The sequence below is a fragment of the Mauremys mutica genome, chromosome 8 (genome assembly GCF_020497125.1).
Source record: "Mauremys mutica isolate MM-2020 ecotype Southern chromosome 8, ASM2049712v1, whole genome shotgun sequence".
Classification (NCBI taxonomy): Eukaryota; Metazoa; Chordata; order Testudines; family Geoemydidae; genus Mauremys; species Mauremys mutica.
The window spans coordinates 62,542,284-62,686,462 of NC_059079.1; the positions used below are offsets into that span (position 1 = coordinate 62,542,284).

The 144,179-nt window shown below is 48.8% G+C and overlaps 1 long non-coding RNA gene across 2 annotated transcripts; it reads left to right on the plus strand.

Annotated features, from left to right (window-relative positions):
- Positions 1 to 10,330: 10,330 nt before the first annotated feature.
- LOC123375515 lies at positions 10,331 to 115,787 on the plus strand. 2 transcript variants are annotated; one of them, XR_006581495.1, is made up of 4 exons: positions 53,750 to 53,787; positions 78,405 to 78,578; positions 88,786 to 88,885; positions 115,133 to 115,787. It is a non-coding gene; the product is annotated as an uncharacterized LOC123375515 (long non-coding RNA). The 2 variants fall into 2 exon arrangements; XR_006581496.1 differs by lacking the exons at positions 53,750 to 53,787; positions 78,405 to 78,578 and adding an exon at positions 10,331 to 11,308.
- Positions 115,788 to 144,179: the final 28,392 nt, after the last annotated feature.

The window sequence follows — 144,179 nt, forward strand, 5'->3', positions numbered from 1 at the left end:
CTAGAGCTGGTTGGAAAACTTTCAGTGAAACAGTTTTCTGTCAGGAAATGGTGTTTCAATGAAACCAAAATTTTTCACAAATCATTGATTTTAATGAAATTTAAAAGAAAAATTGGATAAAATGTTTGCAAAATGTTTTGACATTTTCAGAACAAAAAGTTTTGATTTGTTTTGTTTCAAAATTACTTTTTGCTTGGAAGTTAACTTTATTTTATCATTAAAAACCCCTAAATAAAAAGGGTTGAAATCAAAATGAAATGTTTCAGTTGCCTGCAAATGATAGGTTTTTTTTTAAATTTGGTTTCACAAAAAACTTCAAAACTTTGGCTTTCTGTCCCAAGTCTGGACAATAAATAAATAAATAACTAATAAAATAATTTTAAAAATCAATCTCAAAATTTTTCAGAGTGGGAAATCCATTTTCTGATTAGCTGTACTTAGAACTCTTCTCTGCCCTGATGCTTACTACATACTTGACAGTGGTTCAGCAGCTGGTTAGCTCAGACCACTGCTTAGTGTGAAGTATCATCTCATTGTTCCCTTGTATTCCCTGTCTGTTTGTGGTGTGCGACTGTTATCTGTAGTCTTAGATGTAGATGGTAAGCTCTTCATAGCTGGGGCAAGCCTCTTATATGTTTGTACAGCCCCTAGCACAGTGGAGCCCTGGCCTCTAGGCACTCTCATAATCCTAATAATAATCAGTTTTGGAAACACACAAGACTTAGATAAACTATAGATACATAACTATTCCCCTGTTAGTCCATTCTCTTGCTCTGAAGAGAGTTACTACAGAGAATTCTTTCCTGCTGTCTGGCTGGTGGGTCAAGCTCAAGGTCCAACTGACCACCATACTTGGGGTCAGGAAGGAATTTTCCCCCGGCTCAGATTGGCAGAGACCGCTGCAACATGGGGCACAGGTCACTTGCAGGTTTAAACTAGTGCAAATGGAGGATTCTCTGTAACTTTAAGTCTTTCCATCATTATTTGAGGACTTCAGTAACTCAGCCAGAGGTTATGGGTCTATTACAGGAGTGGGCGGGTGAGGTTCTGCAGGCTGCAATGTGCAGGAGGTCAGACTAGATGATCATGATGGTCCCTTCTGGCCTTAAAGTCTATGGAGTCTAAGATCCCTTCTCCCCTGTGAAGATGGCGTATTCTTTTCATGGCTCCTTATTTCCCAAGTGCTCCTTTCTTTCTGTTCAGTCCAGAGCTCAGGAAAGCTATAGCAAGCACTCCCATCTGGGCCTAATTCTCAGCTGAAGTAGAGCCCATTCCCCTTGCCCTCACTCTGGTCACAGGTTTATAGCTCCATCTCGCTTCTTTTCACAGAGCAGCCTCAACATGTTGTTTCCAGGGTCATAAATTTGCAATGTGATGAGACCCAACCAGATGTTACCCGATGTGAACTGACTGCCAAGCAGGCCTGCTCACGCTCGGCCCCCAGCTGAGAAATCAGTAGCCCATGAATGAGAGGCTGGGCTTCCGCAGCCAGCTGAGCCAAGAGAAGTTGACAACATCCCAGAAACAATCAGATGTTGACTGGGAAGAGACAATTCCAGCCCCACCCCCCTGAGCATTTCCTGCTGCTCAGAATGCCTACAGAGACTCTCCAGTTTCCTTTGACCAACTTGATTTAGCCACTTCTATGGGTCTGTGCTCAACATGGCCAGATGCAAAGTCAGCACAGCCTGGTGCAGAGGGTACAACCAATAGCTGGAGTCCCCTTCGGTAATAGTGAAGCCAAGGGCCCCTTTACTTCACCGGTGTTATTACAAAGTACTTGGGCAATGGGCTGCTCAGGAGGCTGAATTATCTCTTTTTTCCTTTTCCCTTTCAATGGGGAATGACGGGGAGGTAAGTGCTATCCAGCCTATTCCATTAGGAGATAGTCAGATGTTACAGACACAGTGAGCTGGGCTCAGTCCTCACGTCCATGACAGGCTTCCTGAGCAAGTCACCCTGTGCTTTCATTCCCCATGAGGCTAATGCCACTTTGTCCATCTTGCTGCTTTCGATTGCAAGCTCTCTCAGGCACACACTGTGTGTGCATAATGCCTGCTGCGGGAGGGCCTCTGGTCTCCACTGGGGCCTCTGGGTGCTAGTGTAATCTCAAAAAGAACAGGAGTACTTGTGGCACCTTAGAGACTAACAAATTTATTTTAGCATGAGCTTTCGTGAGCTACAGCTCACTTCTTCGGATGCATAGAATGGAACACAGAGACAGGAGATATTTATACATACAGAGAACATGAAAAGGTGGAAGTATGCATACCAACAGGAAGAGTCTAATCATCCGTTCTAATGCATCCGAAGAAGTGGGCTGTAGCTCACGAAAACTCATGCTGAAATAAATTTGTTAGTCTCTAAGGTGCCACAAGTACTCCTGTTCTTTTTGTGGATACAAACTAACATGGCTGCTACTCTGAAAAGTGTAATCTCAATAATATTAATCATGGGCATTGGCAGGGAGGGGAAGAGCTAGTCCTAGATTCTCAAAGGGGTTTAGGCACATAATGTGCATTGATTTCAATGGGGGTTAGGCTCCTAAGTCCCTTGAGGATCTGGGCCCCAGTGCTTTGCTATTTTGGAAGTGAACTGAGAAGCTAAAATGGAAACCTAGTCAGTTGCATCTATGTGCTGAGCATCACCACTAGCCAGGCTATGAGTGCATTCAGCACCGGAATAAGTCTCTAATTCTTTAAAATCCCACTCCCCAGTTCTGTTTCTATCTAGCTGTTGGCTTCATCATACACTAATATTGTAAACTTTTGTATCATTTTGTTACGCACCTATACAGCACCCAGCACAACAGTGCCCAGATCCTGACTGGGACCATTAGCCGCTACTAGGTATATTGTCTCCCCTCCCTCCACCCTTGAAATCCACTGGCAGTACCTGATTTGCTAGCGATGCCCTGAAAAACATTGTCCTGTGACTAACAGAAGTCAGAAGTCTTATTGCAGCCCACAAGATTTCTGAGGCCAGATTGTGGGCCAAGATAAATCAGCATAACTCCATAGCAGTTAACCGAGTTGTGCTGACTTACATCAGCTGAAGCTCTGTGGTGTCAAAATGTGTTCTAAGGATGGCTGGAGTGAGCCAAGCGGGCTGGGTAGATTTCAAGAGGAGGGGTGTAGTGAGGCGGTGTGGCTCCCCACCGCCCCGGAGGAGGAAGAGACCATCCGGAGACCGGAGTGGGCGGAGCTAGGGAGCTCTGAGCCTGCCCGTCAAAGGGTCAGGCGGCGACCCGGAACTATAAAGGCCGGCCCTCAGAGCTCAGTAGGAGCCCAGCTGCCGGAGAGAGCAGATGTCCCTAGGGGAGCCCGAGACTGGGAAGCTCCTGCAGCCTGAGGCGGCCGCCCGGACTGGCCGGGCCTACCCAGTGCCCGCTACCCAGAGGAGCTGCCGGGCCTACCCAGTGCCCGCTACCCAGAGGAGCTGCCGGGCCTACCCGGTGCCCGCTATCCAGAGGAGTTGCCGGACCTGCCGACCAACCCCTGTCCCGACGAACCCATGCTCCTGGACCCCCCAGAGGCCAACGCCAGGAACCAGGTAGGGCCCAAGGGGGAGTGTGGAAGTGGCCCAGGGGCAGCCGACCCCAGTCTGGCTGCAGCACTACCAGAGCCTATGTCAGTGTGTTGCGGCCAGAATCCCCACAGACTAGGCAGCGGATCTTCAGCTGCTGCTAGGGCCCCGGGCTGGGACGCAGTGGATTGGGAGGGCCTGCGTCCCTCCTGCCACCCAACTCTGGGGTGGCAGACTCCCCGTGTCCCTGGCCTGAGGAGGCCGGAGCCTGTTATTACTGCTCAGCCCTGCCTGAGGGTCTGAACACCCTGATTCAGTGTTTGATGCCCTGCCCTAACCTAGGGCTGGGCTTAAACTATTATTACTGCTCAGCCCTGCCTGAGGGCCGGAGCCTCCTGACTCAGTGTTTGTTGCCCCACCTGAGCCGGGGACTAACCGCATTTCAGCCTACGCCATAGCACGGGCCACTGAGGGAGACCCCTCTGGCCGGACAAAGCCCCGGAACTATTGGTGTAGTGAGCTGGTGTGGCTCCCCACCGCCCTGGAGAGGATTGAGCCCCGGTGAAATATGGGGGAAATACAAGGGGAAATATGTTTTTAAATAGTTAGCACAGAATCAAGTCTGACTCCACCCACAACCTGACTAATAGGCCGTCCAGCACAGAAACCTGGGCTTACTTCAGTTTCCCCTTTAGCTTTGTACTTTCCCTTTAAATGCATTGCTTTAATGTTCCCTCCTTGGTGCTCTTTTTCTTTAACAGTGTTATTACCTGCTCCAAGGCCTCCTCTCCAAGAATTAGAACTCGCCACCTCCTTCCCTGTTCAGACAGCAGGATTTGTGAATAGGAGCTTTGCAGTCCGATAACTTCATGTCTGAGCCGCCCCATTCCCCTCAAGGAAACCGGAGAGGGAGGATGGTTTATCCCTTTCAGTCCAGAGAGGCCTTGCTTGGTCAAAAACACCATTCTGAATGCTTTGATGTTCGTATCTCTGTGTCTGAAAACCAATTGGGAGACAGTGTGAAAGTGAACAGCATCATTTGGCATTCTGTCTATTCTAGATACTTATATAGACCCCATTACTGCAGCATCTCACAGTCTGGGGTAGGGAAATGCTACTATCCCCCTTTTGAAGATGGGGAACCCAGCTCCTCAAAAGTAGTTAGGTGCCTAACTCTCTGAGACAATCTAGGCCAGAGAGACTTAGGCCCACATCGTCTAAGGTGGTTAGGCTCCTAACTCCCATGATTTTAGTTACCTAAATCCCACTGAGGACTTGGGCCTATGTGACTTGCCCAAGGCCACCCAGGAAGTTTGTGGTAGAGCAGGGAATTGAACGTGGGTCTTCTGAGTCCCTGGTTAGTGCTCTAACCACTGAACCAGCCTTCTTCTTCATTCAGCTCTTCCAGTGACAAATGATTTCCTGTAATGGAGAGGTTACACTTTGCAGCTTCCCTGTAGCATTGGAATAATTGTCCTCTGGGGCTGTCTTGGTCAATCACAAGAGAGCCTTTAGTACCTCTATTGGTTTGAGGTCAGATGACAACAAAATGAACAAACAAAAAGACTAGTATGAACTCCAGTGCTTCTCCTGCTGGGAGGTCAGACTAAAGAAAATGCCTGGGAGTCCTTCGTTCTGATAGCTGATCCTTTAGGGGTGCTGACTTAGCTTTCACTGGGGCTGCTCTTAATTATGGTACATCCCAGACCCAACTATGTAAATAGAGGGAAGAGAAATATGATTACATAGGGTGATGAGACCCGTGGGTTTTGCTGCTCATGGGAAAGTCCATTCTGTTGTGTGACTGTTTATTCAAGTCGGTTTGGGTTAGAAGGGGTTAACAAGGCTCTGCTGTAACACATGATTGGTCTTTATGAGGTTGAAGCTCTTGTCTGTTTGAGGCCTACAGATGATGCTAAAGAGCCAATAATGACAGCAATTCAAAGCAATCTAATTATGCAAACGGGAGGCTAAACAATTTCATCATCCTTAAATTAGATTGTCCTAATGAGATAAAGACACCAATTAATCCTGAATTAATTTCAATAGCCTATTTCAGGCAAACACTTTAATATGCAAATGTAAATGAGAAACAAAGCCTACTGTAGAATGCCAGAGTTCAGAACCTCTCTCTTCACAGCTGCAGCGGGTGTAAATAGTGGCTAATGAGTTTGCATGGAAAGACACAACCAGTTGAAAATTTTAGACTTCATAAAGCACAGCCGGCTCCTCAGGTATGTTGCACTGCCGAGCTGGGCAGGAGAAGCGGGACAGGAAAGGCTGACGCTGTGAAACAGATCGGCCTCTCTCTAGATACCCACACAGGTTGGGCCCATCCAACTCCACTGCGGGATCAGGGGCTTTAACAAGATGCTGTTCCACAGAGCCAAACTCTCATACTGAGTACCTGGCCCATCGCCTTTCTGGGACATGGAGCTGATTTTAATTAGCTATCGCTTAATTGTTTTAAATTAGCCATGTCCCCACGCACTGAAAAAAGCCTCTGTTTTTATTTTAGAAGCAGGATTCTGGCACTGGGCAATCAAGATTTGGGTTACAAACAAGGCAAAGCTCCACTATACTATGTGGTTCCTGAGCTGATTTTACACTAGAGATTATGGGCAGTCATAGGCATTTGGTTTGAGCCGTCACAGAAGTAGGCCTCAGCTCCAAAGTTCAGATCTGGATCTGTATTCAAACTTGCCCTCCTTTAACGATGGGTGCTGGTAATATGACAGACAGGGGTTCATAAAGTTTGTGTACACAGAAGATAGGAACACAGGAATTGCCAGACTGGATCAGACCTGTGCACCATCTGGTGCAGTGTCCTGTCTACAGCAGTGCCGGCACCAGATGCTTCAGAGGAGTAAGCACATCTGGGATAATCAGTCCCTCCACCAAATCTCTTAACCCCTAAGATGAGAGACTTGCACTAGCCCTGAAGAATTAAGGTTTATATCCCTTCTAAAAGTATTTTAGTATATACTATTCCAACTATGGATATTCTTGTTATCCTCATCAATGTCCAATCTCTCTATGAATCTTGCTGAGTTCTTGGCTTCAACAATTGCCTGTGGCAATGAGTTTCACAGTCCAATTGCTCATTGTATACAAATATATTGCCTTCAATTGGTTTTTAATTTGAACTATCTCACCTTCACAGCTCCCTCATCACTCTTTCCTCAAAACCCTAAATGAGTCATTTTTGAGGCTTGAAAATATTTGGTTCATTTCTTGGTTTTGCTTATTTTTTTACTGTGATGTACATCAGGGTTTTGAATGACTGTTCAGTGACATTTCCAGTCCAATTGAAAGCAGGAAGTACCAAGAATCTTGTGAGAACCTCACCTCATGAGCTATTTAGGCTAGTTTTGAAGACCCAAGAGTTTTAGATGGTTTGGATGAATTTCAGATAAACTTCAGAAGCATTGGTTGCTTATCTGAACTGTAAAGCTTTTGAGGTTCAGCCATCTTTATTAAGCAGGGCCAGCCCTAGACCAAATGACACCCCAGGAGTGTCTTCGGCACCCCGCTCCATTTGTTAAACTTTTGAATACCTTATTTTTTATTGCATTTGTAACCCATTTCACGACTTTGATACATGATTTGCATGCATGATTTATCCCTGTCATATAAGACGATAAATTTGCACACTAGGATCTGTAAATCTGTATTTATTCATGCCATATATAACCAAATTAAAAAAAAATGTTTCCTGTAAGCTTATAGAAACTTTAAAATTTTAAGAATAACTGAAATGTACTAACATCAAGCAATTGAACAGGGCACCAAGATTGGGTGGACCAGTATTAAATAGTGCTACAGTAGGGGACATCCTTAGTATGTTAACGCTAGTCCTTTAGTTCAAAAGGTTGCTTTTCTCGCCTTTGCCCTCATGAATTGAAGCACAGTGTCAAAGAGATCAAAGACTGGCCAATGGCATTTTCAAGCAATAAAATAACAAGCAATGTCAGTCTCTCGTCAGCCATTGTCGATCAAAGATATGTTTTAATGAGCCTGAGATTTGAAAAGTTGCCCTCACCACTCGCGACTGTGACCGACAGCATGAGGAGAATCCTCAAAGCATCCACACATTAGGCAAAGTGTCCTTCAGCTCTGCACCATGAATGAATTGGAGAACTCGGAGTGGAAAGTGCTTCCTGTGTTGCAAAATGTGATGATGTTGTCTAATTCAACATAAAGGTCTTTATCATTGATTAGGGTGACCAGACAGCAAGTGTGAAAAATCAGGACGGGGTGGAGGGTAATAGGAGCCTATATAAGAAAAAGACCCAAAAATCAGGACTGTCCCTATAAAATCGGGACATCTGGTCACTCTATCATTGATGTCTGAACATTTCCCATTCCATTCCATATGGTGAAGGTCTGTACAATTGTTCAAGAGTGTTTTCCTGTCTGCCGGCAGCTTACTATGGTCATACAACCCCCCCAAGTCTTTTCATGGTGCTTCTTCAGTGGACACTCAAGCAGTGTCAACGAGCAAGCAAAAAAACCTCCCTCTTGAATTTTTCTTCTAAGCGTCCCATCACTTCATCCCTGCCCTCGTAACCAAACTGTCTCTTCTTCAAATGAATACAAGTTTCCTTGAGGACAGGCTCAACTCCTACATTGTCCGCCATTTCTTTGGGAGCAGTGATGGCATTTTCAAATCCATTGCCTCTGTAGGCCACAATGATTCAAGGCAGCTTCTCATCAAAGTAGTAGCAGTTGTGACGTTCATCAACTGAGTTTGTAATGCTTTGATCACAACATTTAATTGGAACCGGATATTGTGCCAAACCACAACTGAGGACAGAAATTTGAAGTCAATGATCTGGTTTGTCAGGCTTTGTGCCTTATGTCAGATTCCAGCCTTGGGTTTACGTGACTGCACTAGTTCCATCAGGGCGTTGTAAACCTCAGTCACTTGGTACTTCACTGGCCTTATGCTGTCAGTGTGGCACTTCCAGTGAGTGTCACTTAGCGGCTTCAGAGTCAGATTTGTAACATTTTCCATGAGGTTCTTCTACCTGATACTTGATGCCGAAAACATATGTACTCCAAAGAGAGATACTGAATCTAAAGAAGATGACACTGCATTTGACACAACCAAGTGGAGGGAATGGCAGCCAAAAGGCACAAAGAAAGCTCTTGGATTCAGCACAAGTATCCTTGCCTGGACGTCATTGTTTTTTCCCTTCATGTTCACGCTGTAGTCATAGCCTTGGTCACGGCAGTCCTGACATGCTTTTTTATTCTTATTCAAAATGTTCAGAAATAGTTCTGTTAGGTCTTTTCCAGTAGAGTCATCCACAGACCGGAAGCAGATAGTGTTCCTTTACTTGGATTCAGCCATGCTCATTGTCAACAAATCTTACTGTAAATGACATCTTTTCACTTGTCTAATGTCAGGAATGCAGTCCATTATTATGGCGCAGTACTTTGCTTTGCCAAGATGCATCAATATGTTATCAAGCACCTTCTTTGCCATAAGGTCAATCAATTTGTTTTGATTTTTTTTCTGCAATAATGGTCCATAGCTTCTTTATGAACTACTCCACATAAATGTTCACACATGACATCTTTGTATTTCCCATGGAGCTCTACCAACCTGAGGAAATTACCATTTTGTTCAGTGAACAACTTAGCCTATGAGCCCAAGTCAAATTATTCTTTGCAAGGAAGAGGATAATTGAGATCAGACACTGGAGCACATTTCTCCAGTGTTGGGTTTCTATGTTAATAATGCACTGGTTTTCTGCATCTTTGCATTTATTCAGCTAGAGCCTGGACTCGACCTCCATCTATTTGGAGTAGGCTGTAAAATGGCTGGGTGACTTTTCATGTTGCTTCACAGCATCAGCTAAGTTATGCCAGAAATTGCACCCAGAAAGCCCAAGCGATGATTTGGCATTCTTGCCAAATATTTTGCAACAAAACCAAAACACTTTGTCAGTTGATATCAAGTAAACTAGCCAATGCCAATTCAGTTTCTCACCATTCTTGAGCATTCTTTCGCAGTGCAACTTTGAGAAGTGTCACTTCTGCTCATTTACTGGAAACATCATACCCTTAATTTTGCCCGGACCATTCAAAATTGTACCAACAATATCAGCAGAGTTTAGGATCTCCGGCCATAAAGCAGGATCTGATGTATCGATTTGTAGTGTGCAGTTTTACTCACTGCTGTTTCTGTCAATATGCGAGGCCGATTCTTTTTTATTGTTTCTTTGTAAACCAGATTTTTCTTTTTCATTACTCTCCTTTTCATGTGAGCCACATTTTTTATCATCACTCTCCTTTATGCCGCCAGGAAAACTGGACAATTCTCCATCAATTTTTGACCATTTCCTTTCCTTATCTTCAAATAAATGTGCTAATTTGTTAGTAATAAGACTGCTATCATTTACGCCTTGCTCCTCAATTTTTTCTGCACTCAGATGATTGCTACTGCCTAAAACTCACTCTGCATTGTTCTGTTTCAGATATTTTCCCTTCCAATTTACCCCTTGCTGCAAACCTATTGCAATTGAGCTTTTCACTTCCTAAACTGAGCTCCTGAAGGCTTCTGTGGGGGCATCTTTTATTTTCTACAAGGGAAAACGGACAGTATTAGGGAGAGCAAGAGTCTCTGTTCCTCAGTCTTAGAAAGTCATCCCTTCTTTTGCCATGCTTAACATGTAATGTTCAGTGGTATTTCTTTTATGTTGTTGCGTAGATAGGGGTTCGATAGATATCTCTGGCATGTCATTAAATATGTCCTTTATTAGTCTCTACGTACACTCTTCAAGACTTAAAACACAAGTACACTTTCAAAATTACACAATAAAACAAGGTTCACAATATTGCAGCTGGGCTCCTACTTTACTTCACTTCACTTCACTTCACTTAATTCTTATATATCACTGACTGACTGGTGACACCCAACCCCTTATATACCCATGAGGGCATGGCTGACAACATTCTAGGAGGTTTGAGGAAAATATAGTTCTCAGAAAATTTGGAAGGTTCCACGAGATTCTACAAAGGTCCAGAACACTCTAGAAGGTTAGTGAAAAATGAATCCACATATGGAATACCTGAAACATTTTACTTCAAACATTCTATTTTCCCTTTTGTCGCTAACAACAAAAACAGCACCCAGTGATGGGGTGACTAAATCCCACAAGGTAATGCAGGCCAGATGGGTCAATTAACCCATTAGGTAGCTGATTAAGTAGGCTCAGCTGGACAGGAATAGATGGAGCCTATAAAGCCCAGGAGCTGAAGCAGAAGGAGACTCTGGGAAAAGGCAGACATTCCCAGGAGAAAGAGAACAGTGAGTGGAGACTGCAAATGATAGTCAATCCCTGGGAGGAGGCTTTTGGGAACTGGTAGGCCTAGGAAGAAAAGGGGAACCAGTAGTAGGAAGCAGCCCAGGGATAGAGCACTGAGGCCAGAGAGAGAAGGCCCAGACTTCTGAGATGAGGGTCTCTGGTCTGGAACCCAGAGAAGAGGGCAGGCCCAGGTTTCCCTACCAGTCACTGGGCAAGTGGCACAGCCAGTGAGCAGGAAGACTGCCTAGGACTTCTTAGGAGCTAAACCTCCCCCCAGAATGGGGGAACATGGACAGCGACACAGCTGGAGGGCCGAGCCATGAAGAAGACACTGCGGTTCCTGAGGCTGCAAGAGAGGGGCTGCAAATGGACAGCAGAGACAGAGTGACAAGATGCAAACCACAGAGATGGGGGATGTTGGCCTCAAGCTAATCCCCAGAGTACCAGGAAGAGGTGCCAGACTGGTGGTGAGTGGTGCACCCTGTGACACACCCTGAGCCTGGAACCCCCCAAGCCCAGCACCCCAGGCGATCACCTGGATTGCCTACCCCTAAATCCGGCCTTTCTATTAAAAACATCATCGTTTCTTCCCTGTGCATTAGAACAGGTCAAATTATATTACATATAATAGCACTGTGAATTTAGCCCTTTTTTCCCCTGTTCATAAATCATTTCTGTGTTTGACATATGGATATATTAGTATCCACCAAATAGTAACCCCAGCAAATTTCCAGCCAATAGTGAGAGGCTAACTGCTCTCTTTAGCTCTTTGAGGTGTGTTATTGTCATATTGTTTCTGTGTCTCATGCTTCACTAACAGGAGGATAACGGATCATGAATAGCAATTACAGGACAAATGCTTGGGTTAATAATCATTTGTGCTAAAATATATTTAATTTTCAATAGGACAGTCACTAAGTGTCTTCTTTCATGGCTTTGGTCATCTCGGGCACCCTGGTTTATGGACAGATCAGTCTAGAGGGTTGGAAGGCTGGAGACCCGGAGCTTGTAAAGTGTCAGCAAACATGGAGACATTGTAGAACACATTGAGATTATCACTGGGAAAAGACAAGTGGCTCAGTAAAATTCCTTTACTGTCAATCTAAAGCAGTCACGGGATGAGAGGGGAGGTCCTCTCTTGGATCAGTAACTGATAAAAGCTAGGAAACAAAGGGTAGCAATACATTGTTAGTTTTCAGAATGAGGAGAGGTAAATAGTGGTGTTTCTGAGCAAAAATGTGCTGGGGCCAGTGATGTTCAACATATTCATACATGACCTGGAAAAACGAGGAGAATAGTGAGGTGGCAAAGTTTACAGATGATACGAAATTATGCAAGATAGTGAAGTTCAAAGCAGACTGAGAAGCGTTACAAAGAGAGCTCACAAAACTGGGTGACTGGGCAACAAAATGGCAGATGAAATTCAATATTGATTAATGCAAAGTAATGCACATTGGAAAACATAATCCCAACTATACATACAAAATGATGGGGTCTAAATTAATTGTTACCCTCAGGAAAGAGATCTTGGAATCATTGAGCAGCTGTTTTCAGTGAACTATCCACAATGTGCAGTGGCAGTCAAAAAAGCTAATAGAATTTTAGGGATCATTAGGAAAGGGATATATAACAAGACGGTAAATATCATAATGCCACTATATTAATCCATGGTATGCCCACACCTTGAATGCTGGCTTCAGTTCTGGTCACCTCATCTCAAATAAATAAATAAATAAAAATGGAAACAGTACAGAAAAGGCAACAAAAAGGATTAAGGGCATGGAACAGCTTCCACATGAGGAAAGATTAAAAACACTGGGACTGTTCAGCTTGGAAAAGAGACAACCAAGGGGAGATATGATAGCAGTCTATAAAATCATGAATGGTGTGGAGAAAGTGAATAAGGAAGTGTTATTTACCCCTTCATATAACACAAGAACCAGGGGTCACCTGCTAAAATTAAGGGGCAGCAGGTTAAAAACAAACATAAGGAAGTACTTCTTCAGACATGCCACAGTCTGCCTGTGGAACTCTTTGCTAGGGGATGTTGTGAAGGCCAAAACTATAACTGGGTTCAAAAAAGAACTATATAAGTTTATGGCGGATAGGTCCATCAATGGCTATTAGCCAAGATGGTCAGGGATGCAACCCCATGCTCTGGGTGTCCCTAAGCCTCTGACTGCCAGGTTCTGGTACCGGAGGACAGGAGAGGATCACTTGATAACAATCCTGTTCTGTTCATTCCGTCTGAAGCATCTGGCATTGGCCACTGTTGGAAGACAGGATACTGGGCTAGATAGACCATTGGTCTGACCCAGTATGGATGTTTTCTTGTTCTTATGTACTTACATCCTGCTGACATTATGGATACGAACAACATTTCATGAAAGTTTTCTGCTGGGGAATCTAGGTATTTTCAGAAGTACTCAGCACTGGCCTAACTCTGCTCCTCACGTTAGTGGGAGTCTGCCATTGGCTTCAGTGGGAGCAAAGTGAGGCCAAGTGCTTTTGAAAATTCCACCCCCGAGGAGCACCCACTGAGAGGCTAAATCTGTGCTAACACTAGATGTGGGCAAGAGCCAAAAAACAAAGGCCTCCCCCACCCCACTTAGGATCCAGATCTGACCTTTGCTGCCTGGGCCCATCTCTAGTTAAAAATCAAAGTCCCTGGGGAAATCGCAGGCCTTTGGGTACGCTTCTTTTAATCCCTTAGCCATGTAAATGGAGGCTCTCAGTTGTGTTCTATTTAACGGGCTGTATTAGTGAAGAGACTTGAGAAAATGATACCAGAGGGCTTCCTCTTTATTCTCTCTCTCCAGACCCCTCTCACAAATAAAAAAATATTTTTTCTAGCTGCCACTGCTGCAGTCTGAAGAATCCAGCTGTTTTCTTTCCCCCACTGAAATCCTGACATTATAATCAGCACTTAGTGGAAAAATTTGCTGCTGATGTATAAGACAGTATAGAGTCCCATAGTGTCTGGGTTCCATTGTGGCTTTCCTACTGAGGTGCTGAGTGACCATCACATCTCTGATTCCACTTCCAACTTTTGTCATTTTAGATTGCCAGTTCTTCATGGTAGTCTCTTACTATGGGCATGTACAGTACCTAGCACAGTGGGGTTAACTGATCTCAGTTAAGGCCTCTAGGCTGTGCCATCATATTGATAATTATTATGTGAAAAGACCATTTTTAAGGCTGAAAAGTCAAGCCCTCAAAAGTTAGAAAGTTCCAGTATTAAGGTTTTCCTGCATGACCTTTATTCTGCTCCCATGAATGTCCATCCATCCCGTGCACAGAATGAGGTGGGGGGTCCTGTGGAAAAAATAGTATATGATCATGTCATTAAAAAAATAATGCACATGCACAACTTTTAAGTGCTTGGCCTTGCAACATGAATAATATTCTTTTAACATAGTTTTTTGGGGGCATAATTTCACATTTTTTCTATTTGTTTTCACCTCTTTCTTTTATGTGCAACTGCAACACTTCCTCCTTCCACCTCATTAATAATCAAAAGGGTTTGAGCCTTGAACCTTCAGTCCAGGCTGCTATTGCTTGAGCTCCAAGATGTAGAACACTTGTTAGGAGCAGGAGAGGGTTGTTTCTCCAGGCAGGGAGAGGATGGGATACTGGATTCAATTGCTGGATCAGACGAGTGGCTGAGGCCAGGATCTCTGTCCCCCAGCCTCAGAGTTGGGGAAGGGGCTCCCTGCACTGTGTGGTAGGATCTAGGCAAAGAGAGAGCCAAACAAAAACATTGTACAATACCAGTGGCATGTATATTGTAGAACATGGATCCAGTTTGGATTCAGAATGTCTGTCAACACAAAGACAAGAGGAGGGAAAGCTTAGGTGGGACTTGCTTTGTGTCCGAAATAGAAGTCAGTGAAACCACTGTCTGCTGTTTTGTCCAGAATGTGGTCTCTCTGCTGTTGCCCTGCTTCTCTCCCCACTAGAGGAGGCTGCATTTTAGTGGTGGTATCTGTGCGGTAGGACATACAGTAAAACCTTATCCAAATGTAGGTGATGTCCCCTGCTGTATGTCACTTCCCTGAAAAACTCCCGTTCTATATGAACCCTATGATCCTCATTCCATAAAGATAATCTATCCAGTATTCAGGATTATGGCATATTGTTTACCATTCACTTAGAGGCTCCTTGCATGAAAAGCACCATGCAAATGTAAAATATAGTATTGTTTTACCGCACACAGGCAGGGCTGGTGCATCCATTTAGGCGACCTAGGCGGTCGCCTAGGGCACTGGCATTTGGGGAGCGTCATTTTCTTCGGCAGCGACCGTGGTGGCCGGATGTTCGGCCGCCCTGGTTGCCACCGGCATTTAGGCGGAGGGAGCTGGGGCAGGGAAGCGCGGGGAGGGCCGCCTGCAGCAAGTAAGGGGGTGTGTGGCACATAGGGGAACTCCCCGCCCCAGCTCACCCCTGCCCCGCCTCCTCCCCGAGCACGCCGTGGCTGCTTCACTTCTCCCACCTCTCAGGCTTGCGGCACTTAAGCTGATTGGCGCCGCAAGCCTGGGAGGAGGGAGAAGTGAAGCAGCCACGGTGTGCTCGGGGTGCTCGTGGGCGGAGCAGGGGTGAGCTGGGGCGGGGGGGGTGCCTCAGGGCAGAGGGTGGGGAGCTGCCACAAAGGGGGTGCCGCAGGGTGGAGGGGGGGACCTGCCACGGGGGGGGCTCTTGGTGGGGGCGCAGGGTGTGGAGGGCGCAAAGTGGAAGTTTCATCTACGGCATGAAACATCCTTGCACCGGCCCTGCACACAGGTTACAGCTGATATGCCTTGAAGGGCTGGAGGGGCCAGCCTTGGAATAGTAGAGGGTCATGTGGGTTAGGATTGAGGTGCTTTTTTCAAAGATGTAGGGCAAAGATGTAGGTGCTTTTTTCAAAGATGATGGCTGGCCCAGTAGCTAGGGTGCTTCCCTGCAACTTGAGAGACCCATAGTTAAGTCTCTGCTCCACCACAGGCTTTGCTGTATGCTGTTGGCAAATCTCTCTGTACCTTAGTTCCCTAACTTTAAAATGGGTGTGCTGTTTCCATGCCTCCCAGGGGTGTTGAGGAGGTAAATAGTGTTCAGATGCTGCAGCAATGAGGGCCACAGAGAGAGGCACAGTGGAGGGTTTTGTGGGACAGCGCTGAGGTCCTGCAGCTCAGTAATGTGCCTAGCAGTGTTTTTTGAGGGCTGACCCTGGAATAGTGGATTGCTGTAGGCAGGACTGTGGTGCATTGGCAGAGATGTGTGATGAAGCTTTCTGAGGCCTGGTCTACACTACAGAGGTAGGTCGATGCAAGGCAGCCTACATCGACCCAACTCTGGAAGCATCTACACTACAATGTCACTCCCACTGATGTAACTCGCCTGCTACACTTACTTAATAACTCCACCTCCAGGAGAGGCATAGTGCTTAGGTCGATGTAGTTAGGTCAACACAGTGTCAGTGTAGACACTGTTACTTACATCAGCTGTTGCCGCCTTTTGGAAGCTGTTCTACAATGTCCCACACTGACAAATCGGTGCAAGGACACTGCCAAACACAAGCTGCATAGTGTGGACGTGTAAAACCGACTCAATTATTGTAGTGGCTCTATGTTGACATAATTTAGGTCAACTTAATTTTGTAGTGTAGATTGGCTCTGAGTCCTGGTCTGCTCTGAACCTGGTGTTAGCCAGTGCTATTGGCCCCTAGCTATCGCAAGAAGCAAATTCACAAAGCCTTTTATAAAGGAAGATAAAGAACTATGATCAGGGCTGGTCCTGCATTTGGGGTGGGAGGGCACCGGCAGGAAGGTGGAAAGGTACAGCTCTGCCCATGCGCACTCTTTACTTCTCCCCATGCCTCACACTGGCAGTGTGGGTGAGAAATCCAACCTGAACCTGGATTGTTCCTCCTTGACCCACACCTGCTTGCTCCCCAGACACTGCCAGGAACCCACCTGGCACTGCCATGCCACCCACCTAGTGAGATATGCAGCTGGCACAAGACGGGGTGCTGGTTTGGGGAAGGGATTCAGTGTCCCTCTTGGCTGCCAGCTGTCTGACCTGCAAACCCAGCTGGGGCCTTCCTCCCAAGACTCTCCCTCCCCTTCTGGCTGCTGCCCACTTCTACAGGCTTCCCCTTCTCCCAGCTGCTTCTTGTTGCATCTGACTGGGGCTGGGCTCCCAGCCACTGCTGCTGCTTTTCCCTGTCCCTGCATCCACTCCCACTAGCTCGCCTGTCCCCATGCCTTTCTGCCCCAGACAACCTGCCCCATACCCTCCCTGCCCTGTCCCCGGTCAGCCTCTAATGCACAGGAGTTGCATGTATTTTTATAAAGCAGCTACATGCCATTTGAATCATAAGCAGGAATGGGGAGGAAAGGGCCCAAGAAGTACCTTGGAAGACCCCAATGGAGTGGGCCCAAAGAGGCCCAAGAGATTCCCTGCTACAGTAAGGAATTGTGAAGTGGGCATGACAAAAAGCCGCCCTCTTACAGGCTGTCTCTCAGCATGAAATCCCCTTCTCTTTCTCTGTGAATTAGGCCGAGGCCAGAGAACAGGACTGAGATCCCTGTTACAGCAGACCAGCTCGAGGATACTTTGTGTGCCTGTGTTTCCTATACACAGCAACAGGCTTGAATATTGATGGAGCGCAACATCAGATTCTCCTTCTGTTGAACTGGAGTGAGACAGGAATGGGGGGAGAGAGAGCAGAAAAATACAGCAGCCTCATGTCCAAGCAGGAAATGCCGGAGCCTGTTAACACAGCAAATATCCCAAGCTACAAGGCTGGAGGCGGAGGAAAGCAGAGAGAATGAATAAGGTAAACTCAAATGAAACAAACATGTGAGATGTCTCTGCGTCCGTAGCAGGTTGGTTACTGATGAGCCTTACAACACAAAGGAAGAATCTGCATAAAATATTCTGAGTAGAGCTCGGGTAGCTGGTTCCACACCAGATAACAATTTGACAATCGCTGAGGAAGAATGCCTCTAACCTTCATGAAACTGAAAGGACAGGAGAGAAATGAGGCGGGCGGTGGTGTCATGAAAATTACAGCCTCAGCGATTTGGACGCATTTCATTCTGCAGAGGAGTTCTGTGCAGCTGAGGGAGAATAAACAAAATTGGGAAGCTGGCTGTAAGTGGCATGGAATATTTATGTTAAGCTAGAACAAGATGTTGTGCCTTTTATCAGAGGATCACAAAGAACATAACAGACATTCATTAGTTAAACTGCACCATGGTGAGTATTCGCTCCATTTTGCAGGTGACTAATCTGTGGCACAGAGGGGTTAAATGATTCGCCCAAGATCACACAGATAGTCAGTGACCAAGCTCAGAACTGAACCCAGGAGTCCTGGTGTCCAGATTATACCATCTCACCTTAGTTAATGAATGATCTCTATGGACGCTCCAGGGCTTGGAGTTCAGGAGCCTGGATTTTTTTCAGCTCTTCAAGAAATTATTTTGTCACCACACATCTACACATTTTTCTTTGAAAAGTTCCCTTTGATGGCACAGTAGAGTGAGTGTGCCATGCTTTGGACTCCTGAGATGTGCCTGCTTTGAAATGAACTTCAGTAGGCACCAGCCTTGTCTCTGTTGGGCACTTGTCCACATCTCGGAACTGCCCCAGAGTCAGTCCAGCAGGAGTTGCAGCCACACTTCAGCAGAGGCCCAGTAGGGGAATAGCTGAAGATCACCATGGGTGAAGTGGACTGCATTGGCAAAGTTGCCTGGTGCATTGCACAAATGCTGCAGGTTAGGAATGAGATGCATTGGCAGAGTTGTTGGAGAGTCCAGCAGTGCAATACCAGAGCTCTTGCCTCCTTATCTAGCCAGAAGATTTTCCCCTGTCCAGGTTCCTACAGTATTTTCACTATTTGCTCAGTTTTCAGTGCATGCCCTATGGATTCCATTACAGCCCCACACAACCAGCAATCCTCTGACTCTCCGCACATGACCTACTCACGGCTGGGGGGGAAATCATCTGCCCTGATGCTTGGAGTCCTGTTTGGCTTTCTGATGACTGCTATACCGCTTTGGTGTCCTGGGGAACAGAGCTGGCCAAGAGTGGAAAAACTGGTTCTGGAATATTTCTGCAAATAAGAGAACTGAGTGTGGTTCATTCTGATCCTGGAGTCTTCTTAGTCTCTGACATGGGTATTCAGGAAACTCTTTGTGAGTCCCAGTATTGTCATGAATTTTAACACAAACGCTGATTCTTTCCTCACAGCACTGGTTTGCCCCCAGTCCATGATTCCAAGATTATGTGACAACCAATTTTTGAGATAGTTATGTCCTTTTGTTTTCCTGTGACTTTAAAATGCAGGTCACATTTTGGCCTCAAAAATCACTTAACAAGGAACATCATTCTTCCTAACTTTGGAGTCATTAAAGACAAAATGGATGTCTTTTTAAAAACCATGCTCTGGGTCAATTTTTGGCAAGGACCTTGGAGGAGTTAACCTTTCCTGCAGAGCACTGTGCAGGCATCATCTAGCTGTTCTCACGCAATCAACTTCCTGTGGTCACTTGTGGCAGTCAATGCTTCCCTAACTTCTCTTTCTGGGTTTACATCAGCCAGAGAAGAGGATCAAATCTATAGCAAGCATTTGTTCTGGTGAAAACAAAGTCAGTGAAACAGCACAGACTCCTGGATCAGTGTTTCCTGCTTTGCCTTGGAAGTACAGCCAAGTGAAAATTTTTGGCAGAAAGGTTGAAAAATGCAGTTTTGGGCTAATCAAAATATTTCACAAATGCATGTTGAATTCATCAAACTGTTTTGTCCCCACAAAATTCCAAAAAATAGAAACGTTCCATTTTGCTATTTTTCAGTTCAAAATAACTTTTTATTGAGAAATTGACTTCCATTTTATTTTTTAAAAGTTTTTTTTAAAAACCCTCAAACAAAACATTGAACCCAAATAAGAATTCAACAATTTTGGTTCACGAAAAACGTGAAAAACTTTTCAGGCTGAGCAGAAATGACTTTTTTCTTCATTTTTTTTTGGTATGGCCAGTGAATGAAAAATCAGTTATTTGCATAACTGCTTGAGAGTTATATGAAAGCAGAAGACTTTTGCCCATTGATAAGGCCCTGACTCATCATTATAAATGTAGTCCATGTCACTTTGAAGTTAGGATGGGTGCAGAACTTCACGGTGGGTAAAATTCCATGGATTTTTTTTTTCATTACACCTGACTTTTCTTGCGCCTGGATTTCAAATAGAGCTCATATGTCCAAGCTTTCCTTAATGACTATACTAATACGATACCAAATTTCGGCCCTCATCCTGCAAACATTTATGAACATGAGTAACTTTACATGATTTGCACATCATGTGTGTAATGAGAATACTTCATGCATGAATTTTCTTATGTATGCAAGTGATTGCAGGATGTGGGCCAGGATTTGGTTCAGCCAGGGCCTCTATTTTCATAGTTGAAGATGCTTATGTGAAATTGCCATATCTTAGTCAGATTTGTTATCTGAAATTTATCCCAGCTCTTGTAATCACATAATCCTGATATGAAGAAATCTCTGTGAAGCTACGTGAATTCTCTTCCCCCTCTGCCAATGTGAGAGAGACAAAGCTGAATGTATGGGGAAGAAGCTAAGGGAGGACAGAGTGAGTAGTAACAGCGTCCTCTCCCAGCTGGAGAATCAATACCCGAGGGTTTACACCACAGAGCTGGATGTTGGGGCACTTACATTTGGTGGCAATTGAGAACTTCCATGTGGACAGTTCTTGGGGCTGAGAGCTTCCGTGGTGCTTGCCAGATGGCATGCTGGTGCGTGAGGGCTCCAGGGCAGCTGGGTTGTTGGACTGAGGACTGAAGCATTAAGATGACAGCTAGGCAGTTTAGTGCAGGAGGGTAAAATGCCTGAGGAGGGCAGATGTTAGGAATTGAGCTGGGTGAAACCATCTACTGAATCCTGCATCAATTCAGTCTTTGTGAATCCAAAAGCACCTGTGGCAATGATGCAGCTTCAACCTAAGTGGCCTGACCTGAAGGAATTTCGAAAACACAATGCTGAAATAAAAATGTGGTGGGACTCAAACTTCAGTGGCCAGCACTACCTGAACTGAGACCCATGAGCCAAGTTTGGCTCAAAAGCACCAGACATTTGGGACTGTTCAAAGCTTGACACAAAACTCTCAGATCCAACTTAATGGCAACTCCAAAAGGCCTTCTCTGGAGGAGTTGGGCTCGTTGTCAATATTTCCCAACACTACAAAGAGAGGATCTGGGGCCGACAGGTACTCTGTCAGGAACTGAGGCCTCTCCACAGGGAACTCCACGAACAAATTAAACAGAAGAGAGAACACAGTCTAGAATAGCGATCATCTCGCCTCAAAAACTGGACTTTTAGAATACTGCTCAGAACCATTTAAATACAATTAATAAGGCGGCATATTAGTGGAAATAGCTTACTTTGAATTGTTGGGAGGTGTGTGTATATATATTGGTTTATAATTTGTTTTAATCTTTTATTAAGAAAGGGAGATATGAAGTGGTTATAGAATTCCTGGTCTTCCACAGCTACCAGAGAGGACCAGGGGAGATTAATAAACACAGGAAGATGGGAAGTTCCGGCTTAGGAAGTTCTCTAGTTGCTGCTTAAATCGTGTCTCTTTGTATCTGTCCTCACAGTACAGGAAATATTCCTCTGACCCCATTCTTTTGCATAGCTTGCCTCTTTACCTCATGATGGGACTTGAGGCCACAGGACGATTCCTTGGTAGCATAGAGTATTCTGGGGCTTACACAGTCTAAAAGTCCTCATGATTAAATAATATTGGCTGAATTTCAGAATGAATTTTCCTTGCTTATTTTCATCCCATTTCTTCTAGCTCATGCCTTGGGCACTTCTTCTCTCCACTTGGCATTCATGCCCTCAGATACCTGTAGCTGGTCATCATATCATCACACTTCCCTTCATTATCGTTTAGACAGGAGACAGATATGTAGTACCTTTTAATAAGCGTTCCCCCTAATTCAGTCCCTCCAGCCTCATCCCCTCTCTTTTTAGACATCTGATTAATTACAAGAAGGCTGCAGATAGAGCAAATCCCCCACCTTGTCTCTTTCTCATTTGTTCCATGCACAGAGTGGGCACCGGGGATGCCAGCTGTCTGGTGTTTGTAGAGTTACAGGAATCCAATACAACGGTAGGTTTGCAAAATAAATTATCCCCTAAATGGGTGACCCCACAGCCCACTGAACTAACTCTGCCTTGCTGGCTTATTAATAAGCATCTTTTCCAAGTAACCAAGATGTATTGAGTTGGGACTCCCTGAGTGCGAGCGCGGCCAGACATAGCTTTGACTTTTCCTTTTTTTAATTTACCTTGTGGGACTGTGGGGAATGAGCAATCCTTGAGTCTGTCAATATTGCCAGCAGCAGCAGCAGTAGCGGTACTGCCCTGGGAATAAGGGGGGGACCGTCTGAGGGGATGGAGAAATGATGCACCTCAGGACCAGCAGATCAGCTGCTTGCCCGGGTACAGCTGAAATGTCAAAGCAGATAATGGACAAGTGCTGAATAATCAGGATTCTGGTCAGCCCACAGCACTGCATGGGGCTCTGACAACTACCAGAAGATAATTCTTCTGCCTATACCCCTTTCTCTCTCTGATTCCCAGAGTCAGATTTCTTTCTTTCTTTCTTTCTTTCTTAGTACTTTACAAAGACATCTTTTTATGTCTTTTCAAACTTTTTTTAGCAGCAAAATTGTTCTTCCAGTAAGGTGCGTTCAAGGTGAACTGGACTCCTCCTCCCACCCCATGCATAATTTGCCTGTGGAACTCATTACCACAATACATAATTGAGGCCAGGATCAGGACTTTGTAGGGCTAATGGGGAGGCAGTGATGTCTAGTGGATAGGGTAGCTCAGTGGTTTGAGTATTGGCCTGCTAAACCCAGGGTTGTGAGTTTAATCCTTGAGGAGGCCACTTAGGGATCTGGGGCAAAAATTGGTCCTGCTAGTGAAGACAGGGGCTGGACTTGATGACCTTTCGAGGTCCCTTCCAGTTCTAGGAGACACTGGCAGTCAGGAGACCTCACTTCTATTCCTGGGTCTGCTACTGACCTGCTATGTGAACTCTCTTTCTTTGCTCTTCCCAGCCTTATCTTATCTCTTCCTTATCTATTTAGATTGTTAGCTCTTAGGGGCGGGGACTGTCTCTTTCTCTGTGTATGTACAGTGCCTAGTGTGATGGAGCCCCAGTCTCAGTTGATGCCTCTAGGCACAACTCTCAAAGAAATAACCATAATATCCAGAGTTGTATTAATAAGGTTTCAAATAAACAAGAGTTTTGGAAGGGATGTAAATCCTCATGCTTCAGAGCATAAGGCGGCAACCTTTTACTAATGAAAGTCAAGAAGAAACTTTCCCTGGGGGCAGGTTATCCCATAAATACCACTATTGGGTTTTTTGCCATTATTTCTGACACCGCTGGTGCTGGCCACTTCTGGAGACAGGACATTGGGCGTGGCCTCAAATATCATGTTTACACCGACCACTCTCACATCTATCTCTATACTAAAGACCTCCATTCGGTCTCACCTCTTTCATCTCTTTGTCATTCAGCTGGCAACCTAAACTCCCTTTTGCTCATGTTGAGCTTTTGATCTTCCCCTCTCCCCCATGTCTCCATCACTGTGAACAACACCCCTATCCTCCCAGTCACTATGGCCAGGAACGTGGGCATCATCTTCAATGTGGAGTTCCTTTGACCCACACCACTAGAGCATATCAACATCTCCCCACTTCTGCCAATAGAACATTTTGTAAAATTAAGCCGCTTCTTTTTTAGGCCTAATGTCTTGACTGCTGTAATTACAGCTGGACAGAATTTTTTTTTGTCAAAATGTTTTTTCAGTGAATGCTGCCATTTTTTATAAAAGTGTCTGTCAGTATTGATGAAATTTTGTCTAGAAAAAAATGAAATGAAGGTTTTTTGGTTATGTCTGCCCTTTCTGCCATTTTTAGAATAGAACGCTTTGATTTTGCATTTTGAAACAAACCTTTTTAACATAAAAACGTTTTAAAAGGTTGAAATTAGAATGAAATGTTTCATTTATATCAAAATGAAGCTTCTCAGTCAATCCCAAATTCATTCCCTCCCTCCCCCACCCGACCCGAATTTCATTTAATGGGAATCTTGGACATTGTTTTGGTTTTGTTCCATTCAGGGGCAGCTTTATGTTTTTTGCTGCCCCACGCATGGCAGTCAGGTGGCCTTCGGCAGCATGCCTGCGGATGGTCCGCTGGTCATGCGGATTCGGCAGTGTTTCTGCGGGTGATCTAACAGTCCCACACCTTCGGCACCTGCTGCCAAATTACCACCGAAGCCGTGGGACTGGCGGACCTCTCGCAGGCATGCCACCGAAGGCTGCCTGACTCCCGCCCTCACAGTGACCGGGAGGTCGACCCCATGGCTTGCTGCCCCAGGCACACGCTTGGCACACTGGTGCCTGGAGCTGCCCCTGGTTCCATTTCAGAATGGAGGTGAGGGGAATTCAAAATTGCAGAATTTCCCCCAAAATGGAAAATCTGGCTCCTGCACAGAACTAATTGTAATCTCCTCTTCTTTAGACAGTCACATTGTCTTCCCTCCACCCCCAATGGCCATTCCCAGCATTGCTACTAGGATCATTTCACCCATATCACCGCATTCCTTGTATCTCTCACTGGTTCCCTACCCCCCTCACACTAGTCACAAAGCGACATGTCTTTATGTCCTTCACCATTTAGCCCTGTCCTAGATATCAGTCTGCTAGCTTGCAGATCCATTGATTCCCTACCTTTGCTCTGCCAGTGATGGCACCCTCAATTGCCCTCCTGTCCTCTTTCCTCCTCCTGCCCCCGAAAGCAGCTCTGGGTGTTCTCCCATGTCAGAGAAAAACTCTCCATTACAATTCACCAAGCCCTCACCTTTAAATGCCCCGTAAAACCCACCTCTGCTTTGAAGCCTGCAAATCACTCCCATTTGGGTCAGGCAAATGGTGGGTTGTGACTTCTGCTAAACTCCGGTTAATTTTGTTACGTGTGTTTCGGCCACTTGTCAGATCATGTCTGACACTGGCAGCCCACTGAGGCCAAGGCTCTGTTCTTTGTTACCGGTCTGCACAATGCCTACCATTATCATCACTAATTAAGAACTATTCCTTCTACTTAGTGATACTTATTCAAATACTTTATGGCTTATAGCTGCAGCATTTGCTATGTTTCATGTTTATTAATTGGGTCCAGTTTATTTTGATGTGCAGCGGGAGCAGCAAAAATGAATCAGTAAAAGCTCTTCTTCCCGCACAGTATAAATCTCAATCCATCTTTATAACACAAAGGCCATGTATGGTACATGAGAAAAAAAACTACTACGAAATCATTTTATCCTTGCTTTTCTTTCTAGTACTACCTCCATGGATGTGTGGAACTGAAATCTATACCCGAAAGGCTCCTATTCTGTAACAACTTTGCCCCCAAACCAGAAAAGCATTTAAACACATTCTTAAAGTATCCAGTGCAGTTTTTTAAAAAATTGCAGGTCTACTTATGACCACAGGACTACATGCATGGTTTGTTGTTATAGGGTTGTTCTGGAGCACTGGCCTGTGCTTGCTGACTTATTACTAGAGGTGTAATATGAGCATGGGAAATGCTGTCACTGAATTAGTTACTTTGAAAAATCTTGGAACTTTTGTTCCAAAACAGAAATCCTCTCAACTTTGGCGAGAGCTGTAAGAGTCAACACTCCTGATCTCATGGATCAAGTCTTGAGCCAGTGCCAATCCTGGCAGTTCTATTATTAGTTCTATTACAGTAGCAATTCAAAGCTCCAACTGATTTTAGGACTCCAGTGTGCTTGGTGCTGTATACCCACATAGCGAGAGACATAGGCACCGTCTTTAAGTGATGCTGGGGGGTGCTTAACCCCTGTTGCGCCCCGTCCCCAGTCCACCCCTTCTCCCAAACCCCCACCGTTGCTCTGCTTCTTCCCGCCCCTGATCTGCGCCTGCCCCACCCCATTCTGGCCCCTCCCCTGTGCACGCCCTGCCCTTACTCCTCCCCCTCCCTCCCAGTGCCTCCTGCACACCACTGAACAGCTGATCCATGGTAGATGAGAGGCACTGGGAGAGCGAGGGAGGAGCTGATCGGCAGGGAGGCACTGGGGTTAGGGGAAGGAGCTGATTGTGGGGCTGCTGATGGGTACTGAGTGTAACCCACACACCTCCTGGGTGTGGTATTCTGTCCCATCTAGTGGCACCAAGACCACTTAGAGAGAGAAGTTAATGAGTCTGCTCTACAGCATACTCATGCACTAAGCTCCAGAGGTTCCAGATTCAATCCCACCCACTGATGACCAGGGTCTGTCAGTGTTACAACTGGGGGCTCAGCTGCAATTTCAACTGGGAAGTCTCTGAAGCTTGGGATGCAGTTCCTCAGCTAGAGGAAGTATGTAACCCACACATCTCCTGGCTGTGGTGTTCTGTCCCATCTAGTGGCACTGAGACCACTTAGAGAGAGATTAATGAGTCTGCTCTATAGCCTTAGCTAACAGCTATATGGCTTATAGCTCATGCAGTAGAGGCCTCGTGCACTAAACTCCAAAGGTCCCAGGTTTAATCCTGCCCACTGACAACTGGGGTCTGTCGGTGTTACATGAGCACTCACTATTTTTTTCGTGGGTGCTCCAGCCATAGACAGACAAGACAGAAAATGCCTGGAAGCTTAAGCTACACAAACTCAGTCTGTAAATAAGGTGCAGATTTTTAACTGCGAGGGTCATTAACCATTGGGAACCATTACCAAGGGTTGTGATGGATTCTCCATCATGGGCAATTTTTAAATCAAGATTGGATGTTTTCCTTAAAGATCTTCTCTAGTTCAAACAGGAATTAATTCAGGGACATCCTGTGTTGTACGGGAGGTTAGACTAGATACCCACATTGCTCCCTTCTGGCCTTATAATCTATGAATCAGAAGCACAGAGAAGGACAGTGATTGGCCAAGGACAGAGCCAGGAAAAGACAGGTTTCCTGAGTCTCAGTCCACTAGCCCATATGCCTCTCCCTTGTACTTGCAGAGCGATGCTCAGCAGTTGAGCAATGCTCTATCCTTACTGCTGTAGAGCTGGAAGGTACAGGGTTAATACACATCTAAACTTAACTTCTGCAAAGGTTTTTCCATGCTGCCATGGTACAGCCATGTATTAATAATATGTGATGGGAGAGTGCCCGACACAGGCTCACAGGAAGCCAATCATGCTCTCTTGCAGCACCTGGCGGGAGAGCCAGGCTTAACTGATCATGAAGCCCAGCTGGGCCGGAGCAGGCTGGTGAGTCTAAAGAGAAGACATTTGCAGCAGAAGGGGACTTCAGGGAGAGAGTCTGAAGTCACTTGCTGGGAACAGAGCAGTGGTGAGGAGAAAGCCTAGGGAGGAGAATAAGCCCTGGGATCCTAGCTCTAAAAGAAGGGTCAGCCTAGAGAAGTTGGAGGGAAGAAGCTCTGAAAAAGGTTGGGGTAGACATGAGGCAGGGAAACAGCAACAAGGAGTAGGACTGTGCAGACGTTGGCTTCTGGTTATAGGGTCCCTGGGCTGGAATCCTGTGTAGTGGGCGGGCCCAGGTTCCCCTACTGGCCGCTAGCAAGGTGGCATGAGTCCAGAGAAGGTGCAAGGACATTGGAAAGCCCTGAGGCAAGGGTGTAAAGACTAGTGTCCCGGAGTTGGGGCCAAAGACCCTCGTGTGAGGACTTTGGACTGCCTTATGTTGGGCTTTGTGTTACCCCAGAAGGGGGAGGACTAAATGGGGACCTTGCCTGTGGTGAGGGAACCCTTTCACATAATGATAATCCCTGGGAAAGGCTGAGGTCTTGGGAAGCTTAGGGCTCCCTTGGCTCTCTTTCGTTTCAAAGATCAACATGTTCTCTTTTCGTTTCAAGTTGTTTGACTCTGATGCCAACAGGTGGTATCACGGGCACGCTGTGATAAACCCCATTCTCACTAGACCTTGAGGTAAACAATACACATACACATGCGTGCACACACAGATTCTGCATCACTAACATTTATCGTGTATATGTTCCATTTATCTCTGGCAAAAAGCTTCAGACCCAAACTATCTTAAGTGATCTAAAAAAGACAGTGATAAGTACCGTCCCCCGTCATTACTGCTCCATTTTATCACAGTGGTGATAGCAATAATGGCGGTTGTAACCCCTATCAAGTCCACTTAGCATGGCTCATTTTCAAAAGCCACTCAATGCCTTCTGACAGTCTGACCGGGTGGTATGAAAAGATCACTTAACCCCGATGATCTGAGGAAGACTTCGACTGGGAAAAGGAGCCCCTACAGTCAGAGAAGAGACAGTGTGAGGAGGGTGGGGGGGAAAGACCATTGATTTTATGACAAGGGGCAAAACCACTGTCAAAACAGAGTGGCGCAAATTGAAGGAATGTTTCAATTAGCTGTTTGTGAGAGAAATTCCAGAGAAGTCGGAAAAGCGCCGGCTTTTTTTTTTAAACGGTGAAAGATGAACCCGAAATTAGAATCCTTATTAACAATTAACATAATTAAAGGAGACACGTTATAATTTCAGCAGAAAGGCACTTTATGATGATATGGTGGCCTGAAATAATTATACCAGTCATTTGGCTGAAGTGAGCGGTAAATGGGCACAGCACTGGCCCGGCTGCCACTCAAACACCCCTGCCATTATGCTGCATAATGCCGCTGTCTTGCGTGCACTCCCATTAAAAGTAAAGTCATCTCTCCTCCGTCTCTGATTCATTTAGAAACTTCTCCTAAACCCTGACTTTGGTTTTTAAAACCACCAGCATAACCCCCGTCATCCCAACAGCTGTCCAGCACAGGAGTCAGTAGTGGAAGCTCCAATGAAGAGGAGGAGCACAAGAAGTCCCAGCACAATTTGATCCAGTCTTGTCCATGCTGTAGGCTCATTTCCAGAGTAACAGGATGCTACCGCTAGGGTAATCTTCTTGCCTGACTCATCTGACCCCGTCAGCTCCCACTTTGTGTCCACTCCATTAGTTCCCATCCTCCATCACATCAAAAGAGAGCTCCCCTCCTGCAGCCCTTCACCACTCAGCTCTGTCCTACCTATCAGAGCTAGCATTTTATCACCTTGATGATGCCTGCCTTTATCATTTGGCATGCCCACTTGGATGCATAAGCAGAGGAATCCTGAGTAGGAGTGGAGAGGTTGTTTTACCTCTGTATTTGGCTCTGGTGCAGTTGCTGCTGGAATACTGTTTCCAGTTCTAGTGTCTACAATTCAAGAAGGGTGGTGAGACATTGGAGATGGTTCAGAAAAGAACCACAAGAATGATTAAAGGACTGGAAATCATGCTGTATAGTGATAGACTCTAGAAGCTCAATCTATTTAGCTTAATAAAGAGGTTAAGGGGTGACTTGAACACATTCTAAGTACCTACATGGGTAACAAATATTTGATAATGGGCTGTTCAATCTAGCAGCCAAAGGTGTAACAAGATCCCATGGCTGGAAGTTGAGGCTAGACAAATTCACATTAGAAATAAGATGTACGTTTTTAACAATGAGGACACGTAATCCCTGGAATATATTACTAAGGGTTATGGTGGATTCTCCATTACTGGCCATTTTAAAATCAAGAGTAGATGCTTTTTTAAAAGATCTGCTCTAGTTCAAATAGGAATTATTTTGGCAAGTTGTATGGCCCGTGTTATAGAGGATGTCAGATTAGATGATCACAGTGGTCCCTTTTGGCATTAGAATTCTGCCCAGGAGAATAACCCTCCCCACCCCTGTTCAAATCTAAAAAGCCACCTCCTTGTCATAAGAACATAGGAACGGCCATACTGGGTCAGACCAGTGGTCCATCTAGTGCAATGTCCTGTCTTCTGATAGTGGGCAATGCCAGGTGCTTCAAAGGGAATGAACAGAACAGAGCAATCCTCAAGTGATCCACCTCTGTCGTCCAGTCCCAGCATCTGGCAGACAGAAGCTTAGGGCCACTCAGAGCATGGGGTTGCATCATGACCATCTTGGCTAATAGCCATTGATGGACCTAACCTCCAGGAACTTCTCCAATTCTTTTTTGAATGCAGTTATAGTTCTGGCCTTCACAACATCCCCGGCAATGTGTTTCACAGCTTGACTGTGTGTTGTGTGAAAAAGTACTTCCCTGTGTTTGTTTTAAACCTGCAGCCTATTAATTTCATTGGGTGACCCCTGGTTCTTGTGTTACGTGAAGGGGTAAATAACACTTTCTGATTCACTTTCTCCACATCATTCATGATTTTATAGACTGCTATCATATCTCTCCTTCGTCGTCTAAGATGAATAGTCCCAGTCTTTTTAATCTCTCCTCAGATGGAAACTGTTCCATACCCTTAATAATTTTTGTTGCCCTTCTCTGTACCTTTTCCATTTCTAAAATATCACTTTTGAGATGCGTCGGCCAGAACTCGATGGAGTATTCAAGGTGAAGATGTACCATTCATTGATATAGTGGCATTATGATATTTTCTGTTTTATCTAGCCCCTTCCAAATGGTTCCTAACATTCTGTTAGCTCTTTTGACTGCTGCTGCACATTGAGAGGATGTTTTCAGAGAACTATCCACAATGATTCCAAGATCTTTCTTGAGAGGTAGCAGCTAGTTTAGACTCCATCATTTTGTATGTATACTTGGGAGTATGTTTTCCAATGTGCATTACTTTGCATTTATCAACATTGAATTTCATCTGCCATTTTGTTGCCCAGTCACCCAGTTTTGTGAGATCCCTTTGTAATTCTTCACAGTCTGCTTTGGACTTAACTATGCTGAGTAATTTTGTATCTGCAAAATCACCTGCCAACTTTGCCACCTCACTGTTTACCCCTTTTTCCAGATCATTTATTAATATGTTGAACAGCACTGCCATGCCAGCACAGATTGCTGGAGGACACCGCTATATACCTCTCTCCATTCTGAAAACTGACCATTTATTCCTACCCTTTGTTTCCTACCTTTTAATCAGTCACTGTTCTATGAGAGGACATTCCCTCCTATCCCATGACAGCTTACTTTGCTTAAGAGCATTTGGTGAGGGACCTTGTCAAAGGCTTTCTGAAAGTCCAAGTTAACTATATACACTGGACTTTCAGAAAGCCTTTGACAATGTCCATGTGTTTGTTTACCCCCTCAAATAATTCTAATGGATTGGAGAGGCATAATGTCCCTTTACAAAAAACATGTTTACTCTTCCCCAACAAATCATGTTCATCTATGTGTCTGATAATTCTGTTCTTTACTATAGTTTCAGCCAATTTGCCTGGTACTTGAAGTTAGTTTTACTGGCCTGTAATTGCTGAGATTGCCTCTGGAGCCCTTTTTAAAAAAAATGGATGTCACATTAGCTATCCTCCAGTCATCTGGTACAGAAGCTGATTTAAGTGATAGGTTACATACCACAGTTAGTAGTTCTGCAATTTCATATTTGTATTCCTTCAAAACTCCTGGGTGAATACCATCTGGTCCTGGTGACACTACTGTTTAATATATCAGTTTGTTCCAACACCTCCTCTAATGACACCTCAATCTGGGACAGTTTCTCAGACCTGTCACCTAAAAAGAATGGCTCAGTGTGGGAATCTCTCACATCCACTGCAGTGAAGACTGATGCAAAGAATTCATTTAGCGTCTCTGCAATGGTCTTCTCTTCCTTGAGTGCTCCTTTAGCACACCTCTATTGTCCCATCGCCCCACTGATTGTTCAGCAGGCTTCCTGCTTCTGATGTACTTAAAACATTTTTTGCTATTAGTTTTTGAGTTGCTCTTCAAATTCTCTTTTGGCTGCCTAATTATACTTTTACACTTGACTTTCCAGAGTTTATGCTCCCTAAATTGTCCTCAGTATGATTTGACTTCCAATTTTTAAAGGATGCCTTTTTGCCTCTAACAGCTTCATTTACTCTGTTTAGCCAAGGTGGCATTTTTTTGGCCCTCTTACTATTTTTTATTTAATTTGGGCTATACCTTTGATTTGAACCTCTATTATGGTGTTTTTAAAAGTTTCCATGCAGCTTGCAGGCATTTCATTCTTATGACTCTTCCTTTTAATTTTCACATAACTAGCTCCCTCGTTGTATAGTTCCCCTTCCTGAAGTTAAATGCTACTGTGGTGGGCTTTCCCCCCCCCCCCCCAAGGATGTTAAATTTAATTACATTATGGTCACTGTTACTGAGCAGTTCAGCTATATTCACCTCTTGGACCAGATTCTGGCCTCCACTTAGGACTAAATCAAGAATTGCCTCTTCTCTTGTGGGTTCCAGGACTAGCTGCTCCGAGAAGCAGTCATTAATAGCATCCTCCTTCCTTAAAAGGTACCTTTGCCTGGAGGCCTACAGAACACTGTCAGCTGACCACAGCTATTCAGGTAGGGAAGTGGTAGGATGGCCGCCATTGTGGCTGACAGCCAGGATGGATCTGGAGACCTCCCAAGCTAAAAGTGTAAGTTGATAGAGCTTGAGCTAAATAGTCAGGCTCTGTAGTGAAGGGCTGTGTGGCGGGGCGACTCACTGGTGCAGCGCCTCCTGCTGGTCGACCTGGGAATTAGCTCTTCCAGCCCAGAGCACCCTCTGCCGGCTGGTGTCTCTCCTGCTGCTGGCCCCCGTGTCCCTCCTGGACCCTGGTGCCCTTTAATGTCAGGGTTCTGCCCCCAACAGTAACCCACCAATCTGGGTCTCCCCACCCCGGGGAACCCCCAATCCTCTATCCCCACCTTGCCTCAGCGGCTACTGCCAGTCACCATCTAGCCCCCACTCACTGAGGCAGATGGCTGTCTGTAATCCACTCATCATTGGTAAGGGGGGTTGGACCAGCTTCCTCTGCCTATTCCTGGGCTGCCCCTCTGCAGCCCTAGTACCCTTTTGTGGGCCCTTAACTCGGCCTGCAGCCTGGGGCTTTGCTAGGCTGGAGCTCCCCAGCTCCCTCTGCCCTTCCCCAGCACTGCTCCACCCTAGGTACCCTCCTCAGCTTCCCAGGTAGCCAGGTCCTTCTCTATCAAGGAAGCTAGAGAGAGTGTCTCTTTGTCCTTCTGGCCCACCACCCACTTACAAGGGCCAGCTGGGCCCTGATTGCACTGGCTACAGCTGTGGCTGCTTTCCCCATCAGCCCAGCTTTTCCCCTGCCACAGCCCTCTCCCAGGGCTGTTTTAAGCCCTTCAGGGCAGGAGTGGGGTAGCCACCCCGCTACAGGACCTGCTCTGCCTGCTTGGGCTGCCCTGCTGGCTGGAGCATTCCCCCTTCTCTGGCTGCCTTGCTGGCTGAAGCTCCTTCTCCCTTCCTGGGCTGCAGCTGCTGGCTAGCGGACTCCTTCCCTGGACTGCTGCTGCTGCCACTGCTGCTGAGCAAGTGAGTGAGGGGTGGGGGGGGGCCTTGCTGGCCAGCCCCCACTCCCCCATCTCTGGAGGGAAAAGCCAGGACCCCACCACCACCAACACCACTACAGCTACCACCTGTGGGGGGTCCTTCCTGCCTAGCCACCAGGGCTGCTGGAGAAGGAGGAGCTGCTGCTGCTGCTGGAGCTGTGTTTGTCCTGGGGAGCTGCTGGAGCCTGGAGGAGGAAAAGGACTGAGAAGACCACCGGCTGCTGGGGAGCGCACAGGACTCTGAAGACCACTGTGGAGGGGGCCTTAAAGACTGAGTAACTCTCTAACTGTGCTCTAGTGGTGGGGGCTTAGACTGTGTTTGTGGGGGCACAGGGGGTGTGGCGTGGAGCCTGCCCCCTGGTCCATCTGTGTCCCCCCCCCAAACCCCACCACCACCGCTGCCCCCTCCACCGCCCCTGCAGTCCCTTACCATCTGCCTCAGTTCCTGCCTCTGGGACTCAGCTGCTCGCCTGGCCTGCCACGCCCTATTGCCACCGTTTGGGCCTCCAGCAGCAGCCAGCCAGCCATTGACTGTGCACAAGTGCTTGTGGGTGCACGCACCCCCCCTTCCCCTGGATTGACCCCTGCCCCTCTGCAACAGGCCCCCTAGCTTTGCCCCTTGTTGCCTGCCCCGTTCGCCCCTTGTGGCCCCCCCGCCCGCCCAGCTTCAGTTTGTTTGCCTGCCCCGCCCATCTCCCTTTGCAGCTTTGTTTGTCCTGCCCCAGCCCTGAAGCCAGCCCCTTGGTCCCTCTGCCCCACTCCCGGCCTGGTTGCTCCCCTCCCTCCGCGGCCCCTCGCCCTGATTAGCCCCTCCCCTCGTGCGCCCATAGCCCCATCAGTGCGCTTGTGCCTCTCCCTTGTTTGAGTTGCCCCTCTTGCACTGCACCCCCATTGCTCTTGTTCCCCCCCCCTCCCCTAGTGCAGCTAGAGGAGCCAGATTTCAATCTCGTGTCGGTGACTGACCCCCCCCCGCAGTCGTTGATACTTCCCCTATCTGCCCCCCTCCCTCGGTTTGGCACCCTCCTCCCCTGCCCACAGCCTAGCAGGGAGGAGTGGTTGACCTGTTCCCTTCCCCCCTGCCCCGTTTCTCCGGTGTTTGCCCTCCCTCCCGACTCAGCATGGCGGGAGACGCGGCGGGTGGGACCCCTGGGACAACGCCTGTCCCCCCTCCCCCACCTGCTCCCCCCAAAAACCCCCAGTCTCGACCTCACCCGCCGCTGCCGGACCACCTGCCACCGCTCCCGCTGAGGCGCCGGCAGCGGCGACCGACGGGGTGCCCTCTGCTGCTGCCACGTCCCTCGCCCCTTCCGCCTCTGGGGGAGCCCCCCCAGCCGGCGGAAAGGGCCAGGGCAAAAAGAAGGGAAAAGGCCCCGCTAGGAAGACAAAGCCCTCCATGGCTGAGCCTGCCACCGCTGCCGCGGCCCCGCCACCGGCCGCGGCGTCCCTCCCCGCTGTCCCCTCCACCAGCTCTGCGAGTGCCCCTCCTTCGGCCCCCAGAGCGTACGCCCAGGTGGCGGCGGCCCCCCCGCCCGCCGCTACGTCATCTCCCCCGACCGCCGCCTCCGCTACCATCTACAGCGGCCGGGGCCCCTTCCCCACCTTGACCCGGAAGCACGGCGTCCGTTGCCTCCTGGTGCCCGCCTCGCCCCACGTGGAGACCTACGTGCGGGCGCTGGCGAGGGTGGTGGGGCCCACGGCCATCGTGGCGGCCTCCAAAATGTACGGGAAGGTGGTTTTCTTCCTTGCCTCGGAGGCCGCTGCCCAGGAGGCGGTGGAGAAGGGCCTGGCGGTGGGGGGGCGTGTTCGTCCCCCTCGAGCCGCTGGAGGACCTGGGTGTCCGAGTGGTCCTGACCTCCGTCCCTCCCTTCCTGCCCAATGTCGCCCTGTTACCCGCCCTCTCTACTCTGGGGAAGCCCATCTCCGTGGTGAGCCCTCTTCCCTTGGGCTGCAAGGACCCTGCCCTCCGTCATGTCCTCTCGTTCCGCCGGCAGGTGCAGCTTCAACTGCCACCGGCGGCGCGTGGCGGAGAGGCGCTCGAGGGGTCTTTCCTGGTCCCCTACCAGGGGGCCCATTACCGGGTGCACTATTCGACGGGGGAGGCCCGGTGTTACCTCTGCCAGGCGACGGGACACGTTCGGAGGGACTGCCCTTTGGCCCGGCACGGGGGAGCGCCCGGGACCCCCGAGCCCCGGCAGGGTGCCGGCCCCGTCATCGCCGGCGCCCCTGGCCGCCCGGTGCCCAGAGTCGCCCCTCCTCCTCCTCATTGCTCCCGCTCGGGCCTCAGGGGTCCGTCCTCCAGTGCGCCCAGACGAGCGGGAGAGCCCTGCCTCTGCTGCTTGCACTCTGGCGGGGCCTGTGGAGGAGGGTGCGGCAGGGGTACTGCCGGGCGTGGGAGAGGGCTCTCCCCAGGGGGACTCTTCCCTCTCTCCTACTGTCCCCCCAGTGCCTCTCCACGCCCCCGAACAGGCATCCTTGCCCCCCAACCCAACCCCTGTCGACCAGCCCGAAGACGATGCCATGGAGGGCTGGACCCGGGTACAGGGTAAGCGGGGCAAGCGGAAGGCTCGGGCTCCGCCCGTGCCACCTGAGGCGGAAGCCCCCCGCAAGACCAGGAAGGAGGCCGCCGACACCGAGCCTTCCGCCGTGCCCCAGGGGTTGACCCATCTGCCGATGACGGCTAGGGAAGACGTGGCAGCACCGGAAGGTACCACCATCCCCCCTCCGCAGTCCCCCCCTGCGGAGGCCTCCGCTGCGGCCCCTCCTGTCCCCTTGCCGCCTGTACCCCCTGCAATACCCGAGGTGAGCGTCGCCTCGGGCGTGAGTGGGGAGGACCCCGGGGTGGGGGGAGGTGAGCTCCCCTCCATCTTCGCGGAGATCGAGGCCCTGGGTCTGACCCCGGTCACCCCGGGGGAGGACGACCCTCTGCTAATGGGCCTCGACCTAGCTGACCTCACCCCAGCTTCCCCTTCTCCATGCTCCACCGTCCCTCCTGTTGCGTCCGCTCCCGCCTCCGAGGGTCCCCTGGGCCCCTCGACTTGCCCGGCTGCGGACGGCACCCTGCTGCTGGCCGCCGAGCCTGCTGTGGCGACGGCCGGTGCCTCGTGGCCGGGAGAAGGGCTACCAGGGGTGTCCCTCAGTGGCGTGGGGCAATCGGGTTCCTTCCCGGGCAGGGGCCCCCCTGAGGGTTCTGCATCTCCCCGCGCCGAGGCTGCTCTGCCTGCCATTGACCCCGAGCCCGGCGTCACTGGGGACCCCCTCCCTACTCCTCACACCCCCGTGCCTGGCCGCGCGGAGCCACCTACTGATGGTTCAGCTCCTGCGGCCCAGGGTCCCATCTCTGTCCCTCCCCCCACCCCTGCTCCTGACCCCAGCCCTGCCCCCTCCACCTCCCACGATGTTATTGCCGCCCCTGGAGCTGTCTCCTTCCCTTTCCCGGAGGATGACTCCCAGGGAGCGGCCTTTGAGTTTCACAGTCCCGACCCACTAGGGGCTGCACTCTTCGCTCCGCCACCCCCCACTGAGCCGGGGTCCGCCCCTTGCTTGCCCGTCCCAATAGGCCACGGGGCTGCGCCAGAGGCCCCATCCCCCCATACGCTGAGGGAGGAGTTGCAGGAGTTCCTGGAGGACGTTCGGGGCTCCCGCAACAAGATCCCGCTTGCTCTCCAGCGCTGGGGGGACTTCCACAAAATCCTCCTAGCCACGAGGGCCCTCATGGGGGAGGGAAAGAGGACCGGGAAGCAGGGTGCTGCGGCTTACCATCGGGTGCGCAAATTCCGTGACTCCTTGCTCACCTTCGGGGTGGGCCACGGTTTGCTGCGCGGCCCAACGGGGGCCATGAGCGCCCCTGCCGACGAGGATCCCCCCCAGCCCTCCTCATGGCACTCGTCACCTTTGCCACACTGAACACCCGGGGCTGTAGGGTGGGCTTCCGCAGGAGCCAGGTGCTCTCCTTCCTTCGGGAGAGGGGGTACTCTGTGGTATTCCTGCAGGAGACCCACACGGATCCGGCCGCCGAAGCTAGCTGGCGGCTGGAGTGGGGGGACGGGGTCTACTTCAGCCATCTCACAACCCGTCGGGCTGGAGTGGCCACCCTGTTCTCCCCCGACCTACGGCCCGAGGTGCTGGGGGTCGCCGAGGCTGTGCCGGGCCGCCTGCTGCACCTCCGGGTCCGCATGGAGGGGCTCGTGGTCAACCTCGTCAACGTCTATGCCCCGACATCGGCCCCGGAGCGGCTGCAGTTCTACCAGCAGGCGTCCGCCTTCCTCGGCTCCTTGGATCCTCGCGAGTGCCTGGTCCTGGGCGGGGACTTCAACACCGTCCTAGAGGAGCGGGACCGCTCGGGGACCGAGCAGAGCCCGGCCGCCGCGGACGTCCTCCGGGAGATTGTCACCCAGCACTCCCTGGTGGACGTCTGGCGCGACCACCACCCGGACGATGCCTCCACGTTCACCTATGTCCGGGTGGAAGCCCATCAGTCGTGCCGCTCCCGGTTGGACCACATCTATTTCTCACGGTTCCATCTCTCACGGGCCCAGTCCTCCAGCATCCGGCCGGCCCCATTTTCGGACCACCACCTCGTCACCGTGACGGCCTCTCTCTGTGCAGAGAGGCCGGGGCCGGCCTATTGGCACTTTAACAACAGCTTGCTGGAGGATGGGGGCTTCGTGGCGTCCTTCCGGGAGTTCTGGCTGGCCTGGCGAGGGCAGCGGCGTGCCTTTCCCTCGGCGCGGCGGTGGTGGGATGTGGGGAAGGTGCGCGCCCGGCTCTTCTGCCGTGACTACACCCGGGGCGCCAGCCGACGGAGGGATGCGGCGATAGGGCAGTTGGAGCGGGAGGTCTTAGAGCTGGAGAGGCGTCTGGCCGCCAACCCCGAGGATCCATCCCTTTGCGGGGCGTGCCGGGAGAAGCGGGAGGAGCTCCGGGTCCTCGAAGACTATCGGGCCCGGGGCGCCTTTGTTCGATCCCGCATCCGCCTCCTTCGGGAGATGGATCGCGGCTCCTGCTTCTTCTATGCCCTGGAGAAAAGGAGGGGGGCCAAGAAGCACGTCACCTGCCTTCTGGCGGAGGACGGCTCCCCCCTCACGGATCCGGCGGAGATGTGCGAGAGGGCCCGGACCTTCTACGCGCACCTTTTCTCCCCGGATCCGACCGATCCTGCCGCTTGCAGAGTGCTCTGGGATGGGCTCCCGACGGTCAGCGCGGGCGACCGGGACCAGCTAGAGCTGCCTCTCTCTCTGGCCGAGTTCTCGGAAGCCCTCCGCCGCATGCCCACCAACAAGTCTCCAGGCATGGACGGGCTGACCGTGGAGTTCTACCGCGTGTTCTGGGACGTCCTCGGCCCGGACCTGGTCAGCGTCTGGGCCGAGTCCTTGCGGAGCGGGGTCCTCCCTCTCTCGTGCAGGCGAGCCGTGCTCGCCTTACTGCCGAAGAAGGGGGACCTCCGCGACTTACGGAATTGGCGTCCCGTCTCGCTCCTCAGCACGGACTACAAGATCGTAGCCAAGGCCATCTCGCTGCGGCTGGGGGCCGTGCTGGAGGACGTGATCCACCCAGACCAGACCTACACCGTCCCGGGCCGTAGCATCTTCGACAACCTGTATCTGGTCCGGGATCTCTTGGAGCTTGGGTGCAGGGATGGTCTGTCGTTCGCCCTCCTGTCCCTGGATCAGGAGAAGGCGTTCGACAGGGTGGACCACGGGTATCTCCTGGGCACTCTGCAGGCGTTAGGCTTCGGGTCCCAGTTTGTGGGTTTTCTCCAGGTGCTGTACGCTTCCGCGGAGTGTCTGGTCAGGCTCAACTGGACCCTGACCGAGCCGGTCAGCTTCGGGCGGGGAGTGCGGCAGGGGTGCCCCCTCTCGGGCCAGCTGTACGCCCTGGCGATCGAGCCCTTCCTCTGTCTCCTCCGCAGGAGGTTGACGGGGTTGGTGCTTCGGGAGCCGGAGCTGCGGCTGGTCCTGTCGGCGTACGCCGACGATGTGCTCCTCGTGGTCCAGGACCCGGGCGACTTGGCGCGGGTGGAGGCCTGCCAGGCCGTGTACTCAGCGGCCTCCTCCGCCCGGGTCAACTGGGTCAAGAGCTCTGGCCTGGTGGTCGGGGACGGGTGGCAGGCAAGCTCCCTCCCACCCGCGCTTCAGGCCATCCGGTGGAGCGCGGGTCCGCTGCTCTATCTCGGCGTTTACCTTTCTGCCACGCATCCCTCTCCGCCGGAGAACTGGCAAGGTTTGCAGGGCAGGGTGGCGGAGCGGCTCCGGAAATGGACAGGACTCCTCCGGTGCCTTTCCCTCCGAGGGAGGGCACTGGTGCTCAATCAACTGGTCCTGTCCATGCTCTGGTACCGGCTCAACACCCTGGTCCCGGCCCCGGGGTTCCTGACCGACCTCCGGAAGGTGGTTCTGGAGTTCTTTTGGCCAGGACTGCACTGGGTCCCTGCAGGGGTGCTCCACCTGCCCCTGGAGGAGGGAGGGCAGGGCCTGAAGTGCCTGCGCACTCAGGTCCACGTCTTCCGCCTCCAGGCACTGCAGAGGCTCCTTTATGGTGCGGGTAGTCTGGCATGGAGAGCCCTGGCGCACGCCTTCCTGCGCCGCTTCCGAGGGCTCCGATACGACCGGCAGCTCCTTTATCTCGACCCGAGGGGCCTTCCGCGAGACCTCTCCGGGCTGCCGGTCTTCTACCAGGACCTCCTCCGGACCTGGAAGCTGTTCTCTGCGACCAGGTCCGTGGCGGCCACCGAGGGGGCAGATTTCCTCGCGGAGCCCCTGCTACACAACCCCCAGCTCCGTGTGCAGGTGGCGGAGTCCCCCGCGGTGCACCAGAGGTTGGTCCTGGCGGAAGCTACCAGGGTCGGAGACCTCCTGGACTACGACCGGGGAGACTGGCTGGATCCCCTGACGCTCGCTCGGCGTATGGGGCTCTCCAGACCTTGTACTCCCCGGCTCATACTACAGGAGGTGAAGGCCGCTTTGCCGCCCGCTGCTCGGGCCTACCTCGACCGGGTCCTGCGTGAGGGCACGCCCCGCCCACCCCCCACCCCGAGCCCTCCAGACCTTTTCATCGGGCCTCTGCCCCGTGGACCCGACCGGCCCCCCCGCCCCTTCTCCGCCAGCCGGCTGCACGACCTGCAGCCGGTCCGTTTCCAAACCGCGCCAAGGAAGCAGCTCTACGTGCTCGTGCTCCACACCCTTCACTTCCTCACCCTCGTGTCCCGCCCCGACACCAAGTGGCGGGACCTCATGCCACCTCTGGAGGGTGAGGAGCCCCGGTGGGCCAGCCTGTACTCCACCCTGGTCCCAAGGCCCGTCGGGGATATCAGTTGGCGGCTCCTCCATGGGGCCGTGAGCACGGGCGTGTACTTGGCGCGGTTTACCCCTGTCCCAGACACCTGCCCCTTCTGCGGCGTGAGGGAGACCCTGGCGCACGTTTACATAGAGTGCGCCAGGCTGCAGCCCCTATACCGGCTCCTCACTAATCTCCTATTGAGTTTCTGGCTGCACTTTTCCCCCCACCTCCTTCTCCATGCACTCCCTATCCGTGGCCCCACGAAGTCGCGGGACCTCCTGGTCAACCTCCTCCTCGCCCTGGCTAAAATGGCCATCTACGTGACCAGGGAGAGGCGGTTGGCCAATGGAGACTCCTGCGACTGTGGGGCTTGTTTCCGATCCTTAGTCCGTTCACGTCTCCGGGCGGAGTTCCTCTGGGTGGCGTCCACTGGCTCCCTTGACGCCTTCGAGGAGCAGTGGGCGCTGTCCGGGGTTCTCTGCTCGGTGTCCCCGTCAGGCTCCCTTCTTCTGACCCTTTGACCGCACTCCTGTCCCTGTTCTTTTATTAGTTGTCCCCCGCAATTAGTGGGTTTCTGAGGCTCTGTGGCACCTCCCCTTAGGCTGGGGGGGGGTTCCGTTAGCATGGGGCGGGCTTCGCCCGCCCCATTTCCTGGAAACCCAATAGATACAGGTACCAAGATGTGGCGCCTCCCCTTAGGCTGGGGGGGGTTCCGTTAGCATGGGGCGGGCTTCGCCCGTCCCATTTCCTGGAAACCCAATAGATACAGGCTGTAACAGACTCACATGCCGTGTGGAAACAATGAGGAGTCCTTGTGGCACCTTAGAGACTAACAAATTTATTGGGGCATACGTTTTCGTGGGCTAAAACCCACTTCATCAGATGCATGGAGTGGAAAATACAGAGGCAGGTATAAATACACAGCACATGAAAAGATGGGAGTTGCCTTACCAAGTGGGGGGTTAGTGCTGTGGACTGTGCGTCCATCTGTGTGGACTGAGCACAGGGATGGGGGCGTGTAGCAGAGTGGTCCCCTGCTCCTGCCCTGAAGGGTTAAAAACAGTCCTGGGAGGGGGCTGTGGCTGGAGAAAGCAGCTTTTAGGCTGGGCTGATTGGGGAAAGTGGCAGCAGCTGGGGCCACACCCCAAACAGATGCAGCTGGCCCTATAAAGGCAGAGAAGCCAGGAGCAGACAGGAGTCTTCCTCTACCTGTAGAGGGAGAAGGGCCTGGCTGCAGGGAGCTAGACACAGGGTACCTGAGTGAAGCAGGGCTGGGGAAAAGCTGGGGAGCTCCAGCCTGGAAAGCCCCAGGCTGCAGCCTAGCATTGGGCTAACAGGTACTGGGGGTTGCAGAGAGCAGCACAGGGGTAGGCAAAGGCAGCAGGTCCAAACCCAACCTTGCCAGTGATGAGTAGGCTGATACTGCAGTCTGCCCCAGGGCGTTGGGGCTAGATGATGACTGGCAGTAGCCATATACTGAGGCAAGGTGGGGATAGATGGTGGGGGGGTTCCACAGGGAGGGGAGACCCTAAGACTGAGGGGTTACTGCCAGGGGCAGCACCCCAAGTAAAAGGGCCCCGGGTCCAAGGAAGGACACCGGGGCCAGAGGACAGGTGGATCACTGGCCTGCAGAGGGAGCTCCAGAGCTGGAATGAGCTAATTCCTGGAAGTCACCAGCAGGAGGCGCCGCAGGGGTGAGTCCGCTCGTCTACAGGGGGAAACATAATACACACTGACTAGTGGGGTTGCTCAGGAACTGGTATTAGGCCTAGCACGTTTGTTGTTCTGTTACCTAGTACTCCTCTCCACCCCCACCCCCTTCATTTGATCTGTTTCTTCTACCTGTTGCATCTTGTCATTAACCCATGTGGTGAGCTCTCTGGGGTGAGGATGACCTTATTTACATGTTTGGACAGTAGCACAATGGGGCCCTGATCTCAGCTGAGGCCTCTAGGCAGCTACAGCAATTCAAACTTTAAATAATAAGCAATAGCTACTACTTTCTCAGGTTAAGATGAACATATGTCCCTATTTTACTGTGACAGTCCTGGTTTTTCATATGTCCAGTGCCCCTGGAATGTCTTTTGGGACTCATAAAAAAAAATCCCAGTTTTTCACGCAATCAGACAAAACATTTAGGGTCTTTTTTTTATAACTACAACATGTTTGTTCAAAATCCATATCTACAGTGAGTTGAATTTGCTCTGCGTTTACCCAGAACAGTGCCGTGGAATGCTGTTCAGTGTGATGAACAGTGCTTGGAGGGAAGAGAAAAGAATGTGGATGTTAGAGCTGGCTGGGAAATGGTTTTCCTGTCCTGTGAATATTTTCAGGAGTTCAGATTTTTTCCTGTCTTGAATTGAAATGAAAAGTCAAAATCTTGAAAATATCTGTGAACCAAAATTAAATTGGTTTGGGTAAAAATGTTTTGTTGTGGTGATTTTGAAACATTTCATTTCCATTGCGACCCCCTTTTTCCCTTTTGTTAACCTTTGTTTTCAGTCTAACTAGCTAAAATTTCTATTAAAAAATCATGAATTGGAAAAGTGAAATTTTTAATGGCAAAAGTGTCGATGTTTCTTGTAGACATTGTTAAAACTGTATTTCCCAACATTTTCTTGAATCGGAAAAATAAATCAAACCAGACCCTATTTCATGAACAGTTTTTGTTTTGACTAATCACCATTGAACTAATTAACACAGAGCTAATTAACTACTGAAAAATTCCCAGCCAGCAACAGCAGAAACTATCAAATACTTAGAATGGAATCTCCTTGGGGCAGGGCCTGATGTGGTGTTCTGTTTGTACAGCACCTAGCATAATAGGGTTGTGGTCCATGGCAGGAGCTGCTAAGTGCTATGGTAATACAACTAGTAAATAATAACAGTAGCTCAGTGTGAATGTTAACTACACTTATTCAATGTTTCATGATAAATTCATCCGGAAAACTATGTTAACTAGGTTCCACTCTGAGAAATAAGCCGGTGTTGCTGTGGAGTCAGAAGCTGGTAGGCATGACACCAGCACACATTTAATTGTGTACGTTTGTCTTGTACTTGACTGTTTCACAGTCCTGCCAACCCCAAGCATTCAGAAATCAGGAGCCAGGCTCCCCAGAATTATGAGATTTGTCAGGCAGGCCCAGGAGCAGCGCTCCACTGAGCATGGGTGATCAAAGACTGTGTCTGCTGGGATCCCTCCAACACCTCCTCTGACAGTAGCAGTGCAAAATTATGCTGGTGCTGATGACCTGCGATCTTCTCCAAAGCCCTGGCTGGGATGATATAGTTGGGGTTGGTCCTGCTTTGAGCAGGGGGTTGGACTAGATGACCTCCTGAGGTCTCTTCCAACCCTAACCTTCTATGATTCTAAGTCAGCAAAACTCTGTCTTACTTCTGCATCTGTCAAATGGGACGGAGAATACTTCCTTTGTCCTCCTTCAGTGTCCGTCTAGGCTGCCTAAATAGTAAGTTCTTCAAGGCAGGGGCTATCTCCTACAATGTGTATATATGCTGCCTCAGCACAATGAGGCTCCAATCATGCTTAGTGTTTACAGGCACATAATAGGAAGAGTTGCCAGCAATAGAACCTAGATGTCCTGAAAAGCCATCCTCTGCTCTAACCACTAGGCAACCCACCCTCCCCCCAGTCAGAGGATAAACCCCTATAAAATATGACAGTATTCCTCAGCAATGCCCCAAATCCCTGTTAACAAGATTGTGAACTTCAGGGGGTTAGGGTGTGATTTTTTTCAAAAGCATCCAGCATTGGTAAACTCTGCTCCCATTGAAAGCCACAGGAGTTTTGCCACTGACTTCAGCAGGAGTGCACCCATAGGCCATTACTGCCCAATGCTACAATACCTTTTTATGCAGAAGGCGACTGGGAAGAGATGTAGAACTGGGACCCAAATATTTCCAAAGAGACCCGAGATGCTTTTCTGTAGCAATTCCCTCCCAGTGGATCGTTGCTACTGGCAGTTTGCTACAGGTTAAAGCAAAGCCCCCAGGACAAGAGTTTAAGTGTTGTTGGTTGAGTCAACATGAACCAGTTAATGAAGTTGAATAGAACTGAGCAGGAACTGCGCTGCAGATCTGGAATCCTCTTGCAAATGCACATATGATCTGAAAAGGAACTCTGGAAAAGCTGTCCCTTGTTGCTGACCATATGTGGCTCCCTCTGTGCCTTGCAATTCCTATCTGGTTAATTTGTTGATTAAAAATAAGTCTTCCCAGCAGAGCTGATAACATTCTAACAAGAACAGGCTGGGTTCTGTTCTACTGCCTGCATCATCAGTATTGCCAATCCGAAACCTTCAAAAATCATGAGTCAGACCCTCCAATATCAGGAGATTGGCTTTAAAATCTTGTTTGTTTGTTTGTTTGTTTGTTTTAAAGTAAGACATTTGGCGGAACCTCTAAAAATTTGCCTTTGGGTTTGTGAGCCATTTGTGGAAAGGTGCCCACCTGCCAAGTGTGTGTGAACAGCTCAGTTTCAATCTCAACGAACTCAATTGAAATGCACACAGAAGTAACAATACTTACCCCTTTATTAGGGCTTTTCATCAGTACCTCAGAGTGATTTACAAAGGAGGTTATACTCCCATTTTACAGATGGGGAAACTGACACCCAGAGAGGGGAAATGACATGCCCAAAGTCACTCAAGAGGCCAAGCCAGATATAGAATCCAGAGTCCCAGGGCACTTCTCTTTCCATTAAACCATGCTACCTCCTTTTGGTTGCTCCTGGTGGTACCCCACATACCCTCTCCTGTGCCCTGGGATGTGGGCACTGGAAGCCACAGAGTGAGCGAGTGGCAGAGACTAGCACTACAATACCAAAGTGATGGGAACCTTTAGAGAAGGTGAGCTAGAAAGACAGACAAATAGAGCTGGGAACAGAGCCCAGAGCTCCTCGTGTACATTTGCCTTTCTCTAACCACTACCCAAATCTCTCCCCTTTTATATAATTAATCTTAATGTTCTCTTCATGTAGCTTTTGTAGGGAATTTCCTAGATGATTTTTTTTATAAAGAAAAAAGAGGCAAAGTATAGGGTTAAAAACAACGAAAGGAGTTAGTGTCTGCTTGTTTGCAAAAAATGGCATAGAGATAGGCATGGCAGAATTTGATTTTTCTTTTACAATTTTGATGGATAATATCAATGTTTCTTTTAAAGCATTTTTTCAATTTTTAATGTTCACATTTGCGGGAAATGATGGAGGGTCAGACAATAATTATTTAATGACAGTAGATGTTGAGATTCAAAAAATTAAAGCTTTATAACTGTTAAAACACAAATTGCCAACATCATGTGTCACAATTTTAGCCTTAAATCCAACTCTAATGAGTTCTCAAGTAGCAGTTTTCCTGCTTTGCCTTTCTGTAAATTTCGGTTATTGTTATCAGTGGAAAAATTTGTCCTCGGTTTGCATGTGTATGGTGAAAGTGACATTTGCTGACATTTACCGATAAAAGTTGAATCCTTCCAAGCCTACAGATAGGACATGCAAATCCCTTAATCTAGAAGTATTGGGATCGCCGCTCCCTACCACTGCCATTCTTGACTGAGCCCACCAGAATCCAATTGTCTCTTACCAAGGTCAATGAAACAAAGATACCACCTTAATATCTATGTGGCAACTTTTGCATTAAAGCCCTGTGTATTGTACCCCTTACTCTTTATTTAGCAAGTTGTGTATGCAAGCTTAGGCCAGGTCTAGACTACAGACCTATGTCCGTATAACTATGTTGCTCAGGCATGTAAAAAATCCACCCCCCCTGAGCAATGTTGTTATACCAACGATAACCCCCCATGTAGACAGCACTATGGCGATGGGAGAACTTCCCCTGTTGACACAGCTACCACCTCTTGGGGAGGTGGATTAACTTCACCTATGGGAGAGCTCTCTCCCATCGGCATAGGAGCATCTTCACTTATGCATTACAGCAGCACAGCTGCATTGGTGCACCTGTGTCAATGCAGCATTTTAAGTGTAAACCTGCACTTACACTCAGTCACCTACTGTCGTTAGCATCTTTAGACTACCTGGCGCTACCTAAATTTGTCACTGCTGTCCCAGTTAAAGCAACACTTGTCATTAGTCTAAATCAGGTTCCAATAAAATAGCTGCCCCAACATATAATGTTGCATTGAACTACAATATTCTGTGATAATAATTGACATTAATATACTAACTTTCATGCCAAAGCACTTTACACGTGGCAGGCAAGATTGTCTCTTACACCCTTCACCTGTGCAGGGGTGCAAGGAGATATAAGGTACCTCCTTGCTTCCTTGCATGGCTGACCTACATTATAGGTCACAGAGCAGAGGGACAGTGAGCCCTGTCTGAATGCTACTGTCCCCCTTTTCTCCCCTCCCCCACCACTCTGTGTGCTGCGAGTGGGCAGGCAGGGGTGGGGAATGGAAGGCATTTTGGCTCCACCCCCTCAGAGCTATTTAGACCATTGGCAGATCATGTCCCCCTTAGGACAAGGTGGTGCGAGGATGGGAACTGTGATTCTGAATGGGACAGGGGTCAATTCCTTGCAATATCCTGGATAAATCTTATTGAATTGAGATTAAAACCTTTGGGGTACATTGTATTAAAATGCAACTGTTTATTGTAGGATTGTATGTAACTTTTCTTGGAGACTGACTAACACCAATCTTGTGGAAATGTTAGGAACTCTAAAGGACTCTTTGGGACAATACTGGTGAGATGGGTTTCCTCGGAGGTACTTGGGAGGCAGTTTGAAGCTCCATCCTGGGGAGAAAAACCCATTGTCAGCTGATTACCTGTGCCTGGAAACACCAGGTTAATGCCCCTGAACTGTGCAAAGGATGGACTGAAGGATGGACATGAGGGGTTTGACGGATTAGTCACCTTCCTGAGCCCATTGCTGGAGTTGGGAGGGATCTCTGGTAAGCTTATTAGCAAGTAGGTTCTTTTCTTGTTTTTAGTATGCTTTTCACTGTGTTACCCTAAGTCTAAAGAAGCTTGCCTAGAAAGAGCAGTGTGGTAGCTTAGTCTCTGGTGAGAAAGCAAGCAGGTTTGCTTAGGCAGTGTGACTTTGCTGGTGAATTCACAGTATAATCAGGGTGCTGTGCAGCCTGGAAATATCCTGATCAGAAGGGAGAGAGAAGCATGTCTCCACCCAAGAGAGGCAACAGCTGGGGAGATGGAAGGCTAGAGAGGGTGCCCTTGCTGGACCACTGAGGGGGAATACAGGGGCAGCTGCCCTGAACTGTGACACTGAGCATCACAGGGCATTCCCTACTCTGGGGCTGCACACACAGCTTCACACAATCCTGCACTCAGGGGAGATTGCCATGCACAGTGCATGGTGGAACTGCACTGGTTTCTGAGTGAAGAGCAGGAGCTGGCCAATGCACAGGACTTGACACAACCATCCTGGCAGAAGAAACTGGTTCTCTAGTGCCTTGGAAAAGCCCTGATTTTACAAAATGCTCATGCATCTTTAACATGCACACACAGAAAATGGAGCTCTGGGTTCCCAGGTCTGCTCTGCTGGCTACATACCGCAAACAGCAGGGGCACTTGGTTTCCTGATATCTTTCCAGAGGAAGCCAGCCTCCTGTGCCTCACTGTGAAGCAAAGGCTTAAGGAAGAGTAAATATTTCAAACATGAAGTTTTAAGCCATCTCCTCCAGCCAAGGCTGAAAGCTCCTTACACACTCTGGGGACCTTCTCTTTCATTGTCTATTTAAATCAGCGGCTCTCTCTACAGAAAGTGTTTGTGCCAAACTTTTCCCTTCCCCGACAATTCCTTCCCTTCTATCTTCCTATATAGCCTGAGGATCTCCTACTCCGTACACTCCTCTCAGCTGTGAGGATGGGGGATAAGCTTAGGACAGATTTGATGTAGTGATTGAGCTCTGTTCCCCAAAGCTGCAGCACACGGATAACGATGGTAATTAATGATCCTCTGTTTTTCTTTTTCAAAGATATTGTTAAGGAATCGTCATTCCTCTTCCCCTTCCATCAAGTAATACCTAGATCTTAAAGAGCACCTTTTATCTGCAGACCTCAACGCACTTGGCAAAGTATCCATCCCCATTTTACAGATAGAGAGACTAAGGCACAGAGAGATTAAGAGACTTGCCCAAGGTTATCCAGCAGAACCAGAAGCAGAACCCAGGTGCTCTATCCATTAGACAACACCGTCTCCCTGTAGATAGACAGGTAAATCAATATTGCTGTCCCCACTTTACAGCTGGATGAACAAGGACATGAAGTGAATTGTTCAAGGTCACACATACCTGCCAAGTACAGCTGGTCCAAAAATGCCAATCATTTGTCATGAGAAATTTTATTCTTTTCCCCTGGAAATTTCCTGCAAGATATTTTGGGTTTTTTGGTGATAAACCAAGGTCTGAAAATATTTGGCTTTGGGAAAACATTTTTGGAAACATTTGGGTTCTTTTTAAATTTGTTTTCCAAAACTGAATTTATTTTTAACAAAACCTGAAATTCTACTGTAGAATTTCTCGGTTTTGGCGAAATAACTTGAAAATTTCCACCAAAATGAACATTTTGGTCAGAATGTTTTTTTTAAATGAAAAAAAATGGCAATGTTTGGGGGGAAAATAAATTGACCAGCCCTGCTGCTCAGTGTCACTCCCTGGGGTGATAGTCATTCATAGGCAGACTAGGGGATTTGGGCACCATTTCTCTGTCAGCTCCTCATCCAGGATACTAGAGGTTACTCCTTGGGGTTTGGAGCAGGGCAGTCTAAGGTTTCTACTCCTCCCCTTCTCACTGCTCTGTCTGCTGACTCCCTCACCCCCACCACAGGCACCGACTTTCTTCTTTCCGGGTGGGTGCTCCACCCTCATGCCACCCCGAGGCCCCATCCCCATTTGGCCCTTTCCACCAAAGCCCCACCCTCGCTCTGCCTCTTTCTGCTTATGCACCCCTCTCTGACTGTGCATCACAGTTAAGGTTGCCAACCCTCCTGGATTGTCCTCAAGTCTCCAGGAATTAAAGGATAATCTTTAATTAAAGATTAGGTCATGTGATGAAACCTCCAGGAATATGTCCAACCAAAACTGGAAACCCTAATCACAATGAGGAGGAAGGGGTGACCAGCGCAGGTGCCGCTGTTTGCCCCGAAGAAGCAGCACATGCCACGCCCAGGAGGTGGCTATGGTCTGAGGGAGACAAGGCCAGAGGAGTGACAGAGAAAGGTGTGAGCAGGAGGCAGGCACTTTGCAAGGACCAGTGACAAAAGAAGGGGTAGAGGGAAGGACCAAGTGGGAGCAAAGAGACAGATCTTGAAGGAAAATGGATAGGAGAGAGCTTGATAGCAAGAGAGACAAAGGGAGGAAAGAAAACACAGCAGGGGCAAATAGGAGGACCCTCTTATGGCTAAAGCACAGGAGTGGGAGGCAGGACTCCTGGGTTCCCTTTCCAGCTGTGCCACTGCTTTGCAGCCTGTCCCTGGGAAGGTCATGTCTCCTCCTTGTTCCTGAGTTGCTCACCTATAAAATCAGGGTAATAATATTGACTTGGCTCCCAGGTAGGTGAAAGCTCCTTAAGATGTTGAGATGGATGTATCAGCATAAATGGATTATTACTACATAAGGAGAGAGGCAGAAGCAGAACAAAATTGCTCACTTCAGAGGCTCACATCTGCCAAAAATGTCGTCTGAGAAACTACTGAGAAGTTGGTAGCTGGGTGGCCACATAGCAAACAAGTGCCAGACGCAGAGGTCAAACTTACTTGTGCCCAGAGTCCTTGCAGCCTTTCTTTCCATGCCAGCCCTAGAAAACGAGCCTCTTGTTGTTAAAAGAAATGCGTGTGAGCATCTAATGGTGATCCACCATGGGCTGGCATCTGTAGAGCCCAGGGTTCATTGCACCTACAGGGCTTGCCTCTGAGTTAGTGGTACACAGAATATGCTACCAAACACGTCAGAGTGCTCTCAGGCCCAGCTGGCATGGGGTTCCTTAGAATACTTTTCACCTCCATCAGTCTCTTTCCTTTGTAGAACTCTGAGGCTTGCTTGAGGTGAGGAAGCTTCTGTATGACAGATGGCACCAAAGCCAAGACCTTCTCCTTGGAGAGTGTCCCTATACACAGAGATCTCCCACTAATGGGTGAGGCCACTGCACCATCCAAAGATGGGAACAGAACCCAGGGTCTCATGGCTAGCAATGCTATGCCCATAGCCCTACACAAAGGGCCTTTGGGTAGCAGGTATGCAAGGAGCTGGCCTTTTACCAAGCCTGATGTTTCTGAGGAATATTTGGATGGAGTGATGTAGTTAAGTTAGTCCCACAGCACAGCCCCGCTCCATTCTGAACACTACTGACAAATCCAGCCAAATGTATCGGGAATGCTGGAAAGGCATTTTTCAAAGGTTCTTAATTCAGCAAATCAAAAGCAAACATATTGAAATCTCTAAGGTTCTTATATGGGCCCCACTATTGTAGTACATGAGCACTTTCCAATTGTTCCTGCATTTGTCCTCCCAACACCCCTGTGTGAGTAGGCAGGGCTATTGGGGAACTGCCCAAGGTCACACTGAACATCTGTGGCAGAAAAGGGAATTGAACATGGGTCTCAGTCTAATTCTGTAGTCACTGACTCATCCATGTATGGGTGCATGCAGCTAGGCTCCTCAATCTTTTTTTAGATTCCCAAGGAAGTGAGCTTGTGTTCAAAAGTAAGTGCATCAATGGAAGTTGTTGGTTGCTTGGCACTTTTACAAGCAAGCAACTTATTTAGGTACCTAAATATGGTCTGAGGATGTTCAATGTTCAAGCATAGAAAGAGAGAGAGAAGACAGTGCAATAATTGGGATTTTTTTCCTTTTTCCATGTCTGGTGTCCTATCAAGCATGTCCATTCCGAAAGCAGAGTTCTAAGATCCTAGACATTACCCTATACATAAGCATACTGTCATACTATAGTGCCCCATATAGGGAAACTACTTATCAGAATAGAGGAGACTTAATTTTAGGCTCTTATTTTTAAAAAATTTTGGCCTGGTTTTCACTTAAACACTCAAAGGCACTTCTCTTAATAAGTGCTAGTTCTCTGCCAGTTTTCCCATTTGACCCTCACCAGTTTTAACTCCAGATCTGTTCAAGAAATGTTGCAAGAATTTGTTTTTATAATGAAGAAAGTGCCTCTTCCCCACACTGTCCTTGTGTTAAAATTTTTTGGTAACATACAGGAGACATGAGGGGGCAGATTGATACAAAGGTTTCCTTAGCTCTTGCTTGAGATGACCTGTGAAACTTCATACTTGTAGGTAATGGAACCATCCCAAACTCATTAACCCTTTACACCACATTACCCCTTTGGGTATTCTGGTTCTCTCTATACATTGTTTTCAAAGCAATTCTGATTGAAAGGGGCTATAGAAACACAGGGTTGGGGGTCACACACCCTGCAGTTCCTCTCTTTGAAATAAACAATTCCTACAGCACTGGCATAGGGGGAAAGTGCAAGTGCGTGTGTGGGTGCACCATCCCTCCCCAAAACTAATGCAAATCTGACTTTTTTAAAAATCACTTGTCAAATTTCCACAGTACTCTCTAGCTGTCCATAAAGCAGGAAAAAAGAGAGGGTTGGTTTTTTTGGTTTTTTTTTAAACGGAGAGAGGAAGAAAGTGATCTTGTGCAGAGAGGTGGAGAGTGAGTGATACATTGAGTGCATCCAGCAATCTATAGAGATCTGCAACGTACATACATCAAAGGAAGGATGTGTGCCCCCGGCATTCTCAAAGTTCAGATATTTAGAATAATTTATGCCTGACCTCATCCCTCTTTCTCTCGCTCTCTCTCTCTTTCTGTTTCCTTCTCCCTTTTGCCAGTTTCCAGTAACCCAATTCCAATAATGTGGTTGTAATAAAATGTGACTGCTGGGGCTATTTTTACGGAGCTGGCATTCATTTGCATGCTGGCTCTGTGTGGGGCCCAGGGCAATCCCTTATCCACCCCACCCCCCTCCACCACCACCGCCACTTCTCCCTGCTCCCCCGCTGGCATTGCCCTGATCAGAAGTGACAACACAAACACAGCCGTATTTCCTGGAGATTTACTGAGTTAGATGATAAAAGCTCAGAGGAATGGTAACAATAGAATAAGAGACTTAAAGGGAAGGAGGGGGGAGAAAAAGTTCCTAAACTGATCATTTTCAAATGTCAGCTTGGTTCTCGAGGGGCTCCCAGAGCAAACCCATTGCTAACAAATACGCTGAGAGTCATTTGAATCAGAGAAGCCCGAGATGGAAAAGGCCGATTTGGTCACATCTAGTCCATTTCCCAGGGGGAGCTAAGCAGGATTGTACCCTATGGTGGTCTGTTCTACAGGGCTTTGTCCAGCCTAATGTAAAATGAACAGGCGACTGGGCTTGGGAGACTATTCTACAGACTAACATATATTCCTGCCAGGGAGCATTTCTTGACATTCAGCCTACATTCTGTGCTCTGTAATCCTTACTCCTACTGATACGTTCCCCCCCCCACTCTGTGAAGAACCCTGAAAAACGTCATTGCTTCCCTAAAGGCCCACTGTGTTTGTCCCTTACACAGGTTTGTAGTCCGGGGGTTATGCACAAGAAGACATTCCTCGCAAGGTCATGTGCCCCCATGCAAATGTTTTTCACCTTAGAGGTCTTCCTCTATAAGCATAATAAAAGCATCCAGGAGGAGGAAGAGTATGGAGATGAGGAAGCTCATTATCCCTGCTTTGGTTTCAACAGCGAGGGAATCATCGTGTGTAGCTGGTAGAGCTGGCTGAAAGTTTTGCTGAAATTTTGAATTTCCATGAAAAAAAACCCTCATTAAAAATTATTTGCAATAAATTTATAATTTGGGGTGATTTTCCACCAGTCCTAAAGTCCACCAAAATGTTTTGACTTTTGAAATTTTGAGAAGCAGCTTTCAGGCTACTCCAAAACCAAATTTTTTTTCCCCTCCATTTTCCAACCTGCTCTTGTGTCTGGTGAGGCCCAGAAGCAGTGGAAATGGAGGGCAGATGCAGAGGAAAAGAAAATCTGAGGGACAAAATAAAATATTCTCTGGTAAGTGATCAATGCTCTGTGACGTTTAATGGGCATGTGCCACAGAATGTCATGCTGGCCACTTACCAGTTGCCAAGGAAACCAGTAGGATACACATTCTAGAATTTTTTGTATAGAGAAAAGAATATTCCATTTGTTCAATGGTTGGCCGCCATTGCTTAGAATGGAAGCAAAATCCCAGGTTCATTTGGTGAGTCTGGTCTATGACATATAATGGTGTCCCTCCCAGGGAGTGAAAAGCACAACTAGTTGTGGGGTTGGATTGCTGATGCTACAGAGTGGTAGCATCGCCAATCTCAAAATGGAGATTGGGGGTATGAGAAATGTATTGTATGATTATTTTTTAGCTTGGAACATGGTTATTGTTAGAATCAAGGCCTTGTGTCCTATGTGGCATATTAGAAATAAATCATCTGGCATGTTTGGTCCCTCCATGCCTTACCAATCTGCTGCCCTCTGCCAACCATTTCCCCCACCCACTCACAAAGGTGCACTCGGAAGCAAACTCAGTCAAAAATCTGTGGCAAAGTCCTGTGGTTTCCACACCCCGCAGGTGTGGCAAATTGGGAAGCTCTGCCACGGATTCAGGCCAGCTCACGAACGGAGGGTTTTAGTGAAGTACTCGTGAAAATAGCGAATACAATCAATGCAATGTCATTTTTTATATGTTCTGGCATTATACCTGACTGTTCTGAATCTTTTGAGGCACTCTGTGAAGCGGCCATGACCCAATCCATTCAAGGTTGGCTAGATTAGGACCAAAATTTCCAATTCTGTTCTGAAATGAATGGGGAGCTTGGGGACCTGGCAAAAGCTGAGTGTGATGTGTTGTGGCAGCTTGTGTTACTATTGTGTGGTGCGCCTACTTGTGACGACAGCATTCAGCCTCAGGCAGGGACAGTTACAGTAGTTTTAACCTGGAGGTAGTAAAAGGATGGGTCACAATAGGTACATTTTTGTCCATATGGGATTTGGTGTCAAAGAGGGATATAAATAAGAATGGCAGCCAAGAGAGCCTAACCACGCTGAGGTCTTGTTTACATGGGGGAAGTTGTCCTGGTATAAGGTAAAGTGTGAATTTAAACTGATATAGTTAGATCAGGATTACATCCTAGGTGGGTGTGATGGCTGCCATCATGGCCGACACACTGGGGATTGAACCGGGCCCCTTCAGAACTAAAAGCCCACACTAAAATTCTGTAGCTGTGGATCAAGGACTTGTAACAAGAATTCAATGCAATTCACTCAGGAGGCCTGGAAGGCCCCAGGACTATTCTAGTTGATAGATGCTCTGAGACCTAGGTTAGTGGCTTTCAACATTGTTTCATTTGTGGACCCCTAAACAATTTCAAATGGAGGTGCAGACCTCTTTGAAAATCTTAGACATAGTCTGTGGACCCTCAAGTTGAAAACCACTATTCTATGGTAATGACAACCTATTGTGGACCTCTTAGACAGTCTGCGGACCCCCAGGGGTCCATGGACCACAGGTTGAAAACCACTGGCCTAGGTAAACTGAACTGCTGATCTCTGTCTGGATCTCAGCGAGCAGGTGCCAGAAATGATTACTAACTGTCCCTCTTGTTGGTGGGCTCAGCAGAGTGACCATGGTCTGAATGGGCTGTGGAGATGAAGCTCCCCTACAGATGGGCTGTCTAGGTCAGAATGAAGGAAGGCCCTTTGTGGGGAAGCTTGCCATGGCTGAACCTGTTCCACAGATCAGAGGAGGACCTCAGTCTCCAGGTGCTGTCAATCTGGCAGCTTCCACCCCCCTCCAATCCATTTCGAAGGATGATTTTTAATGTTATTAAACTCTAAATCAAGTCCCCTCTGTTGTTTTATGTATCAAAAGCTCGGTGCTAATTACATCCCCTCCATTCCTCTTTATTCAGGAGAACAGGCACTAAGTGCCAGTGAAATACTCTTGTCTGTCTCTCTCAAGGCACCTGGACAGCTGTGAACTCATGACCTGATTGTTCTAATGGTGTTCCCAAGCTTCCCTGCTCAAGGCTACAGAAAGCAGAGCCCTCTGAACCACAAGCCTGTAATTCATGGTACTTAGTCAAACTCCCCACCACCACACTCCCCCCACCCCCCCAACACCAGTCTCAAGCAGCTTGATCACCTGCCAGCCAGTATTGATTTTTGCTTCCCAATCTCCAAGCTGGATGGAAGGAAAAGATTAAAAACAGTTTGTCAGTTTGAAGTTGAATAAGAATTCAGCACAGGGGACATCTTAGAAATGTGAGAATGCTGGGGGAGGGAGGGGGTCAAGGCCAAAGTCAATGTCTGGGAGTTTAACCCTTTTGCTCCATGATCTGCATTGGTGCCACAATGGTAGCCCCTTACCAGCCCAGTTGTGGACTTCTACACAGCTTTGTTAATGCACCCCACCCCTGCTATTCCAGCCCTAGGCATCTCAAAGCTCTACTAATACACTTCAGTGCAGACTGGCTGAGTGATGGGGTGTCCACTCCACACCTCACTTGAAAAGGTTAACTGAGCTGGGACAGGGCTAACAGGCTGCACCTGAGGAGAATTAGTCTGGCTAGGCAAAAGCCCTACTAGAAGATGAAGCTCAGCTGAGCAGGTGTAGGCTGGCTGATCCAAAGTCAGCTAGCTGAGAGCAGGAGGGGCTACAGGGGAAATAGCCTGCAGTCATTCTGTGGGAGGAGGAAGGTTTGTTCAGAATACAGACTCTGACAGGAACCTGGAAGGGGTGAAATAGCCCCAGGGAGCTTCACTGGTAACCCAGATTCATAGGGTTCAGAGCTAGAGGAAAGTAGGAAGGAGCAGAGGGGAAATGGTAATGGGGTCTGGGAGTAGGCAGACCATGGTTGCTAAGGCGAGGGCCCCTGTGCTGGAGCCTGTAGTAGTGGGCAGGCCTGGGTTCCCCTACAGGCCACTGAGGAAAGTGGAATGTTCTTGAATTAGAAGATGGCCTGGAAAGGTGACTGGCCAGTTAATCCAGAAAGACTTGGATACCCTCTGGAAAGGGAAAATACACAGTGACCTGGCTAGAGGGCCAAGCCACAAAGAGGGAGCATGCTAGGTCGCAGAGAGCCCCAGGCAGAGCAACTGACAGAAGAGGGCATCAGACTAGGATGGAGCTAATCCACTGAGGGGCCAGGAGGAGTCGCTCCTAGCTGTGATTTTACCCTGTAACAAGCAGCACCCCACCCCTGCACATCTCCCATTATTCCAGTCAGGGCTCCTCACACAACTCTCCTGAGTCCTGACCTGCAGCACACTCTGTTATACTAACCTAGAGCTCCCCAAACACACCCCAGCCTTGACCAGGTTACTGGGCTCAGTACAAGGCACCAGGGTGGAGTTTGGTGGCCTGCGATGTGAGAAGACCAGAGTTCATGACCGGGTGGTTCCTATGGGCCTTGAACTCTGACTCCATATGATTCTGGAGCTAGGGTTCTCATGCATCTCTGCCATTGCACATCAGTCAGTGCTGCCCAGCCACAGCTCTCATATCTCCATCTGCCCTGCAGCATCCTAGGGCTCTGCCATTAGCATGCATGTAGTGGGGCCTGCTCCTGTCCTTGAGAAAACTGAATGGGCAGACTGAGGAAATTTGCCCTTCAGAAAATGACTCATTTGACTCAAGAAAGATCTTGGTTTCCTTGCCAGCTCAAGAGATGACAAATGATTTACAGTGATCCCTGCTCAATGAAAAGGACCTGGGAGTTGAGAATCAGCATGTTGACCTCAGTAGAGGGGTACCACATTCTGTTCTGTCCCAGGGCATAATGGAAAGCTAACGGGAGGCTCAGGGCTGCCCCTAATTTGCATTAAATAGAGTAAATTACACCCACTACAGATCCCAGCATGCAATGCTCCAACTTGATCCACATGGCCCGTCTGATAAGATCAAGAGGGGGTGTTGCATGCTGACTCCTGTAGTTCCCAGAGGCCTTTCCTCAGTGTGTGTGGTGAAGGTAGAACACATTACAGAAATCCTTCAATTGCATTTGGCCTGTGAGATACATTTGACCCTGAGTCTGGGTTTTTGTTGCCATTGAACAGACTAGAATAGCAGGATGCCAGTGGAGGTTCACTGGCTGAGCCATGAGTTGATCCTAAAACTGCACTAGCTGGGCGTACCGGTGGTCAGGATCGAGGGGCACCAGCAAAGCTGTGAGAGAGGCACAGGAGTGAAATAGTGAGGGGTTCTGTAGGTCAGGATTGAGTGCAATTAGAAGAGCTGTGTGAACTTGCCAACTCCCTGACACCACTGCTCCTGAGTGCTTATTTCTACCACAAACTCAAATCTCTGGAGCAATGTAAGTGAATGCCACACTGATAGATTAGTTTTGGAGCTGCATCCTATTCCAGAGTGGGGATTTTCTTCCAGGCTTACCTAACCTTCCTCCCTACTGGGTCGACCACACATTTGGATTTGGAAGCTTTTCCCTTCCCTGGTATTAATGTCCATGGTCCATATCCAGTAAGGAGCTACTAAAATGCACTTGTTTACCTAAAAAGGAGGTAGATGTATGGGGGGAGCCAGCAATGTACTGTCTCATTGGCCAGTTGGGGAAGGAGAGGGAGTCAGTTCTCCACCCCCCCAACGCTTTTAAAGAGACACAATCGTCTTCACTCTGCAATGAATCAATAAACATGACAAGACGAATAAAAGCAGAGGCAGCTTGTTGGAAGCAGAGACAAGCTCACTCTGGTGTAGACTTCCCCCAGTTTATACTGTAACCCTTCTGCCAGGTGGAGCCAGCAGCAACAAGGGCCGGGTTCAGTATCTAGGGGTTCCTTTTCAACAATACAACACAAAACTGGCTCGAGCCCCCACCCAGTGACCTGGGACAATTACACACCACCCTTAGGCACCTCTAAGAGGCAATACTTCCCCTCTCGTAAGCACAGAGTCTGAGTGTAGCAAAAAAAATTAATAAAAGGAGGGCATTAACTCAGCGTTAATTTGGGGAAACACCGCAACTAGGGTTCATAAACACAAAACATGAGCAAAAGACCCACCCCCAAGTAAGTTGGGCAGTGCCCTTTTCCCCTTAGGGTCTTAAGTCCAGCAACCCAAAAGTCCCTTTAACATGCCCATTCCTTCTCTATACCCCACTCACAGTTGCTGTCCTTGGCCAGTGCAGCCCCAGAGTTCAGAGGTTCATCCACAGAGCTCACCTCCCATCCTCTGTGGAAGGTAGAGGTGGGTAAGGAGGCACCAAACACGCTACACTGCTCGGGCACTTGCTCATCACCCCAATGGCCAATTGCCATGCCTCTGAAGGGCTCTGCTCTGGCCCTCTCCACCAGCTTCTCTGCTGGCTGCTTGCCATGCCTTTCTGCCAGCCGCCCTCCTGGCCGCACCTCTCCTCCAGCCTTCCTGATGGCTGCTTGCTGTGCCTCGCTGCTAGCCACCCTGCTGGCTGCACCTCTCCGCCAGCTGCCCTGCATGTTAAAGGGACTTTTGAGTTGCTGTGCTTGCGAGAGGGGAAGTATTGCCTCTTAGAGGCACTAAGGGGTGGTGTGTAATTGTCCCAGCTCACTGGGTCGGGGTTTTGTGTTGTATTGTTGAAAGAGAACCCCTAGATACTGAATCCAACCCTTGTTGCTGCTGGCTCCACCTGGCAGAAGGGTTACATTTTTGGGGGCTCGTTCAGAATTTCAACTGGGAAGTCTCTGACGCTCGAGACACACTTCCTGAGCTAGGGGAAGTATGTAACCCACACAGCTCCTGGCTGTGGTGTTCTTCCCCTTCTAGTGGCACCAAGACCATTTAGAGAGAGATTAATAAGTCTGCTCTACAGCCAGTTGGCTTTTAGCTTATACAGTAGAAGCTCATGCACTAAGCTCCTGAAGTCTCAGGTTTGAATGAGCCTACCTGCCAATGACCAGGGTCTGTCAGTGTTACAAGAGGGGGAGCCTCACTACTGATACACACTGGGCAGTCTCTTGCAATGCCCAAATAAATTTGTTAGTCTCCCAAATGTCACAAGCACACCTCATTGTTTTCATCTCAAAGTAGGTCTAATACTTAGATCAGTGATTTCTGCTCTGCAACATGTAACAAGACTCTCAATTGAGCCTAAACTCACTTTCATTATACCACCACCTGTTCAGATGCTGTCTAAAGCAGAACCCACCCTCTCTCAACTCATTGGGCTTTGGAATCCACGTCCCCTGCCTAGCAGTTGAGGGTGAGTCCCTCCATTGGGGTATGCCAGGTATATTTCTGCCGTCCTCGGTTCACACATCAAGGATAACAACCCTTTATTACTCCTGCCCCAATAACAAGGAGACTGGGGATCCAACACCAGCCACAAGTGATCATTTGGGCAAGCAATCCCATCATGCTGAGCACCTCGCAGGGTGGGTGTGTCCATGCAAGGTCAGCTTCTGAAGTGTTTTTCCACAGCTCACCACTAGATGTCAGGGGGAGAGCTCATTCAGACTCTGCTTACAATACTATCAACTCTTTGGGGCAGGCGGCATCTCTGATTACGCACAGTGCCTAGCCCAACAGGGTTCTGATCTCAGGGTCCCACAGAGAAAGACAAATAATAAAGTTAAGATTTGTCCCATTCTAAGGATAGGCACTGTTGACACAGCACAGATAATACAGTTCAGAATTCCATGCCCCCTGTTCCCAGCACAGGTGTGTTTGGATCCAGGGTTTGCTTCAGGTCCAGCTTTAGTTCTGCACTTGCAGTTCTGCCCTGAAACACATACATGCTGAACCCAAAGAGATCAGAGCTCACTGAGCCCTGCAACACGTCGTTTGCTGCTAGAGGGCTGTTTGCATTGTCGAGTTTGGGCCCCTTGGTAACATGGCTCCAAATCCTCCCCCGATGACACACACCTAGCTAGGGCTGGCTGAGCACAGCTGCTCATGCAAAATAAGGTTTGTTCTAATGGCTTTGATATGACTACTTCTGCTAGTGCTGTTGCTGTCTGGGATGGCAGTGTCTCCAGGTGAAGAGTCTTAACTAATGCACTCTGACAGGTGGAGGAATCCCTCAGTCTGGTGACTGGCCTGGAATAATTAATTAGCTAATGGTGCTCTCGTGTGATGAGATGCAGGCAAATCCCACAGCCCTCGGCCACCTCTCCTCTGTTCCACCTGCACAGAACAGAGCCTGGGAAGGCTGCTGAGATGGTTAGGCCAGTTGGCAACTGGAAATGACCACCTGCTGATGATCAACCCCTGGGTTTGGGGGCAGGAGAGCCTGCTTTATCATAATGCTTCCCCTCCAGGGGTCGGAAAGTGCTTGGCAAGCATTAAATAAGACTCTCCACCATTCCCCTGTGAGTTACAGAAACGTTGATTTCCACAGATTGAGGAACTGAGGTGCAGAAAGAGGTTAAGTGATGTGTCTGTGGATACACAGCAGGTCAGTGGCAGAGGCAGAAAACGAACCTAAATTTCCTGGCCCCCCAATCCATGACTCTTGATCTGAGGATCTCAAAGCACTTTGCCAGCATTATGATCCAAACTGTGCCCTGAGATGCATGCATGGAGCAATGGGAGCTTTGGGTGTGTGGCCAGGGCCAGCACTTCTGTGCACTAGGGAAATGCAAATAAATTATAATGAGTCTGATACCAAATTATGTTCTGTCTAGTGAGTCTCACAACTCCACTGTGTGGATAGGAAAGGTTATTGTCCCTGTTTTACCAATGAGAAACAGAAGAGCAAATAGGTTAAGGCCCAGGTCTTTAAAGATGTTTAGACACTGCTGCACTCAGCATTGCAACATCTGAGTTAGGAACCTAAATCTCCTTTTCAAAAGTGATTTAGGCACCTAGGAGCCAAAATCCCATTAACTGTCAATGGGATTTTGGATCCTAAATGCCTAAATCTCTTTTGAAAATGAGCTCTAGGCCTTTAGATCAGTAGCAGATTTATGCAGAGCTCAGCAATGCATTAATCCCATTCCATTCTAGGCCTATGTGATTGTCCAAGGTTACACAGTGAGTTGGTGAGAAAATAGGGAATAGAACCCAGGAGTCCTGGCCCTCAGCCCACTCCCCCAAATGGTGTGCAGCATTCCTTCAAATAATAATATATCTAGACAGCCATTTTCATCCTGGAGAGTCCCAAAGCACTTCACAAACTACATAGGGGGAAGGATAGCTCAGTGGTTTGAGCATTGGCCTGCTAAACCCAGGGTTGTGAGTTCAATCCTTGAGGGGGCCATTTAAGGATCTGGGGCAGAAATCTGTCTGGGGATTGGTCCTGCTGTGAGCAGAGGGTTGGACTAGATGACCTCCTGAGGTCCCTTCCAACTCTGATATTCTATGATAGAGCAGCAGTGCTCAAACTGAGCTGGTGGGCCATAGAGACTGGCTGCTCATATGGTGCCGGCTCCTCCTCTGTGTTCCCAGCTGTTACATCGCAATAACCACTGCTGTAAACACACGAGACATACGTCCTTGACACCACTTACTGAAGCTGCCCAAGGGCGCTGTATGATCAGGGAGGGGTCAAGGCCCATGTGATCTTGAATAGGAGAGCAGGTGTTCAGGAGACATCTCTGGACCAAAATGTGGACCATGCCAGGGAAAAGTTTGAGAAGCCCAGCTGCCTGTGTATAGCAATCACATCAATAGGGTGGAGCACAGGGCTCAGACTCTCAGCGGGTACTAGTGAGACAGGCATGGAGGTATGCTGATTTACACCAGCATTTGAAGGAATGCTGCACACCATTTGGGGGAGTGGGCTGAGGGCCAGGACTCCTGGGTTCTATTCCCTATTTTCTCACCAACTCACTGTGTAACCTTGGACAATCACATAGGCCTAGAATGGAATGGGATTAATGCATTGCTGAGCTCTGCATAGGCCTTGTATGTCCTAACCTCATACTCACTGTCATCTGATAACCCACCAACCAAGGTGTGCTCTGGCAAGGTACTCCCTCTTCCCTCCAACCCCCAGCCCTCATCTGATATGAGCCAAAAAAGCTATAGTCCTTTGTATCTGACTAACAGGATGTGGCTGTGTCTTGGTCACGTGACCTCTCTCTTGCTGGTATAAAGGCAAGGTGCTCTCTGGGGGGAGAAAAGAGAAAATGACAGAACAAGTGAAGCACAAACAGCTCACATGGAAAGGTCATAAGGAGTTTTAAGTAGAAATGTCATTGTTATTCTGTCAAAAGAATAATAGAGCTAAACTGCATGCAGCAGAGGTGAAGTCTACCATCTAGGAGGGGGAAAGGGGGATGAGCAGAACCTATTTATCCTCGAACTTTGGCTCGTTTTTCTGTCCTTTGGCTTTTTGGGGAAGATCACTGTTTACCTGTGGTCCTGTCCCCTCTCTGTTCGGGAATGGGAGGGTACGTGTGCCTAGTGGGCTGCTCTGGCTGCCCTGCGAGGTAGAGATGTTGTAGGAAGTCTTTCATGTGCTTTGCATTTTTGCTACTTTGGGCTATTAGACTCTGTTATTGACTCGTGAGTAACGGGTCTGATTGGCTAGCAGAGAGGAAAGGACAGAGCCTGTGAGCCAGAGGAGCATTAAACATGTAGTCTGTGCTTCCCCCACCGCCAGACTTGACATTTCCCAGCCTTGTCTATTAGCATATCCGTGTGTGTGTGTGTCAACCAGTCTCACTGTCATCCCCTGGTTCTTTCTCGCTCTGTATCTAGTGCCTCTCACAATCTCTCTTTCCAATGTCTGTCTTTGAACCAGATCTTCAGCTGGTAAAAATCAGAGTAGCTCTTTCACTTAGGCCTAGATCCTCAAAGATATGTATGTAGCATGATTGCAATGGAATTTAGTAGCCTAAATACCTTTGTGCATCTGGGCCTTAGTCTCTCTATGTCTATTCTGCATCTGTGCAATAGGAACAATAGCACTGCTCTACCTTTTAGCATATTTATACCCACAACACCCCTAAACATTGTGAGGGGCACAGATACTGTGGTTATTGAGAGCCAGACAAGTACAATAGATCTCTAGAGAGGGCCTGCTTGTGCAAAAGAAGGGACTTGATCTTCTATAAGGATTCAAAAGGGCTTAATGCTGCAGAAATTGCACGCAGAAGGAGGTGTGCACAGTGTATCCCATCCTTCCCTTCACCTGGTAGAAATGAACAGTGGTGGGAGACTTGTTCTCTCTCCAGTGCACTTACTAGGAAATACAACAAGCTAGTGGAGTGAAAATTGGGCCCAAGGTTAGGCCAGTTGGGAGATCAGTGAAATCCACTGAAGTGTGTGAACAAGGGAAAGGGTCAGTCCCACTGGTTACAGCAGTTAGCAACTGAGCATGGACACAGGAGGCCTGATTCTCCACTGCCTTGCATGGCGTAAATGGCTACCAGATTAGAGCCGCCACTCACTCCCATTGGCAGCATTTTACACCCATTTTGCACTAGATAACCACATCAGGGGCAAGGCAGTGTTCCTAGCGTGTGGCTCCAGAATGGCCAATGTGATGGTGAGTTCGGAATATGGCCTGCGGGTGAGAGGCTGTAGTAACTACCTGTCACGCTGTATAGAGTAGCTCACAACTGTGAGTACCAATCTCAGGGCAGACTGTCAGAAAGCAGGGCAGACACCCCAAACTGATGGTGTAAGGGGAGAATTTCTGCATTTCTGTTTTGTCATTAATATCCACATGCCATCTTGAATTCCTGATAACAGCAACTAGGAATCCATCTTGGCTGCCCTTCTTCTCCCTCCTTAGCTATAGTTTCCTGCCCTTTCTACCAAAAGGCAGGCAACTGGGCAACCATGTGATCTGCCCAGTAACTGCAGGGCATATAAGGGTTAGTACGTCAGAGGGAAGGGGCTGCCCACCTGAGTGGCAGAGTGCTGGATCACAGCAGTGTGTTCTACTCAGGTGCATAAGCCAGAGCACCGCGCCTTAGGGTTGTGGAAGGGTTTAACACACTTGCAGTTAAGGGTGAGCAGCTAGCTACCACCCTCTCATCTGGCTTTTACTTGCACCCACAACGACGCAGGGGAGGAGAATAAGAATCACCAGCATCAATCAGAGTTACCACCTACCTGTTGCCTGAGGTCCACTCCTCACCCTGCTGCATCACCTGGTTGGTTCCAGACCTGATCTGCGTCGTGAGGTCAGGAGGCTCCAGACACAAGCTGCAAGCAATGGTAGAGACATTTTAAGTCCTCCATACCCCTTAACTAGGACCCGTTTTGGGAAGGGAGTAAACCCTTTTTGGTCACAGTCAGTATAGTTATAGTGTCACCTTTACCTATTAACCTTGCCTACTTGTGTTGGGAGTGCTTTATAGCATACCCCATTTACTTACCTTGTTTCTAATAAACATACCTGCGTTTTACTCCTGCACTCCCTTGTTGGTTTTTATTTTTGGTGATCTTAAACCCTCATGATGGATGCGGGTAGGGAGACAAATCTCTCGACTGGTCTCCAGGCATCCTAAAACCCAGGGTAGTGCTGGCTCAGGGTACTCTTGCCACTCAGAGCCAACACACTCATTGCTTCCTCAATTGGGAAGCACCCTCTGGGAAGCCGAAGGTTTGGTTGCGGGCTTTGTCCCCTGGTTCCGATTGAAGAGCCCCAGCCTGTGGCTGAGAGTTGGCTTGCCGCGGCTGCTGACTCCTGGCCATTGCCAGGAGACAGCCACTGACAGCAGTAAGGTCGGCGAGGCAGGCAGCAGGCCAAGGCTGCCATAGCAGAGCATCTCTGCTAGGCCTGATCCTGCACAGCGGCAGTTATCAAGGAGGTGACAAGGCGAGTGGAAGACATGTCCGTCTTGTAGGCCCGAGGCCCCCATCTCACACTCCCACCATATCCCGTGCTGCCGAGGAGGTTAGAAGACCTGATCTCCAACACACCGAGGCAAGGAGCCCAGTGTGGATTTTTGCTGCTGCTCAGCAGTAGTAGTGACAGCTTGACCAGCTAAGAGGCAGATAGTTTGAACTACTCTTACCATCAATATGAGTGTGTGCGCCTACGGGAAGGACGGCTGGAGTGCCCTGTATAATAAAGAGTCACTGAGTGTCCATTACTTTGATAAAGGGAAGAACACCTGGGCGGAAGATCTGTTCCAGACTGGGAGGCACTGAGTGCGCTGTCTCGAAGTTGGTAGGGTTTGAAAAAACCCAAGCCCTCAAAGAAACTTAAGAAAAGAGCCCTGATTTACAGGATGTATTTGGTGTGCGTGGAGCTAGACAAGGTCAGTTCCACACAGGCCACCCAAATCAGAAACTTTGAGTCCCAGTTAGAGTCCCAGGACTCGGAAATAGAGAAGCTTGGGTTCAAGTTGGACGGCTTAGTGACACAAAACAATACGTATGTGTCACAGGTTGGAAGGTTAGGGCTGAAGGTTCAGGACCTCAGTGAGCTGCTGGCTAAGAGGGAGAAGGAATTGCTCCCAGTGAATAACCAGCAGAGTGAATCATAGGCAGCTATCTGCGAGCTGCTAAGGGAGCTGTGCTCTGGTCAATACCATCAGGCTGAGCATAGCAGTTGCCTTCAGACCATGGAAGAGCTGAAGGAAAAGTTAAAGAGGACAAAGTGAATGTTACAGGTGGTAAGCAAGGCTCCCTCATGCAGGAGTAAAGCTACCACGAGCTGCAGCAGCAGCCCAGTGCTTTCAGAGGAGGAGCTCTGCCATGCCTCCCTGAGAGCTCTGAGACACCTTCGGCTCCACTGCAGGAAACCTGCGAGGAGGAGTCTAAGCTGCCCATGGCCCCTATCACTACGACCATAGTTAGTTACAGACCGGGATCAGCAAGGCCCCTCAAGACCAGGCAGGAGCTAAAGGCTTACACCCCGGAGCAGTCCCGCATAATGGGGAAGGCGCAGGGTCCCCTTATAAGGGACACACCATTGGACTGGCTTGCTAGGCTGTGCTCCATACCAGGTATTCTAAAGGAGGATGCCACATCCCTAATCAGGGAGTGCATGACAGGAGAGGACTTCAGTGCCCTGCCAAGTCAACTGCAGGTGGGAGAGTGTAAGGGTTCGCGCCGGGGCTCAACCCTCCTGAGGGCGGAAGGGAGCCACACTGGCTCACTACACGTCCTCTGTTCTGAGTCGGTCCCCAGTGTTCCTGGGCGACAAACACAAAATCGCCAGGCGTGGGCCCTCTGTCTCAGGGCTGCGCAACAGTACAAAGTTCCGGGCTCGGACCCTTAGGCAGGGGCTGAGCAAACAAACGGTTCAGTAACTTGGCCCAGGCCCTGGATCAGGGCGGGCAACAAACAGTCAGGGCTCAGGCCCTAGGGCAGGGCTGAGCAGCAATACAAGTTCAGGGAGCTCAGGCCCTCTGGTGCAGGGGCTGAGCAACAAACAGTTAGTAGAGAGGCCCAGGCCCTGGACCAGGGCGGGGCAACAACAGTCAGGGCTCAGGCCCTCTGGTGCAGGGGCTGAGCACTGGGGTGAGGGGGAAGACTGCCACCCATGAGTGAGGTGGCAGCAGGGGACGCAGGCCCGCCCACTCCACTGCGTCCCAGCCCGGGGCCCTAGCAGCGGCTATCACCGCTGACGGTCAGTGGGGATCCTGACCGCAACACACTGACATAGGCTCATGCCTGTCTGCAGCCTGCCTGGGGTCGGCTACTCCCGGGCTACTTCCAGTTTCCCCCTCAGGGCCTAACTTGTCCGTAGCATCGGTCCCAGGCCAGTCCACTAGCATAGGTTCCTCTCGACCGGGGCAAAGGCGCCTACACAACTGGACGCTTGGGGTAGGCCCACAACATTGGCCAGGATTAAAGGGGAATTCGGACAATTTAACCAGTGACTGCTGGTTGATACTGGTCCCTCAGTCTCCCTTTTCTGTTCAGAGGGAGATTCAACAGTGAAGAAAATCCCCATAAAAGACAAAAAGATGCTGGAGGGATACAGTGAGGGCAATAACATTGTATCCTTCTTCTTCGAGTGACTGCTCATATGCATTCCAGTTAGGTGTGTGCGCGCCGCGTGCATGTTCGTCGGAAGATTTTTACCCTAGCAACACTCGGTGGGTCGGCTGGGCGCCCCCTGGAGTGGCGCCGCTATGGCGCCGAATATATACCCCTGCCGACCCATCCGCTCCTCAGTTCCTTCTTACCGCCCGTGTCGGTCGTTGGAACAGTGGAGCGCGGCTTAGCTGACCTCCACTTCCCTAGCTACTCGTAGTTTCTCTCGTTGATTCTTGTATATATAGTTCAGATTTCTATAGTTAACTTTATTCGTTTGTAGTATAGTTTGTGTATATAGTCACAGGGGTTTGGGGCTTATTCCCTTCCCCGCACCCGGTGCCGGGTACTATGCCCGGTTCACAGGGTTTCAAACCGTGCTCGGCCGGCCATAAGCCGATGCCAACAAGAGATCCTCTCCTAAGTGCCTCGAGGAATCTCACCTGACAGATAAGTGCCGCATTTGTAAGGCCTTTAAGCCGAGAACAATAGGGGAGCGAGACTTTCGTCTCAAGTAGCTCCTGAGGGAGGCAGCTCTTACGCCTCCGCTCTCGGCACCGAGCGCTGGTAAGTCTTCAAGAAGCGCTCCCTCGGCACCGGATCGCCAGTGCCACCAAGGCCTCCCGGCACCGGCCGTTGCCGGCACCGTCGTCCACTTGGCACGGATCCCTCTCCTGGAGGATGAAGAGGCACAGGACTCCTGCTGCGTCTGAGCCGCCTGCTCCGCAGCCCGAGCGCTATACTAAGTCGGACCGCCCAGCACGGATATCTGCCGTGGCACCGACAATATCGGCACCACCGCCTCCGGCCATGCAAGAGCCGTCGAGTCCGGTGCCGGAAAGCTCCCCGGTACGAGCCGTGGTTGAGCTCATTATTAAGCTGCATCAGAGCCGCCTGCTCCACAGCCCGAGTGCTATACTAAGTCGGACCGCCGGGCTCTGATACCTGCCGTGGCACCGACAATATCGGCACCGTCGCCTCCGGCCACGCAAGAGCCGTCGAGTCCGGTGCCGGAAAGCTCCCCGGTACGAGCCGTGGTTGAGCTCATTATTAAGCTGCATCAGAGCCGCCGGCTCCGCAGCCCGAGCGCTGTACTGAGTCTGAGCCTGCCTTGATCAGACCACCCTGCGTTGGCACCGCGGAGCGGCACCGTTCACGATCGCGGTCCTGCAGATGTTCTCAGTCCCGTCGCCAATCCAGGTCCCGACGCCGCTCACAGTCCCGGCACCGTTCTCCATTTCGGTACCGGTCGTACTCGCGGCACCGATCAGCGTCCCGTTCGCCGGCCCGGTACATTCGGCGCTGATCCAGCTCCTGGTACAGCTCCAGTCACCGGACTCCCGTCGCCACTCCCGATGTCGAGCCTCGAGATCTCGGTCGACCTCCCGGCACCGCTCCGGTGGCAGGTCCCATTCTTGCTCCCGGTACCGGTATGCCTCCCGGTACCGATCCCCTGCGCGTCAAGCGACGTCAGCTAGAGAGGGAGACCCTACTCAGGGCTTTTTAGCTCCTCCATGGCCATCCAAACATGCATCGCTGTCGTCCTGCGCAGGCAATTTATACGCGCAGGACTGTGATTCAGATGTGCACACCAGAGTCTCCCAGGTGCCCCAGGCCCAGGACCCTGACCCCATCAGTGGTCACCCTGTACATCTCGGGCGTGCCATCAGGCCAAAGGCCTACCTGTGATCCCATCTCGCTCTGTTCCGTCAGAGCACTGGGTGCCAGGAGACAGTTAGCCGCCCCCCTCCGACCGGTCCCACCGGATCAGGAGGTCGTCCAGGAGTGCGAGCCCACACAGGACCCGCTTGTCCCCAGCCTTTTCTTCTTTCTTCTCACCAGATGAGGCTGTGGCAGGGGCGTATTCCTCGGGCCCTCCTCTAATCGACTTGGGGGGCCATCAGGACCTCCTGAGATGGGGGGCACTCAATCTGAATCCCTAAGTGGGGGGAAGTCTTGGAGATACGGTATCCGGTCGTAGACATTCTGTCGGGTGATGCCTCACTAGAGTGGCCCTACTATTCATTCCGATGATCCAGGCCAAAGTGGATACCATCTGACAGTCTCAAGCTACTATCCCGCCCGCAGGCACAGGAGTCGAACGCATGTACACGGTATCCTCCAGGGGCTACAGGTACCTATATGTCCACCCCCCACCCCACCCCGCTCCCTTGTCGTCCAGTCCGTCACTGAGATGGAACGCCATGGCCCGCTGGCACCAGCCCCTGAATCCAAGGAGGCTAGGCGAATGGACTTACTGGGCCGTCAGATGTACTCGGCAGGGGCCCTGCAACTTCGCGTAGCAAACTAGCAAGCCCTGCTTAGCCGCTACTATGGGCGGCAGTGGGCAAATTTACGGAGTCGGTTCCTCAGGACTCCTGTTAAGAGTTTGCTGCCCTCCTGGAAAAAGGGAAGAAGGTGGCGAGAGCTTCCCTCCAGGCCTCGTTGGATGTAGCTGACTCCGCAGCCACGACCCGGGCCTCAGGTGTTGCCAAGAGGCATATTTCATGGCTCCAGTTATCGAGCCTTCCCTCGCAGCTGCTGCACACTATACAGGACTGGCCCTTCAATGGCAAGGGCCTGTTCTCAAAAAAAAAAACAAAAAAAAAACTGACCCTAGGCTGCAAAGCCTAAAGGACAGCAAGGTCGCTGTGTGCTCCCTCTCGGCATGCACACGCCGGTGACTCAGCGCCGACCTTTCCGCCCCCAGCCTCACCGCCCTTACTCTGCGCTTAGACAAAGACAGGGCTTTGCCAGCGGGCGTCGCTGAGGCAGTCGTAGGCGTCAGTCAGGACCCCAAAGCAATTCCTCTTGCAAGAGGGGCGGACGCTCCTCACCATTGGAGCTATAGAGGAGGTACCAAAGGACGAAAGGAACAACGGGTTCTACTCCCACTAATTCCTAATCCCCAAGGCGAAGGGAGGTCTTAGACCTATCCTAGGCCTGCAGGAACTCAACGAGTTCATGGTTCGCCTGAAGTTCCGCATGGTATCCATGGGGACCGTCATCCCATCCTTGGATCCCGGAGACTGATATGCCGCCCTTGATATGAAGGGCATGTATTTTCACGTCGCCATTTATCCTCCACACAGAAGGTACCTCCGGTTTGTGGCCAACCGTCATCCTCTCCAGTTACGGTCCTCCCGGTTGGCCTCTATACAGCCCCAAGTGTACTCAAAGTGCATGGCTGTAGTCGTTGCCTCTCTCCGCCACCGTCGGGTACACGTTTTCCGTATCTAGACAATTGGCTCATTCGAGGGACCACCAGAGCCCAAGTTACCAGTCATGTGGGCGTCGACAAGGATCTATTCCTGCGTCTAGGCCTGATGATCCATATACAGAAATCCGCTCTGATTCCCACACAGGGAATAGAATTCATTGGGGCCATCCTGGACTCCAGTCTTGCCAGAGCCTGCTTACCTCAGCCTTGGTTTCACACGATGGTAACAATTATACAAGGTCTACGGACCTTCCCGAGAACTTTGGCTCGCACTTGCCTAGGTTTCCTGGGTCTCATGGCTGCCTGCATGTTTGTAACCAATCGTGCCAGGGTTCGCCTCCGTCCATCTCAATCATGGCTCACCTTGGGGTGCCACCCGGGCGGAGACAGCATAGTCAGGGTCACCCCAATCCCCCTGAGCGGCCCAGGCTCCCCCGACTGGGGGTCGATGCCCTCCCTGGTGTGTGCAGGGATGCTGTTCCATCCACCTCACCCCTCGGTGTCCCTCACGACGGACGCCCCATCTCTCGACTGGGGGGCTCACCTGGGTCAGTTTCGCACTCACGGCCTTCGGTCGGCTCCAGAGCTGGCCTTGCACATCAATGTCCGGGAGCTGAGAGCAGTCTGCCTTGTGTACCAGCCATTTCAGCAGCACCTGCAAGGCCGTTGTGTCTCGGTGTTCACACTCAACACAACGGCCATGTGTTACATAAACATGCACGAAGGAACACGGTCCTCCCCTCTTTGCAGGGAGCTATCCGACTCTGGGACTTCGGCACAGCCCAATCGATAGACCTGGTAACGTCCTTTCTCCCAGAGGTCCAGATCACTCTGGCGGATTGCCACAGCAGATCCTTCAGGTTTCTCAAGTGGTCGATTCCTCCGGACGTTATCCATTCCGTTTTTCCGGAAGTGGGGCTTTCCCCGCATAGTCCTCTTCGCTGTCGCGAGAACGGAAAGAGAGAGGCAAGTTCTGCTCATTCTAAGACCTCTCCCTGGGCTCGATCTTGGAGGCTTTCTAATGCCGTGGACGAGCCGTCTGCTGTACGCTTTCCACCGTTTCCGCTAGTTCAAGGTTCTGCTAAAACTCCGCAGGGACAGAGTGCTCCTTATCATGATCGCTCCGGCGTGACCCAGGCAGCACTGGTACACCATGTTGCTAGGCCTGTCGGTGGCCAATCTGATTCCCCTGCTTCTTTGCCCAAACCTCATAACGCAGGATCTCGGCAAACTTTACCATCCTAACCTACAATCCCTGCACCTCACAGCATGGCTGCTGTGTAGCTAAACTGATCCGAGTTACGTTGTTCTGCCTCGGTTCTACAGGATTCTCCTGGGTGGTAGGAAACCTTCCATTCCGTTAATGTATCTGGCCCGCCAAAACCTGGGTCTTCAACCTGGTTCTAACCAGTCTTATGCCTGCCCCATTCGAGCTACTGACAACATGTTCGCTGGTGTACCTGTCCTGAAAGACAGTTTTTCCTTGTAGCCTTTGCATCATCCAGACAAGTCTCCGAGCTTCAGCCTCTCATGCTGAACCCATGGTATACTGTGTTTCTCAAGGGCACGGTGCAGTTGTGACCACGTCCGGCCTTCCTCCCCAAAGGTGCTGTCAACCTTTCATATCAACCAGGATATCTTCCTTCCGGTCTTCTCTCCGCAGCTACACTCGTCGCGAGGGGAGCACATTTGCCCTCCCTAGACGTCCGTAGGGCGCTCATATGCTATCTCGAGCGGACAAAGCCCTTTTGTAATGCCCCACCTCTTTGTCGTACTGGCAGACCGGACGAAGGGCCTACCTGGCTCCTCCCAGAGGATTTCATCTTGGGTGACAGCATGCATCCGCACCTCCTCTGACTTGGCCCATGTTCCATCGAGCCACCTTACTGCACATTCCACCAGGGCTCAGGCTTCTTCTGCTGCCTTCCTGGCTCTCTTCCCCTTCCAGGGGATAGGTCGTGCAACTACCTGGTCCTCGGTCCACACCTTTGCCTCATTGGTTCGACAGTCTAGAGATGATGCAGCCCTTGGCTCAGCAGTTTTGCATTCTGCAATATCTCACTCCGACCCCACCGCCTACGTGAGGCTTGGGAATCACCTAACTGGAATGCATATGAGCAATCACTCGAAGAAGAAAAGACGCTTACTCACTGTTGTAACTGTTGTTCTTCGAGATGTGTTGCTCATATCCATTCCAGACCCGCCCTCCTTCCCCACTGTCGGATTAGCCGGCAAGAAGGAACTGAGGAGCGGATGGGTCGGCAGGGGTATATATTCGGCGCCATAGCGGCGCCACTCCAGGGGGCGCCCAGCCGACCCACCGAGTGTTGCTAGGGTAAAAATCTTCCAACGAACGTGCACGCGGCGCGCACACACCTAACTGGAATGAATATGAGCAACACATCTCGAAGAACAACAGTTACAACGGTGAGTAACCGTCTTTTCACTGTTCCCGTTACTTGCACCATACAGGACATGTCGGCCAAGATTGCCTTTAGAATCCAGTGTTTGGGCAGCCAAGGCGTATTAGGCATAGATCTACTCAGGAAGCTTTGTGTAATCGTGGACCTTCCAACAGCCAGCTGCTCCAATTCACAGACCAAGACCAGAATGGAATGGTAGCTGCTTCCCACAGGGTTGCAGCCCTGAAGGCCCCTAAAAACATTGCACATTCCTGTTGGGAAGCAGATGTGACCAACTTGGCTCAAAGGTACCCTGTTGTTTTCGCTCAAAACAAGCTCCAGTGCGGTAAAATCCAGGCAGAGGTACAGGTGGATGGTCCAGACTCAAAACCCCTTAAGCAGTATAGGTACCCTGCCGCTGGCGCAGAGGGTTTCACGCCCACCATTGAGGCCCATCTGCAGCAAGGGGTACTGATCGAGGCGGAGAGTCCCTGCAACTCTCCTATTTGGCTGGTTTTGAAGGCAGACCGAGAAACTTGGCGCTTGACAGTTGACTACCGGAGCTTAACTGCGTGACACCCATTTTAGCCCCAGTGGTTGCCAAATATAATGACATCATGGCTGCAATCATAGCTGGTGCCAAGTGTTTTTTTGGCCCTAGATCTGTCCAATGCCTTTTTCAGAATCCTCTTGCACCGGTCCTCTTTGCACAAGTTCGCCTTTGCTTTTGAAGGAAGACAACTGACGTTTATTAGAGTTCCACTGGGGCTACACAATACACCTTCCATCTGCCATCGATTTGTGTCAGCAATGTGGAAGGCCCTGAGGTAACAGCAGTATGTATTAAGTTACGTTGATGATATCCTTGTGGCTACCCCTACTCATCAGGAAAACCTGGAGGTCTTGGATGAAGTCTTAGGAAAGATCCGTGAGACAGGCTTTGTGGTAAACCCAGCCAAGGCTCAGATGGCTTTGGACAAGGTCATCTACCTGGGAATCCACCTGGGTCCAGAAGGATGGAGACCAGATCAACAATGGGCAGGGTTGGTCTGCAAACTCCCTGCTCCTCGTGATGTGTCTGCTCCCCGGTTCTTCCTTGGCTCATAGGGTTCTACCAGGAATTTGTTGAGAACTACGCCGAAGTAGTCAAGCCATTGTATCAACTGCTACAGAAGAGCCAAGCAGTGGGGCGAGAACCATCAACTAGCCTTCTGCACACTCAAATGGGCTTTAACTAAAGCGCCTGCACTTGCCTACCCAAAACTTGAGTGCCCATATCACCTACAGCTGGCTACTTCTGAGAACAGCATTAGAGCGGTCCTGTTACAAGACCAAGGGACTGGACTGCAACCAGTAGCTTATGGCTCTTGGACATTAAGTGAGATCAAAAAGCAGTTCAGTCCTTGAGAGAGGGAGGTACTCGCCCTGGTTTGGTCCCTTAGCCATTGGGAGTATCTCGTGGGGATGTCCCCCGTCATCTTAAGGACATCCCATACACCAGTGAGGTACGTCCTATCTGGCAGAGTCAATGAGGGTAGGGTGTCAGCCCCTCGCCTGGCTAACTGGACACTCAGCCTCATAAATAAGAACATCATGGTGCAAAAATCCCCCCAACTCTGTATATTACCATATGCGCTCCTCGCCGAGTGACAGGAGCACAAGTGTCCATTACCAGCACCTGATCCAGAGGTTGCTTCACCTTTTAAAATTGAAGCTGACTTCAGCAAGGTGAAGGAGCAACACCTAACCATATGGGCAGTTGACGGGAGCAGCTTCTACCAGGATGGACATCCCAGGACTGGCTATGCAGCCTTCCAGCCTTCGAACTAGTGCATGCTGCAAGGCACATTGAGGCCCCACTCGGCCCAAGCGGCAGAGATGGTAGCTGTAGTGGCAGTCCTACACGAGGAAGACGGAGATGCCAACATCTGCATCTGCTCGGACTCGGAGTGAGTAGTCCACACTCTGACCTGCTGGATGCCCGTTTGGATGCAGCAGGACATGAAGTCAGCAGATGGGAAACTGATCAAGTATGCTGCATATCTTTGTCATGCGTGGGACCTGGCTTCTAGTCAAGAAGGAGCCACAGTCCTGTGCAAGGTAAAAGCCCACAGCAGAGACTTGGCAGAAGTATCCCGACTAAACCACTGAGCTGACTGCCTTGCCAAGGAAGCAGCACTCTTAGGGGACGAACACCTGTGGACCTTGACTCCTGAACCAGTAATGCGGGTTCAGCATCAGGACATTGACCTAAACCAGCAGGTGGACATAAAAATGTTGCAGGAAAAAGACTCTGATGTGCAGGACCTCCTGAAAAGGGAAGAGGATAGAGGTTACTCTAGATTCAATGACGAGCATGGTCTGCTCTTGACCCTGAAGAACTCACAGGAGGCTTTGCCAGTCTTAGTGCTACCATCATGTCTCCGTAAGGAGATGGTGACTCTAGCATACAACCAGGGTCACTTTGGCACCAACAAGACTGCAGACCGGATCATCGTATGGCCTGGTGGTCTGACCTGAATAAGGACGTAACCCTGTACATCTAGTCTTGCCTGAGCTGGCCCGAGAATAACATAGACAGCCATGTTATTAAAGGTCCTATGCAACACCACCTGGCTGAAGGTCCATGGTACAGGATACAGGTTGACTACATTGGACCTCTCCCTGTACCAGCCGTGAGCACAAATACCATCTGGTAGTCGTAGATATATTCATGAAATGGGTCAAGGCATACTCCACCCACAATTGTACTGCTACCACTACTGCCAAGATCCTCCTCAATGAGACCTTTGCATGATTCGGCCTCTCTGCATCAATAGACTCGGATCAGGGACTGCATTTCGTTGGTGAAATGACCAAAGTCCTCTGCCAAGCCCTTGGAATCAGGCAGAGAGTCCATGTGGTGGGCCATCCTCAGAGCTCAGGGATCATCGAAAGGATGAACTGCACCCTGAAAACTGCTCTGAGGAAGATCATTAGTTCATTGGTAAGGGACCTAAAACTCCGATTGGTCCTGATGGCAGTACGATCCAGTGTGGCATTGCATGGTTTCACGCCAAATGAAGCTATGCTAGGCAGGCCTATGAAACTCCCGGAACTTTGGTGGGTGGGAGGGCAACCCCTGATGAATACCAACCCAGACTGAATATAGATAAGTACATGTCAAAGATCCTGACTGACATAAGTGCCATCCACGAGGTATGGATAGATGGCTGGAGCACGTAAAAGTAACAGAGTGGGACATCGGGGACTGGGTAAAGTTTAAATTTTACTCAGAACATGGCCATACTCTGAGCCTGAGGTGGGTGGGACCAGCCTCTATCATCAACAAGGCCAGCCCATGCATTTATCAGATTGAAATCTCAGGTAAGTGTGGGAAGAAAACCAAATGGTTTCATTCCAGCCAAATGAAGGCTTGGAAGGGCGCTGGAACTGGGAACGGGTCCTAATACATGTTCTCTGTTTCTGCCATAGGAGTCCCACTTCTGTCCTCTCCTCCATTGGCTAATATTGTGTCTGATCATTGTACATAGTGTAAATTTTCTTTGTGAAACCAGGGGATCATTTCTGCTGTAATTATGGAACTGCTGTATTTACCCAGGAATCTGCAAGCCATAAGTTTATCAGAGTTGTCCATGGTCAAGGCCCTTTGGATGGGTTAACCCCAGTAACCCTGTTCAATTATCTATTGGGGCCTAAATGTGTTTTATTGTGGGTCCTGGAGAAGGAGGGTTTCCAAGATTCTATAGTGGGCCAGGGGTCAGGCTCCTATCTAACTACTGTCAGAGATGCTGGTCCATTAGGGAAGGTAAATCAAGTCCCAAATGCATGCGTGTTGGAAGTCACCAATCCACAGGTAAGGTGCTCTGGTGGACTGCTCACTAATAGTCCTTCTAAATGTATTTGTTTTTCCTCCAATTTAAGTCCCAGCATCCAGGAGGGGCTTCTCACTGTTAAAATTTCCCTGAGTTTGCAGTTCTCCCATCCTGTTACAAATCAGACTGCATACCCCGGTTTGTTCCATCTTACGTTAATTGTACCAGTAATTTACCCCATTTCTGTAATAGTTCTAACAATGTGAATGGGTTTTGCTTGGCTCAAATCCAAAACGAGTTTATTTCACGATGTTACGAGGACATTGACATTCTCACCAACACCAGCTAATCTGGAACGTGGTATTTGGTAGGTCCATATGGTACTATACAAACAATAGAGGTTACTGTCATCCCTAAGCCTCTAATTAGCCACACGGGCTCTGTTGTGGTCAACGAAAACTTAAGGTGACTACTAATCTCAGACCTTAAGTACTCAGTGAAGAGGGCTAGTGTCAACATGCAAACCCTGGTAAGCAGCATAGAGCCCAAATGCTTACCCTTGTAAAACCTATTGTCCAGGGTTGGGAAGCTTGGATTCAGGGTGCTTAGTGAAGCTATCGGGGTTGTGGGAAAAAAAAGATCTGGCTGCCAAGATCATGGATGGTGTAGAAGCAGGATTGGGTTTCATAAGCTCCCTACGTATTGGATCTCTGGCCTTACAGGTCAATAATCTGGGTCAAGAAGTGGCTCCCGATAACCAGCCACTGTCAGCAGCTCTAGACAAAATAAGAGACCTAGAGTACAATCTGGCTGATGTAATCAAGGCCTGGTATAGTGCCCAGAATAAGGATGTCAAAAGAATTATTAGCAGCATAGAGGGTCTCCAGGGAAACACCTCGTGGGCTCTGGCATGCATCCAGATACAAGTCTGGCTGCAAGCAGTATCTAGTGGCATTTTGAGATCAGGATTTCAGGGCTCCCTACCAACTGAGATAAGGAACATCATGCTCAAGCATGTTTCCTCCTTTAAGAGGGAACACCATACTTGGTGGGAACTCCTGGATTTTATATACAATCCATATATGAAGGTAGCCACTGCCAGAGTACTTATAATAATGAATGCCACCTCAAAGTGGGCCTATCCCTTGCTTCCTCTTGGCATTAATGCCAATGGCACCACCCTGATGCCCATAGATGTACCAAAATAGGTAGTTCAGGAGGAGATAGACTATCACGCAGTAGATGTTGGTTCGTGTCTATGGAAGCCCAACCAGGGATACTTGTGTCCACATGGGGTATTCTTAGGTGCACACATTTGCTTAAATATTGATGAAGGTAAATGCCATTATGAATTGCAGCCTCAATCTGTTTCCCATTCCCAGATAGCGGTCATTAATGATCATTGTGTATGTCTCAGGAGTTATTGCAAAACATTTATTGTAAATACCTTTTATACTATAGATAATGACATCCACCCTAACTTGTGCTTATAATTTGTCCTAACCATAGAGGGGTGCGATGTTAAGTTTCAATCGGAAAGGATGACATCTAGAAATATTCGAACTGCATAGTATCCTTACAACCATGTTGAACTGCTGAGTCTGGGACTGAACATCTTGTTCATCAGCCAATTGATGGAGCACCCGGACCTCACCAGGCATGTTGATGAGGTTGTAGAACGAGGTAAGTCAGCTATGCTTACCATTCGCCACTCATCAGAACAAATAGAAGCAGTCCTCAAAAGAGTGCAGAGGACAGCAACTATAAGTAACTGGTAGAGATCTCTGTTTGCTGACCCCACCGAGGCTGCTGAATCCTGGCACTCATTGGTGCATCCTTTTACAATTTTGTTTTTGTTGCAATTTGTTATGCTCATATTGCATTTGTCACAATACAGGTGGGCTCATAACAATTTCAGGAAGGTAGACAAGAAATCCAGGTGTACCACCCTACCTGGGTGTCAGCAAGGTGTGTCAGCATCAGATCCCAATGTTTGAAGGGAATTCTTGCTGACAAGGAGGGGACTTGTAAGAGGAGAATTTCTGTATTTCTGTTTTGGCATTAATACCTACATGCCATCTTGGCTGCCCTTCTTCCCCCTCCTTAGCTGTAGTTTTCTGCCCTTTCTACCGAAAGGCAGGCAACCGGGCAACCCTGTGACATGTGATTTGCCCAGTAACAGCAGGACATGTAAGGGTTAGCACATCAGAGGAAAGGGGCTGCCGACCTGAGTGGCAGAGTGCTGGATCATAGCAGTGTGTTCTACTCAGGTGCATAAGCCAGAGCACCGCGCCTTAGGGTTATGAGAGGGATTAACACACTGCTAGCTGCCACCCTCTCATCTGGATCTTACTTGCACCCATGACGATGCAGGGGAGGAGAATAAGAATCACCAGCATCAATCAGAGTTACCACCTAGCTATTGCCTGAGGTGATCCTGCTGAGTCACCTGGTTGGTTCCAGACCTGACCTGCGTCGTGAGGTCAGGAGGCTCCAGACACAAGCTGCAAGAAATGGTAGAGACCTTTTAATTCTTCCATACCCCTTACCTGGGACCTGTCTTGGGAAGGGAGTAAACCCTTTTTGGTCACAGTCAGTATAGTTATAGTGTCACCTTTACCTATTTACCTTGCCCACCTGTGTTGAGAGTCCTTTATAGCATACCCCATTTACTTACCTTGTTTCTAATAAACATACCTGCGTTTTACTCCTGCACTCCCTTGTTGGTTTTTATTGTGGGTGATCTTAAATGGTCTCCAGACATCCTAAAACCAGTCAACAGTGGTATAGTCTATAATTAGATTTCACCAAGTCATTATCACATGTGCACTCCTGTATTACTATGTGTGAGTCTTAGCACGGAGTCACAAACTATTCCCTGAGACTCTCTAGTGCATCTTGCCACTCAGACAAACTAGACCTTGTGATGAGAAGTTATTAAAACCCCAAATCACCTCCCATTAGGTTACTCCCAGTCCCAAAGGATTGGTCACTTACCACAGGTCAGTGGATACTCTCGATCTTACACCAAAGATAACACTGGCAGCCAATTACTCTGGTAAACTAACTAAAGGTTTATTAGCTAAGAAAATGAAATGAGAGTTATTGAGAAGTTAAAGTAGGTAGAATATATTAACAGGTGAGTCAACGTTTGTAAATCCAAAATGTTAGCAGAGTTGTAGTAATCTGCAAGATTTCCAAAAGTTCCTTAGGGTTACCCAGAGAAATTCTGGGGATCTTTCCACTTGTTCAGTATTCCACCCTGTTAGCATCCAAAACAGTTCAGAGATACAGGATCCTTCCCGGGACTCATTCTTATAGCTGTCTTGAATGGAAAGCAATCATTACCTCAGCAAGTGTTTCCATCACAGCATGGACTTTTCCTTTGTTGACTAAACACAGACAGGATCTGTGGATTTCCCATTGTCCAACGCAAGGACTCATACTTTGAAATTAGCATGCTTCTTCATTTACAATTCCAAGGCTCCAGTCCTGTTTGATGGGCAATCCAATTACAGATACACTTTATTTACAACAATCTAAACAATCTTTCATTTGTTTTCATGAAGTAAATTCTCACACACACACACTTTTGATCCAGGGTTAAGTACAAGGATATATATAATGTTAGGCAATAACAACCAACAGGTAAATGTAGTGTACTGGGGTATATGCCATGTAACTGTAATGTGATAACATCCCCCTTTGTTCTATTCTAACAAGTGAATTGGCCTATACCTACTAGCCCATTTAAAAACAGGAGTACTTGTGGCACCTTAGAGACTAACAAATTTATTTCAGCATAAGCTTTCGTGGGCTACAGCTCACTTCTTCAAATGCATAGAATGGAACACACAGACAGAAGATATATATACATACAGAGAACATGAAAAGGTGGAAGTACCCCATGAAAGCTTATGCTGAAATAAATTTGTTAGTCTCTAAGGTGCCACAAGTACTCCTGTTCTTTTTGCGTATACAGACTAACACGGCTGCTACTCTGTAGCCCATTTAACATTTCTTTGATATTCACACACAAGTGAACTGGCCTATGGCTTTGATTTGAGCTGGTCTGTCAGCAACACACGACCCACAGGTGATAACAGTGGTGCTACATGGGGCAGCAGGAATACGGGCAACAAGCTGAGGAATTTATCTCCAGCAGAACATTAGCTGTAGCAGGACAGGTGAATTCAAGCCAGCCTGGGACCTAAACAATGGGTCAGAGCCAACACACAGACAACTCAGCAGGCATAGATCCCCACTGTGCATGGGAGGAAAGCACCACTGACTGATGTCTCTACACTGGAGCTGTGGACGTGAGTATGGTCCACTGTTTTGCTACATCCAACCAAGGGATCATGTCTCCAGCCACTGACCTCTAATTGCAGTGCTGTCTTCCTTTCTGTGCTGCTCATTTTATGACCTTGCCAGCATCCCTTCCCCTTTGATGGCATTGCCATCTCTTGGACAGGTTTCTCCAGCCTCTGGCATTTCATTTAAGGATGGATTGCAGCTGCTTTAACTTGTGCATTTGGATGTGAGAGAGGGTTTCTTGGTGGAGAAGGGTATGCCCTGCTTGGGCATATGCTCCTGGAAGAAGAAACACATGGCACAGCTGGTAAAATTCCAGCTACCCTATATGTACATACTCCTTTCCCCTTCCCTTCTTACCCAGGTTCTTTGTGCAGCAGCCGATCAGCCACTATCTGATAGCACTGTGCCAGCACATCACAGCACTGGTTTTTTTGTGCATCAATCCTTTTTGGAGGACATGCCTTTTGATGGACCTTTCCTCCCTCCTGCATGGGTAATGCTGTATCTACTTGTAGTATATTATTCAGCCACCAGATGTCTGTGCTCTGCATTCAGGACAGGAAATGCATGAGGGTACCATACCCAAAGGAAACTGCAGGTGAAATTTAAGGAATGATCAGAATGCAATGGCCTAAACTGGAATGTGGCTAGGAATCTAGGCTGCACTGACAATGACCCACCAGGAGCTCAGATCCCAACTCATTTGAGATGAGCGCCCCCTAACACCATGCTGAGGCTCTGCCTTGACTTAGATGGCAGGGCCTCGTCACTTCTACAGCATTTTATGTTTCCCTTGAAGGCCTCCTAGCTGAGCACAGACTCAGGCCAGTCCTATTTACCTTGTAAGAACCAACAGGATTACACCACCTGGTGACAAGGCCGCAGGCCATTTTAGCTGCCATCCAGCAAAAACGACATAACCAGCCCCCGCATGAAAGCGTGCCTGTGATTTTTCTAGCCTTAATTACAGAATTTCCATATCATCAACTCCCCCATGAGTCAGTGCTGACAGGGAAGGCTGGGGCTACAGACCTGACTGCTGCCATCTGAGAAAAACTGCTCCATCCAGGGGACAGCTCTCAAAACGTTATTTTTAACTCCATTTCATAAAGCCTGTTCTGTATAAATATATTTTAATTAATTAATAAACGGGATGTAATGAATTCTGGCAGGGTGACATTTGAGCACAAAGTGAGGCTTAAACAGATCCTGACATGCATTAGCTGGGAAAACACAACACACACACATGCACGCACACCTCTTCGCTCATTAGAGATGTTATGTAACGTAGAGGGGTGTCCTTGGGTTGGAGGAGAGAGGTCATTTTTCACAAGGTTGGGGTGAAAAGTAGGTGCATGGGCTTCATAGAAGAGCCAGTTGGTCAATTACTCATGAGTTATTGCATCCCTATCCTGCTACAGAAAGGAAAGAATTGCTCACTTTAAGAGAGAGAGCTTGACAATGAAATGCCATCCATAGATACTTCCCTAGTGAGTGCAATTCTCTGGAAAGTGCCACAGAAGCCATGCTGAGGAACCATCCCCAGAAGGCGGATGGGAGTTCCTGCAAATCACCCACTGTCCAAGGGGACTTTGTCAGGAGCTCTCTAAAGTTTATGGTTTCTTGCAAACTTATGCTTCCAATTTCAGTTCATGCCCTGGCAATTTCACATTCAGCTTCAGTTCTGAATGAAGTCCATAGCTCAAAGCCAAGCTCAGCAATAAGGTGCCAAGTTGGCCTGGTGGTGTGAAGACACTGAGTTTTGCATGGTTTCTACCTGAAATAATATATCTGAGCACTTTTGCTAAAAATTAGCCCAGGTTTTGTGTCCCTTGACAAGCTAGGTTGGTGTTTTAAGTCTATAACAAAATATGAAATCAGGCAAGAGTCCTGAGGTCTGGTCTCCGACATACCACTCCCTTGGGCAAGTCACTTTAGCGCTCTGAGACCCAGCAATGTAGAATTCTGTATTCTTAGGGGATTAATACCAGGCTCCCAGAAACCTGGAGCACAACAAGAATACGGGCAGACTAGAGACCCCCTTTCTGTCAGCTCTTAGCTAATGTCCCCCAAGGCTGTGAAGGAGGAGGTGTCAGATAGGGACATCTCCCGACTGATCTAAATGGCAGTTCAAGAGGCTTCACTCTTTCTACTAGAAAAGAATAGCAAATAAGCCTGGTTAAAATACAGAACCCAACACCCAACCTTGAGGGTTGAAAAAAAATGAGGGTAAGTTTTTAACTGGGTGGCTTTACATTTGTTTTCTTCTGCCCCTTTTGGCCCTGGTGGTGATCGTCAGTGGCAAAAATTTCAGGAGAGAGTTTGATCTGACAGTGGGCGCTGGTACAACCAGAAGCAGGAGTGTGGTGGAACACTCTGTTCATATGAGATTTCCAGCTAGTTCCCAGAAGCATCTCTGAATGTTCTGAGGTTCTTTCCTCCCAGCTCAGAACTAGAGATAGGCCTGAGCCTGTATAATTTGGATCCAGGTTCTGGACCAGATTTTTGAACCCCCATCCAAAGTTCAAGACTGTCTAAATATTGGGGTCACTAAAGCCCATTGCAGGGAGAGGAGCCACCAGTAACCCCTATGGCACAGATAGATCCCAGCTATGCTTCTTGCCCCCTTGGGAGAATGATGTGATATGAGCCACTCTGTTGGATTCCCCCATGCTGGAGAATACTCAAGGGTCTGAGTTTGCTCAGCTTAAATCTGCTCTATACCCATCAGGATTGGAGCAATTTATTGATCGTGGGGGATTTTCTTGCCAAGTCGCTCTTGCTGATGGTCTATTTAGATCATAAATTGAGTTGGGAAATATGAGCCTTATCTGCTGTATTACAGTGGCATCTTGAGGTCTCAAAGAAAAATCAGGGCGCGGTTGCACTAGGTGCTGTACATAATCTTAGTGAGAGACTCTCCCTGCTCCAAAGAGCGTCCAGTTTAGCAGATCATCAGCACAGAAGCATTGGCTGTTTGTAAGACCCGCTGCAAGTAAATTCCCTCTGGTGCAAAGCAGCTTTAAACGGAGCTTCCCAAGCCTCTTTTCCTGGAATGAAGACGAGGGATGTGGAAATAGATTTCACTCTCTCCCTTGATGGAATGGCTTGATAGTCCCAGCCTGCCCCTGGGGTGGCCATGGTTTTGCCCTCCTTCGCCCAGCAGGGTTATTGTCATCCTTGCCGAAGTTTGACATTTTACACTTTAACTAAGCACAGCCTTAGGCAAGAAGCTGCTAAGAGACAGATTTCCTTATTAAAAGAAGATGTCACCAAAAGAGCAAGCCAACAAATATACCACTGCTCAGAAACAGCCATTAGACTGGGAGAAAGGAGGCAAGAAGACAGGGAAGTGAGGGAGAGACAGAGCTGGGATGGGTGGCGGGGTGGGGCAAAACAGGCTGGCAGACAGTCCTGCCTGTACAACTTGAGGACACATAGGATGATGCACCCCAGTGTACAGGGCTCCATAATGAGAAATCATCTGAGGTCTGAGTCCTATTTGGTATTCTAGGATGGCGATATCAGGTGTCAGAATCGGACTCAATGTTTGTGGCACTTGCTGGCTGTCCTCAGTTAATTATCTACAGTGTGTTGATGTTGGTGTGATGGGCTCTGCGCTCTTGTGTAGAACAGCCACATGTAAGCAGTGGGGAGGAGCCGCTCACAGTCTGCGCTTGGCTAGCATGACAGCCATAATGCACAACAAGGCCTGTGCTTCATACCCTCCCACCTCAGAGGCTGCCGCTGCTTCTTCTTCTACCTTTAGTTCTCCCTCAGGGAAGTTTTGACCTAGGGTCACCAGACAGCAAATGTGAAAAATTGGGACGGGGGTGGAGAGTAATAGGAGCCTATATAAGAAAAAGACCCCAAAATCGTGACTGTCCCTATAAAATAAGGACATTTGGTCACCCTATTTTGATCTAACAAGCCAGTGAGATGCAGTGGACCGTGATTCAGGAGAACTGGGTGCTATTTCTGGCTCTGCTATTGACCAGTTGCATGACCTTGGGCCAATCTCTTCATCTCTCTTTACCTTTGTTTCTCCTCTCATCCCTTGTCTTTTCTACTTGGCTTGTAAGATCTCTGGGGCAGGGACTGTTTCTTATCATGTACAGTGCCTAGCACAGTGGGCCCTGATCTCAACTGGGGCCTTTCAGCTCTGCTGAATCAGTAACGATGACTCACACCTTTCAGTCACTGATGGGAAACTAGGCCTGTGATGGGTGGAGGATTTGAAAGCACGAGATACCAGACTCAGACAGAAAGCTGAGGGCAGCCGCTCTCTTTTATTGGAGTGAGTTCGCTAATGTGCCTTTTCCCCATGTTGCTGACAATGGTATTTTGCTCCCCTTTATGGAGTTTAAGTGTAATACACTTAATAGCAGTTAGTGATGTCAGTGCTCTTTGGTATAGCAAATCTCTGGTGTGAGATAATCCTAGTTAATGATCAGCATAAAACAGATAGAGGTCAGTATTTTAACGTTGCTATAAATTTCACATTCACTGTGATACTGTTGGAAGGAGGTGATCCCATTAGCCTTTTCATTGTATTGATAGTGTGTACCGTACCCCACGGTCAGCCTGCACGGCAAAGCTCTCCAATTCGAGAGCTCCCGACACTGCCCTCCTTACCTGGCACATGCTGGCTTAACTCCATGGGGAGAGGGTGAGCTAACTTCTCAGCATGTAGCGCCTGCCCCCGTCACACGCTGCAGCCTCACTCAGGCTGACACCCTGTAATGGAAGTGAAAGTTTTGCAAGGCAAGAAGAGAGATGGAAAGACACTGTTGGCTTTCTCCCCACAGCAGGTTACATGTTGTAAAGGCCAGTGCAATATACATGTCAACAGGCACCTTGGGGTACCCCAGATCGCTCCAGAAAACTCTGGCACAGCTATGAATTATGGGCCAGATCCCCAGTTGGTGCAAATTGATGCCACTCAACTGACTTCAGTGATTTGCACCAGCTGAGGATCTGGCTCAAATAGAGTTGCTGCTTATGATTTGATGTAGAGAGAGAGCACAAAAAACCAAACCAAACAAAAACAATCAATGAGACATTATAGTTAAAAACCAAATTGCATAAAATTCAGGAAATGCAATGTTTAAAGCTCCCCCAGGAACATTAAATCAGCAAGCAGTGCACTTATGCAGTGGCATCACTACTGTTTATCCTCTTGATTTTAGTAGGGTTTTTGACACAGTTCCAAACAAACTAAGGGAAATGTGGTCTGGATGAAATTACTCAAGGCTGGGTTCACAACCAGTTGAGAAGCTTGTATTCAGCAAACAGTTATCGATGGTTTGCTGTCAGACTGGGGGTTCATATCTAGTGGTTCTACTGCAGGGGTTTCTTCTGGGCCTGGTACTAGTCCATATTTTCATTAATGACTTGGAGAATGGAGTGGAGCATGCTTGTAAAATTTGTGGATGACACCAGGCGAGGAGGGGTTACAAGCACTTTGGGGACTGGGGATTGGAGTGCACCGATTGTAAAACTGCAAGGTGAAATTAGGGCTGGCATTGCCCCGAGGAAAGTGCTGGACCAGCTGAAGGGTTTGTGGTGTCAGGGTGGGAGCTGACCTCCAGCTACCCCCAGAAAGACTCCTGGAGACAGGAGCTAATTAGATGGCTCACAGTCCTGGGTACCCCAAGAACTGTCACAGGGAACTCCTCCCCCAGCCATTTTGTGAATCTAGCCCTTAAAAAGTGCCTGGAAACAGAAGGTTTTTGGTTGAACAACATGTTTTGTTCAAGCCAAAATGGATTTTTTTTCACGTACCAAAGTTTTTTGGATTTGGTGCAACCCGAACCAGCTCTCTCCCCCCCCACCCCTTTTTTCAGGATGACCAATGAACAAAAAAAAATCAGTTATTCACCCAGCTCTATTTGTAATGCTTCTTTTCGGGCTAACACCATCATTCCTGTGATGTTTTAGTCCTTAAATTACTGATACGCACTCAACATCATCTCCAGTTTAAAATCTGGGAATAGCAATGAGGATTAAAACCCCAAGAGTTTTGGAAGGGGTATAAACCCTCAGGCTTCAGGGCACAAACCAGCCTCTAACTAGTGAGGGTCAGAAAGATTTCCTGAGGGAAGGCTAACTCCCCACTGCCACTTCAGGGCTTCTTGCACCTTATCCCTAAGCAGCTGGTCCTGGCCACTGCTAGAGACAGGACACTGGATTAGATGGCGCTCGTCTGATCCAGGCTGGCATTTCCTATCTATATATGACAGTTCCACATTGTACAGATTATAGATGGAGCTGATCGTGATGCCTAAACCTAAGGTTGTCTAACACTTGATAAGTCGTTGTTTTCAGTTGCTTATAAACTTTGCCAAGCAAAACACCAAGCTGCTTGGGCTGGACTTTTTTCCATATTGGGTGTCTGCCTCAGATTGACATTTGTGTGTGAAGGTTTCCTCAAGAAATGGTTTAGCCATTTGGGAGAACGAAGTGAAGGAAAAAAGGTAGTTTTGCCAATGTTAATAATGTTCCCAACTATTTATTTGAAGAGTTATAGCACCTCCTGGGTTTGAAGCAGGAAACTGACATTTTGAGAGAGGCCTTTTTGACATAGCGGAGTTTGACATAGCGGAGTTTACATAGCCTGTTTACTGTCTCCATGAAAATCCATTCAAATTTAGCCTCTGAAAAATTACCATAGTCACACAGACATATGTAAAGGCTTGCTGCTAAAATCTCTGAACATTCTATCTGCCTTGAGTATGCTCCAGCCCTGCTGGCCTCCCTGCATCTGCACAGAGCATGTCCTCAGCCCAACTGACCTTGCAGTGTTACCAGCCCCAAGTGTTCAAAAAAAAAAAAAACACGAGAGGTTAACAGCCAACTATTGGTGCCCTCAGCTCAAGTGGCAGAGTGCTGTGCTAGGGTTCTAAAGATCCTGGTTTACAACCCTGCTGATGACTTAGCAAGTCCTTTTGGTTGTTCTCTCTTTTTCCACCTTCCCTTTTGGGGAAAAAAAGCTAGGAAATTCCATACAAAATGAGTGTGATAAACAAGATAAAAGCTGCAAATTCATTCCCTGAAATGTAAGAAAAGGCAGCGTTAACTCTGCTGCATTGTGGTATAGTCTTTAATTACATGATTATTATTATGCTATTTATCTACATCTATTTTTACCCTCCATGGTGCAATGCTTTACACAGGGGGTAGCGGGGAGACAGTTCTGAGTGATTCTATACTCTTGATAATTTAACACCCCAATAATTCTTCCAGTGTAGTTACCAACTCTACTGCATTGTCATATGTTTAAAGCCCAACTGGGCACTGAGAAGGCTGGTGATGGGTCACTAGCTTTTGAGAGGACTTTTCTTAGCCCAGCTCTCAGGGGATAACACAGAGTTGATTTCGCTCACAAGGTGAATCTCAGCTCAGGCTGGCCAATCAAAAGGAAGGAGACTCTTTGGGGCATTCCAGAGGAAGTGAGACAGGTTCAGCCACCGGTGGGGAAGAAGGGGATGTTTGGTATTGTTTGGTTGATGTCAACCTCAACATGGCCTCTGGTCTCCTGCATTCTCATCGCTGATGCCACTGTTTTTTCCAGGTGCCCGTACCTCTGAAGAGAGATGGCCTCACACCAACCTTCCTCCCATGGAGGACAAGAGATCCAGATTGATGGCCTGTGCAAGTGTTCTGGGCAGCAGGTGGGTTCACTGGAGAGGTTCTCCTCCTCCTCCAGAAGGGGTTATGTGCTCCTCATTCATGAGGCCGACCTGGAGTTAGTATCTCCCTGTGCATGGCCTGGGGGAATGGAGAGGGTGAACAGAAGGGGTCAGAGCAGGCAGCTACAACAGGAGAAGGTGCTTCCACTTGCTCTCATAGGTCCAGCTTTGAGTGAGGTGATGAAGCCTCTTACACATCATTCTCATCTTCTCTTCCTTCCATGCCTATGCAAAGTCTCTCTCTCTCCCTCTTAATTCTCAGCTTCAGTCCCAACCCATCATTAGTATTAGTAGTAAATATTTATATTCTGGTAGCACCCAAAGGGCTAGGGCTGCATTGTGCCAGACACTGTACCAGGCCCGCTGACGGGAGGGTGAGGGGAGTCAAAGGGGGCAATTGCCCAGGGGACTGGGCAATTTAAAAGGGCGAGGGGGCCCCCAGTCACTGCCATGAGCCTCGGGCCCTTTTAAATTGCCTGGGCAGGCCTCAGGGTTCCTAGGTGCGCGTGGGGTAGTATCGGCAGTGGCAAAGGCAGCAGGGAGGGCATGTGGAAGCCTGGCCATGTCGGAAGAGTGCAGCCGGCAGCAAGCTCGCTGGTCACCAGCCAGCACAGGTACAGCACCTGCTCTAGGGCCAGGAATTGCTGTTGGCGAGCCTCCACTGTACAAACACACCTTGCCTTGAAATGTCGCTTTGGCTCTATGGTATTGCTCCAAAGAACTGGGCTTTAGAAATCATTGTGCTACAGGATTCTTTTTTGTTTTCCTCTCAGCTGGCTGGATAGACAGAGCTGAAATAAAAGGTCCCTCCAGTTCTTGTTCACATGTCACAAGAAAATGTATTAATGAACCAGTTATCCCAGAGCACGTTTGTTGCTTGTTACCAGCAGTTAATCTTCTACTGTGACCTGTTTGCTACTTGACTGCCCAAGAACAGGGTGACCACAAGCCATTGCTAGGCTGTGTTTAGGGTTGACTGGGATGGAATGAGGAAGGGGACTGTTTGCTGTGAGCAACTGAATGGGTTTGATACACCCCTACAACCACAGGTGGTGCAAATAACACCGCCTGCACTGATGGGGCAGCTGGGGAACAGCACTGACCCCTGCTTTAGCTTGTGGCTGGGCACAGGCTGCATGGGAAATGGGCTTATTCAGGGCACCAGCTGGGCACCCTGTCCCTTCTTCCTGCCCCGCTAACCATGTTCATTTTCTGGGCTGTACCATCCACTCCAAGAGAGGTGGGGTTTGCAGGTGGCTTGTGATGTACCTTCAACCTGGGTTCTTCCACTAGCAGTGAATCAAGCACGAAGGGCTCTGGCCCCCTGAGCCTCAGTGAAGAGAGCAAGAGGGATGCACGCAGAAAGAGAGGAATCTTAGGACAGGAGATGCTTGCCAGATCCCTCCCCAGCTCTGACTAGATCTTTGCAATTGAAGTGCAGTTGTGTCTGTGGGTGCTAACAAGGTCACTTGCACAGTGAAGGCAGACAGGGGGGAGAATAAAAATGGTAAATCTAAGCTATAATAAGCAAGGGGAGGAAAAAAACAAGGGTAGATGCATATCACTGAAACAGAGAACAAAGAAAAGGTCAAACGCACCTTTTGAAACAGTAAAGGAGTATTCTGACCTTCCGGGCTGGGTGAATGACCAAGGCTGAATCCCAATAAAGTCAGGCCTGTCTGTGTGTGATGCATGTGTCCTTTGCTTTCAGTACTTGAGAGGGTAGTGACCTGCCTGTTAAAACCAAAGTAAATATCATCCCCTGCTGGCCCACTCCCTGGTCTGAGGGCAATGAACAATAGCACTGCAGAGCTCTTTATACACCAAACGGTGGTCATGTCTTGTCTTAACTCCCAGTGCATATTTTGAGACAAGCAAAGTCCTATCACTTTTTCAGTCTCCCTCCATTTAATTCAAAAGCATAATCCCAACCAGGGATCCCTCTCATACCAATGTTCCCTTTCTTCATGTAGCTTCTCTCCAACACCTACACACATTCCCCAGCCTTGATAGGAGTTTTGGCTGTATCACAATGAGCGTCTTGTTGTAGGCATTTATATGTAGCAGTCATTGCCATCTCATAACAATGCTGAAATGGGACAAACGTCTGTCTTCTACTGGTGGTCATCTGCTTGGCCATTCCTCTGACCTGGCTGCTAGCAGAGTTCTCCCTTTCTGGTGTCCTTCAGAATCTTCTGTCTGGTGGCCAATGGGCCTCTTCTCCTTTTCACAATGTACTTCTTCATATGGTGACAATACGTATTGTCTGGCTTTGGGTCACTCCATAAGACTGATGGGAATTGGCCCTACTGGCTCCTCTTTTGGCTGTGATGCGTTTGCTTCATTCCAAAGAGCCTGTTTCTAATCCCAGGCAGTTTCAGTGGAGCCACCTGGATTGGCAATATTTTATGTGCCCTCATATCTTGTTGTGAACTCAAGGACATTTGCCTGCAGTCTTATTTTGAGGGGAAGGATGTCTCATGATTAAGGTACTGGACTGGAACTCAGGAGAATTGAAATCATTCCTAGCTCTACCACAGACTGTGTGACCTTGAGTGAGTCACTTAATCACTTTGTCGCCATTCCCCATCCGCAACATTGAGATAAGAACACATCCTCTCTCCAACCCTTTGTCTGGGCTATTAGACGGTAAGACCTTCAGGACAGAGTTGGTCTGCAACTTTGTGTATGACACCATCAAGTGCAATTGGGCCCTGCAGATGCTACTGCTATACAATAATAAGTCCCTGGTGGTGGAAGTGAGTGTGCATTCAGTGTTATGGGTTTACACTTGTACGTGTGGTGAAGATAATGAACATCTTACAGAGCTTTCAGTAAGACACAAGTGGAATGATGCAGAGGAGACACAAGATGTTAAATGCAGAGGCTCAGAGTTTGGCATGTGAATTCATGTTTTATGAGCATTTTCTCCATGCAGACCACTTCAATAGCAATGACTGTACAGTCCAAAATAGTCATTAGAATCCAGCAAATAGAGGCCCCCTTATTTATTAGAAAGTTTCTCTGTATTAATTTCTCATGGAAGGGGGTTTCATTAGGCCCTCTAGGCTGGTATAAAGAGGGGGGAGTCCTCCACTCGAGAGTTAATTTCTTGCCCTGTTGTTTTGTTCCTGTTGCTCAGACACAGGGGCTGCTAACTGCAGTGAGAGAGAAGCCTGTATTCAAGTCAGATTTTTTTTTTATTTCCTGCATTTGAGCAGGCCAGAATTTATATCACTCGGGTCTCCTTAAATTAGTCCAAGAGGATTTCATTTTACAGGCTTGCTTGACTGGGATCCTTGTGGCACGATGGGCTCAGCTTTGTATACAACTGAGATTCATATTTTATGTGTGTATAAAAATCCTGGCCATGAATCTAGCAGCTTAAAGCTTCACCTTCCTTCTGTATGGCTCAATTCAGAGCTCACCGCGCGTTTCCAAATGGGGGCTCTCACAGGCAGCTGAGCTTCCAGGGAAAACAGCAGGAAAGAAGGGAATGACTATCAAGGGCTACTTAGCTCTTCCTGTCATCCATAGGCAGCTTTTGAAGCCCACAAAAACTGTGGCTACTGGAGGACCTTGATTCGCGATGGGCCATATTTGCGAACCTGTCCTGAATCTAACAGAAGGGTGTTACTGATGGGGGTTGTAGCTACCGCACTAGAGTAGAGATCTGCATTCAATTTCCAGCTCTTCCACAGATTCCCTTGTGCCCTTGGGTGAGTCTCTTCATTTTCCTGGCCCTCAGATTTCCATCTATAGAAGGTAACACTTCCTCTGTCTGACCTGTCTATTGCGGCTAAGCTCTTTGGGGCAGGAAATATCTCCTTCTATGGGCTTGATCAGCATCTCACGCAACAGTGCCCTGATCTCACTTGGGGCTGTTAAGCAGCACCAAGATACAAATCCTAATGAATAATGCCAAACAGAAGTGACCAGGGAGGGTATGGAAACAGACTGAAGGGTTAAATGGAAGTAAAGACAATAGGGGCCCTCTCAGTGCTGGCCTCACCAGGCTTCCCAAGAATTCTAGCCCTGCCTGTACCACCCAACACCCCAAAACATAACTCAGGTCATTTTAGTTCACAGAGCTTACAAGGAGAAATGAGAGCCCCGCTTGCCCCTCCGCTTTGGTACCAGTTAACGTCAGGTTAGATTGGACAGACACCACAAAGGCTGCACTGATTATCAGGGACTGTTGCTGTTCTGCTGTTCTTGCAGGGGGGGGATAGCACAGTGGTTTGAGCAGTGGCCTGCTAAACTCAGAGTTATGAGCTCAGTCCTTGAGGGGGCCATTTAGGGATCTGGGGCAAAATCAGTACTTGGTCCTGCTAATGAAGGCAGGGAGCTGGACTCAATTATCTTTTGGGGTCCCTTTCAGTTCTGAGATAGGTATATCTTCTAGGAAAGTCTATTTAGATGAAAATGTAGGGCATTTATTACTGCAGTATAACCAAGTTGGACACATGAGTGCCTAGCAAGATGCTCAATGGCTCCCCATGAATGTTGGGTATCAGAGTCTCTGGTCAGCTGTTTATTGGAAATGGAATTGACCACTTTTACCAGTCTCTTGAATAGCTTTTTTATATGACATATCTTCTAAATCAATGTCAGACATAGAGACACCCGCATCTTCTCCCATCACTCCCAGAAGTCTCTTTTTTCTGAATGGCTCAGTATGTCCAGGAGTGATGGCATTCTAAGCCAGGCAGCCAGAGCTGTGCATTCTGACTGATTGGTTCAAGCAGCCTGCATCCAAGGTGAAGTGATGGTTCTTTTCAAGCTGAGAAATCAGGTCCGCTGGCTGCATCAATGCTTGCCTGTGCACTTTTCCCAAATCCAGAATGAATGAGCCTGCTGCCCTTCTATACCTTTCACAGACATATCCATCCACATACAAAACCATCACATCTTAACATGATGCATGTGAGTGATGCTAACAGCATTTACCCTAACTTCCCCTTGCACCACACCAGGAATAAATGGAGAACTTCAGGGTCCAATGTTCTCAGCTGAGGTTTCTAGCAAACCCATTCCCATGTACGGTTTCCTATCAAAACTAGAGATGGGCCAGAGCCACAAAGTTTAGATCTGGATTCCAAATGTCCCCAGGATTCCAGGATGATTTTGGTTTGGCGCGTTAGAGATCTAAGGGCCAGCCACAAAATTCAGGTATGGCTCCCCACCGGAATCCAGACCTCACAGTTGGATGGCAGGTTTTGGTTTGGGTCCCACTCTAATAAGACACAGGTGTGACTCATGGCTTTGCATAGGCTTCAGGATGAAAGTTTGGTGACTAAGTTGATTTTTCACTTTGAGATTTTTCTAATTCTTGAAGTTGCGCTAAGGAGCATCAAGCCAAAAGGAATCTGGATTACAGAAAGAGTTCATATGGCCATAGCAGTGTCATAGAGACCCAGTAATAACTGTGGGTATGTGTGTGCAAAATACTAGAAATGTTACATCCTGGGACAGCATTCAGGGTCTGTTCCTCTACCATTCTGGGGTGGGAGGAGAATACTGACAAGCACAGCAGGTTGAATTGAGTGAAATTGTGCACAATATGGGACAAAGAGCACAGGGAGTCAATCAACACTGTCACAGTTTCTGAGCAGTCAGGAATAGAAGGACACAGATGTGGGATGCAAGAGGAATGAGTAGATGCAGACGCAGAATGCTGGATTCCTGGGCTGGTTTTTCCGTCCATTAATTGTGCTATCAAATGGCGGCTTTTGATGGCAAAATAGCAGCAAAGGTTGGGATCCTGGGTGCAAGCCTCACAGCCAGCTGCAGGGTATGTCTACACTATGGGATTATTCCGATTTTACATAAACTGTTTTTTTTAAACAGATTGTATTAAGTCGAGTGCACGCGGCCACACTAAGCACAGTAATTCGGCGGTGTGCGTCCATGTACCGAGGCTAGCGTCGATTTCCGGAGCGTTGCACTGTGGGTAGCTGTCTCATAGCTATCCCATAGTTCCTGCAGTCTCCCCCCGCCCATTGGAATTCTGGGTTGAGATCCCAGTGCCTGATGGGGCAAAAAACATTGTCGCTGGTGCTTCTGGGTACAGCCTCACCCCTCCCTCCGTGAAAGCAGCGGCAGACAACAGTTTTGCGCCTTTTTTCCTGTCTGTTCCTCACAGACGCAGCAAGGGAATTACTTCCCAGACCAGAAAATAACAGTTGGGGATGTTGAAATGCCTATAGTTATCCTGGGAGACCCAGCCTACCCCTTGATGCCATGGCTCATGAAGCCATACACAGGCAGCCTGGACAGTAGTCAGGAGCTGTTCAACTACAGGCTGAGCAAGTGCAGAATGGTGGTAGAATGTGCATTTGGCCGTTTAAAGGCGCGCTGGCGCACATTACTGACTCGCTCAGACCTCAGCCAAACCAATGTCCCCATTGTTATTGCTGCTTGCTGTGTGCTCCACAATCTCTGTGAGAATAAAGAGGAGACCTTTATGGTGGGGTGTGAGGCTGAGGCAAAACCCCTGGCCGCTGATTACGCGCAACCAGACACCAGGGCGATTAGAAGAGTACACCAGGAAGCGGTGCGCATTAGAGAAGCTTTGAAAACCAGTTTCATCACTGGCCAGGGTACAGTGTGACTGTTGTGTTTTGTTTCTCCTTGATGAAACCCACCACCCCTTGAGTGACTCATTCCCTGTAAGCCACCCACCCACCCACCCACCCTTCGAACACAGCTTGCTTTCTAAGGAAATAAAATCAGTCTCATTTAAAAATCATGTATTTTTTATTAATTAATTATAAAAAGAGGGAGAGAACTGACAAGGTAGCCCGAGTGGGGTTTGGGAGGAGGATAGGAGGGAAGGAAGAGGCCACTAAAAAAATTTCATAAAAATGACAGCCTTTTGGTTGGGCTGTCCACTGGGATGGCGTGGGCGGGTTCACGGAGCCTCCCACCACGCATTCTTACTCGTTTGGTGGGTGAGGAGGCTAAAGAACATGGTGAGGGGGGAGGGTGGTTATACAGGGGCTGCAGCGGCACTCTAAGATCCTGCTGCTGTTCCCAAAGCTCCACCATATGCTGGAGCATGTCAGTTTGATCACGCAGCAGCCCCAGCATTGCATCCCGCCACCGCTGATCTTCCTGCCGCCACCTCTCATCTCGAGCATCTCTTCTCTCATCTTGAGCGTCTCTCCTCTCCTCGCGTTTGTCCCTCCTGTCGTCATGGTCACTGGCATCTTTCCTGTACTTTGATACCACATCCTTCCACTCATTCAGATGAGCTCTTTCATTGTGGGTCACTTCCATGATTTCCGAGAACATTTCGTCTTGCGTCTTTTTTTTCCGCCGCCTTATCTGAGATAGCCTTCGGGACGGAGTAGGGAGGCTTGAAAAATTTGCAGCTGCATGAGGGAGGGAAAAAAGGGAGAGAAGTATTTAAAAAGATACAGAACAATGGTTATACTCTTTCACGGTGAACTACACTATTCACCTTACATAGCACATGTGATTTCACTACAAGGTCACATTTTGCACCTTAATATTGAGTGCCTGCGGCTCTGGTGTTAGAGATCTCACAGACGCAGGTCCGGGCAGCAGAATTTGGCTTGCATGCGGCCATGGTAAGCCATTGTCATTCGTCTTCTGCAGCCTTCATCTATCCAGCGCCCTCCTTTCCCAAATAGCAAGCAAAGCCCGTTGAGTACTGCTTCTTTCCTGTTAACGTGCAGCAGCAGAAACCACCCCCCCATCCAATTCTCTGGGATGATCGCTTTACCCCTCCCCCCACTGCATGGCTGGTATCATGGAAGATCACTGCTAAACACTCCCCTTCCCCCCATCACGTGGCTGGTAGCAGGGAAGATCCCTGCTAGCCAAATGTGAAAAAGCTCAGCGCCAATCACCCCCCCCACCCCACCCTCTTCCCCCTGCTTGGCTACCTGAAGGGAAGGATTTCTTTTAAGCCACAGGCAAACAGCCCAGTAGGAATGGCCATCTCTGTCCCCTTAATTAAATTCCTGAATTTCAACCAGGTTACCATGAACGATATCACTCTCCTGAAGATAACACAGCGAGATAAAGAACGGATGTTGCTTGAATACCAGCAAACACCGGGACCATACGCAGCTAGGCTTTGTCATGCAATGATACCAGATTACTTGCTACATGCATGGCGTGGTCAAGTGTCCTACCATGGAGGACAGAATAAAGCAGCGCTGCCCAGAAACTTTCTGCAAAGGCTTTTGGAGTACCTCCAGGAGAGCTTCATGGAGATGTCCTGGGAGGATTTCTGCTCCATCCCCAGACATGTTAACAGACTTTTCCAGTAACTGTACTGGCCTCAAAGGCATCCCAAGTCCTCAGGGCAAATTAATCATTAAAAAACGCTTGCTTTTAAACCATGTTTTATATTTACAAAGGTACACTCACCAGAGGTCTCTTCCATGGCTTCATTGTCTGGGATAGTGGCTTGGGAGGGCTGGGAGGGTAATTCCGTCAGGGTGAGAAAAAGCTCCTGGCTGTTGGGGAGAACGGAGTGCTGTGTGCTCTCTGCAAGCTCGTCCTCCTCCTCATCTTCCCCGTCCGCAGAATCCTCAGCCATGGCTGAGATTACCACCCCCACCTCGGAATCCACGGACAGGGGTGGGGTACTGGTGGCGGACTCCCTTAGAATTGCATGCAGCTCAGCGTAGAAGCGGCATGTTTTCGGCCCTGCCCCGGATCTTCCGTTTGCTTCTTTGGTTTTCTGGTAGGCTTGTCTGAGCTCCTTAACCTTCACACGGCACTGTACAGAGTCCCTGGTGTGGCCTCTCTGCATCATGGCCTTGGAAATTTTTTCAAATGTTTTTTCATTTAGTCTTTTGGAACGGAGTTCTGTTAGCACGGAATCCTCTCCCCATACAGCGATCAGATCCAGTACCTCCCGTGCGGTCCATGCTGGAGCTCTTTTTCGATTCTCAGGAGACTGCATTGTTACCTGTGCTGATGAGCTCTGCATTGTTACCTGTGCTGGTGAGCTCTCCACACTGGCCAAACAGGAAATGAGAAAAAAGTTTGCTGGGCTTTTCCTGTGTACCTGGCCAGTGCATCCGAGTTCAGATGGCTTTCCAGAGCAGTCACAATGGTGCACTGTGGGATACTGCCCGGAGGCCAATACCGTCGAATTGTGGCCACACTAACCCTAATCCGACATGGCAATACCGATTTCAGCGCTACTCCTCTCGTCAGGGAGGAGTACAGAAATCGGTTTTAAGAGCCCTTTATATCGATATAAAGGGCTTCGTTGTGTGGACGGGTGCAGGGTTAAATCGGTTTAATGCTGCTAAATTCGGTATAAACGCATAGTGTAGACCAGGCCGCAGTTTCTCTCTGATGTTCCTCCCCAGACTGCAGGGTCTATCTTCTGTGTGAGGGATGTCACTCCAGCTTTGCCTACATTGGGGATTTGCCCCAGTTCCAGTTGCTCTGGCACAAACCCCGTACAACTACACAGGACTTGCCATACTGGATCAGACCTGTGGTCCATCTAGCTTAGTATCCTGTGTGTGACCCTCACAGCATCCCAATGCATGAGGACCTCGGGCTCACTGGGATCTGGTAGTGAGTTTTAGCTAACCTGACTGACTAAGTGTACCTCAACTCACTAATGTCATAACCTGTATCTAGAAAGTGTCATGTAAGATATCAATAGAAAGTTAATATCATTCTGATCATTAATATTAGTGCGTGGTGTATGTATGGTGGAGAAACTCAAACTTGCAACCGTATTGGAATTTACGTTATCAAAGTGTGACTACCAGGCAAGGCTAAGTTACCCCATCCTAGGCAAAGAAATGTGGTTCTACCACCTTGAAGGTAAGAGACAATGGGAACATAATTTATATAGAAGGTAAACAAGGCCAACAAGGGGAGGAGAGAACCACTCAGAATCACAGCAGGGGAAGAGATTGCAGGAACTAATCAATTTGCATTTTAGCAAAGACCAGCATGGAACCGCCTTCACCAGGAGACTCCATGTCACCTTCCTCACAGCTAGAATGAACTTTACTTCACTTCAGAAGACTGCATTTCTAAGGGTCACTGGGCTATAGAAGAAAGGGGCAAAGAATCCCAAGTTATCTTTCACCTACGACAAAGGAACTGAGCACTTTGGACTTTGTGGGAGGGCCTGACCAGAGGAGGGTCAGACATCTTGCTGGAAGGTAGATTGGTAAGGAAACTACCTTGAACAAAGGCTGTCACTTGTTGTGTTAAGTTTTAGCCACTGGACAGCATTATTTGCTTGTAACCATTTTTAATTCTATCCTTCATACTTGAACTCACTTAGAATTCTATTAGAGAGACAAGATGGGTGAGGTAATATCTTCTTCAGCTTTGCATAAGCTCAAAAACTTGTCATTCTTATCAACAGAAGTTGGCCCAATAAAAGATATGACCTCCCCCACCTTGTCTCTCTGATATCCTGGGACAGACACAACTACAACAGCCGTGCCTAGAATTAGAATTCTATCTCCCTTTGTTAATACACTTGTTATACTTTTAATCTGAAACCACCCACCACTGTGTTTGCATCTAAGTGCTAGCTAACCCCAGTTCCAGTGGTGAGCTGTGCACTTGGTCTCTAGAGGAGCACATGAACCTTAGTATTCCTCCGCATGGTCCAGGAGAGGGCTGGCCATTGTAGAGCACACCGTTTGGGGAAGGTTTGGGACAGGGGGTGTTGCGGTCACCCCTGCACAAGGTAACTGGAAACTAGAGTGGGGCTGTTGTATTATAGGCAGGCTGCTGGAATCAGAGCTGTTTAAGACACAGCCGCTCAGTGCAGACTTGTCGGCAGACTTTGAGCCACAGCGGCAGAGCATTTGAGGTGCCCAGGTTTACGTGGCAGGCGGTGACACAGCCCCTTGCTGGTTTGGATGTCACCCCAGCACATGACACAGTCAGTGTGTGTGTGTGGTGATGGCGGGGGTGGGGAGGGAACAAAGTGATCATGTCATCAAAGGCTATCATAATGCATATGCACAAAGGAGCCAAATTAACTTGCACAGCCCCAGTCTCCTTGTCCAATGAGTCCCAGCCACACTCACCTCCTACTCACTCAACATAGGAAGTTTCAGCCCAAACAACTGAAGTTCAGCAAAGTGATAAGCAACTGAAAAGAGGTCTGATAATGGTTAGCATCAGTCTACCTTAATAATAAGCAGTACTGCTGGGCCCCCCATAACAACTTGGGATATTCTTGCTATCCATATTAACCATCCAATTCCTCCTTTAATCTTGCTAAATTCTTGGTCTCAACAACAAAGGCAAAGCTGCTATTTACTCACATGCAGCTTAGCCCTGATTCAAGCAGGGCATAGCTCTTTTGGGGAACATCATGGGTTGTCTTGCTTATACTGGTCCAGCTGCTGTAAGCAAGGCAAACCATCAGTGCAGACAAGCCCGCACTCATCATGGCCCCAAACCAGATCCACATACTGCCTCCTTGGCCCACATTTGATTTTCTAGTAGTGGGGTTTACAGAGCAGTGCTCTACTGGATTTATCATGCCAGTTGTTAAAGCTTCCAGCTGCTTAAATTTACTTTCTTGTTTTCTCATTTTCTCATCTGTCTTTTCAGTGTTCTTTACAACAAAATCCACATGGTCCTCTATATCATTAACTCTACGGGTGAGTTAATCAAATTTAGTGTCAGGCCCAGCTATTGCTGTTTGAATGTTTCTAATCCCTTTGGAGGGGGATACAGGCCATGTGCAGACTCAGCCAGTCCTTCCACTGATTTTTTGGTGGTAGGCCCTGGTGCGACTGGGATTCCGAGGGTCAGGGCTATTGGTCATGGACCTGTTTGGGAAGCTGGCTTCACTTAAGAGACAAGTTGTTCCATTCTCTACCTGTGTTTTACCCATTTCTGTTCAGGTCTTAGTTTGTTTCTATCACTGTCTGAACAGTTACAGACTTGGGAGGCCAAATGGTCTAGTGAGTAGAGCACTGGTCCAGGAGTCAGGACACTTGCCTTCTATTCCCAGGTCTACTGAGTGACTTTGGGCACGTCCTCCTGCCCTGTGCCTCTATTTGCCCTCTTACTCTTTGTCTTGTCTATTTAGATTGTAAAACCTTAGTGGCACCTCCTGTTTCTTGCTGTGTATACAGCACCTAGCACAATTGAGCCCTTATCTCAATTGGGACCTCTAGGTGTAATGCAAATAATTACAGAGAGGATTAGAGTAAGTGATGAAGATTTATACCTCTTTCTTCCAAGGATCGCATCATGCTTTGCAAGTATTAGTTAATTCCTGCAAAGTACGGAAAAGATCTCAGAGGCAATTCACCCAGGAATGAAATGCAGCCTCCTCTGAGGTAGAGCTCAGCCACATATAACAGCACACAGCAATTTTATAAAGATTTAGGACAGGAAGTGTTGCACTGAAACTGGAAGGTTATAACTTAATGGTTCAGCTTTAGTGGCTGAGAGAAATGAGGACGAGTGGCCGCAGATTTGTTCTGATCTTGTAAGATAGCAAAATCTGTCACGTCCGTTACCACTTGGGGAGAAACCCTTTGGAATATCTCAGCCACCTTTCTAGCTCTGGATGTCTTTGGTGGTGGAGGGTTGTCATCTCACCAGACTTCCACATCCGTTTGTATTGAGTGCTGCTGGCAATGTCCCGTTACATACTGGGACATGACCACATGAGTCAACGTCATATGGCCATGACTAAGAACTACCTCACATCAGAGACCATCACAGAGTGACACTGTGTTTGATGACTGAACAGGTGGGACTCTCGCTGGCCCAGACATTCTCAGCAAATGATCACTCAAGTGCATCTCAGGCCATTGGCTTGGGGCACCCTTGATTTTTTAAACACCAGCCTTTTCCCTGCAGCTCTCAGCCTTTCTTCCTGGCTGCTCCCTGTAGAAAAAGGATCCCCTGGCCAAACTACTTGAGAGTCACGTGTGAACTGTATTCTCTTATTCTTCGGCAGAGTCATGTCACTAAAGTTACTTGCTTCCCACAACAATCAGCTGCTGAGGCGGCTTGGCCCTCTAGCTGAGCCCCAGAAGTCCACCCCTTCCAGGGTAATCGGGTCCAGAGGAAGATCCTATCCTCCTGCCCCAGGCACAGAACAATCTCTTCTTCCTCCAGTCACTGCTTCATCTCACCAGGTAGCAGTACAGGGTAATTGTTCTTTTCTATGGACTTCCAACACAGGGAACCTGATGAGTTGCTCTGATAACTAAACCAAGAAGAGGACTCTCTCTTTGCCAGGGGCTGTTCTACCAGCCTGCCCAGCCAGCCTCCCGCTCTATGAAGTGTCCCAGCACCACAGTTCCTCTCCATAGAGTGTCTCTGTGCTTGGTTCTTCCTCTCCAGAGACTCACCAAGCTTCCCCTCACCCTCCTTCAACAGCCCGGCAGTGTCTCTTCTCCAGCCAGCCTCCCTTCCTCTCCCAGGCCTGCTCGTTTATGCCCCAGCACACCCAGCTCCTAATCATCTGCTTCCTTGTCAGGTGACTTTGCTCATTGCCTCCACCTGGGGAGGCAGGCCAAATCTCACACATGTGCTCCTGTGCCCTTCACCCTCTGAAAGGACCAGCTCACTCTGTGACAATGGCTCCAAGCCCAAGTCATGAAAATCAGATGAAGATTTCAACCTGAATCTGGATTGTCCTGTAGTTGAGGAAGTTTGGATCTGTTGTTCTTATCTGGCACATTATAGGAATCGTCGAGAGCCACCGAGTTCAAATTCAGATCTGGATGTGAGCTTTCCCTGAGAATGGGGATGGGAGGGCAGTGTCCTATTTAAACCCATCTGCTTTGCCAATAAATTTCTATTTGCTTCTCATCTGTTATTGGTGTGTGTGGGGGCTGGTCTACACTAAGGGGAAAAATCGATATAAGATACGCAACTTCAGCTACGTGAATAACGTAGCTGAAGTCGAAGTATCTTATATCGATAACTTACCCGTCCTCACGGCGCGGGATCGATCTCCGGGGCTCTCCATATCGACGCCGCCACCGCCGTTCACGGTGGTGGAGTTCCGGAATCGATATAAACGCGTTCGGGGATCGATATATCGCGTCTAGATGAGACGCGATATATCGATCCCTGAAAAATCGATCGCTACCCGCCGATACGGCGGGTGGTGTAGACGTAGCCTGTGTGTCTGTGCGTGTAGCTGATCTGTATTAAAGCCAGAATTTTCCATAGGTGCTCAGATACTATGGCAGTGGGCGTGGTATAAGAAACTAAATAGATAGTATCTTCCATGATAGTCACCTCTTGGGTCAGGCAGGAAATATAACCTCCTTAGTCACTCCAAGGGCTTTCTCAAAATGTTGGCTGCATGATATCAAAATGCTGCTCAAAACAATGCATTTCCTTACAGACCAATCATCTAATAACCGGCTTTGCAGGTATGTTGTGGAATCCCCTAGACTGCAAAGATGGGGATTGCATATTTCATAGACTTGAATAGAATAGACTTGACCAGTGCATGCACAAATCTCTGTCTTGCTGGGTACATGTTGTGCGGATGCACTTTTGCTCATGGAGCTAGAAAATGTGGGCTGTTAGCCTTTGCCTCAGTTTCCCTCTCTGAATAATGGGCATATTAATACCTTCTTCAGAGGGGTGTTGTGAGGCTTAGATTGTGTTTGGAGATCCTTGGATGAAAAGCAATATGTGCTTGCAAAATAATACTTACCTCATGCTTTTCAAGGGCAAATTGTTTGGCGAATGCTATCCAGTTTATTCTCACGACATTGCTGTGAGCTAGGCAGCAGTATTGCCTCCATGCAGTAGCTGGGGAAAAGACATAGGGGGGCTGACCATGGGACGCAGCAGGCCAGGAGTCAATGGCACAACAGGGACTAAACCTCAAGCTTCTGTTCCAACAGCTTGTCTGTGCCTCCCTCTATAAGTAGCATCCTAATTCCCAGGCTGTGTCCTGTAGCAGGATCTCCAAGGTTCCAGGCATTTGACAGTGTATGGGGTGAGCTAAGGTCCTGTCTGCTCTGCAGGTATGACAAAGCGGATGTCAATGGTAAAGAAGGTGTGTGAGGCTTGGAAGTCAAAGTTGGAAGCACATGATGCAGGGAGATGTTCAAGGGACCAGGGATTGAAATTGGGGTCACAGGAGTTCCAGAGTCATTGGAGTGGGGATAGAGGTGACATCCAGGATGTTCACCCTTATTTTGCTATAGGGCAGTAGACCAGTTATTCAGCTGGTGTAGATCAGAGTAGCTCTATTGGCTTCAGTGGAAACGCACTGATTCACACCACCTGAAGGTCTGGTCCCTGATGGGAGATTGTGAAGCATATGGAGCAGGGACTCTACCCTTGGCCTAAGCTCCAGCCAGTGCAGAATTTTCCCCTTCTCTTGCCCCAAATTTGTTTTCTAAACTAAGGATCATATAGTGTCCCTGCTGAAGAGCATCTAAGTTATTGAGAAGCGCAGCCTGTCACCTTGTGCATTCGATTTTGTGCATCCCGATTCCTAAGAGAGACTGGAGCTCAGTGCTCTGCCTTGTGGGGTGAAACATGCAGGTAGGGGCTTGTGGGGGCTTTTGTTTGGTTGCTGCTATTATGAGGCATTATACATTGAGGGGCTTAGCAGCGTGCTAAGGGGTGCTGCTCTGACACAGAGCCCTGCAGCCCAGAGCCAAGGGAACGGTGTCGTGCAATAAGATGTGTGTGTGTGAGAGAGAGAGAGATGTTTGAGGTGTGAGATTTTTTGTGTGTGTCTAATGTTCTGTATGTATGTGTGAGTGCGAGGTGTGAGATGGTGTGTCTGTGTATTAAAGAAATGATGCTGCGGGCTTTGATTCTGGATAACTGCCTGCAGGTGAGTGAAGAGAGAGAATGGAAGAAAATGGGGAAGGGACCGGAGGGAATAGTAACTGCAGTAGAAAATGGGGAGAGGGACAGAGGAAAAATAAGAGTGGGTGAAAAAATTGGAGGGGGGGGAGAGAGCACAGGAGGGGGAGTGAGTGAGAGACAGAATGGGAGGGGGAAGGAAGAGAGGTAAATAGGGATGAAATTGCAGGTAAAAATAAAGCCGAAGAAGCCCAGGTGGAATTCAGGCAAACTCTTCTCATCAACACCGCTCCCCCCGCCTGTCATGGGAACTGTCACACGGGCTCGGCTCATAATGAAAGGAAAAATATTTTATTCAGATTTATTAATTTGAAAATGAAGCCCGCCTGTCGAGAGGGGGGCAGTTCTTCTCAATCTGTCATCGTTGAACCACACGCTCCTGACACCGGGATTCATTTGTCTTGTCGGCTCTGACAGTCGGATTCTCCCAGAGCTCTTCCTGGTGGAGCGCCCTGGGATTTTAAACGGGATGAAACACATTCCGACAAGGAACAGCCTCTTTATTAATGCAAATTACACGCAGAGGCAAGAGAGAGGGAGGGAGGGCGGGCGAGTGACGCCGGCCGACCCTCTGGTACCTCTCCCTGTAGCAGTCATTTGTTATTTACATTTATTCACATTTTTCAGTTTTAATAAAAGGAGACCTGGATTTTCGGTGACATTTATGGACAGTTTGTTTCCAAAAAAATGATGCTATCACTGCAAATGTATGCAACAATATCTGTCTATCTCCGTGCCTGCCCTCCTGCCGGCGCTGGAAAAAGCCAGCTAGCAAATGGGCTTTATATGGCACATGGGGGCTAGGACAGGCACTTGGCAGCACAATGGGTAGGGTGAGAGGTGGATGTTTTATCTCTTGGCAGGAGCTGGCCTATGGGAACCTCAAGCAGCTATGTGAGGTCCCAGCCGAGGCTCAGCAACGGACAGCCTAATGCCCCTCCTCTGGCAATGGGGTAGACCATGGCGGGGACACAGCTCAGGGTCTGCCTGCTTCCTGGCAGCAGCCAGACCAGAGAGTAGAAGGCAAATCTGCTTTGGCTCCAGGAGCAATTCTGAGTGGAGAGGCTGCTCCCAGGCCGGTCTCCCCAGCCCAGCAGCAAGACTGGCTGAAGGAGGAGTTTCTCTTCTGGGCCGGCTCTCCTGACCAAAGAGCGAAGGCCGACTCAAGGCCAGAGTCCCCCACTGGCAGCTTGAGACCCAGAAATGGGCCCGGCGAGCAGAAAGCACTATCTGGGAGCTGGAAATGGGGCAGATGAACACTCATCCGCCTTCCTCCCGCCATTGCACCAGCACAACGTAAGGCACTGAGAAGAGCGGCTCCCCTGTCCTGGCAGAAAGAACAATGCCCTCCCTCCATGATAAGTAGATGGCAAGGAGGGTGCTATGGAAACACAAGGAGCTGGCAAGGGCACGGGTGGAACATGGGTAATAATCTCAGTGCAGGCACCAGTAGGACCAAACCAGCCTTTGAACCAGGGCTCCCTCTGCTGGTGGGGCTAGTTAGAGAATGTTTCCCTTGATTGCTAGCAGCTCATCCTGGCTCGTGTGGGGGTTGTCAGGTCTCCCTTGGCTGGTGTTGTGAGGTACAGGACTCCCCCAGGCTGGGGCTGAGCAGGAGGACACTGCCTGGGGGGATGCTCACTCACTGCAGTAGCCATGTGGCTCTGCTCCCTGGACAGTGTTGGAGAAGCCAGCATGACCCATGGCCACTCCCAGTGGAGTTCTGGACCATATCTAGAGGGTGCTGAGTTTGCTACAGCCTGGGCTAGCATTGCTGGGTTGTTTAGTTCGGCTAATCACTGCTCAGAAGTCCCTACTTCAATCCCAACCGCTAAAGTCCCAACCAAGGAGGCAGTGTACTTCCAGCTGGGACTATGGGAGGCTCCTGATGGATACAGGAGAGGCGCTTCTACTCATAGCAGCTTCTGTGGTTGCAGCAATGGAGAGGGAATCCCTGGCCCTGATCTCAGCCCAGTGGAGATGTTAATAGGGCAGCTGTAGTCTTAGCATTTCCAGGTGAGCCTGCAGCACGGTTTCCCCGGATCCCTGGCCCTAGCCATACCTAGTCCCTATCCCTGTAAGGATTGGCAGGACTTGGAACACAGGCCAACAGGGTACCAGGTAACTAACACACCCATGCTGCCACCTGGTGGCAGCTGTAACCTGGCTGCTCCCTGCGACCCACAATCCACAGAGGTTGCCTGCCACAGGAAGTGATCTGACTGACAAATGTCTTCGGGATCCCTGATTGACTCCATGATCCAATATAAACCCAAGGGGTGTACCAGGAAGTATCCACATAACAACATGGATCCCTAGCTAGCCACCATGACCACCCTGCTTCTGACCTTCCAGTATTGACCTCCACTTTGCCTTGGATTCTAGCTCCTGATTGACCCCGTAACCCCAACCTGGACCCGGACAGCTGGTATTGTCCCTTGGCCTCATTCCTGGCTCATCTCTGACTGTTGGCTTGGCTCCTGACCCTGGCTTCACCCTCAGCTTGATGCTCTGACCCCAGGCTGGCTCCCAAGCTCCCACCACTAGCCCTGCCTGCCTTCACCTAGGATCCTGACAATTCCCCATTCTCCCAGGACTAGGGCTTGTGGGAAGGTCAGTGAGGTGACTGTTTGGAATACCCAGGGCTCAGAGTGGTGCTTAGGCAGGTGAGGGAGCTCTCACCGCACCAGCCGTGGTGCTGGGGGAGTGCTATCTACTCAAGACAGCAGAGGAGGACAGCTGTGTTCCCCCTCCTTATTGTAAACGCTGCTTCAAAGTTAACGGCTATACTGACATAAAGTGGAGGTGGGGGAAGCCTCCCACTGCTGAACGGAACCCCAACTGCTTGTACCTTTCAACCTTAGCCATGGGGTCACACCACATTACATCTCCCAGGATGTCAGCAGAAGATAATGCATTAGAGGGAGGATGGCCTAGTGGCTAAGGTTCAACTCTCACCTCTGACACAGCCTCCCTGGATGGCCTTTGGCAAGTCACTTAATCCCTCTATGTCTCAGTTGCTCATCTGTGTAATGAGGATAATAATACTCCCTGTCTCTTGAGACTGTAAACTCCTTAGGGCAGAGATGGTCCCTTGCTGTGTGTTTGCGCAATGCCTAGCACCATGAGGCCTCCTGGTAGTGCTGTTAATAATGGTAAAGGGCTAGAAATGGTCTTTAAAAAAAAAAAAAAAGGCAAGCTGCAATTCTCCTCCATGGGGTCCAGACGCTGGTTCTGTTAACAAGGGGCCAGCTCGAGCTCCTGTGAGACCCTGTTAGCTCATCAGTGCTGTGTAAAACAAATGCGTATGCAGAGGCTGAGCGTATGTGTCTAATGATGTCTCCACAGTGTAGAGAATGAATATTTAATAGTGCTTGTCAGCAACATCTTATACAGGGATTTCTTTTCTAAAATGCTTGTTAGCTCTTATGATCTCCATGGCCACCCTGGTTTTAATATTTGAGTTTCCTGCTGCATTTTTTTTCTCCCTACTAAAACGTTGGCTTGTCTTTGTTCTTCTTGCCTTGAGATGGCCAAAGTAAGGTGTGGTAGGGATCACACAAATCCAGGGCTTCCTCTCGGTTCCCTTTGCCTCTTTCTCCTTCTCATCGAACAATAGTGGGATGAGTCCCTCAATTACAGTCATTGGCAACCCCATCGGCTGGAAAATCAGGGCATGGAGAGATTTTCCTTGGTTTCTTTGGAGGGGCCTGGTCCAAAGTGAATTGGAGAAAGTGACTTGGATCAGGCCCCAAATGTAGAGGAAACAAGTTCTGAACTGGACTATACGTGGGTCGCCCAAGCACCCCCTTGTGGCTCTGTTTCCCCTCACCAGGGTTTTCTGTTTCTCCCAGGGATTCACAGGGCTCAGCCCTCCACCTGGGTCACTCTCGGACTTCAACCCCCATTTGGGGTAACAAAAGTCCAAACAAACAACAAGGCTCTTCCCTTTTAGCCTGCCTTCTGGGCTCAGTTCTCCACCCCCTTTACATCTCTCGGCTCTGGGATACAGCACAGATTCCCAGGCTGTTTCCCTGGTACCCTCTCCTATTTCAGGGCCTTCTGTGGAAGCCCAGCTTCCTTCCTCCCACAGCCTCTGCCCTTCTATGAGGCCCAGTTGTTTATCAGGCTGTCACCTGATCCCAACCAGTCCTGCCCCCTTAGGCTGAAGGCAGCTAATTATGGCCCAGGCAGAGCTGGCCCGATTTCCCCTTAGAAGGGCCAGTCGCCCTGTGAGGTGGACATACCAGTATGTCTATGGCATTTAGGGGCGGTGCTAACAACATTCTCGGGTTCACCTGGTTACATGCTAAGGCAGAACCCATGTAATCAACTCAGCATCCAACTGGCACTCAGCTACGTCCCGGATTGAACAGTGGGGGAAATAGAGCATTTAGAAAAGGGTGGGAAGAAATCCTCTAAGGGCCTGTTTCTCTACCTGGTGCAACCACATGACTCTCGTTCTCTTTAGCTGATATTTCCACGCATGTGTTTAACCATGTGTGACTAGGCCCTGCACTGTAGAAGGGTACCTAGCACTTCACAATCTGCCTGCAGTAGCCACTCTGTTGTACTCACTTTGGGCCCATGATGCCCGTATCTTTATCCTTTCACCCACAGATACGATAACCCATTAATACAATGGGTAAAGCAAGAAGTGTAGCAAAAGGGTGGAGGAGGAATGAACCAGAGTCAAGGAGTTCATCTCAGGAATTGTAGCCAATTCTAGGTTCAGGGGAGTTTGCATTCAGGGCTTGGAGTGAGCTCCCAGCTCAAACGGTCCATTGTCACCTATAGAGCGCAGGTTCACCTACGCATTTGCCTTAAATGATGAGCTTAGCCCTGGTGTGAAATGATTGGTAACCAAGCCTCCAGCCAGATGGAAATTCTCTTGCCTTCAGCTTTCATGACAACTCCAAGCTGTGGGTCGAGTTTGCTGAGGTTCCCAGTCCTTGCAGTCAACCTGGGGAGGCACGGCTAGTGCCTGAATGCTGAGCAAGGCTGGTTCACTTTGTGATCCGGAGCTAAAACTAGGCCAGATGTGGTAGGACTGGCTAAGTTTCACTCTGAGTTTTTGGGATTCCTTCAACCTCTTTGTAACATTTACGGGTCATGAACTCTGTGTCAGCTGAAACAAAGAAATAAAGTATGAATCACTCCACATCCTTAACAAATCCCCATAATGTCCAGTTCACATTATGCCCCAAACTAGACCATAGCTATGGTGCTGTTAAGCTAATGTCTGCAAACAGTGCTCTCCTGCATGCTATGCCCTTGGGCAATTTATGAAGTGACTGGTACAGCCAGTTTATTTGCCCATTCGCTGCTATCTGTGTGGAGCCATTCATCAGCTCTGAGCCACACCTTGGTCTTCTCTCTCCTCGTGAAACACCTGAGGGCATGACTCTCCTCGCATATACTGATTTTTCACCAGTGAAACATCATTGGCTTCATGGGAGTTACTCCCACTATGAATTAGCTGGACGGTGACCATCAATTCCTTCAATAATAACAACAAACGAAAATGTGTAAGGATCCCTGTTGCATGTTTGCTTTGTCTAAAAAAATTTTTTTAGTGTGTCGACAGGCTAACCTTCCCCCTGCAATGGAGAGATCCAGACACAGCAACTTTGGGATAATGCTGGAGGTCTAGAAAATTAAGCTGTCTCAGAAAGGGGGAGGCGGAGGAATCATTTATGAATGTTTAAGAAACTTTGCATAACAGAAAGTATGAAATAAAACCAGTTAGGTGGGGCAATTCTGTATTTCCATGAAAAGGAATAAATACAGAATATAAATATAAGTATATAAACACATGTATATAAATAAATACATGTATATAAATACAGAATATGTTCTACATACTGAAAATTAATAAAAGGCATGTAATCAATATGTGGCTATTTGTAACAGGCATCCAACAGTAGCAATTTTAAATTGCTACTTGCCTGGTCTAGATTTGAACCATTGACTTAGAGGTTAAAGCTTGAGACTGTCCTTTGAAGTACAGCAGCAGTCTTTATGCTGACTTTGTTGGGCTTTGGATCCGGCCCTGGGGGCGTTCTTAAAAAGCCACTTTTGCCCTTGAATTCCCATTTAATTGCAAAGCCATGGACAGGGCTCAGCACTGATAGACGAGGCTCACGATTCTTGGTAATGTGTTTCCCATCTGCAAGCTCCCCACCCCCTAGACCTACTTATAAAATAATGTACATTGCTCCACTTTTATCAGCTGCATGGCAAAAAAAAATCCATTACGAGAAATAAAGGCAGGTGCAGTTAGGTGCAGCAGGCACTTGCTCACTTTCTTTCATTCTCTCTCTCTCTCTCTCTCTCTCCTTCACTCCTGGTGTTTGCTAGTTTGTATGATTAATTTTATCAATTTTCCTGACCTGCTTTGCCACTGAAATAAATATGACAGCTGCAGTGCTGCCTCAATTCGTTCTCTTGCCAAGTGAGCTGCTGAGATGTGTTTTCTTGTTGATCTCAGACTTTGGTAAATATCAAGTAAATAGACTGAAGAGGATTCATTTCAGCAGCTTGGCACATCAGGACTTCAGACTGAGGGCAAATCTTCCAATAGGAAAATGAAAAAAGAGAAATTCCTTGCCATGCCCCCCACCCCAAAATTTCCAAAGCCAGTATGGCCCCTGGCACTAATTAATCTCTTTGCTGGATGTCTCAGCAGAGGCTAAGACCATGTCTACACTACAAAATTAAGTCAAGCTAACTTATGTCGGCATGCAACCTCCGCAGTAATTACATCACTTGTGCGTGTTTACATTTTGCTCCTTGTGTTGGAGGTTTGTGACCTCGCCAGGAGCACTTTTATCTATTGTACTGTCGGTGTGGCGCCTTTGTGGGAAGGCTCCTGAAAGCCAGTAACAGTTGACATAAGCACAGTGTCTACACTGACAGTACAGCAACCTAACTACATTGATCTGGACTCTACGCCACTGGTGAAAGTGGGGTTATGAAATTGGCATACGTTGGCGGCAATGAGATTTAAGTGTAGACACTTCCACAGTTAGGTCGATGGAAGCTGCCTTGCTTTGATCTAACTCTGTAGTGTAGACCAGGCTTAAAGACTTGAATGGGTCATGGAGAATGAACATCCTTCTCAACCTTTGATTTGGTGCTTCCAGGTCAGAACTGGGAATCTTGCACTGAAATTGCCCTTTTCCATGGACCAACAGATGACTTCACTCAGAAGGCTGGTCAATCTGGTACCTTTCACCAGACTTCCCACCCCATCCCTGTGTTTTCAGTTGTCCCTATGTAAGCAGTTGGTCTCATTTTTCTTTTTTGCCCCCCTTCTTTCCAGGGGGGAAAACATTGTTTCCTTTGTGATGGGGCTCTTTCAGGGGGAGTTTCTCCATTACCAGCTTGGGGGGGGGGGGTGAGGCCTCTGGCACCAGGGCCTAATTCACTTTAGAAAGAACCAAAACAGCTCCCAAGATTAATGTGCTTGACCACCGCAACCCTCCATCAGCACACATGATTACAGCTGGCTGATATTTTTCAGAGGATTAGTTTGTTTGCAGAAAAATTGCAGTTTCAGGTCAACTGAAACTTTTGTGAATTGTCAAATTTGGCAAATGGTTTCAGACAAAAAAAATGGAAAAAAAATCTAAATGTTTCTTTTCAAACTTTTCTGTACAAAACATTTTGACTTTTGTTTTAAAATGTTGTTTTGTTTAGAAATTAGGCTAGCTTTAATATAAAAAGCAAACAAAAAAGGTTTTTTTAAAAGCCTACCCTGAAAAGAAACAAAAGAAAAAAACTGGAACAAATATTGTTTCAGGTTTAACAAAACATTTCATTCTCTCTGAATGAATTTTCATTTTGGGTCAACCTGAAACAATTTATTTTTCAATTTGGCCACCAAACTGAAAAATCAATTATTTGCTCAGCTCTACTAATAATAATTAGCACTCATCAAGGCTGGTTCTGGGACTTCCCTCAGATAGGGAGGGATAACTCAGTGGTTTGAGCATTGGCCTATTAAACCCAGGATTATGAGGTCAATCCTTCAATGGGCCATTTAGGGAGCTGAGGCAAAAATCTGTCTGGGGATTGGTCCTGCTTTGAGCAGGGGGTTGGACTAGATGACCTCCTGAGGTCTATTCTAACCCTGATATTCTATGAATAGCCTAGGCTAGTGGTGGGTGGGAAGAAGAGTGGTGTTTGTGTTTGTTTTTTACTGAAATTCAACATGTTGATGAAAAATTGTATTGAAAGGTCAGATGTTCAAAAGTTTTGCCCAGCTGCAGCCACAAATGTTTTATCTTTTATTTCCCCTGTTGAAATTCAACGTTTTGAAGAAAAACAAGTGGCAACATTTTTCCAGAGTCTACCCATGACTGCTTAGCCCCATTTTGAGGTTACTCCCTTAAATAAGGACAGTTCTCATGAGATGTCATCTAGTACTCTGTGTGCTTGCTTTCCATGGAAATCGGTGTGATTTAAGCATGTGTTTTATAGCAAGTTAAACCCATGCTATAATACTTTGCTGAGTTGGAGTCTAATGAATTCTGGCTCTGTTGAAGTCAATGGGAGCTTTGTCATTATTGTCAGTGATACCAGGATTTCACCCTATGGGTATGTCTTTATTGCAGAGGGGACTCAGGCTCTTACCATGATACTGCCTCTAACCCACCCTCACCTCCAGCCACACATGAAACCCTGTTACCTATGTTTTGTGGTGTTTTCAACTTGAGCTAGCTAGTGCAGCTGGGCGTTAGGGTAGAGGTTGGGTGCCACTTTCACTCAGGCTGGTAACCATAGGCGCCAAATCTGTGGGTACTCCAGGGCTGGAGCACTCACAAGGAAAAATTAGTGGATGCTCTGCACATACCGGCAGCCAAGCTCTCCTTCCCGCCCTACCTCAGCTCACCTCACCTCCACCTCCACCTCCTCCCCCGAGCGTGCCCGCATCTCTTTAAAGCAGCAATGAACTTAACTTCTGTAAGTGGTCAGTGAGAGGGATGGACACTGCAGGGAGTGAGTTTGGGGGGAATTTGGGACTGGGAGGGTGTTGGAGTCATGCTGCAAAGGTAACTGGGTGGTGGAAGCCAGGGGTGGCCTGCATGCTTGTCTGCTGGCTGTTGGCATCGGGGGGGGGGGGTGAGCCATAGGTGCTGGAACTAAGAGTGCTGCTGCACCCCCTGGCTATACAGGGTTTACAGTTTGGTTCAATGGCTCTCAGCTCCCCCATTATACAAATTGTTCCAGCACCCCCTGGTGTGAGCCATAGCAGCTTAGTATTTAAGGCACCCAGAGTTGCATGGCAGGCAATAACACAACCCCTTACTGGTCTGGGTTGAACCCCAAAGTGTGCCAGAAATCCTAGCAACGCATCTGAGGGAGCATAGCACCAGTGAAGGCACAGCCACCTACCTACTTAGCTAGGTGCCTAAATACCTTAAAGGATCTGGGTCTAAATCATTGTGTTATGATTACTATTTATGATTAGTATTGCAATAGTTGCCCCAGTCAGAACCAGGCCCCATTTTACTGGTGAGATGAACCAACTATTGCTAACCCCAAATCATGAGCCTGGTCGCCAAAATCATGAGATTTAAAAAAAAATACGTTTCCAGCTTCTACATTTGCAAAGAAAATTTTGAAAATGTGACCCAAATGTAATCGATGTAGTGTAATCGGGTATGAGCTGTCCTCTTTATCGCTCACTGTTTGAAACCAGTTCAGGGATGACCACAGGTTTCTTGGCAGGTCAAAACCTGGTGAGCAGATGGTTGGATTGGTGAAGAGAGAGGGATAAACAACTGTTGTCACTGGCCACCTGTTATGCCAAGGAGATTTCACTGTCATGTCCTGTGGTGGGAAAAGTGACCATAAAGAGCATCTAGAAGATAGGCAAACTGGCGGGTGGTTGTAGAGTTTTGAGTACAGAGGCAAGTTTCTGTTCTCACAGATCTTGGCGAGGAGCATGATAGAGGCTCCCTCATGGTGAATATGGGGCATGCTATTTTACTAAGTATTGGAAACCATGGCCTCAGAGTTGCACGTAAAGTCCCAGTAACAATGTGCTTAGCTTTGTTAAGCTCTACATGGACCAGCCTTGTGTGAGATGAGTGACACCAGACAGGAGCACAGTACAGTGGTGTTTAATAGCAGTGGGCAATGGCTGATGTTCTAAGCATCGGGGTGCTCACACCCCGGGCTGAGCCAGCCAGTTTTCTGAGCAAGTTGTTCCAAGTGCTATCTTTCGCTTTGGCTGCTATCTTCTTTAAGTGGCTGTGGTACATCAATGACCTATCCAATGTTACATTGAGGTAAACCGGTTTGGGTTGTGCTGCACGTGTGGGCCATTAATAAAATATTTAACTTGTGGTGTGTGCTTGCATTATACAGATGAAATACGCTAGAAAAAGTCTTTGGAAAAGCTCAGCTGCAGGTGCCATCGACTGCAGTAGCCTGCCACGAGCTTCATATCATCATTCAGGACCGTGTCAATTTCTGAGAAGGACTGAGCTTGGAAGCTACAGCAGATATTGTCAGCACAGATAAACTTGTGCGAGAGTGTTGCTGGCAAGTCATTGATGTACACATTGAACAGTATTGGTGAAAGAACTGAACCTTGAGGAGGACCGTTAATCTGACACTTCCAGGAACTGCAATGGTCACCCATGTGTGTTCTGAACTGCCTATTTTGGAAGAAGAGCTCTATTATTTCGATCACCCAACGTGGGGCAATTTGAGAGAGTTTACACAGAAGGCCTCTGTGCCAAACCATGTCATAAGCGGCAGTCAAATCCAGGAAAATGGCACCTTGTCTTTAGATTTTGTTGAAAACCATTTTCAATAAAGGTGGTCAAGGCAAAGATTTTATCTCACGTGCTACGTCCTTTCGTGAAGCCTGCCTGCTCAACCTGCAAGACATCGTTCAACTCCAGAGCAATTTGTTGGAAGAGCAATCGGGCAAACACCTTAAAACACACTGACAGCGAGGATATTGGGTGGTAATTCACCACATTAAGGGGGTCCTTGACCAGCTTGAGAATGGCAATAGTCTTTGCTTGATGGTAAGTGCGTGGTAACTTCTTTGCATTAATGACCTGTAGTTGTGGTTAAGGCAGGACTTGTCTACATGGGAAATTATAGTGGTATAATTAAACAGCTATAGTTATACTGATAGAGCAGCTTATGGGGACACTCTTACTGCAGTATAAAAGGGCCGCCTTCTGGTTTAGATTATGCTGTTTCAGAAGCATTTTAAGCTAAACCAGAAAAAGCCATTCTTATCCCAGTATGAAGTTATTATACCAGTATGAAGTTAGTGTCCCTACCACAGTCTCCCTGGGTGGTCTTGGGAAAGTTACTCAGGGAACATCTACACTTGGAGTTGAGGGTGGAATTCCCAGCTTGAGGATACATACCCACCCTAACTCTCATCGAGCTTAGCTAGTGCACTAAAAATAGGATGCAGCCCCAGCAGCGGGGGCAGTGTGGGGAGCTCACCACCTGGAGTACGTATCTGTTGTCTCTGACAGGCACATACTAGGGGCGGCTTGCCCCTCCCTCTGCACCTACATTCTGTTTTGAGCAAGCTACTTTCATGAGAGCTAGTGCGGGAATGTCTCCTCAAGCTGGGGATCATGCCCTTACCTTGACATGGAGACGTATCCTTATTCTCTCTGTGCCTCGGTTCCCCATGGGACTGTAAGCCTTCATTTTCAGTCCGGTTGATTTTGACTAAGTTCTTTGGGGCACGGACTGTCTCTTGCTATGTGTGCCTACAAAGCCGAGCACCATCAATCTTGGTTGGGACCTCAAGGCGCTATAATCAATATATAATAAACTGGGATCTTTCTAAGGTATGGCCTGACCCCCCGCCCACCTGAGTTAATGGAAAGGCTCCCATTGACATCACTGCATTTTGGCTTAGGCTCCTCAGCTTGGGTAAGTACTTTCATAGCTGGTTATTGGTTCTGTCTAAAACAGACTCAGAATTATGGTGATGTCCCAAACAACCAGAGCTCCGCTTTGGGCTAATCCCAGCATGGATCCATGATGCCTCCAGAATACTATTAATTATTAGGATGATCCCCATTATTTCGCAGGATGCACGGAGGCTGTCTTGAGAGTACCAAAATACCAAGGCCAGCAAAGCAGGACTGTGTATTTCATACCAATCAAGGTGGTCAGAAATCCCCTCTCTGTTGGCTGGGCTTGCATTGTTTTTTTTTACTGAAGCAGATCACCTTGGTCTGGGACGCAACAAACACGGCAGCAGATTCCCATCAATTCTGATATCCCCCTGATTTTCAAGGACTTCTGAGAGCAACAGGCTCGTGGGTACAAAGATTTACATCCCTTCTACAAGGGTTAAACTCATCTCACGGCCACTGTTGTCTCAGGACAAGTTGTCAGTCTCGGAGAATGTGCTGTAATGGATTTGAAGAGGATTGCTCAGCCCATGGAGAGGGAGCTGCTGTATTTATTGAATAGACATTAAAAGGAACATTTTTCAGTTTCTCAGGACTGAACTCAGGGTCAATGGATCTTCTTGGCACTGACATGCTGAGTCAACTCCTAGTTTAAAGCTTTTAGAAGGCCCACGGTTAGATTAAAGGATTAGACTCTGTCGTTAACGTTTCTCTGGCAAAATCATTGGGTCTTAAATCATTTAGGTTGCATTGCAGTGCTTTGCGTGGCATTTCCCTGCTACCTTTGAAAGCTGTGTGTGCGTGCGCGTACACACACACACACACACAGAAAAAAGGCTTCCTTCTTTTTTTTTTTTAGATTTAAATTACAGAAGTTCATCATTTCCACCACTCTCTGCCAATCTGAAATGGATTTAAAGAGCTTTTGGACTTCTACTGCACATGCTCTGCTGGGCTTGAAAAATGAAAAGTGGGAGCTAGAGGGAGTCTGCTGGTTCCCACCCCAATGGAAACAGCACAACAAATATGTGATGGAATGCACTCCTGAATTCATGCCCTGCACCCCTGAATTCACACCCTGCACACTGTTCCTATGGGGAGGGGACCTGGGGCGAGGGTTAGGGTTCCTATGGGGAGGGTACACCTCCCTAGTTTAAGCTCCTAAGGGGAGTGGACTTAGTGATAGGATTAGGGTTCCCATGGGGAGGGAACTTGGTACTATGGTTAGGGTTCTCATGAGGAGGGTGCCCCACCCTAGGGTTAGGGTTCTTATGGGTAGGGGACTTGGGGCTAGGTTTGGGGTTCCTGTGGGTAGGGACTTAGGGCTAGGGTTAGGGCCCTTATGGGGAGGGTGTGCCGCCCTAGGGATAGGGTTCCTGTGGGGGGGACTTGGGGCTCCAGTTAGGGACTGGGAGTGTGTGGGGGTCACTCCCAGGGGACTGGGAGTGTGTTGGGGTCACCCTGCAACTAGTGACCCAGGCTGGTGGGAGCCAGAGTGTGGCTGGTGTTTGCTGACAGGCTGCTGGGATCAGAGTTGCTGAACCAGAACTGTGGCCTTACACAGACACTCAGGGTGTGGCTTACATGCAGGCAGGCTGTTTGTGAGTGACTCAGGTGAGCGTTACAGCAACAAAGCATTAGAAGGCACCTCAGGTTGCAGGCAGGGTTGACGCAGCGCCCTACTGGTCTGGATTGCACCCTGGAAATAGACAGCAGGAGATCATCCAGTTTTGGGTTAATAAATTTGTTGTACTATAATAAGACAGGCATACCATAATGAATTACCAATAAATTACAAAAATCTTGACTGAGGTTTGCAATTCTATGGTCAGTAAGTGGGGTTAGGCCTCAAGAAGCTGAAATATATAACTCACCATCTCATTATCTATTACAGCAGGCTCTCTGCAACATTGCTTATTTGCTTTCAATGGGATGTTGCCTGAGAAATGAGCACTAAATAGGGGCCATATGTATTAAACCTCAATTAGTGTGTTGGCATCATTAATTAATAGGGGTCAAATTCTGCTCTCTGTGCTGGCATAAATCTGGAGTAACTCCACTGACTGTGGATTTATGCTGGTGTAACTGAGAGAAGATTCTGACCTTCATGTCAGAATCTAATTGCAACTAAGAGTGTATTTTTATGTGGCATCTAGCAATCCTGCAATAAGATACAGTATTTTTATGCCAGGGGTTGGGTAAAACCTCATTGATGTAGATGGGTAGAATAGCCACCCTTCACTCTGGATAAATGTAGAAAGCACTTAAGATCCTTCATGCAATAGATAGCTGACACAACAGAAGTTACCATCCAAAACACAGGACTTATGCAAGGCTGGAGTAGAAGTTAAGTCACATGGGCTGAGGGGCATTGTCTGATGTCTGAACACAAATGGAGGGGGCTGCGTTTTGTTTGAGGGAGCTGTGTGCATGTGAGAGACAAGGAGCACACCACCAAAACGCACAGAGAAGGCAGCAAGGAAGACCCAGAGAAGCAAAGAGAGAGAACTTTTGGGTAGAGTGCTGGCTAGAAAGAGGCTTGCGATGTGAGCAGAGATGCTGTCTCCTGCTGTGTTCAGGGAAGCAGCACTACATGTACATTCTGTGTAAATAAACAGAATTGTATCTAAGAAATACCTGATTCTATCACCAATTTCTTCCCCAACAGCTCACAAGACTCCAAATAGTGGCTAACCCTCAGGTTAAAAGGGGTAACACTATCTATTTCTGATGATTAGCTATACAGCTAGATGATAACTTTGGGTCAGAAAAATTCTGTCTCTTTACTCACATGTAGTACCTGACTCCTGGAGAAGTCCCACTGAAAACAATGTGTTACTCGTTGTGAGTATGGGCGTCACTGTCTGGCCCTTTTTTGGCAAATGTAAATATACACAATGTGTGTTCAGTCCTGCAGTCTGTACTCAGACAAAACTCTCAGTGGAGCCAGCATTTTGCATGAGAAAGGTCTGCAGCTTCAGGCATTCTGGCAGCAATACGACAAATAAAGTGCAATCCACTTTTATCATAAAATCCAATAAGAACGAAACTGAACAACCCCTTTGAAGGCAGCAAGTACATTGTGAATTTATGAGCTCATATCTTGCACAAGACAGAATAGTTATGGGGGGGAGGGAAATAAGGGGCTAGTGAGGAAGAGAGAGAGTACGAGGGATAGTAAATATGTTTTCAGTAATGAAGATACCCGATTACCCTCTTTCCCATAAAAACACGAAGAAGAAAAAGAAGCTATAAAAATTACTCTCAAATGGACTAGTGTGTTTGCACCTTGCAGATCCATGCAAATTTGCCACCTGAGTAGCGGCCAGTGTGTTTAGGTTCAGTGAAGATGGCTGGGCTGTGTGAGGAAAAGGCAATATTTACTTACATGCTGAAAAGCACCTTCCTTTACGGCTTCCCGACCCCCAGGACACAATGGTTTGCCTGTGACCATAGCAACCAGCTCATCTGTGAAAGGTCTGTATTGTGCATAGCACAGAGGCACAGGCAGATCCACAGACACAGGTAGACAGACAGTACAAGAGTGAATGATGGGTGGATAACAAGAACGTAGTCTTGAATAACTCAGAGTTACTGAGGTAAATGAAAGGTGTATGAGGAGAAATGCTCATCTGACTGCGATGTGAATGTGCACAGCATTACAATGTACCACGTCTGTTACTGTTGCACATACAGTGTTATTCCTGCTGTACCCAGGCAGGCCTGTCTGCTGTCCTCGCTGATGCTCACATTGTTGGAGATTGGTGTGTGGTTGCATTTGATAAAAAAGAAAAAGCAGCAACACATTAACTAGGGTAGGGACCACATGTAATCAGCCACCTGACCCATTCTGATATATAAACAGAGATAGTGCCTCAGTCCAGTACACCTAAATGCCAACCAGCCCCCATTCCAATGCCCATAGGTTGAACAATGCATAATGTAACCATGCTCCCAATCTGAAAACCTCAGCAGTCCTCATTTATGGAAATCAGCCTACAGAGGACCCTACACTCCCACACTAGCAGCAGTACCCACTGCAGTCCCAGGTGCAGGGTGATAGAGGTGCAGGTCCATGGCTGTCTTTCCCCAGCCTAGGGCCAGGCACCCCTGTTCAATTAGCACCAATATGTAACACCTGTTCTGGGGACTGGACTTAAGAAGAAGGAAGCCCAGCCATGGAAAGGAAAGCAGAAGGTTGTGAGGAGTCAGAGGAAACACAAGGCAGGCAGAGGGCCGGGGAGACTCCAGGTAGGAAGGTGGGGGAGTAGTTGCTTGAGGCAGATCAGGGAGCCCACCCCAAAGGCATCCTGGAGGGGAGCTATATAAAGGAGCCTGTGAAGGGTGATAGCTGAGCCCAACAGGTGTGCAGAAGTAGAGGAGAGAAGACAGACCCTTTGGGAAGGAGGGGCTGGGCCCGGTTGGAGACTGGGGCAAAACCTTTGTGTTGTGTTTGCTTTGGACTTGCATACTCTGGCAGGGATGAGCTTCTGTTCTTGACCTAGCTGGAAGGCCAAGTCACTGCAGCAAGCCCCGTGTCAGGGATTTCCCAGCCACCCCTAATCCACCCGTTAGTGCTCACGTAGTTACATCGCAGTGTTGACAGTTTAGTCGTTTTCTGAACACCCCCTCTCTAATTTCAATTCCTGGCCAAAGATTGTTGGAGTAAGGAGTACAGAAATAAGGAATTTGGAGTAAGGAATTTGGCCCTGACCATGCCTCCCTTTTGGAAGGCCACTCCCACTTTTGCCAGGGTGCTACTGAAAAGTGAGAGCGCCCAGTGTACCTTCTTATGGTAGATTGATGAGCCTTCTAATATCAAACTTCTGGGTATTTATAGACTGTGATCAAGTCACCTCTTAACCTTCTCTTTGATAAGCTAAATAGATTGAGCTCCTTGAGTCTCACTATAAAGCGTGTCTTCCAATCCTTCTCATGGCTCTTCTCTGGATCCTCTCCAATTTTTCAACCTCTTTCTTGAATTGTGGCAGCAGAACTAGACACAGGATTCCAGCCGTGGTAACACCAGTGCTGAATACAGAGGTAATATAACCTCCCTACTCCTACCTGATATTCCCCTGTTTACACATGGTCACAGCATTGCACTGCAAGCTCATGTTCATGACTCCCAAGTCTTTTTCAGAGTCACCACTTCCCAGGATAGAGTCCCCCATCCTGTAAGGATGGCCTGCATTCTTTGTTCTTAGATGTGTGACTTTACACTTGGCCATATTGAAACATACACTTGCTTGAACCTAGTTTACAGAGCAATCCCGATTTCTTGGTATCAGTGACCTGTCCTCTTCATTATTTACCACTCCCCCAAACCTTTGTGTCCTTCTGTACACCAGTGTAAAGTGATGGTAAAACACTACTGAATCCAAATGGCTGTTATGTGTATTGTGATTGCAACTAGGGGACCTGGCCACATGTAACAAAGGCAGTGCCATCCCCATAGAACTTCGAATCTGAGTACTGATTTACACCCACTGATGCTAACGACTCCTTGAAGTGCAGGGCAATGGGGAATCTGGCTGGGGGTAGGGAGAAGGTGATATTGCCAAAGTTTCTTTCTTCAAGACTCCTGCTGTCACATCATCTTGTACCACCTTTACTAGTTGGTAGAACTAGACTGTTGGGCCAGGAGGAATGGAAGGGAGCAAATGTTTTACTGATCGTTAAAAGATGCATGAGGGGATGATCCTGGTAATTACAGACCAGGAAGCTGGATGAAATGAAAGTTAAACAGATGATAATGGGATGGTAGGGGAGAAACTGGAAAAAGGAGGTAAAGTGATAAAAATTCTAAATTGGTCAGATATAGGGAAGGTGATGAGGAAGGTCCGAGGAGCCTAACAAAAAAGACGGTTACTCACCGTAGTAACTGTTGTTCTTCGAGATGTGTTGCTCCTATCCAATCCAGACAGGTGTGCGCGCCGCGCGTGCACGGCTCTTCGGAAGATTTTTACCCTAGCAACTCCGGCGGGCCGGCTGGGCGCCCCCTTGAGTGGCGCCGCTATAGCGCAGGATATATACCCCAGCCGGCCTGTCCGCTCCTCAGTTCCTTCTTGCCGGCTACTCCGACAGTGGGGAAGGAGGGCGGGTCTGGAATGGATAGGAGCAACACATCTCGAAGAACAACAGTTACTACGGTGAGTAACCGTCTTTTCTTCTTCGAGTGATTGCTCCTATGCATTCCAGTTAGGTGATTCCCAAGCCTTACGTAGGCGGTGGGGTCGGAGTTAGATGTTGCAGAACGCAACCGCTAAGCCAGAGGCTGCAACAGCTCTGGGCTCCTGGACCAATGAGGCAAAGGTGTGGACCTAGGACCAGATAGGTGTACAACACATCCCCCGAAAGGGAATGCGAGCCAGGAAGGCAGCTGAGAAGCGTGAGCCCTGGCGGAATGTGCAGCAAGGTGGCTCTATGGCATATGGGCCGAAACAGAAGAGGTGCAGATGCACAACGTCATTGAAGATGAAATCCTCTAGGAGGAGACAGGTATGCCCTTCGTCCGGTATGCCGGTACGATGAAGGTTTTGGGGGCGTTACGAGCGGGCTCAGTCTGCTAGATATAGATTGCGGACGCCCTGCAGATGTCGAAGGAGGGCAACCGTTGCTCTCCTTGCACAGAGAGTGGCTTCGGAAAGAAGACCGGAAGGAAGATATCCTGGTGGATATAAAAGGCCGACACCTCCTTAGGGAGGCAGGTCGGACGTGGTAATAACTGCCCTTGTCCTTGAGGAACACAGTATACCTTGGGCCTAATGTGAGAGTCTGAAGCTCGGAGACTCGTGTGGCCGCAGGAAAGACTACAGGAAACTGCCTTGCAGGACAGGTATATCAATGAGCATGTTGACATTGGCTCGAATAGGGCAGTCATAAAACTGGTTAGAACCAGATTGAAGAGCCAGGTTTATGGCGGGGCCCCACTGGGGGGGAGGTATAAACGCTCCAAGCCCTGAGGAACCAGATGGAATGGAGCGGGATCTCGGCGGGAGAAACACTGCGCGTTTCGGAGCAGCATGAGAAACGCTTCCACTCGGCCAGATACTTTAACCGAATGGACGATTTTATACCACCCCTGAGAATCCTGTAGAACCGAGGCCGAACAACGTAACTCGGATCGGTTTAGCCACGCAGGAGTCCTGCTGTGAGGTGCAAGGATTACAAGACCGGGAGGTGAAGGTTGTCGTGATTCCGCGTCATGGGGTCTGTGCCAAGAGGGTTGCTACCGACAGGTGTAGCAACATGGTGTGCCAGTGCTGCCCAGGTTACACTGGAGCGAACCCGATCAGGGGCGCTCTGTCCCTGCGGAGTTTGAGCAGGACCTTGTGAACCAGCGGGGACAGTGGACAGCGTACGGCAGATGGCTGATCCAGGGCCTCAGGAAAATCCTCCAAGACCGAGCCTGGGGAGAGGCCTTGGAACGAGGAGAATTTCTCTCTCTCTTTCCGTTCTCGCGAAAGCGAGGAGGGCTATGCAGGGGAAGACCCACTTCTGGAAAACGGAATAGATAAAGACGGGAGGAAACCACCACTTGTGAGACAGGAAGGATCTGCTGAGACGATCCGCCAGCTGAATCGCCTGGTACACAAGGCAGACTGCTCTCAGCTCTCGGACATTGATGTGTAAGGCCAGCTCTTGCGCTGACCGAAGGCCGTGAGTGCGAAACTACACCAGGTAAGCACCCAGCCGAGAGATGGGCTGTCTGTCATGAGGGACCCCGAGGGGTGAATGAAACAGCATCCCCGGATACACCGGGGAGGACGCCGACTCCCGGTCGAGGGAGCCTAGGCTGCTCGGGGGAAACGAGACGACCACGAGTAAGCCATCTCTGCCCGGGTGGCACCCCCAGGTGAGCCACGATTGGAGTGAACAGAGGCAAAGCCTGGTATGTTTAGTTGCAAATGTGTAGACAGCCATGTGACTCAGGAAACCGAGGCAAGAGCGAGCCCAAGTTGGCGGGAAGGTCCGTAGACCTTGTACAATTGTTACCTTCGCCTGAAACCAAGGCTGAGGAAAGCAGGCTCTGGCGAGTCTGGAGTCCAGGACGGCCCCAATGAATTCCCTTCCCTATATGGGAATCAGAGTGGATTTTACTATTGATCATCAGGCCTAGACACAGGAAAAGGTTCGTGTCGATGCCCACATGACTGGTACTTTGGGCCCGGGGGTTCTTCGAATGAGCCACTCGTCTAGACACGGAGAACGTGTATCAGACGGTGGCGAAGAAAGGCGGCGACTACAGCCATGCACCTTGAATACCCCTGGGCTGTATAGAGGCCAACCGGGAGGGCCGTATACTGGGAATAACGATGGTAGGCCCCAAACCGAGGGTACCTTCTGTGTGGAAGAGAAATGGCAACGTGAAAAACACGCGCCCTTCATATCGAGGGCGGAGTACCAGTCTCCGGGATCCCAGGATGGGATGACGGTCGCCCTGGGTACCATGCGGAACTCATCTGCATCGTGACTTGTTGAGTTCCTGCAGGCCTAGGATAGGTCTGAGACCTCCCTTCGCTTAGGGGAATAGGCTTTGCCCTTAGGTACCTCCTGTATAGCTCCGATGAGGAGGAGCGTCCGCACCTCTTGCCAGAGGAATCGCTCGTGAGAGGGGTCCTTAGGAGGGGCGAGGATGGGTAGGCTTTTGCCCCATTGGTGGTCAGAAGGACCCTAATTCTGGCTCCTTTGGGGTGCGGATTGATGGCCACGACCGTGTAAGCCACGCCCGCTGGCCATGTCCTGACCTTGTCAAGGCGCAGGGTAAGAGCGGAGGTTGGGGACGGAAACGTCGGTGCTGAATTACTGGCGTGTGTATGCCGAGAGAGAGAGAGAGAGAGAGAGCAAAGTGACCCTGCTGCCCTTTAGGTTCTGCAGCCTAGGGCCAGTGTTGTCAGAGAACAGGCCTGTGCCATTGAAGGGCAAGTCCCGTATAGCGTGCCGCAGCTGCAAGGGAAGGCTCGATAAATGGAGCCCTGAAACGCGCCGCGTGGCAACACCCGAGGCCAGAGTCATGGTAGCGGAGTCAGCTGCGTCCAACGAGGCCTGGAGGGAAGCTCTCTCCAGCTCCGTCCTTTGCTGCAGGAGGGCATCGAACTCTTGACGGGAGTTCCGAAGAACCGACTTTGTAAATTTGCCCACCGCCACCCACAGTAGCGGATAAGCAGGGCTTGCTGGTTCGCTACACGAAGTTGCAGGGCCCCCTCCGGGTACATCTCATGGCCCAGTAAGACCACACGCCCAGCCTCTTTGGATTTAGGGGCTGGTCGCATTTCGATTAGAGGAGGGCCGGAGGGGTATGTTCCTGCCCTTGCCTCATCTGGGGAGGAGGAAGAAGAAAGGCCCGGGACAAGCGGGTCCTGTGTGGGCTCGAGCTCCTGGACAACCTCCTGATCCGGTGGGATCTGGGAGCCCGGTGCCGAACCGGGGGTTGCTCTGTACCGGTCGGACGGGGACGACTAATTGTCACCTCTGGCACCCAGAGCTCAGAGGGAACGGAGCGAGATGGGATCACCGGTACGCCTCTGGCGTGGTAGTACACCCACGGCGACCAGAATGACCACTGATAGGTCTCCTGGAAGACTCTGGAGGGCACATCGGAAAACAGAGTGCTACGCATATTAAGTGTCCGCACGGGACGACACTGATGCGTGGCTGGATGGCCCTGGAGGAGCTGAAAGCTCTTGGTAGAGTCTCCGTCTGTAACTGACGTCGCTCGATGCGGCACCGGGGATCGGTACCGGTAGACAGACCGGTACCGAGAACAGGACCTGCCACTGAAGCTGTGCCGGGCGGTCGACCGAGGGTGCGAGGCTCGATGATCAGGAGTGGCTACGAGCGTCCCGGTGCCTGGGGCTTGATCGGAGCCGAGACCTAGATCGGTGACGGGACCGAGAACATCTGCGGGACCGCGACTCTGAACGGTGCCGCTGTGCGGTGCCGAGGTAGGGTGGTCTGATCAAGGCAGGCTTGCCCATCGACTATGTAACCCCCACCGGCGGTGCCGGGGGTTGAAGCAGCGTAGATGCTGTCGTTGCAATCAGCCCCCTCGCCGTGGACACTGTCTCCGGCGTGGAGGGAATAGTGAGCTCGACCATAGCTGGCACCCCGGATGCAGCTTCATAGCGAGCTCGACTACGGTCTGTACCGGGGAGTGTTCCAGCACCGGACTCGACGGCTTTTGCCTGGCCGGAGTTAATGGTGCGGGCATTGTCAGTGCCGTGGTAGACATCGGTGCCGGGCGATCCGACGGAGCATAGCGCTCGGCTGCGGAGCAGGCGGCTCGGACGCAGCTTCAGGGCGAGCTCGACCACGGTCTGTACCGGGGAGCTTTCCGGCACCGGACTCGACGGCTCTTGCCTGGCCGGAGTTAATGGTGCGGACATTGACGGTGCCGCGGCAGACTTCGGTGCCGGGCGATCCCACTGAACATAGCGCTCGGCTGCGGAGCAGGCGGCTCGGACGCAGCTTCCTAGCGAGCTCGACCACAGTCCGTACCGGGGAGCTTACCAGCACCGGACTCGACGGCTCTTGCCTGGCCGGAGTTAATGGTGCGGACATTGACGGTGCCGCGGCAGACTTCGGTGCCGGGCGATCCCACTGAACATAGCGCTCGGCTGCGGAGCAGGCGGCTCGGACGCAGCATCCTAGCGAGCTCGACCACGGTCCGTACCGGGGAGCTTTCCAGCACCGGACTCAACGGCTCTTGCCTGGCCGGAGTAACTCTTCATCCTCCAGTAGAGGGGTCCATGCCGAGGGTACGTCGGTAGCGACGGTGGTGCCAGGAGGCCTTGGCGGCACCGGCGGTCCGGTGCCGAGGGAGCGCGCCGTGAAAACTAACTAGCGCTCGGTGCCGAGAGCAGAGGAGCAAGTGCTGCCTCCCTCAGGAGCTGTTTAAAACGAAAGCCCCGCTCCCCTTTGTTCACGGATTAAGGGCCTCACAAATGCGGCACTTATCTGTGAGGTAAGATCCCTCGAGGCACTTAGGAGAAGATCTCTTGTCGGCAGCGGCTTGTGGCCGGCCGAGCATTAGAAAACCCTGTGGACCGGGCATCGGACCCGGCCCCGGGTGAGGGGAAGGGGATAAACCCCAACTCCTGTAAAATAAATACACTATACTATTCTACAAACAAACAGAGTTAACTACAACTATAAACAGAACGAGAGAAAACTACGAGTAGCTAGGGAAGTGGAGGTCAGCTGAGCTGTGCTCCACTGTTCCAACGGCCGTCACGGGCGGAAAGAAGGAACTGAGGAGCGGACGGGCCGGCTGGGGTATATATCCTGCGCTATAGCGGCGCCACTCAAGGGGGCGCCCAGCCGGCCCGCCGGAGTTGCTACGGTAAAAATCTTCTGAAGAGCCGTGCACGCGCGGCGCGCACACCTAACTGGAATGCATAGGAGCAATCACTCGAAGAAGAACTAAACTATTGACTGGCAGAATAGCCAATGAAACTTTGGAAGGAATAATTTGAACTAGTCATAAGCCTTTACTGGTTTCTAAATTAACCATAATAATTCAGGGGAAAGACCTGGGCATCACTGAAGACAGCTCAGTGAAGACCTCTGCTCAACATGCAGAGAAGGTCAGGATAGCTAAAGGAATGTTAGGATGTGTATAATATTTAGTCTTGGTAGAATTCAGCTCTTTTTGATAAGTAATAGATATATTGATTGTTTAAAGTGGTTTTTTTTAACTTTTATTAAAATTTTCACAGTTGCAGGAAATTACAGTGGGGTCAGACAATACAGAAGGTCAGATAATTATTATTTAAAGACAGCAGCTGTTGAGTTTCAAAAAGTTAAAGCTTTATAACCATCAAAACACACATTGTCAACGTCACATGTAAAATATACAAAGTAAATATGCTTAAACCAAACGCTAAATTCTCAAGTAGCATTTGTCTTACTTTACCTATCTGTAAATTTCAGTTCTTCTTCGAGTGCTTGCTCATATCGATTCCAATTAGGTGTGCGTGCGCCGCGTGCACGTTCGTTGGAAGATATTTACCCTAGCAACACTCGGTGAGTCGGCTGGGCGCCCCCTGGAGTGGCGCCGCTATGGCACCAGATATATACCCCTGCCGACCCATCCGCCCCTCAGTTCCTTCTTACCGCCCGTGTTGGTCGTTGGAACAGTGGAGCGCGGCTTAGCTGACCTCCACTTCCCTAGCTACTCATAGTTCTCTCGTTAATTCTTGTATATATAGTTCAGATTTATATAGTTGTAGTTAACTTTATTCATTTGTAGTATAGTTAGTGTATATAGTTCAGAGGGGTTCGGGGATTATCCCCTTCCCCGCACCCGGTGCCGGGGCCTATGCCTGGTTCACCGGGTTTCAAACCGTGCTCGGCCTGCCAGAAGCCGATGCCGACAAGAGATCCCCACGACTCCTGTCTTAAGTGCCTCGGGGAATCTCACCTAACAGATAAGTGCCGCATTCGTAAGGCCTTTAAGCCGAGAACAAAAAAGGAGCGGGACTTTCGTCTCAAGCAGCTCCTGATGGAGGCAGCTCTTACTCCTCCGCTCTCGGCACCGAGTGCTGGACAGTCTTCAAGAAGCGCTCCCGCGGCACCGGATCGCGCCGGTACTGCCAAGGCCTCTCGGTATTGGCCGTTGCCGGCACCGACGTCAGCTCGGCACTGATCCCTCTCCCCGAGGGTGAAGAGGCACAAGACTCCTGCTGCGTCCGAGCCGCCTGCTCCGCAGCCCGAGCGCTATACTAAGTCGGACCGCCCGGCACCGATACCTGCCGTGGCACCGACAATATCGGCACCGTCGATTCCGGCCACGCAAGAGCCGTCGAGTCCAGTGCCTGAAAGCTCCCCTGTGCGAGCCGTGGTTGAGCTCACTATTCCCTCCACGCCAGAGACATTTTCCACGGCGAGGGAGTTGATTGCAATGACAGCGTCTGCGCTGCCTCAACCCCTGGCACCGCCGGTGTGGGTTATATAGTCGATCAGCAAGCCTGCCTTGATCAGACCACCCTCTGTCGGCACCGCAGAGCGGCACCGTTCACGATCGCGGTCCCGCAGATGTTCTCGATCCCGTCGCCAATCCAGGTCCCGACGCCACTCGCAGTCCTGTCACCGTTCTCCATTTCGGTACCGGTCGTACTCGCGGCACCAGTCGGCGTCCTGTTCGCCGGCCCGGTACACTCGGCGCTGATCCAGTTCTCAGCACTGCTCCAGGCACCGTGACTCCTGTAGCCACTCCCGACGTCGAGCCTCGAGATCTCGGTCGACCTCCCGGCACCGCTCCAGTCGCAGGTCCCATTCTCGCTCCCAGTACCGGTATGCCTCCCGGTACCGATCCCCGGTGCCGCGTCGAGCGACGTCAGCTAGAGAGGGAGACTCTGCCCAGGGCTTTTCAGCTCCTCCAGGGCCATCCAGACATGCATCAATGTCATCCCGCACGGGCAGTTCATACGCGCAGGACCGTGATTCGGATGTGCCCACCAGAGTCTTCCAGGAGCCCCAGGCCCAGGACCCTGGCCCCCATCAGTGGTCATTCTGGACAACTTGGGCGTACCACCAGGCCAAAGGCGTACCTGTGATCCCATCTCGCTCTGTTCCGTCAGAGCACTGGGTGCCAGAGGCGACAGTTAGCCGTCCCCCTCCGACCGGTATGGAGGAAACCCCGGTTCAGCCACCGTACTCCCAGATCCCACCGGAACAGGAGGTCGTCCAGGAGTGCGAGCGCACACAGGACCCGCTTGTCCCCGGCCTTTCTTCTTCCTCCTCCCCAGATGAGGAGGTGGCAGGAATGTACTCCTCGGGCCCTCCTCCAATCGACTTGAGGGCCCATCAGGACCTCCTGAGACAGGTGGCACTCAATATGAACCTCCAAGTGGAGGAAGTCTCAGAGATAGAGGATCCGGTCGTAGACATTCTGTCGGCTGACGCCCCCACTAGAGTGGCCCTACCGTTCATTCAGACGATCCAGGCCAATGAGGATACCATCTGGCAGTCTCCAGCCACTATCCCGCCCGCGGGCAGGGGAGTCGAATGCAAGTACATGGTACCCCCAGGGGGTACGAGTACCTATATGTACATCCTCCCCCCTTGCTCCCTTGTCGTCCAGTCCGTCAGTGAGAGGGAACACCATGGCCAGCAAGCACCAGCCCCTAAATCGAAGGAGGCTAGGTGAATGGACTTACTGGGCCGTAAGGTGTACTCGGCAGGGGCCCTGCAACTCTGCGTAGCAAACCAGCAAGCCCTGCTTAGCCGCTACAATTACAACACCTGGGCGGCGGTGGGCAAATTTACGGAGTCAGTTCCTCAGGACTCCCGTCAAGAGTTTGCTGCCCTCCTGGAAGAAGGGAAGAAAGTGGCGAGAACTTCCCTCCAGGCCTTGTTGGATGCAGCTGACTCCGCTGCCAGGACTCTGGCCTCGGGTGTTGCCATGAGGCGCATTTCATGGCTCCAGTTATCGAGCCTTCCCCCGGAGCTGCAGCATACTATACAGGACTTGCCCTTCGATGGCAAAAGCCTGTTCTCCGAAAAAACTGACCCTAGGCTGCAAAGCCTAAAGGACAGCAGGGTCACTATGCGTTCTCTCGGCATGCACATGCCGGTGACTCAGCGCCGACCTTTCTGTCCCAAGGCTCACCGCCCTTACCCTGCGCCTAGACAAAGACAGGACTTTGCCAGCAGGCGTGGCCGAGGCGGTTGTAGGCATCAGTCAGGACCCCAAGGGGGCCAAAATCAGGGTCCCTCTAAACCACCAATGGGGCCAAAGCCTAACTTTTGAAGGCACGCCCGAGGATGGCGTACCAGTTATTACCCAGGATCCGTTCCCTCCCTTTTACAACCGCCTCTTCTTTTTCCTCCCTGCGTGGTCCCATCTAACCTCAGATTGTTGGGTCCTACACACGGTGGAACTTGGGTACCGCCTCCAGTTTATTTCGTCTCCCACCCTCGATCCTCGTCCCTCTTTAGGGACCCCTCTCATGAGCAATTCCTCTTGCAAGAGGTGTGGACGCTCCTCACCATCGGAGCTATAGAGGAGGTACCAAAGGACGAAAGGGGGAAGGGGTTCTACTCCCACTATTTCCTAATCCCCAAGGCAAAGGGAGGTCTCAGACCTATCCTAGACCTGCGGGAACTCAAGAAGTTAATGATAAAGCTGAAGTTCCGCATGGTATCCATGGGGACCGTCATCCCATCCTTGGATCCCGGAGACTGGTATGCCGCCCTCGATATGAAGGGCGCATATTTTCACGTTGCCATTTATCCTCCACACAGAAGGTACCTCCGGTTTGTGGCCAACCGTCATCATTTCCAGTTTACGGTCCTTCCGTTTGGCCTCTCTACAGCCCCAAGAGTAGTCAAAGTACATGGCTGTAGTCGCTGCCTCCCTCTGTCACCGTCGGATACATGTGTTTCCATATCTAGACGATTGGCTTATTTGAGGGACCTCCGAGGCCCAAGTTACCAGTCATGTGGGCATCGTCAAGGCCCTATTCCTGCATCTAGGCCTGATGATCAATATAGAGAAATCCACTCTGATTCCCACACAGAGAATAGAATTCATTGGGGCCATCCTGGACTCCAATCTCGCCAGAGCCTGCTTACCTCAGCCTCAGTTTCAGGCGATGGTAACAATTATACAAGGTCTACAGACCTTCCCGACAACTTTGGCTCGCACTTGCCTAGGTCTCCTGAGTCACATGGCTGCCTGCATGTTCGTAACCAAACATGCCAGGCTTCGCCTCCGTCCACTCCAATCGTGGCTCACCTCGGTGTACCACCCAGGCAGAGATAGCATAGACATGATCGTCTCGATCCCCCCAAGCATCCTAGGCTCCCTCGACTGGTGGTCAACGCCCTCCCTGGTGTCTACAGCGATGCTGTTCCATCCACCTCACCCCTCTGTGTCCCTCACGATGGACGCCTCATCTCTCGGCTGGGGTGCTCACCTTGGTCAGTTTCACACTCAGGGCCTTTGGTCAGCTCAAGAGCTGGCCCTGCACATCAATGTCAGAGAGCTGAGAGCAGTCCGCCTTGCGTGCCAGGCGTTTCAGCAGCACCTACAAGGGTGTTGTGTCTCAGTGTTCACAGACAACATAAACAACATAAACAAGCACGGAGGAGCACGATCCTCCCCAATTTGCAGGAAACTATCCAGCTCTGGGACTTCTGCATAGCCCAATCGATAGACCTGGTAGTGTCCTTTCTCCCATGGGTCCGGAACACTCTGACAGATCCTTCCTGCAGATCCTTCCTGTCTCACAAGTGGTCGATTCATCCGGACGTTATCCGTTCTGTTTTCCGGAAGTGGGGCTTTCCCTGCATAGACCTCTTCACTTCTCGCGAGAACAGGAAGTGCCAGACATTCTGCTCATTCCAAGGCCTCTCCCTGGGCTCGATCTTGGATGCTTTTCTGATGCCGTGGATGAGCCATCTGCTGTATGCTTTTCCACCGTTCCCGCTGGTTCACAGGGTCCTGCTAAAACTCTGCAGGGACAGAGCGCACCTGATCATGATCGCTCCAGCGTGGCCCAGGCAGCACTGGTACACCATGTTGCTAGACCTGTCGATAGCCAACCCGATTCCCCTGCCTCTTTGCCCAGACCTCATAATGCAGGATCACGGCAGACTTCACCACCCAGACCTGCAATCCCTGCACCTCACAGCATGGCTGCTGCGTGGCTAAACCGATCCGAGTTACGTTGCTCTGCCTCGGTACTACAGGTTCTCCTGGGTGGTAGGAAACCTTCCACTCGGTTAACATATCTGGCCAAGTGGAAGCGTTTCGCCTGCTGGTGCAAAACGCACAATGTTACTCCCACCGAGGTCCCGATCCATTCCATCTTGGACTACCTCTGGTCTCTCAAACAGCAGGGCCTGGCAGTGTCATCACTGAGGGTACACTTGGCAGCCATCTCTAACTTCCACCCAGGGGAGAGTGGCCGCTCCGTATTCTCGCACCCTAGGGTTTCTAGGTTCCTCAAGGGCTTGGAGCGCTTATACCGCCAAGTTCACCGCCCCGCCCAAACCTGGGACCTCAACCTGGTGCTAACCAGACTTATGACTGCCCCATTTGAGCCACTGGCAACCTGCTCGCTGCTATACCTGTCCTGGAAGACAGTTTTCCTTGTAGCCATTGCATCGGCCAGACGAGTCTCCGAGCTTCAGGCTCTCACAGTGGACCCACCGTATACTGTGTTTCACAAGGACAAGGTGCAGTTGTGACCACATTCGGCCTTCCTCCCTAAGGTGGTGTCGGCCTTTCATATCAACCAGGATATCTTCCTTCCGGTCTTCTTTCCAAAGCCACACTCATTGCAAAGGGAGCAACAATTGCCCTCCCTAGACGTCCGTAGGGCGCTCGCATTTTATATCGAGTGGACAAAGCCCTTTTGTAACGCCCCAACTCTTCGTCGTACTGGCAAACCGAACGAAGGGCCTACCTGTCTCCTCCCAGAGGATTTCATCTTGGGTGACGTCATGCATCCGCACCTCCTGTGACTTGGCCCATGTTCCATCGAGCCACCTCACTGCACATTCCACCAGGGCTCAGGCTTCTTCTGCTGCCTTCCTGGCTCACGTACCCTTCCAGGAGATATGTCGTGCAGCTTCCTGGTCCTCAGTCCACACCTTTGCCTCACATAATGCACTGGTCCAACAGTCCAGAGATGATGCAGCCTTTGGCTCAGCAGTTTTGCATTCTGCAACATCTCACTCCGACCCCACCGCCTACGTAAGGCTTGGAAATCACCTAATTGGAATCGATATGAGCAAGCACTCGAAGAAGAAAAGATGGTTACTCACCTTTGTAACTATTGTTCTTCGAGATGTGTTGCTCATATCCATTCCAAACCCGCCCTCTTTCCCCTCTGTCGGAGTAGCCGGCAAGAAGGAACTGAGGGGCGGATGGGTCAGCAGGGGTATATATCCGGCGCCATAGCGGCGCCACTCCAGGGGGCGCCCAGCCGACCCACCGAGTGTTGCTAGGGTAAAAATCTTCCGATGAATGTGCATGCGGCGCACGCACACCTAATTGGAATGGATATGAGCAACACATCTCGAAGAACAACAGTTACAAAGGTGAGTAACCGTCTTTTATCAATGGAAATCTTTTTTTTTGTCTGTTTGTGTGTGTGTGCAGGGGCGGCTCTAGACATTTCACCGCCCCAAGCATGGCGGCATGCCACGGGGGGCGCTCTGCCGGTCCCGCGGCTCCAGTGGACCTCCCGCAGGCGTGCCTGCTGAGGGTCCGCTGGTCCCGCGGCTTCGGTGGACCTCCCGCAGGCGTGGACCTCCCAAAGCCGCGGGACCGGCGGACCCTCCACAGGCACGCCTGCGGGAGGTCCACCGGAGCCCTGCCTGCCGCCCTCCTGGCGACCGGCAGAGCGTCCCAAGCACGCGCTTGGCGTGCTGGTGCCTGGAGCCACCCCTGTGTGTGTGTGTATAGTGAAATCGACTCTTACTGACATTTACCAATAAAAATCTAATCCTTCCAAGCCTAATAACATTATAATGCCATTCTATAAATCAATGAGAAGGCATCACCTGGAATACTGTGTTCTTTTTTAGTCACATCGTCTCCAGGAGATAGAACAGCAATTGAAAGGGTGCAGAGATGGGCAATGAAAATGATTAGAGGCCTGGAAAGAAGAGAGACTGAAAAGGTTAGGAGAGTGTAATTTAGAGTGGAGATGAATGAAAAGGGACATGACAGAGCTACACAGATTAATGAATGGAACAGAGTAGGTAAATCAGGTGCTCCCATCTTTCTCGCTCTCTCTCTCTCTCTCTCTCATTACATAAGAACCAGGGGGTTGCAACAGAGTTTAAAAGGTAAAACTAGCGTAAGGAAATACTTTTTTTTTTTGCACAATGCATATCGAACCTCTGAAGTTCATTGATCCAAGAGCTTAGTATTCAGAACAAGGATTAGACTTTTATAAGGATAATGTCTGATTTGCCTCCCACATGTGCCAATGTAAACCAGGAATAAATGCACTGAACTCAGTATAAAACATGAGTAGGTCAGAGAAGAGTCAAGCACAATGAGAACATCCACTGTTACCCTCATACTTCAGGGTAAAAGCCAACTGCTAGATCATAGAGGTTGGAAGGAAACTTCCCCACCTGGAAACCTCCCTGGCTGGAGACAGGCTACCAGCATAATGGGCTACTGATTGAATCGGGATGACAATTCCCGTGTTCCTCTTCTGGCCCATCTGAAAGCACAAAACTCAAAATCTCCTGAAATAGCCTATTCTTGGCAGACCTAAGATGTTAAGAGTTTGGCTAACCTATGGATGCACATGCTTTTGGAAGTTGATTTGAACAGAGGGAAACCTCCAAGTCTTTTGGATGTTCGCCTGAAGCTAATGCGCAATGAAATGAATGAGGAACTGCTGTACAATATTTACATTAATGGAATGTCTTCCGGCTCGGTTGCTAAAGAGCAACTTTTTACCACCCCTCCCTGCTTTCTCCACAGTAGCTGCAATTGGTTCATAGCTTTTGGGTGCAGTTTGTGTTCAGTGCAAGTTTATTTTCTGTACCTCTTATATAGGAATCCCCAAAATGCTTCATAGACTAATAAGAGAGACTTAGAGTTAAAGGCAAGGAAGAAAATAGATGCTTTCAGATGAGACTGAAATAAGAGCAGAGGCACTGAAATGCTATTCTGTAAACTTCACAGAACATTCTAATACTGACAAGGACCAGCCTGCATCAAGGGATAGTGAGAAAGCTAAATGAGTGGCCTTGAGAGCAGGGACAAAGCCCTGCAAGAATAGCTGGAGAAAGTCCTTAATGTGCTTTGAAAACAAGGAGGGAAATTCCTAGCAGGATCCTAGAAGGGGTGAGGAAGTGGAGGTGTCTGAAGAGGAAGGTAATATTCTCCTGTGTGTGTGTGGACCTCCAAGAGGGAAGCGTGGCCTTGTGGTTAAAGTATGCTTGGCTCTCAGGCGGGCTGGGTTCAATTCCTTACTCTCATACAGATTCCCTTGGTGACTTTTCCATGGGAATAATGATGCTTCCTTTAGCTATTTTGCTTGTAAATTCTTTGAAGCAAGGACTGCCTCTTGCTATGTGTCTGTACAGTACCTAGCACAAGGGGGACCCGATCTCAGCTGGGGTGGCTAGATACTAAAGAAGGAAAGAGAGCAGTAGAAATCCAGCATATGCTGGCACATGGAAAACTGAGTTGTGGAGACCCTATAAAAAGGCAGTTTCACTCAGATGCAACACTGTGTTGCAGATAGAATATTTTCTTTTTTTAAAAATCTCTTAGGTCGAATGCAGCTGTGGGGTGGAGAATGGTAGCCATCTCTCACCTTGTCCAGAAGTTTGAACAGTAGAACCAATGATCACTTATTTATTTTTATACCCAGGAGGTATAAAATGGAGATAATCTACAATTCTCCCTGAATTAATTGTACCTCCCTGCCACCTCAACACAATCTCCTGGCAGAAAAACTGCCTTCTTTCTTCCCAGCTCTCTTCCTTTTGCTCTGAGAAGCAGCGCAAAGACCGGCTGCCTTCACAGCTGCCTGTTGAGTCCTGAGATTAGAGTTTTCCCTGAGGCAATAATTTATGGGGATGCTAATTGGGTTGGCCAGTATTGAACTGGTAGAACATTACACTGCCAACCTGGCGGGGGAGAAGAGAGTTCAGGGATGCTGGGACCCAGGACTAGCCCTTGACCAAATAGTGCTCCAGGCAAGGTGTGTCTTCGGTGCCCCCCTCCACTTGTTAAACTTTTGAACACCTTATTTTTTATTGCATTTGTAGCCCATTTGCTACACGGTTTGCATGCATGATTTATCCCTGTCATATAAGACGATAAATGTGAACACTAGGATCTTCAAATCTGTATTTATTCATGCCATATATAAGAAAATAAAAATATTTGTTTCCTCTAGGCTTATAGAAACTTTTTTATTTTAAGAATAACTGAAATGTACTAACATCAGGAAATTGAACGGGACACCAACATTGGGTGGACAAGTATTAAATAGTATTACAGTAGGTGACAGCCTTAGAATGTTAACCCTAGTCCTTTAGTTCAAAAGGTCACTTTTCTTGCCTCTGCTTTCATGAACTGAAGCACAATGTCAGAGAGATCCAAAGACTGGCCAATGGCATTTTCAAGTGATAAAATTGCAAGCAATATCAGTCTTTCATCAGCCGTTGTTGATCAAAGATATGTTTTAATGAGCCTGAGATTTGAAAATCTACGCTCACCACTTGTGACTGTGACCGGCAGCATGAGCAGAATCATCAAAGCATCCACACATTAGGAAAAGTGTCCTTCAGCTCAGCATCATGAATAAATTGGAGAACTCGGAGTGGAGAGTGCTTCCCGTGTTGCACAATGTGACATACGTTGTCCAATTTGACATAGAGGTCTTTATCATTGATGTCCAAACATTCACCATGTGCCAGCATATGGTGAAGATCCGTACAATTGTTCAAGAGTGTTTTCCTGTCCACTCGCAACTTACTAAGGTCATACAAAGCCCCCCAGGTCTTTTCGTGGTTTTTCAATTGTCTGATTCTTAAATGGACACTCAAGCAGTGTCAATGAGCGAGTAAAAAACCTCCCTCTTGAATTTTTCTTCCAAGCTTCCCATTACCTCATCTCTTCCCTCGTAACCAAACTGTCTCTTCTTCTTCTGATTGTGAGTTTCCTCGAGGACAGGCTCAACTCCTAAGTTTTCCTCCATTTCTTTGGCAGCAGTGATGGTATCTACAAATCCATTGTTCCTGTAGGCCACAAAGAAATCAAGGCAGCTTCTCATCAAAGTAATAGCGGTCATGATATCCATCGACTGAGTTTGTTTACAATATTTTCTTGGAACAGGATATTGTGCTAAACCACAATTGAGACCAGAAATTTGAAGTCAGTGATCTGCTTTGCCAGGCTTTGCGCCTTGTGTTGGATTCTGGCCTCGGCTTTATTAGACTATGCTAGTTCCATCAGAGCATCGTAAACCTCAGTCACTTGATACTTCACTGGCCTTACGCTGTCAATGTGACTCTCCCAGCAAGTGTCACTTAGTGGCTTCATGGTCAGATTTGTAACACTATCCATGAGGATCTTCCACCTGATAGTTGATGCTGAAAACAGGATGTATATCCTTTGCAGTATTCCAAAGGAAAATACTGAATCTAAAGAAGATGACACTGCATCTGACACAACCAGGTGGAGGGAATGGCAGCCACAAGGCATGCAGAAAGCTTTTGGATTCAGCACAAGGATCCTTGCCTGGACGTCATTGTTTTTTCCCTTCATGTTCATGCTGTAGTCATAGCCTTGGCCACGGCAGTCCTGACCTGCTTTTTTATTCTTATTCAAAATGTTCAGAAATAGTTCTGTTAGGTCTTTTCCAGTAGAGTCATCCACAGACTGGAAGCAGATAAAGTGTTCCTTTACTTGGAAACAGCCATCCCTGTCATCAACAAATTTTACTGTAAATGCAGCAAAGAATCCTGTGGCACCTTATAGACTAACAGACGTTTTGCAGCATGCAAAACGTCTGTTAGTCTATAAGGTGCCACAGGATTCTTTGCTGCTTTTACAGAACCAGACTAACACGGCTACCTCTCTGATACTTTACTGTAAATGACATCTTTTCACTGTGACTAATGTCAGGAGTGCAGTCCATTATTATGGTGTAGTACTTTGCTTTGCTGAGCCATATCAATATGTTAGCAAGCACTTTTCTTGACATAAGGTCAATCAATTCGTTTTGAATTGTTTTGCTGCAGTAATGGTCCATAGCTTCTTTACGAACTATTCAATGTAGGTGTTCACACATGATGTTGTATTTCCCAAGGAGCTCTACCAAACTGCGGAAATTACCATTATGTTCAGTGAACAACTTATCTGATGAGCCCTGGAAAGTCAAATTATTCTTTGCAAGGAAGAGGTAATTGAGATCAGATGCTGGAGCACATTCCTCCAGTGTTGTGTTTCTATATTAAAAATGCACTGGTTTTCTGCATCTTTGCATTTATTTAGCATGAGCCTGGACTCGACCTCCATTCATTTGGAATAGGCCATAATCTGGCTGGCTGTCTCTTTAAATATGGCCTTTATTAGTCGCTACTTACACTCTTCAAGTCTTAAAACACAAGTACACTTTTACAATTACACAATAAAACAAGGTCCACAGTATCACAGCTGGGCTCTCACTTCACTTCAGCTAGTTCTTATACCTCACTGACTGACTGGTGATGCCCTGCTCTTTATATGTCCATGAGGGCATGGCTGATAACATTCTAGAAGGTTTGAGGAAAATGTAGTTCTCAGAAAGTGTGGAAGGTTCCACGAGATTCTACAAAGAACATTCTAGGAGGTTAGTGAAAAATGAATCCACATACAGAATATCTGAAAGATTTTACTTTCAAACATTCTACTTTCCCTTTTGTCACTAACAACAATAACAGCCCGAGCCACGCCCCCACAAGCTGGGTATCCCAGGCAGTCACCTGGGTCACCTGCCCCTAAATCCGGTCCTGCAGGGGCCCATGTAGTCTGGCCTAGAGACTAGGGATGCTGCAGAGAGACAGAGGTGAGATCTAAGCAGATCTGGGGGTCTTGACCCAGATCCTCAAAGGTACTTGGGCACTTAATTTTAAAGTAACTTTGAGCATCTGGACCCTTGTTCCCAGGAAAACTATGCTTTATTCATTTGAAAGATTGCTCTGGGGTTGCATGCTTCAAATCCAAGATGGCAGCTATTTGTTGTCTCATCAAAAAGCTTTTTATCAGCAGCAGAGTTGGAGCTATGGTTGGTGGGGAAAATTTATCCCAGAAATATTCATTTTTTCTTCAAAACAAAAATTATTTTTTGTTTCGGTTTTAATCTAATTGAATTTAAAATGTTCAGTTTTCGGGGGGGGGAGGTTTTTCCTTCCCACTATTCTTTTTTTCCCTACAAAATTCTCTTTTCTATTCAAATCAAAACTTTTTTAAATTTGCTTTGAGGAAAACTTGAAAATTTTCAAAAATATTTTTTTATATTCCCTAATTTTGTTTTGTTAAAATTTTGATAGAAAAATTTTCAGTTGGCATAATGTGGATCACAGGCAAGGCTTCCCTCTTGGAGTCATCTAGGGGAATGTTGCTCTACTACATTTTTTAACTTTATAGGTCAATGTAAAGAATACTACAGGAAACCTGTAAATAAGGCCTTATAGAAGAGCTATGCGTTGGACAGAAATGAATCAGTGCTTACATAGCACTGTTGCAAGCACTTACAAAATACCCAAGATATAGAGAGAGTAGAGATGCTTGAAATATTTCAATGACATTTTTGATAGAAAATTGGTGTTTTATCAAACAATTTGTATGAAGATCTCATTTTCAACTTAAATATTTGAAAATTGAATTTCAAAATTTTGTTTTCCAGTTTCAGCATCCAATAACTCCAAGTTTTCATTTTAAAATGGAAAAATTCTACTTTTCTGGTTTGTTTGTTTGTTTTCAACAAAAATACACTTTTTTGTGTACGGAAATTGTCAATGAAAAGCTTTCTTTGTGTCAAACTTTCCACCAAAAAATGACACTTCATAGACTTCAATGGAATTATAGCAGAGTAACACTGGTATAACTACAGCTGAGATCCACTTCAATCTGGCTGTTAGAACTGGTTGGATTTTTCTTTTCTTTTTTCTTTGTTAAAAATGTCAGTGCAAATGAAAAACTTCTCATTTTCAGTTTTTTTGTAGGAAAAAACAGTATTGACTACCTGTAATAGCAAGATCGAGCCGCATTCAGATGTCAGTTACACCAGGTTACTCTGATGTAACACCATTCACTTCAATGAGGTTAGCCTAGATCTGGTATAAGAAGAGGGTCAGTCCCAGGGATTCCATCAGATAACACAGGGATTGACCCTGGCTGTTTGTCATGGAGACTTGGAATCACCTAAAACTTGAACCTCCGTTGACCTGTGCCACTTCCCCCACCACCTCTGTCCTCCCAGGCCTCTGATCCCACTGCACACATCATTATTAGATAACTTACTGTCCTGGTAACCAAGTGATCCTCTGCACTGCTCTCTTCCCTTCAGCTAACACTTCAGGAGCTTCCAGACAGAGCCACTGCCTCTCCTGATCCCATTAGGACAGTGGCTTTCCCGTAACTGACCACGGGCAGGTTGCACCCCATAATCATTTGCATGGTTATTGCTCATGAGCAATCATACACTGATTGGGATGTCACCATAATGATCATTGGCATGTGGTTACTGGGGAGCCCCATGGAGTTCCCAGTTGCACAAAGGATTCTGGGGAGCTACCTATTTGTATTCAGTAACACAGCTATTGCAGCAGCAGCTCCCACAGTCCTTTGGGGAATGAGACCACCTCGTGACCCCCTGGTGATCTTGCTCAACATTAGGAGAGAGAGGTCATATAAATGTAAGGCTGGAAGGGACCTCGAGAAGTCATCTAGTGTCATCCCACCAGGGAACCACTGAGATAGGAATAAATATATCTAGACCATCCCTGACAGGTGTGTGTCTAACCTGTTCTTAGAAACCTCCAGTGGCTGGCATTCCACAACCTCCCCAGTAACCTATTTCAGGACTTAACTTTCCAACTATAAGATAGTTTTTTTCCCTAATATCTAGGATTGGCAGAACTAGATTTTTTTAAATAATTGTGATGGATAATATCAGTGTTTATTTTTAAGCATTTTTTTCTATTTTTATCTATTCAAATTTTCACGGTTGTGGGAAATTATGGAGGAGTCGTACAATAGGGGGGTGGTCAGACAATTATTTGACTGTAGACACTGAGATTTAAAAAATTAAACTATCAACATCACATCAAAATATACAAAATAGATATCCTTAAATCAAACTCTAAGTTCTCAAGCAGCATTTTTCTTACCGTGCCTATCTGGAAATTTCTGTTATTATCAATGGAAATATTTTTTCAACCATGTGGGGGGGGGGCGTGAAATCAAAACTTACCGACATCTACAGATAAAAATCGAATCCTTCCAAGCTTCCTAATGTCTAACCTAAATCTCCCTTGCTGCTGATTAAAACTATTACTCATTGCCCTACCCTTGGTGGACATGAAGAACAATTGATCAGCATCCTATTTATAACAGCCTTTCATATATTTGAAGATTATCAGGTCCCCCCTCAGTCTTCTGTTCTCAAGACTAAACACGCCCAGTTTTTTAACCTTTACTCAGAGACCAGGTTTTTTAAACCTTTTATCATTTTTGTTGCTCTCCTCTGGACTCTCTCCAATTTCTCTCTAACTCTTTCCTCAAGTGTGGTGCCCAGAATTGGACACGGTACTCCAGCAGAGGCATTACAAGAGCAAAGTAGAGCAGGACATTTACCTCCTGTGTCTTACATACAATACTGCTGTTAATACATCCCAAAGTGACACTTGCCTTTTTCCCAACTACATCACACTATTGACTCATATTCAATTTGTTGCCTTCTTCTTCTTCTTTTCTTTCTTTCTTTTCCCTTTATGCTGCTTTTCCTGGTGAGGGTCGCGGTGGCAGCATGGAGAGTAGGGAGGACCAGACCTCCTTTTCCTCTGCAACAGGTTCCAGCTCCTCCTGGGGGATTCTCCAACATTCCCAGGCTAGTCGGGAGATATAATCCCTCCAGTGTGTCCTGGGCCGGCCTTGGGGCCTCTGCCAAGTGGGACATGCCTGGTAGAGTTCCAACAGAAGTGTCCCAGGGGGGCATCCTTATCAGGTGCCCCAAACCAGCTCAACTGGCTCCTCTCGATCTGGAGAAGTAGCAGCTCTATTCCGAGGCCCTCCTGAATAGCTGAGCTCCTCACCCTGTCTCATAGAATAAGTCCAGCCACCCTGCGGAGAAACCTCATTTCCGCCCTTTGTACTCGCAATCTCATCCTTTCGGTCATCACCCAAAGTTCATGACCATAGATGAGGATGGTGACATAGAGTGACCTGTAAAGCAAGTGATCCGCTATAACCCCCAGATCCTCTTCTGTCCTATCTGATGTCTTCCTATATAGTCTAGAGCACATAAGCCCCAAAGATGCAGGGGCAGGGGAGGGCTCTGGTCTCCTGGAGAGCTCTCTGTTAGTGAGAGGTGGGGCTGTCCTAGACTGATGCTTGAATACAGAATTTGTAGAGAGGAAGTCAGTGCCTATGTCTACTAGTAACTAGCTAGGAAAGCTCAGGACCAGTTAGAGAAAGTGAGAAAACGGGACTATGCCACCAGTTGGCCTGGCATAAAGAAAGCAGCATGCTGCACAATCTTAACAGTGGGGTCTCAGGGGTATACTCCCCTGCTTGCTGAACTGCTTGGAGGAGAACCATGCCTTTCTGTGGCACAATCTCTCCCAGAGCCACCAGGAGGCAGCATGGCTTTGCACTGCCCCCAGAAGAAAGCTGTACCCTATAGGTTCTTCTCCTGCCCTTTGACAAGGGCAGTTTTTGAGAAAAAGTTGGTTACTGTCACTGAGACTGTGCTTTCAGCAACAGGTCCTGAACACAGCTCAGGGACTGGGGTTTGGGAGTATAACTGCACCTC